General features: G+C 36.7%; 9 protein-coding genes and 4 pseudogenes across 13 annotated transcripts; 6 read left to right on the top strand and 7 right to left on the bottom strand.

Moving 5' to 3' along the window:
- The first annotated feature begins 18,985 nt into the window (after positions 1-18,985).
- On the top strand, positions 18,986-25,116 carry LOC137710441 (transcription factor GTE10-like). Its single transcript, XM_088695577.1, has 10 exons — positions 18,986-21,119; positions 21,228-21,276; positions 21,388-21,546; positions 23,055-23,128; positions 23,334-23,403; positions 23,510-23,593; positions 23,674-23,789; positions 23,880-23,946; positions 24,045-24,175; positions 24,265-25,116. Exons 1-10 carry the CDS (start codon positions 19,794-19,796, stop codon positions 24,652-24,654), a joined length of 2,466 nt encoding a protein of 821 aa, XP_088551703.1. The 5' UTR covers positions 18,986-19,793; the 3' UTR covers positions 24,655-25,116.
- An 817-nt stretch (positions 25,117-25,933) lies between these two features.
- Positions 25,934-28,226, top strand: LOC137711354 (3-oxoacyl-[acyl-carrier-protein] reductase, chloroplastic-like; annotated as a pseudogene). The gene is made up of 10 exons (XR_015963790.1): positions 25,934-26,081; positions 26,174-26,314; positions 26,572-26,647; positions 26,734-26,779; positions 26,870-26,964; positions 27,061-27,093; positions 27,184-27,318; positions 27,446-27,539; positions 27,682-27,763; positions 27,854-28,226. The product of XR_015963790.1 is annotated as a 3-oxoacyl-[acyl-carrier-protein] reductase, chloroplastic-like (transcript).
- Positions 28,227-32,872: 4,646 nt separating this feature from the next.
- On the bottom strand, positions 32,873-34,367 carry LOC148696160 (flavonol 4'-sulfotransferase pseudogene; annotated as a pseudogene). Its single transcript, XR_015963465.1, has one exon. The product of XR_015963465.1 is annotated as a flavonol 4'-sulfotransferase pseudogene (transcript).
- A 6,951-nt stretch (positions 34,368-41,318) lies between these two features.
- Positions 41,319-42,729, bottom strand: LOC148696159 (flavonol 4'-sulfotransferase pseudogene; annotated as a pseudogene).
- Positions 42,730-49,357: 6,628 nt separating this feature from the next.
- Positions 49,358-56,108, bottom strand: LOC137709781 (flavonol sulfotransferase-like pseudogene; annotated as a pseudogene). The gene is made up of 2 exons (XR_015963464.1): positions 54,711-56,108; positions 49,358-49,428 (listed from the first exon to the last, which is right to left on the bottom strand). The product of XR_015963464.1 is annotated as a flavonol sulfotransferase-like pseudogene (transcript).
- A 3,461-nt stretch (positions 56,109-59,569) lies between these two features.
- Positions 59,570-62,379, top strand: LOC148696158 (uncharacterized). The gene is made up of 2 exons (XM_088696172.1): positions 59,570-62,127; positions 62,214-62,379. The coding sequence occupies exons 1-2, from the start codon at positions 60,041-60,043 to the stop codon at positions 62,377-62,379; spliced, it is 2,253 nt and encodes a 750-aa protein (XP_088552298.1). The 5' UTR covers positions 59,570-60,040.
- A 149-nt stretch (positions 62,380-62,528) lies between these two features.
- Positions 62,529-63,574, top strand: LOC137743018 (uncharacterized). Its single transcript, XM_088695576.1, has 2 exons — positions 62,529-62,610; positions 62,715-63,574. Exons 1-2 carry the CDS (start codon positions 62,536-62,538, stop codon positions 63,483-63,485), a joined length of 846 nt encoding a protein of 281 aa, XP_088551702.1. The 5' UTR covers positions 62,529-62,535; the 3' UTR covers positions 63,486-63,574.
- An 80-nt stretch (positions 63,575-63,654) lies between these two features.
- Positions 63,655-66,238, top strand: LOC148696157 (3-oxoacyl-[acyl-carrier-protein] synthase II, chloroplastic-like). The gene is made up of 11 exons (XM_088696171.1): positions 63,655-63,666; positions 63,840-63,935; positions 64,112-64,157; positions 64,253-64,332; positions 64,720-64,788; positions 65,079-65,163; positions 65,429-65,505; positions 65,615-65,756; positions 65,851-65,891; positions 65,992-66,003; positions 66,158-66,238. The coding sequence occupies exons 1-11, from the start codon at positions 63,655-63,657 to the stop codon at positions 66,236-66,238; spliced, it is 741 nt and encodes a 246-aa protein (XP_088552297.1).
- Positions 66,239-66,256: 18 nt separating this feature from the next.
- LOC148696156 (uncharacterized) lies at positions 66,257-68,572 on the bottom strand (the record flags this gene model as incomplete). The annotated part of the gene is made up of 2 exons (XM_088696170.1): positions 66,257-68,010; positions 68,314-68,572. Coding segments are annotated over 2 exons (2,013 nt in total), but the record flags the coding sequence as incomplete, so codon positions are not given.
- Positions 68,573-70,634: 2,062 nt separating this feature from the next.
- Positions 70,635-77,074, top strand: LOC148696155 (uncharacterized). Its single transcript, XM_088695575.1, has 8 exons — positions 70,635-70,801; positions 71,802-71,902; positions 74,897-75,192; positions 75,407-75,645; positions 75,770-75,988; positions 76,103-76,201; positions 76,288-76,368; positions 76,470-77,074. Exons 3-8 carry the CDS (start codon positions 74,904-74,906, stop codon positions 76,575-76,577), a joined length of 1,035 nt encoding a protein of 344 aa, XP_088551701.1. The 5' UTR covers positions 70,635-70,801; positions 71,802-71,902; positions 74,897-74,903; the 3' UTR covers positions 76,578-77,074.
- A 12,986-nt stretch (positions 77,075-90,060) lies between these two features.
- LOC137709695 (lysine histidine transporter 1-like) lies at positions 90,061-93,165 on the bottom strand. The gene is made up of 7 exons (XM_068448678.2): positions 92,852-93,165; positions 91,884-92,267; positions 91,072-91,465; positions 90,873-90,978; positions 90,654-90,745; positions 90,497-90,565; positions 90,061-90,402 (listed from the first exon to the last, which is right to left on the bottom strand). Exons 1-7 carry the CDS (start codon positions 93,031-93,033, stop codon positions 90,304-90,306), a joined length of 1,326 nt encoding a protein of 441 aa, XP_068304779.2. The 5' UTR covers positions 93,034-93,165; the 3' UTR covers positions 90,061-90,303.
- Positions 93,166-93,987: 822 nt separating this feature from the next.
- On the bottom strand, positions 93,988-97,660 carry LOC137711637 (uncharacterized). 2 transcript variants are annotated; one of them, XM_068450891.2, is made up of 7 exons: positions 96,878-97,660; positions 96,398-96,562; positions 96,205-96,303; positions 95,733-95,849; positions 94,923-95,063; positions 94,525-94,812; positions 93,988-94,385 (listed from the first exon to the last, which is right to left on the bottom strand). In XM_068450891.2, the coding sequence occupies exons 1-7, from the start codon at positions 97,391-97,393 to the stop codon at positions 94,095-94,097; spliced, it is 1,617 nt and encodes a 538-aa protein (XP_068306992.2). In that variant the 5' UTR covers positions 97,394-97,660; the 3' UTR covers positions 93,988-94,094. The 2 variants fall into 2 exon arrangements, with proteins under 2 accessions (XP_068306992.2, XP_088551700.1); XM_088695574.1 differs by having other exon boundaries at positions 95,733-95,851; positions 96,210-96,303; positions 96,878-97,597.
- Positions 97,661-99,655: 1,995 nt separating this feature from the next.
- On the bottom strand, positions 99,656-103,023 carry LOC137710676 (glyceraldehyde-3-phosphate dehydrogenase, cytosolic). The gene is made up of 12 exons (XM_068449773.2): positions 102,908-103,023; positions 102,776-102,799; positions 102,576-102,676; positions 102,182-102,297; positions 101,972-102,071; positions 101,275-101,421; positions 101,117-101,177; positions 100,926-101,023; positions 100,662-100,804; positions 100,459-100,542; positions 100,135-100,224; positions 99,656-99,999 (listed from the first exon to the last, which is right to left on the bottom strand). The coding sequence occupies exons 1-12, from the start codon at positions 102,909-102,911 to the stop codon at positions 99,948-99,950; spliced, it is 1,020 nt and encodes a 339-aa protein (XP_068305874.2). The 5' UTR covers positions 102,912-103,023; the 3' UTR covers positions 99,656-99,947.
- Positions 103,024-117,741: the final 14,718 nt, after the last annotated feature.

Raw genomic sequence — 117,741 nt, 5'->3', positions numbered from 1 at the left:
CTCACACTTTGCATAACAAAAACTCCCTTAGCATTATTAGCTTCTAGTATATATAGACTATAGTGTGCACTGCATCTGCCCACAGAAAGTAAGGCATCCTTTTATATTGTAGCATGGACTTAGCCATCTCAACCGCAGTTCTATTTTTCCTCTCTACCATTCCATTTTGATGTGGAGTGTATGCAAGAGAAAGTTGTATTTGAATACCTTCTGTGTCATAGAATTGATTGAATTCAACAGATAGAAACTCCCCTCCTCTATCACTCCTTACACATTTCACCTTTGATTCACTCTGTAGCTCTGTCATTGCTTTGAATTTCTTGAAGCAAGTGAAGGCATCAGATTTATATCGAAGGAAATATACCTATACCATTCTAGTTGCATCATCTATTAGCAACATAAAATACTTATTTCCTCTTGTAGATTCATTTCTCATTGGCCCACACAAGTCAACATGAACCAATTCGAGTGGAGCACTAGTCATTTGTGCTTGACCATTTGGAAAACTTTCCCTGTGTTGTTTGCCATAGTGGCAACCCTCACAAACTCCATCATACTCTTCTAGATATGGTAGACCATGAACCATGTCTTTATTCTTCAACTATTTGATTCAACCAAAGTTTAAATGGCCTAATCTTCTGTGCCAAGTCCAAGGACAGTGAGCAAAACTAGTTTTCAACATAAGCTGTTTCTCAGGCATTAGAGATAAGGGATAACACCTATTTCCTTTCATTTTCACACTGATAATTTGACAATCAAGAGAGGGACCATAAAAAACATTGCACATTCTTCTACCAAACACAAGGTAATACCCATGCTCATCCATTTGTCCATGATGTAGTAAAAACTAACACACAAATTGAACCCTTTTTAGACAATTGTAGTAAAAATTCAAGTAATTCGTTTGTTTAGTTACATACTACATCTATATAATATGCATGGTTTATCTTTGAAGAAAATATATGTATCTAATATCTAACATACATTCATTCTACTTATACTTCATATCAAATATTATATGAGCAATAGTGTTCTTGTTCTGTCATTCAAACCGAAAAAACCCTCTCCCGCCTATCATGTACTTATATTTTTCTCATCACTTTGCCACTTTCCACTACTATATTGAAATTTTCATAACATTGGAATTGTGATACATCCTTATTTGAAACCATCCTTAATATCATATTGCGTATAACCATACTATAATAAGGTTTTCTTAGTTGTTTTCAGTTGCCCCCACTAGAGGAAAATTCTGGCTCCGTCCTTGGACACAATGGCAGGGGGTTTGGTTTGGACGAAATTTAAAAGTAAAACTAAGTAACTTGTAGAAAACAAACTAATTGATACTAAATTGGGGTGAATGAATGAGGTAAAAGGCTAGCTAGATGGTCATTCTCCACAAATGACACATATGCAACACAAATCGATTTCCAGTTATTATTCCTATAAACCATGAATGACAATGCCCCAAGTTACCCGTGAACTGCACAAATTAACCATCAGATTTTCCTAAATTGATTGAATTGGACTTAGTGATGCAATCAAATTATTTTTATCAAGTTTCCTATATGAACTGCATGATAGGGATACATATCAAAGATCATCAAGTTCTATGAAAATCATAAGCATTGACTTGACATTCGTAACTATGAAAAGCATGATACTCCTGCCAGGAATTTACTTAACACAATCATGACTAGTGATTTCAACTATTTATAAATATAAGTTCATAACTATTAGGTGAAATTCCCTTATATTTTAGCATCAAATTCATGCATGCAAACTAAGTAAGCATCTTTAATCAACATACAAGAGTAAGTTATCAATCAAACAGAAAAGTAAATTGCATTCACGATTTATGAAACAGTAACTGGATGTAATCAATTCATATCATACATATGTTTATGGCTTTGAATTGACCTCTATCTAAAACAAAATTAGTTTCACATGTCTATCATAACTGAAAACCAAATTAAAACAAACATTGAACTAAAAACTAAAGACAGAGTACACCTAGAAACGCTCCAGCAATCCAAAGGCCTTGGAGGGCAGACACGGCTCCAAGCTCTCCTTCCTTGCAAGTTGTGGCACATTTTCTGTTTATTCCTCTATATTTTTATCTCTAAAACACCCCCTGAGTTCTGGGGCAAGGGTGTGCATTTATATGCATTGTTAAAACATGATAAGGACTCCTAAATTCAGATGGGAAGGATTTAGAATAGGATAATGACTCATTTTGCAGCTAGAGATGAGTTTAGAAAATGTTGGATTAAATAGGATAATGTTTGGATAATATGGAATAAGATCAGATAAGACTGGATAAGATAAGATAAAGTTGGATAAGATCTCTTTGTTTTCAGCTGATTCCTTGTCTTCCAAGCCTTAATTTAATTATTCCAGATTTGTAGCACATTTTTAGCATCATTTGTCACCAAAAACGTCCGTCCATTATGCTACATACACATGTTATCCAATCCAAGTCCAAAACTGCTCCAAATTGCTCATGTTGACCATTTATTGTCATCTTCACCAATTGAACCTACAATAATATGAAAATAAACTAAATCATTATAATAAATGGAAATTAACTAAGTAAATGCAAAGAAATAAGATAACAAAGTCACATAAATATGCTCCTATTAGTCCAACACTGAACAAATTGTCCTTTAAACCAGGTAAGTACATGACTTCTCTGATGTATTTTCTCCCTTTGTTGGTTTCAATTGCTAGTGATCTCATTCCTGCCACATCCACTAAAACACCTGATGGCATTTGAACTTTCCCTGCAACATTAGTCTTCATATCAACAAGGAGATTAACATTCCTTGTCATATGATTGTTGCAACCACTGTGTATATACCATTCCCCATTAACTTTAGTTTCAACAATAGCACAATTTGCATAAAACAAGTTTCCAGTCACCTCCATTTGATTTGCACAGTTTGCTTTCTAAACAGCTTTTACCACAGTACATTCCCTGGTCCGATGACCAAACCTATCACAGTTGTGGCACTTAGATTTTCCTTTATACCTACATTCACCATAATGGAACTTGGAGCACACTTTGCACTGAGGTTTTACACCCTTTTGACCCATGATTTGAGAAGGAGTACAATTTTGTGCAGCATTAGTAGATGACTTTTTCTGAAACTTGGGTTTTGAGTCCTACTTCTTACCCTTATGATTCCAATTTCTCTATGGCTTAAATGTACTAGACTGAGCATAACCTCGACTCTGTCTTTTTGGATTAACAGTAAGAGAAGAGAATGCTCTTTTAGTTGCATCAGAAGAATGCAAATCAAACCTCTGCTCTTGACTCTTCAATATAGCTATGACCTCTTGCAATTTTACGGATTCCAGACTCTTTGTATTTTCTATCACTAATCATATAAGATCATACATCTTAGTGAGACTAATTAGCACTTTATGAACTAATCTCTCATTTGAAAGAGTCTCTCTAAACGTCTTCATTTAATTAATCAGATCATTTAAACGAGTAAGATACCCAGACAATGATTCATCATCATGCATTCTAGTGTATTCAAATTCTCATTTAAGGTTTTGAAGTTTCACAGACTTTACCTGATCCCCACCATGGTATTTTCCATATAACAGATCCCACGCAGCTTTTGCTGAGTCTGCATTTGTGATTCGAGGGAAGATCTAATCGGAGACTGTGATTTGAATGATGCCAATGACTTTTGCATCTTTCATGAAGATTGCAACCATTTTCTCATCATCTTCATCATCAATGTCAGTGTCGTCATCTGTCTTCGTCTTCTTCTTCTTCGAATCGGGAATCGTAATCCTTTTTTCCACCAGATTCCATAGCCCATGCGACTTGAAAATGGTGACCATTTTGATTCTCCAGAACTCGTAGTTCTCACTGAAGAAGATCGGAGTCCGAACTTCAGCACCCCCAGATCCAGCCATTGCGAGCTTTTGTGTGCCTAGAAACACGTAGTTCTTAGATCACAAACAAACTCCAGCGAACTTCACCTGACCCTGAGTGAACCCAGAAAACCCAACGTCGGTGATGTTCGAATTCACAGTGCACGCCCGATTCTAATCGGAACCTAGCTCTGAGGCCATGTAAGAATGAATAGAGATCTGGTTGATTTGCTTTAATGAATTTGAAGAAGGATGAATACACACACAGAGGAGGAATGGAAATGGTTGCTTCTCTCTGCAAGTCACAGAGGAGCGTTTTTTATTTCTTATTAGATTGCTTTCACACACCTCTCACACACAAGTCGTGCAATGAGGGAATATTACCGTTAGAGAGTGTTGGATCATTTTTCTGTCTAAACTTAGATCACAGCCACTCATCTAACAAATAACAAAAGTCAAAATTCACATGGCGCTCATGGCCTTTACATATTAGAATTTTACACTTGACATTCTTTGTCCAAGTGGATACACCATTTAAATCATAAAACTTATTCTGATCTTATCAACTCACAACTTATAGTTCAACAAATGAGTCAAATTAGTTAATTGATTTGGTTCACCAAAAAAAAAAAAAAAAAAGTTAATTGATTTGATGAATATGAGGGCCTTTTGTTGTTGGATGTTGAAACTGCAATTGCATCTATATAATTGAAATAATGTAACAAGGATTAAGATAAACTTAAAGCAAATGGATCATGCCCCATTGTCTTTACTTTTGATAATGAAGCTCGATCTAGAAGAAGAAATATAAACAAACGAAAAGGAGAAGTGCCCCAAAAGTTGCATGCCATGAATAGATTGGCTGCTGACATTGATGTCCCCAAAGCCCTAATTCTTTAAGGCTCTGTTTGTTATGGTGGAATATCTTGGATTAGGTTAGGTTCAGGAACTATGATATATAGATTGGCTTGACGAGAATTAAGCAGTACAAAAATAATGAATTGTATGATGTAATGTTGGATTAAGTCATAGATTACATTTTATTTTATTTTTTTCTAAATTTATTTTCGCATTAAAAACATAAAATTAAAACTCAACCCTCGCCCTGCCAACCACCACGATCACTTCTGTCTCACACAAATCATGACCACAATGTTATGAAAATGGCTGGGTTTTTTTTGTGGCTCAATTAGAGGAATTCATGGCTTTCTACCGAAAATCATACCTGAGTGACAGAGAAACGGAAAACTCCAAAAAGACAAAAAAAAATTAATTCCCAATGATGGTGAGATCAGTAACGACGCGCTTCAAATTGAATACGAGCTCCAACACGACTAACTCGTAAAGTCGCACGATTTTCTGTGTGCTTGGAGGCAATGACGACGATAGGAAGATGACGACAAGAAGACAACCACAAGACGATGACAGGAAGACGACAGAGACATAGAGAAATTCGTTGAGATTTGAATTAAAAACCTGACGAGGAAAATTGACTAGTTTGGAGACTGGAGAAGGGGAGCAGCCTCTGCTGGTGACGTGCGAAGGAGAAACCAGGTTGGAGGGCTCCTTAGCAATCCCACACGGACGAACGAGATTGCTAGTACCACGTTAACGATGACCGTAGTCTACGTGACTCCCGCCTAATATAATTAATTTTTAGTCCTTGCTACACTAAAATGGAACGCTATTCTTAGCTAAGTTAGTCCCACTTAAGGGGGTGTAACAAACAGAGTTTAAGAGCATTACTAAGAGAAACTCTAGATTTTCGGTAAACTAGCAAGTGAACCGTGTCAAAGCTATTTTAACTACTTAGTTTAAGTTTTCATCTCCAACAATACTCTCTATTTTAACAAACTTTGAACATTTTATTATTAACAATTCAAACTCAATGCACTCATTTTCTAAAACAATCTTCTTTCTCTTCCTTTTCTTCTTGCTCAATGATCCACCCTTGAGTTTTATTATTTTTAATATTTAGCAAGTGAATAGTTACATTATAAATTTAAAGAGTGACTGTTTATTTTGCTATAATAGAGACTATTTTCGAGCATATCTTGCAAATTAAATTTTTTTAATTTATTTTTTTTAAATAGAATTTATTATTTTAGAGAATTTTTTGGAGATGCCCAAAGGGACAAAATACAAAAGCACAGTTCGAGCTAGGTGAATCATATTCTGCATTTGATTTGCCCTAATTAAGAGTGTTGGCCACCAGCCATGATTTCAGCTGCAATATCCAATCAGTTTTCCACACATCAATGTCATCCTAGAAACTTCAAAAATTAAATATTTGATCAACTAAAGCCAAACTATTTTATAAAACACATTCTCAATGACCTAAATAATTTGGGTTTTAGCTTAAGTTGGAGGGTAGTGTAACACGTATGCTAGCTAGGGTTTGGTGTTTGGGTCAAGCTATATATAGGCTAAGCAGGATTAGTGACTTAGTTTTACCTAATCCAAGACAGAAATGCAGCATTGCATGCCTTTAGGTTAACAGAAGAAAAATATATTAGGCATTGATATTAGCATTGCACCACAAAATCTAGCTCAAAGTTTATATTTAAGTGTGGTTAAATTTTAGTCTTAAGGAAGATAAATAATTTTTCTCTCAATGTGACATCTCATCGTCAAAACGGCCTACTTCTTGGTAAGGAAATTCAATTGAAACAATCGGAAGAAATTACTTCTACACCTTTTCAGGCCAACAATTATGCGCTTGGACTCAATGCTTTGGAGATTCAATATTTATATATAAGTCCCTGACCAAAGTGAGATCCAAATTTGAGATTTGAGTATGAGGTGGAACCCATGCTAACAAGAAAAAATATTATTCAACCAACAAAAATAAGATTTCAGTTTTGAGTACAATCATCTTAATTAATGCATATACCTAAATTGTTAAAACTCGAAATTTGAATGCACCAGACTCATTTGTAAGTACTTTTAAAATGACTAAAAACGCTTTTGGTGAAATGTTTTTTAAACCAATTCTTGGTAAAAATCCAATTGGATCTTGAAAAAGCACTTGGAATGTTTCCTGCAATAAGCACATGTTTTTGGAACCCAAAATAAATTTCACCAAAAGTGTTTTTAGTCATTTAAAAATAGTTACAAACGAGACTCAAAATCGTACATTAGGTGATAAAACGCGCAAAACTCAGTTTATTATTATTAACACGCCCCTAAACACTTGAACTCATGGTGTTACTATTCACCCATTACTATTCAAACGCCCCTAAACCCTAAACCTCATGGGCTTCCACTACTTCTGCTGCGCTTGGGCCTTCCCAAGGTCATGAGTTTAGGTTTGGGCGTGAGTTTGAGCTGTGTCTCCTTGTGCCTAAACCATTAATTTCATTAATTTTATGTTTTATTTTTGTTAAATTATCATTTTTCCCATACCATATCACCAAACTATGATCTTCATGTTATATAATTTATGTAAAAAAATTTGAAAATAAGGATATAAATCTAAATCTAAAGGTATCTGAACGTAGGAAGAAAAAAAAACTCAATGGAAAAAAGAAAAAATGTGAAAAAAAAATAAAAAATAGAAAAGGATACGATCTGTGTACTTTGCTACCGATTTTTCGTAATCTCCGTCGCTAGTTAGATCGCGACTATTAACCCATTAAGTCGTTACTGATTTTTCCACATGTCGCTAGTTAGATTGCGACTATTAGAGCATTTAGTCGCTACCGATTTTTCTTTAATCTATCGCTAGTTATATTGCGACTATTAAACCATTATGTCGCTTCCAACCTACCGATCGCCCGTTTTCAATTTTTTTTCTTTTACACTTTTTTTTTGTTATTTTTTCTTTTATTTATTTTATCATAACAACAAACTATCATATTCATATTCTTCAAAATATACTTTTTCGTGATAAATTTATTATAATTCATATTTAAACACTTGAAATCAACGTCAACTAATATGGTGGGTTTCTAAATTGTTCCATTGACTCTTCCATACCAAATTATATATCTGCTTTTTATTTGTTATTGTTACAATTTTTTTCTTTTCATCCATGTGTGTTTCTATTATCTTTGAGTCAAAATGAGGTGTACAATTCAGCCAGCATGGAATTTAGGGATTTGGGTGTAAGAAAATTTTAGTTTGTATTGATGAACATTGGTTATGAACTTAGATGAACTTTGAAACAAATTCCGCTAATCTTTAAAGCTACCGAGATGAGTAACAATGGCTTCAATTTTGCTCATCTTACCGATGCTTTCTTCAAAATTATGTGTACGATACAAAAAGCTTTTGCCAACTGAATCTAAACAAAAGTTTAACAAATTACAAGTGACAAAAAGCTCTGTAATATGAAATTAGACTACTACATAGCATTATTTGATCAAACTATAATACATTTTTGTACAAGAACCTTTACGATTGAGCTTTATGATTGGTCTTTTCAATGAGATATAAGTCGATTTGATGTGGTTTGAGTTACGATTTTTCTTCGTTGTAATCGGCTTAAACAATCGGATATTAAAATGTGTTATATGATGGACATGTAATTCTTGGTTTGCTTTACCAGTGTTTTAATTGTTTTGTTGGTAAATGTTGTTTGAGTAGTATGAAGAGTAAGGGGGAATTCTTGTGTATGATGGAGTAAGCAATGAAGACTCTTCTAAATCTTTTTCACATGCATATCATCTTTTGTTTATAGATTGTATCAATCAAATCTTTCGTATATAAAAATTTATCCAGTATTGTCAATGCAAATAGCATTAATCTCTTTTATACATTTAAAATAAAAAAATTCACTTAATTTTTAATCCCGCAACAACAAAGGGGTAAAACTTTCTAGTTTAAGACTAAATATGAGTCCAAACCTCTCCATTACACTTGAGACTTAAAACTCATATATAAATATCAGCCTAAAGTGAGACCTTAATTTGGGTTTTTTTTTTTGTTGAACATAGTCAACAACTAATTAAAGGGGACAACAGGTGGCAAGCCACTGTTATTCACTTCTTTCGAGCATGAAAAGGTTATGAGGAATTTCATCGTGCCAGTGATCACAGTCAAGCAAACTCACTAACTTAGAGCATAGAACCCGGAACCTCCCACATTTTTTTTTGTTTGCTGGAGCCTATGTTAACAAGGCAAAATGCTATTCAACCAAGATAAATAAGATTTGAGTTTTAACTTCAACTATTTACAATGCACATACCCAAATTTTTGAGTTTTGACTTCAATTTTTTCACCTCAAATGCAAATATTCAAATCTTAAAAAGGAAAACTAATGAAAATGACTTGAAAACTTTGAGTTTTAACGATAAGGACAAAATAAAAAGTAAAGTGAATAGTACTAGGATTAATTTTTTTAGTGTAAAAATATGGTTTTTCGTTAAAATGAACAGTACCAGAAATTTTTCGTTAAAATTCCTAAAACTATAAATCTAAGGATATATGCCTTTGCATTTTAGGAAAAAAAACCCAAAAACTCATCTTGCATTGAAAATGGCCTAATTGTTCAAAACTTTTCTTATTCCGGGTGCATATATTACGTATTTCTGTCTTCTCACCTGTCAATTATCAAGGTAGTGCACCTGGAATAGATAAGTTATTCTCTAACTACTGAATTTTCTTTTCTTAAAATTATGACTATCATAAAATTCTGATTGTGTCATTGTTATGAGTCAATTATAATTAAGAATCAAACTCAATATAAATATTAACGTTCCCACCATCTCTATAAGTCAAACATGTGACATCTCATTTTCAAGTAAAAGAAAAACGCCACTGAATTAGAATACTAGTTGATAATTGGACAATTGGATGTTAGTTGGGTGGAAGGGAAGATTAGAGAATAAAAGATGGGAAGTTTAGTAGTGTCCTAATTATTAGCTTATACTTTGTAAAGCTCGTTAATTGCTACCACCAACAAATGTGACAACTGTGACTACTATTTCTATGTCAAGTCTATTCAAAGTAACTAGTAAATCCACACACTTGTTACATATGTACATGGATAAAATTTTATAACAACCCAATATTCAATTTTGTATTCTACGTGTCCTAATGCAAGTGGAGGGGCCGGGTACGAAAAATATATCTTTTTTTTACTTGTATTATAACACTTGAAGTATCAGGTTGATTATTAGGCACTGAAAAAAAGTTCTCATGCATGTGGGAGAAAAATGTGGAAGAGAGATAGAAGTGGAAGACAGATATGAAAGAATTATTTTACATTGTTTAATTCAGTATAATTACTACCTTACTTTTCATATCCTCCTTTTTTTATATATTTTTCTTGTTTTCGTTTCTAGAGAGAGAAGGGTTATGTCTCCCTTATTTTTCATGTTATTTTTTTTTTCTGTATTATAAGGGATGAGATTCATGTCCCCTTGATTAAGTGTAATTTTTTTTTCTTATCAAGAAGGTTTCCCTCGTACCATCAAGATTTCTTTAAATATATATAAATGTAGTTCATTGTAGTAGGTAAATGTAAAACAAAAAAATGGAAACATAATTAGTTTTTTAGAAAATAGGTTGAAAAGCCCTCTTCTCTCATTTAATTGTATATTTATAAATTAGAAATAAGTACCTAGTATTAGGAGTCAATTAGAAACTTTTGCCCGTGCATTGCTGCGGGATTAAAAATTGTAAGAAATATCATATTTCAAGGATGTGAAGACTACACCATAGAAGATTAAAACTACTTATATTAAAAATGCTGGGAAGTTTTCAGAATAACAAAAATATGACAAAAGTTGCTTATTGCAACACTAAAAGTTTTCCTCTGGTAGTGTTGATTGTCAAGGAAGCATCCTGGGCAAGGAAAAAAAAAATTGAAACACATGAAATAAATTTATATGACAACATAATTACATCATAAACAAAATAAGGATAAAGTATGGTTACGTAGTGTTTTTATGTGTGGAAAGGAATGCGGTTTTGCACGAATTGGAAAGGACCTTGTTCCGGCAATTTTATAGGAACTTATCAAACTTTTGTGTGTTTGCCTCTGTGATTTTATAGGACCTTACAAAACGTAATAACTTCCATCAATTAGGGTAGCGAAAGTTGTAAGCTCCATATGATCACTTGTGTGCCTAAAAACCGTTCGACTCTTGACAACAGTACATAAAAAATACTTGGAAAAATGAAGTTGTGTGCCTAAAGGCTTCGTTTTAAAAGACGGAGAAGGGCAGAGGAACTTTACCTTAGGAATTTTCCTGCCTCCGCTCAACCTTTTTACCCACCCTAAAAAATACTTGAAATCCGATCCACCTGCTAAAACACACCCCCCAACAAAAAAAGGAAACTAATAAACTTAATTATATATTATCATTTCACCACATAATTTCAAATTAATTGGTGAAAAAATAATTAATTAAAATGAGTTAAAAATTAAATATAAAAACCAATAATAATTGTGCATTTTCTACTCCCTGGGCTTTCCAATTGGAGTTCAAGAAAGCACGAAACCACCAAAAAAAAAAAAACTGCTCATTTTCTAAGACCAGAGCACAAAACCAACGGCTTTTGATCCAACGGTTATAAACAGGAGGTTCATCTAAAGTTATAATAATTATAGCCGTTTGATCAAAATCCAACGGCTTGTATTATTGGGTCGGGAGGATCCCGTGGATTTGTCTCTGAGAAGATCCAATTCCGAAAATTGAGGGGCAGATGGTAGTGCACTCTCTCACACGATGAACAGTAAGCTTCTGCTGGCTCTTAGTAGATAGTAATGTGTACCTTAGTTAGGACACTCTTCAAAAGCTTCTAATGAAATTAAGATAAAAAAGAGTAGTAGTTCATAGAAAGTAGTAGTTCATAGAAATTTGAACACTTATGTTTTGTGGGTCCAATAAACACTACATGACATAGATCAAAGCCCATAAAGATGTGCACCCTAGAAGGCCCAGCCCAAATTATTCACTCCGTTTCAAGGGAGCCCAAAGGAGTCGTGGGGTTGCAAGGTATGAATTGTAATGTGGGCAACCCAAACACACGCACATTCCAATGAGTTTTTACATTTTTATCCAATTATTTTTGTACGTGAAATTTGAATTCAAGACCTGTTGTAACATTATTTAGATTTTGTGCCATCAAACCTAATGATCGTCGACACATACTAACTGAGATTGATCATATTTTGTGGCGATTAATACGTACTTGTTACCTCAATTATTAGAATTAATTATAATTGCATGACAACTAACAAAAAAAAAAAAAAAAAAAAAAAGCTTGGTTCTAATCTTTAAATCGATTTATCCATTTGGTTTGTAAAATCACTTAAAACAAAACACAAAAAATCCTCTTTGGTTTGTAAAAGAGATTTGGCCCATTTAACACAAGTCCATTGAGATCTACGTCCAAATCCAACTTCGGTTGTGCTCCAAAATTGGGGTCGGTGAAAAGAGAAAAAAAAAAAAAAAAAAACCTCTCTAACACAAATAAAAATCTAAACTACATATTAATAAAATATTTATTGTCAACCAAAACACTATATAATTATCAATTTAACCCTTTAATAAAAATTGAACATGAATAAGTAATATGGGCAGAAATATAATTTTACACAATCAAATTTGATTGTTCTTTTTTTCTTCAAAACATCAACTACATGTAATCCTAATATATCTCTAATTAAAAACTAAAAGAAAAAAAACAAAAAAAACGAAAGCTTCCCGCTTCCCACTCCCACATCCTCTACCACTCTTTTCCTCTCTCCTTCTACTTCAAAAACAAAAATAAAAAATGCCCCTAAACCCTAAACCTCATGGGCTTCCACTACTTCTGCTGCGCTTGGGCCTTCCCAAGGTCATGAGTTTGGGTTTGGGTGTGAGTTTGAGTTGTGTCTCCTTGTGCCTAAACCATTAATTTCATTCATTTTATGTTTTATTTTTGTTAAATTATCATTTTTCCCGTACCACAACATCAAACTATGATCTTCATGTTATATAATTTATGTAAAAAAATTTGAAAACAAGGATATAAATATAAATCTAGAGGTATTTGAACGTAGGAAGAAAAAAAAATTCAATGGAAAAAGGAAAAAATGTGAAAAAAAAAAATAAATAGAAAAGGATACGATCGGTAATTTGATACCGATTTTTTTAAGTATAGTCGCTAGTTATAATGCGACTATTAAGACATCACATCGGTACCGATTTTTCCTAAAACTGTCGCTAGTTATTTGCGACTAATAACCCACTAAGTCGCTACCATCATATCGATCCACCGTTTTCAATTTTTTTTCTTTTACACTTTTTTTTTTGTTATTTTTTCTTTCATTTATCTTATCATAACAACAAACTATCATATTCATGTTCTTAAAAATATACTTTTTCGTGATAAATCTATTATAATGCATATTTAAACACTTGAATCAACATCAACTAATATGGTGGCTTTCTAAATTGTTCCATTGACTCTTCCATACCAAATTGTATATCTGCTTTTTATTTGTTATTGTTACAATTTTTTCTTTTCATCCATGTGTGTTTCTGTTATCTTTGAGTCAAAATGAGGTGTACAATTCAGCCAGCATGGAATTTAGGGATTTGGGTGTAAGAAAATTTTAGTTTGTATTGATGAACATTGGTTATGAACTTAGATGAACTTTGAAACAAATTCCGCTAATCTTTGAAGCTACCGAGATGAGTAACAATGGCTTCAATTTTGATCATCTTACTGATGCTTTCTTCAAAATTATGTGTACGATACAAAAAGCTTTTGCCAACTGAATCTAAACAAAAGTTTAACAAATTACAAGTGACAAAAAGCTCTGTAATATGAAATTAGACTACTACATATCATTATTTGATCAAACTATAATACATTGTACAAGAACCTTTACGATTGATCTTTATGATTGGTCTTTTCAATGAGATATAAGTCGATTTGATGTGGTTTGAGTTACGATTTTTCTTCGTTGTAATCGGCTTCAAAAATCGGATATTAAAATGTGTTATATGATGGACATGTAATTCTTGGTTTGCTTTACCAATGTTTTAATTGTTTTGTTGTTAATTTTGTTTGAGTAGTATGAAGAGTAAGGGGGAATTCTTGTGTATGATGGATTAAGCAATGAAGACTCTAAATCTTTTTCACTTGCATATCATCTTTTGTTTATAGATTGTATCAATCAAATCTTTCGTATATAAAAATTTATCCAGTATTGTCAATGCAAATAGCATTAATCTTCTTTTATACATTTAAAATAAAAAAATTCACTTAATTTTTAAGACTAAATATGAGTCCAAACCTCTCCATTACACTTGAGACTTAAAACTCATATATAAATATCAGCCTAAAGTGAGACCTTAATTTGGGTTATTTTTTTGTTGAACATAGTCAACAACTAATTAAAGGGGACAACAGGTGGCAAGCCACTGTTATTCACTTCTTTCGAGCATGAAAAGGTTATGAGGAATTTCATCGTGCCAGTGATCACAGTCAAGCAAACTCACTAACTTAGAGCATAGAACCTGGGACCTCCCACATTTTTTTTTTGTTTGCTGGAGCCTATGTTAACAAGGCAAAATGCTATTCAACCAAGATAAATAAGATTTGAGTTTTAACTTCAACTATTTACAATGCACATACCCAAATTTTTGAGTTTTGACTTCAATTTTTTCACCTCAAATGCAAATATTCAAATCTTAAAAAGGAAAACTAATGAAAATGACTTGAAAACTTTGAGTTTTAACGATAAAGACAAAATAAAAGGTAAAGTGAATAGTACTAGGATTGATTTTTTTTAGTGTAAAAATATGATTTTTCGTTAAAATGAACAGTATCAGAATTTTTTCGTTAAAATTCCTAAAACTATAAATTTAAGGATATATGCCTTTGCATTTTAGGAAAAAAACCAAAAAACTCATCTTGCATTGAAAATGGCCTAATTGTTCAAAACTTTTCTTATTCCGGGTGCATATATTACGTATTTCTGTTTTCTCACCTTTCAATTATCAAGGTAGTGCACCTGGAATAGATAAGTTATTCTCTAACTACTGAATTTTCTTTTCTTAAAATTATGACTATCCTAAAATTCTAATTGCGTCATTGTTATGAGTCAATTATAATTAAGAATCAAACTCAACATAAATATTAACGTTCCCACTATCTCTATAAGTCAAACATGTGACATCTCATTTTCAAGTAAAAGAAAAACCCCACTGAATTAGAATACTAGTTGATAATTGGACAATTGGATGTTAGTTGGGTGGAAGGGAAGATTAGAGAATAAAAGATGGGAAGTTTAGTAGTGTCCTAATTATTAGCTTATATTTTGTAAAGCTTGTTAATTGCTACGACCAACACATGTGACAACTGTGACTACTATTTCTATGTCAAGTCTATTCAAAGTAAGTAGTAATTCCACACACTTGTTACATATGTACATGGATAAATTTTTATAACAACCCAATATTCAATTTTGTATTCTACGTGTCCTAATGCAAGTGGAGGGGCCGGGTACGAAAAATATATCTTTTTTTTACTTGTATTATAACACTTGAAGTACCAGGTTGATTATTAGGCACTGAAAAAAAAGTTCTCATGCATGTGGGAGAAAAATGTGGAAGAGAGATAGAAGTGGGAGACAAATATGAAAGAATTATTTTACATTGTTTTTAGAGAGAGAAGGGTTATGTCTTCCTTATTTTTCATGTAATTTTTTTTTTCTGTATTATAAGGGATAAGATTCATGTCCCCTTGATTAAGTGTAATTTTTTTTTCTTATCAAGAAGGTTTCCCTCGTACCATCAGGATTTCTTTAAATATAAATAAATGTGGTTCATTGTAGTAGGTAAATGTAAAACAAAAAAATGGAAACATAATTAGTTTTTTAGAAAATAGGTTGAAAAGCCCTCTTCTCTCATTTAATTGTATATTTATAAATTAGATCATAATTACATCATAAACACATGAAATAAATTTTAAGGAAAAAAATTGAAACACATGAAATAAATTTGTATGACAGCATAATTACATCATAAACAAAATAAGGATAAAGTATGGTTACCTAGTGTTTTTATGCGTGGAAAGGAATGCGGTTTTGCACGAATTGGAAAGGACCTTGTTCCGTCAAATTTATAGGAACTTATCAAACTTTTGTGTGTTTGCCTCTGTGATTTTATAGGACCTTACAAAACGTAATAACTTCCATCAATTAGGGTAGCGAAAGTTGTAAGCTCCATATGATCACTTGTGTGCCTAAAAACAGTTCGACTCTTGACAGCAGCACATAAAAAATACTTGGAAAAATGAAGTTGTGTGCCTAAAGGCTTCGTTTTAAAAGACGGAGAAGGGCAGAGGAACTTTACCTTAGGAATTTTCCTGCCTCCGCTCAACCTTTTTACCCGCCCTAAAAAATACTTGAAATCCGATCCACTTGCTAAAACACACCCCCCAACAAAAGAAAAAAAAAGAAAAAAAAAGGAAACTAATAAACTTAATTATATATGATCATTTCACCACATAATTTCAAATTAATTGGTGAAAAAATAATTAATTAAAATGAGTTAAAACTTAAATATAAAAACCAATAATAATTGTGATTGTGCATTTTCTGCTCCCTGGGCTTTCCAATTGGAGTTCAAGAAATAGCACGAAACCGCCAAAAAAAAAAAAAAAAAAAAACTACTCAGCTTTTAAGACCAGAGGACAAAACCAATGAGGGAAAAGACGTCGCTTAGAAGCAAACAGGCGCGTGGGTACCAATGAGGGAAAAGAATGGGAAGGCTGAACAACACAAACAAAAAAGGGACAAACACATAATTCCACAGTCCAACAAAGGAAGAAAGCTGAAAATTGAGGAATTGGATCCTCTCCGAGGCAAACCCTCGGGATCCTCCTGACCCACTAATACGGACCGTTGGATTTTATCCAACGGTTATAAACAAGGGATCACTCTAAAGTTATAATAATTATAGCCGTTTGATCAAAATCCAACGGTCTGTGTTATTGGGTCAGGAGGATCCCGAGGGTTTGCCTCTGAAAGGATCCAATTCCGAAAATTGAGGGGCAGTGCACTCTCTCACACGATGAACAGTAAGCTTCTGCTGGCTCTTAGTAGATAGTAATGTGTACCTTAGTTAGGACACTCTTCAAAAGCTTCTAATGAAATTAAGATAAAAAAGAGTAGTAGTTCATAGAAATTTGAACACGTATGTTTTGTGGGTCCACTACATGACATAGATCAGAGCCCATAAAGATGTGCATCCTAGAAGGCCCAGCCCAAATTATTCACTCCATTTCAAGGGAGCCCAAAGGAGTCGTGGGGTTGCAAGGTATGAATTGTAATGTGGGCAACCCAAACACACGCACATTCCAATGGGTTTTTACATTTTTATCCAATTATTTTTGTACGTGAAATTTGAATTCAAGACCTGTTGTAACATTATGTAGATTTTGTGCCATCAAACCTAATGATCGTCGACACATACTAACTGAGATTGATCATATTTTGTGGCGATTAATACGTACTTGTTACCTCAATTATTAGAATTAATTATAATTGCATGACAACTAAAAAAAAAAAAAAAAAAAAAAAAAAAAAGGTTTCGTTCTAATCTTTAAATCGATTTATCCATTTGGTTTGTAAAATCACTTAAAACCAAACACAAAAAATCCTATTTGGTTTGTAAAATAGATTTGGCCCATTTAACACAAGTCCATTGAGATCTACGTCCAAATCCAACTTCGGTTGTGCTCCAAAATTGGGGTCGGTGAAAAGAAAAGAAAAGAAAAAAAAAAAAAAAAAAAACCTCTCTAACACAAATAAAAATCTAAACTACATATTAATAAAATATTTATTGTCAACCAAAACACTATAAAATTATCAATTTAACCCTTTAATAAAAATTGAACATGAATAAGTAATATGGGCAGAAATATAATTTTACACAACCAAATTTGATTGTTTTTTTTTTCTTCAAAACATCACCTACATGTAATTCTAATATATCTCTAATTAAAAACTAAAACAAAAAAAACAAAAAAAATGAAAGTTTCCCGCTTCCCACTCCCACATTCTCTACCACTCTTTTCCTTTCTCCTTCTACTTCAAAAACAAAAATAAAAAATTTTCACACACATTTTGTGTGTGCCCATATGCTAGTAAAAATGAAGATAACGAAAACAAGCTATGAAAAAATTCCCTCATAAAAATTTTTTACATGTGTACAAATAAATAAAACTCTATACTTCTTCATCAAACACAAATGTCCACATCTTGCCAAGTAACTAATCTGTAAAATACATAAGTTAGGAGTAAGTAACAATCATCTTCATCGGTAAGTTGAAGGACTAGCAATATGTCATATGTTATTATGCAAGTGGAGAATAATTTTCTTTCAAATGTTTTTCTACTTGTATAATAACATATGACATACGTGCTCGTGTTATGAGCACACGAAAAAATCTCGATTGTTGACAAGGTTGAAGAAATGAAGAAATGGATTTTTTTTTTTTTTAAAGAAATCTTTGTCAAGTTAACAGATTTAATTTGTATCTAAATGAGAAGCTAGGTGTCGATTGTCGAAGAGAGGTTGCTGGCACAGGGTGGGCAGAGGGTTTTTGAACACAGAAGACCTGCGCTCCCACCGCAGTGATCTAGATAGTCTGAGCTGGCAAGTCGGAATCTACCACGTGTGGACTTAATGGATCGCTTCCTACGTCATCTGGCGGTAAAAGGTCAAACACCTCACATGGTTGACACCGCCGGTAACTTTCCTGTTTTCTCCAAAATAGTCCTCTCAACGCCACATATTTGTCTCACTACTCGCCTCCACGAATGGCCACGTGTCAGACTACAATTTCCTGAACAAATCTGGCCAATGAATGGCGAGTGTGAGTTTTTGGTACTCGAGAGAGTAGTATGCAGTTGTGTTCTCAATAATTGGATTTTTTAATGCGCTCCTGGGCTGCACGTTTAATTAATGAACATGATCTACACGGTAAAACAAAGCCGTCAGATCTGAATCTTGCGTGTGAGAGATTATTCAATCATGAACCGTTGGATCGTCCAAGTCGGTGATCAACGGCTAAGATTCCTTTTTTGGCGGCGGGCAACGAGGCCTCGCGGGCCTTTAAATACAGGCATCGAGGGAGGGGAAGAGCCCATACTCATCCAAGGCTTGAGATCCTCCTCTCGATCTCTCTCTCTTCGTTTTTTTCCTTCCTGTTTCTCTCTACTGTTTTTTCTTCCTGTCTCTCTCCTCCCTCTCTTTTTCTCTCTCTACTCGACGAAAGGGCTTTCTAGGGTTTCTGAGGCGCGCGCTTCAACGGCTCCCTCGACGAGATCCAGGTTTTGAATTGGCGTTCCTCCGAAGCAGTATCTAGGGTTTGGTTTGACCAATCGCATTCAATTTCTCCTCCCACGCATTTGTTTTAGCTTCGATTTTGCCCTAATCATTTGCGATCTAGGGTTTTCAACTTTGGGGGTTTATAGGGAGAGACTCGAGTATAGGTTTTTGCTCGTGTAAGTGTTTGAATTCCTTTTATCCTTCCTTGCATTTTTATTGGGCTCTCTATTTCTTGAAGGAGCTATCGATCTGAGCAATTGGGAAAAAAGCTGCTTTCTTTTGGGGTTAGTGGGTGGAATTCGAGTGTTTGAACATTCCAATTTGCTTAGATTTTCAGATTATTGTCAGAAATTGTTTGTTGATTTTGCACATTGGCAACTTATACAACTGCGAATTTTGAATTTCGAGCATTTGCTTGGACATCAAATAAACTGAAATTTTTTGACGTTTGACAATAGAAAAGGATAGCATCAACAATTTGGTTAATGATGGAAAATTTTGGGTTTTAGGTTTCGATCCCGAAGCAAAAATTGGGACGTATTGTTTCGGTGTAATAGGAATAACGCTGAGGGACTAAACCTAAGCTACAGCTGATATGTGCAGTAATTGGGAGCGTATCTTATGGCACCAGCTGTTCCAATAGATTTCACTGGACAGAAAGAAAGGAAGTGTTTTCTTTCGCAGATGATGGGGAAGTCACGGAAGTACTCTAAAGGGCAGTTGTCTGGTTTTGTTCCGGATAACCGGCATGCTGTCGAGACAATGGCTGAATCGGAGGGGTTTGGAAGCTCAGGACGCGTCGACACAGAAATGACGGCTTCAGAGGATTCATGTGCGCCTAAAAGGAAATCCATTAGTTTGAATGTGGATGGTTATGATGGTTTTGGGGTGCCAATGCAAGTACTGCCATTGTCACGGATGTCGCGGTCAGAAAGGAAGGATTTGGAATTGAGGCTGCAATTGGAACTTGAACAGGTCCGGGTTCTTCAGAAGAGAATTGCTACTATGAATTCCATTGTTGCTGTACTATCCCCATCTAGTGATATTCGGAGTTGCAGTGATGGGAAAAAGAGACCTCCACCCGATAGATATCAAAGATCATCCGAATTTTCTGCGCCTCAAGGTAAGAGAAAGGCTCCTCCGGGGCGTAATGGTGGCCGCACGAAGAAAAGCACGTCTGGTCCTGTGGAGCCATCAAGGCCGGTGGCTCCAGCAACCACTTCAAATGCTATGTTGATGAAACAATGCGATCAATTGCTGACCCGCTTAATTAAACATCAGTTTGGTTGGGTTTTCGAGAATCCAGTTGATGTGGTGAAGTTGAACATACCAGATTATTTTACAGTCATTAAGCATCCAATGGATTTGGGCACTGTGCAGAGCAAGTTAAATTCAGGCGTGTACTCTTGTCCATTAGGGTTTGCTGCTGATGTACGGCTTACTTTCTCAAATGCTTTGACTTACAATCCCCCTGGAAATGATGTGCACATTATGGCCGAGACCCTCAGTAAATATTTTGAGCAGAGATGGAAACCCATAGCAAAGAAGCTTCCTGTAGCGACTGGTGTGCAGTCTCTGCCTTCAAGAGCAAGACCGGCTGTTCGTGAAGAAACCAATCCTGCTGCCCCAATGCCACCCTTAAAAAAGAAGAAAAGTACACCTGTTGATAGTGCTATCAAGCCTGAATCTCCTAAACGCATCTTGACTGTTGAGGAGAAGGTTAGACTGACTAAGGAGCTAGAGGATTTGCTGGGAGAATTGCCGGAAAATATTGTTAATTTCCTAAAAGAGCATAGTAGCAGTGAAGGGCAAACCGACGAGGATGAGATTGAGATCGACCTTGATGCCCTTAGTGATGATACCTTATTCGCCTTACGGAAGCTTATGGATGGCCATCTGCTGGAGAAACAGAAAAGGCAGGAGAAAGTTGAACCTTGTGAAATGGAGGTTTGTTCATCTTTTAAATTATGTTTTCATGTGTTAAATGTTTTCAATAGTTTCTCAACCCAATTTTTGCATGGATTTCTTATTGTTGTACTCCCTTTGTTTCTGCAGATTATTAATGAGTCGGGATTTAGCAACTCATCAATGCAACCCTGCAAAGGTTCATTTGCAATAACAGCTCTGTAAATATTTATTTGTTAAACTGTTAAAAAATTGTCTTGCGTAAACTTATTTCTAACAGCGGAAATGGTTATCACATGTATGTACCCAGGCAATGATCCAATTGATGAGGATGTGGATATTGTTGGTGGGAATGACGCTCCAATTTCAAGCTTTCCTCCAGTAGAGATAGAGAAAGATGCAGCTCGTAGAAACAGTAAATGCAGTAGCTCAAGTAGCTCCAGCAGTGATTCAGGCTCTTCATCTAGTGGTTTGTGTTTCTCCGTACTTCTTATATATGTGGTTTCAATTGTTTTCAACGTTATAATTTTGGAGTTTGTTTGCCTGAGGCTCTTCTTGCATTATTTTAAAGTTGCGTTGATGGGAGCATTACTACTGTACTAAATGCCCTGTCTGTCTTTGCCTCTCTCGCACACTCAGACACACACATGATGTTTGAGGTGCTGTGTAACACTAACATTGCAATCTATGATTGTTATTTTTATCTGCTTGACCATTGAATGTAATATCAAGTTACAATCTTTAAACTATGATTGTAATCACCATCTCCCCAGACCATTAAAGTAGTTTAGACTGTCTATTATTGTTTAGCTGTTCTGCTTCCTTGAACGGCTTGTTTTGCAATGCCATAGTGTTCAACTGGAACATGGTTAAGAAAAACGTGGAAGTAGAAAATAATGCTTTAGACCCCATTAAGTTGTACATTGTTGTTGCACCTCTCAGTATGACCCCTTTTTTTAATATTTATTTATTTTTATATCTGAACCCAGTAAGTTCTCAATCCCTTATTCACCCCCAAACAAAAGAAAATAAACCAGAATTTGTTAAGAGGTGGAATTTGGAACCTTGGGGAGCCGTTTCTTTTGTTGGATGGGGAGGTCGGTTTCTATTAAAAGCTGCCTTGGGCCAGTTTTGCTTATTCGTTTTAATGATTGTGGTTCTGGGTCAGGGTATTCTTATCTCACATTTTTATTGGAGGGTTGTTGGAGGTTGAATAAAGCATCTTATGTGCTTAGAATATTTAATGACAGCATTGGCCTAGGATTGTGTGAGAAATTTGTTAAAAGAGGGTGTGATCATTGACCGGTTATTTGGATGCTGAAGCTCAATTGTAGGTGATTTTATCACCTAGTAAAAACCATGTACCCCCCCCCGGTTTAGGATTTTTGAACGGGGTGAGCAGCATGCAAAAGCTGGTAATTTGGTTTCTGGCCATTATTTTATTGGATTAGTATGTCTTTCAATGAATCCATTCTGAAACTGGTGTTTTGAGTGCTGCTACACACATTCCTGTTTCCCCATCCACCGTAAATTCAGTTGTTATGAACATTTTTCTTAGTAGGGTGGGTGGAAATAAAAGGAAAGCTGGGTGGGTCTAGAAGCACTCCTGATATATAGTGAGAGTTAGTACTAACTACTAAGGTAAAAAAGTATAAATAGATTTAAAAGTAAGAGAGTTCTCATGTTTTTGACAATTAAACATATTACATTCATTGGATTTCAAATGCTGGTAGTGTGTTTCTTTTTCCCAGCTTTTTAGAATTGTCCACTTAACAAGAGTAACTCAATTTATATTCTTTTTGTTAATAATTAAGTAAAATTTAGTAGGTATCCTCATTAATTTCACCCCTTAGTACATTGGTCTAGCCTCTAATGAAACTATAAGATTTCATGGAGTTTCCAGCTTATTCCAAATAGAACCAACCACATTCTTACAATTTGGGGTGTGTGTTGCTCACATATAGAATTTCTTCACAGATTCTGACTCTGGCAGTTCTTCGGAAAGTGATTCAGATGATGATAAAGCTCCAACCTCTATTGGGGGAGGAAAGGTATATTGTAATATTTTGAATAGCTGGTTCTTCTGTCTTGGATATATATATAGTAATATGTGTGGCTTTACAAGCATTCAGTGGTACCTATATGTTTTTGTGTGCATGCAACTCTGCATGTATATCTTTCACACTGTCTCTCCCCAACTCTCTTCTTCTTTGTTTGTGAATTGTGAAAAAGATATCTAACATCTTCATTTGGCAGGAAAAATTGGGTACTGGAGCAAATACAGATCAGAAGAGAAGTGATATTGGGGATTCAGAAATTGGAAATCGTGAGTTATGGATTTATGTTGCATTTTTTATTTATTTATTTTTTTTTTGTGGAAAAGATAGGTCAGGAGTTCTTCTCTAAAATCTGTTGTCATGAATCTTGTGTAGAATCAATAAATAGAGCGGCCTCACTTGAGCAGGATCCCCCGTCTAAACCAGTTCCTGTTGAGGAGGGTGGACATAGAGAGGAGGGTAAGCATGAATAATCCAAGAAAAATTGTCTGCTCTTAATTTTGGGATACTGTCTTACAACTGATGCTGTAACATTGTAGGGGAGAGTGCTCCATCTGAGAGGCAAGTCTCCCCTGATAAGCTCTACCGTGCAGCCGTATTGAGGAATAGGTTTGCTGACACAATACTAAAAGCCCGAGAGAAGGCACTAGAAAAGGTTGGTTTCTACTTTTCCTTGATGTATGCATCCAAAACTTTGTTTGATTTTTGCATTGTGATCAGTTCTCATCTTGTACTTTTGGTTCAGGGTGAAAAGTTGGATCCTGAAAAATTGCGAATTGAAAGAGAGGAACTTGAAAAGCGGCAAAAAGAAGGTTTGGCTTTAAAACTTCAGTCATCTGAGATGAGGTTTGCATTTTATGCGTTAAAAGGCAGCTGTTTAAAATAGTAATTTTACTTTGTGCGTCATTAGAGAAAGCACGTTTACAAGCTGAAGCCAAAGCTGCAGAAGAGGCTCGAAAGAAGGCTGAAGCAGAAGCTGCAGCCGAAGCTAAGAGGCAGAGGGAACTAGAGAGAGAAGCTGCACGTCAGGCATTGCAAATGGTAATTGGATGTGTCATTACATGGGTGGAAGCATTATACAGCCTTGTATTTAATTTAACTGCAGCTGATGAATATCTGGGTTTGTGCAGATAGAAAAGACCGTTGAAATTAATGAGAATAGTCGGGTTCTGGAAGATCTAGAAATGTTTAGGGCTGTTGATGAACATGTGACAAGTTTCACGGAGGAGACCAGCCCGGAGCACATTGAAGACGAGCTTGCCCGGCTTGGTAGCTTCAAACTACAGGGAAGTAGTAATCCCTTAGAGCAACTTGGTTTGTTCATGAAACTGGATGATGATATAGAAGAAGAAGAAGAAATCGAACCTCCCCAGAGTGCCCCAAAACCAGAATCAGCACTTGAACCAGAACCTGCGCCAGAAAGGGAACCTGAACCTGAACCTGAAGCAGAACGAGAACAAGAACCAGAACCAGTAAATGATGCTGAACCAAATGACGTTGAAGAAGGAGAGATCGATTGATCTGTTTGTCTCTTCATGTTATTGTACTGACCGAGAAAAAAATGGTGGTTCTGAGGCGTGCCGAGGCGGAGACTTGGGATGCTTCTATTTGGATTTGTTGGCCGCATTATCTCTTTCCTGAAAGGGAGAAGATGGACTTAGCTGGAGAAGAATTGTCAGCAACACAAATTGAGTGATGGATTGGGCTTTTCGGCTTGTTCTTTGAAACGAATTTTTTTTTCTTGATAGTTTCTTTTGGGAAATGTAGCGGGCGAATCTCGAATATAACGCGATTCGATCCAATTTTGGTGTGTAAAAAGAAAAGTTTAATTTTAGGTACAAGGGTCGGCTTAGAATTGTAAAATATCAGCCTCCTCGGACTATTTTGGCATTCTACCCATTTTTATTTTTTCCTTGGGAAAATGATGTCTTCTCTTTTTGGAGTTTTTAGGAAGGAATAATGACAGATTTGGATTTTAGAAACACGTTGGAATATCTTGGTTTCGCTTTTCTCATGTTTTTTTTCCTTCATATATTTGACGTTCTATACCCTGTATTTGTGTTGGTTATCATTTTCGAAACATGCAAGTCACCACCACCTTTATGGTCATCTCCGTCACCACCTCTATCCCCGTCATTGCTACTACCATCGTTGCTGCCACCATCACTTCCGCTCTTATCTCTAGAGACACACTTCGACTATAATGTCTGGTGGACACTAAAAGAGGTGACGATGTTGTGATATGCATGAATCATAACTAAAATTATAATTGGGATCCTCAAAACCTTACGCTTTGATACCATATGGCATGATCCAATCTTGATGTTCACTCGGATATCGGGGTTGGAACGTGTTATCCAGTACCCGATTACTAGTTATAACAATTGTTTGTAATGTTGAATTGCGATAATAAAACTAAAAACCAAAAATTACTTTTGTGAGTTTCAAATCTTGGTTTGATTTTAATTTTTCAATTTTTTTAATAAAAACAAAAAAGAAAAAGTTATCTTGAACATTTAATTGATCATGTTTGAAACATAAAAAAATAAAAAATTCCTTAACGTCCCAATTCAAACGACACGTCGTTTTTGTCGTCTTGTACACAGTAGAATAGATACGCATTGCTCACCCAGAAGCTGCTCCCTGAGAGAAACTACGGCCGCCCATCTTTCACATTCTTCCCATCTTCTTTCTCTTTCTCTCTCTCCCCCTCTGAACTTCGACTGATTCTATCTTCTGGCGACCGTCCTCGCATCTCTTGCTTCTCTCTCTTTCTCGCCAGCCATTCTTCTACTCTCAATGGCGGCCTCGATCGCCTTAAATACCGTCGGAGCTCCGGCCCGACTCTCCCGCCAATTCTCCCATCCGCGAATCTCCTATCCGCTTCTCGGAGGGCTCAAACTCAGCCACGCCGCTCCGGCCCGATTTTCGACCTCCTCTGGCTCTGGTACTCGAAACGCATTTTTCATGTCTTTGTAAATTGAAGTTTGTATCGGAACAATTTGGTGGTGTATTAATTGAAATGTGATGAAATTTCAGGCATTAGGGCACAGGTGGCGGCCGTTGAGCAGTCTAGCTCTGCTGTGGCTCAGAATCCGAAGGTGGAGGCTCCGGTGGTTATCGTCACCGGAGCTTCTAGAGGAATCGGCAAGGCTGTTGCTCTTGCTGTTGGCAAGTCTGGTTGTAAGGTCTCTCACCATCACCATCACCATCATGATCATGATCATCATCTTCATCATCGTTAATTCTTGAGTTCGTAATTTTACGGTGATTCATAACGTTGCACACTTGAAATGTGAGGTCGAATGTCAGCAATTTTAGCAACTTTATGACTTGATTATGTACCGATTGCTGACTGCTTCGTGGTTGAAATGTTTCGTTAAAGGTCGCATTTTTAACATATTATAGGGTGGTTTAATTAAATGCTGTAGATTGAGGCATCTCTGGTGGTCAAGCTCTAACATTTGGCGGTGATGTCTCGAAGGAAGATATGTAGCAGCAATGATTAAGATGGTAACGTGCCCTTTTTTGGCTGGCTTTGTGTTTTTGGGTTGGATTACTTCTTGCTACATGACAACATTTGAATTGAATGAATATAGGTGGTTGATGCGTGGGGAACGGTTGATGTCTTGGTAAATAATGCAGGTCAGTCGCCATCACTTTGCTTGCTGTATTTTAGAGTCGTGTGTCACCTTTCCTTTTGATTTCAACTGACTGGTCTACAACCCTTTTCAGGAATTACACGGGATGGCTTATTGATGAGAGTGAAAAAATCCCAATGGCAGGAGGTTGTTGATTTGAATCTTACAGGTGTGTTTCTATGCACACAGGTGAGTATTCCGGGGGCATTTGTTTATCTAGTAATTCTAGTTGTTCAAGCTTACATTTGTCGGATTTCTGAGCGAGGTTGTTCGTGCTTTCTGCAGGCTGCGGCAAAAATTATGATGAAACTGAGAAAGGTAAGCACATATGTTCTTCCCTTCTTGTATCGTTTCAATTGAAAAATCCGATTTGCTTTTAGATCCGCTTAGTTATTCATCATATTGCAGGGAAGAATAATCAATGTAGCATCTGTTGTTGGTCTTGTTGGCAATGTTGGACAAGCCAACTACAGTGCTGCAAAGGCGGGAGTTATTGGCTTCACGAAGAGTGTTGCAAAGGAATATTCGAGCAGGAATATTAATGTATGTCAGTAATTATGCAGTTCAATCTTCAAGACATTAAACATGCAAGCTTTTGACTTTCTGTCGTATTGCAGTCTTATACTTAGGGCCCGAAAGAACATCTCTCTAAAGGTTTATTTTCTCCTAGGTCAATGCTGTTGCCCCTGGTTTTATCGCATCTGATATGACTTCCAAGCTCGGAGAAGACATAGAAAAGAAGATCTTGGGGAGCATCCCCTTAGGTGAGAACACAATCAATTGGCTACCAGTTATTTAAGCATCAATTGAAATTTGATTGATTCTTCTTCCTTTGTTTACCCAAACTTAAATTCTTAATTTTGAAGATTAGGACATAAATTAGATATCAATTTTCGATGCTTTCAGGGCGATATGGTCAACCTGAAGAAGTGCTGGACTGGTGGAATTCTTGGTGCTTAATCCCGCTGCCAGCTACATTACTGGACAAGTAATTTTTTCTTTAAGATCTGATATTTTTCCTTGGACAGATAGGAAAAGGGCACAGTATTGATCTAGTTTTTCTGCTCATCCGTTGTAGGTCTTGACCATTGATGGAGGGATGGTGATGTGAGAGGCTGAGTCCGGTACCCCTACGAGCTTCGTCCTACTGAAAGTTCAAGGGAAGAGAGGCTTTTCTTTACATTCCATTCTTGACGGCTGCTAGTTTCAACGAGAACAGAAAAGTCGAAAGGATTTTGTTACTTGGTATTTTTAACGGGGATTGTGTCCGCTGATCGCTGCATGTATGCAAGACAAAAGAAGATTACTTTCGAGTAGCGGTTTCGATCCAAATCGGGCAATGAGAGTTTGTAAAATTTGGAGTTCGTAACAAATTAAAGCTTCTGTTATTTCTTCCCCTTGTCGTTTACATTTTCTTTTAATCTTAAATTTCTTCCGCTTGGGCATTCCAATTATGATAGTTTTGAAATAAAAAATTAGGAGCATTTTTATTCTCACCATACATCTAAAATGAGTCTTGCAAACCAATTGTTATTCCGTTAGTTTTCAGTTCAATTTGAGGCAGCTTAACGAAAAGAGTTTGGGTTAAGTTTATTGTAACTAAAAATCATCTTATAATTGTATTTAATGAAAAAGGCTTACTTTAATGAAAAGAACTTAAATTTAATGAAAATGACAAAAGTTTAACATAGTAAAAAAATATATATAAAATAAAACAATAAAAATAAAATAAAAAGTCATAAATCCATCACACACTCTCCCTCACTATTTCTTAAACTGACTATATTTGAAACTGAATACGTGTACGTACTACACTATTTCTTAAACTGAACATTCACTGTTTCTAAAAAATTGAACACGATACTATTTTGGAAGCTGAACACGAGTTGGAGTGTGCCTTGCACAAGCTTTTGGTCGGATTTTATTGTTTTTTATTTTTTCCTTTTCTTTCTTTCATCCTTATTATCAAATAAAGTTATTTGATAGTTTTTTGTTAAAATTCAAAGTTTTGAAGTTTTTTTCATTAGTTTTTCGTATTTTATACCACATAACACACTAACGTCAAATTTAACATAAAACTAATGGAAGGATCGAATTAATTTGCAAGACTCATTTCAAGTTTCTTTGCCTCCAATTGTAACTTAAAACTATACTTTCATCTCATCTGTTTATTTCAACCTAGCAATTTTTACTTAGATGTGTAATTAGCATGTGCACCAAAAAAATCCAAACAAGGAGAGAAATTTACAAAACAATGATAGCCCAAAGCCCAACAAATAATAATAAATAATAAATCTCAAATAAAGAAGTTTAACTATAACTCGTTTTTGTTACTTAAAACTATGATTTAGTTGTATTCTTCTTTACTTGTACGTGAAAAATTTTCGGTTTAATTACATCATCGCTCTTAATATAAATAATATCGGTGGTTCAAAAAATAAAAAATAAAAAAACTCTAGTAAGTCCATGTAAATAGGATCAGTTACCCTTTCCTTATCTCCTAGGGTTTCTTTTTTCCGAAGAAGAGAGATGAATTCAGACGCATGCAAACACTGCGGGAGGCTCGATCACGCCCAGAAAGAGTGCAGGCTTCTGAAGAACAATGTGGGTGCTGCAGACGCAATCGAAGTCATCAACGACGCTCTGTTTCTCACCGTCGACAGCCCGCTGGAGTCCTGGATCTTCAGCACCGGCGCGCAGTTCCACTGCACCCCGCACAAGGGGATTTTGGAGAAGTATACCGCCGGCAACTATGGCAAGGCCTACTCCCTCACGACGGATCCTGGGCTGCACATTGTTGGAAAAGGCGACGTCCGGATCAAGTTGCCGGGCGGGGCGAGGTGGATCATCCACAATGTGAGGCACATTCCGGGTTTGGTGCGGAATTTGATTTCGGTTGGGCAGTTGGATAAGGAGGGTTATGCTTTGCAAATGTCTAGTGGGAGCTGGAAGGTACTGAAGGCAGGAGAATTGCTTTTTACTTATGAATTTGAGCTTCCTCCAGGCTTTATCTCGATGATTCGGTCTGATTAGGGTTTACATAATTATCTCAGTTGAAGAAATGCTTGATTAGTTGTTTAATTAATTAATTAGTAGTACATCGTTAATCCCGAATCAAACTCTGCGAGCCGTGTGTGAGTGTTTATATTAGCGTTTGAATGTCGGTTATCTATGGTCTGTACATTGCTAGCTAATCCCGAATCATCCTCTGCGAGCAGTGTGTCAGTGTTTATATTAGCTTTGGAACGTCGAATTATCTATGTTGTGTACGTTTTTAATAATAATGAAGATCACTATTTTAAATACATTGTTCAGTTTATTTAATTATGAATGTCAATCGGAAGAATGTGCTTGTCGGTTATGTGGTTAATAGCGTTTACCCTTCCCGCCTCGTCCCTCTCACCCTCGAGTTTGTAGCTTTCTAGGTGCAAATCCTGCAACCCCAATACCGCTTTTGTGAATGCCACCAACTATGGCTGCTAAGCAATTGGGATCCCCATTTGGTCAAATGCTTGTGGTACAAGAAAGAGCATTTGTTAAATCGCATCCTGCATCTGCTTGCATTTTGCTGTTGGAAATATCTAGAAACGGCACGTAATTGTGCAAACGAAACGTCTTGGTTGAAATTCATGGCATTGCTATTTTACATTGCCCCAACTTCAGCTGCAGTTGGTTCAAGGGTTCATCATGAACATCCGCACGGGTTTTGTATTCTGCGGCAATTTTCTATTTCACCTGTTCCCGTTTTTCAATCAACCGAAAAATGATTAATTTCTGGAATGCAGGGCAAGTTTTCTTCGCACCATTGAAAGGCTTTAGGCATTAACAGTCTGCATTCAGTGTAGAGTTCCGTGAATTCTCCATGCTGATACCTCATGACTCGTATTGGTTTGCCACCAATTGCTGCATCAATCATTTGAAAAATCTAAAAATGTTAAATAAAATTTGGGGTTTTCTTAGTTGTTATTATGTAAATAGTGTTAAAAGTTTTAAGAGACATGCAGCGGTTCACCATTAATAGCATCAATATTGTCTCTAGTTAATCACTAGTGCGATCAATATGTGTGAGATTTTTATGCAGAATGCCTCGATGCAATTAGAAGTGAAACCATTTAATTTAAAGTATGATTTGTTTTTTGAGATGGCCGATGTGAGACTTTTTACTTTATTCAACAATTAATAAATTTTTTTGCTCTAAATTGGTGATTTGTGACAGGTTTAGAAGAATTTCACTCTTGCATCCCAATTACATTTAAGTTTCTCTTTACTAAGGGTTTGTCTTCAGTAGTCCGGATTACTAAGTAAGTCAACTTTTTATTGATTAGATTGGTGAGTAGAAAAAATATATATTTTTCTCAATTTAATAATGAGTGCTATTTTACATACTACTTAATAGTTCAGACTGTTCAAGAAAAATTATTTACTAAAGGAGAACCCAATACAAAACAAATAGACCATAAGAAATCCATTAGTCAAGCCCCAAAAGAAGCACTCCACCCCTCCCAATTGCAAGGGGATTGGGCGATTCAATCCACCAAGACAAACAACATGAGCTCCACTCCAGCCCAAACAAGTCGGGCTACAGTGAAAAACAGGAGGCCTAACTGCTCACTCGGGCCGAAATCGTTCAACCCACTGCATGACGCAATCTGACATCAAACAATGCAATTTTTTTTTGTGCTAGGCGATTGCGCTTCACGCGAGTGTGGACGAGAGTCGTCCGACCAAAATCTAAGGCAGCAGGCCCGCGCTGGAGCATTCTGGGATTCCGGACCGTTGTTATTTTGGGAGGTAGATTGTTTGCGCCCTGTATGTTCTTTCTATCCTCTTCTATTTTGTACGGTGGTTAAACCATGTTAATATTTTATATTAATTTTTTTTATAGATATAATAAGATAAAAAATAATAAAAATATAAAATATTGACGTGATTTAACCGTGATCGCACAAATAAAAGGAAATGCCGACAATCTGCCACTGTTATTTTGTAGTGCCTCAACCGCAGCTACAGTTGGTTTAAGCTTATTTATTGAACAGCTCGTAATCTGCAAAAAATTGCATTCTAACGTGCGCCCTTTGATATTGATGAGTCAACATCAACGATTTACACACAAAAAAAAACAAAAAAAAAAAAAAAATATGACTTTTGAATTGAACTGTTTCAATGAGAATTCAACATTGCACTACGAGATATTGAAACATATCACGAAAAAAAAAATTCCAAAGGGAAGTGTCACTTCAAATGGATCTAGCAAATATTGCATGGGCTAGTAGTGTGATTTGTTCATAATTAAATATCATGATCTTTATTAAAAAAAAATTCCAAAGGGAAGTGTCACTTCAAATGGATCTAGCAAATATTGCATGGGCTAGTAGTGTGATTTGTTCATAATTAAATATCATGATCTTTATTAAAAAAAAATTCCAAAGGGAAGTGTCACTTCACATGGATCTAGCAAATATTGCATGGGCTAGTAGTGTGATTTTTTCATAATTAAATATCATGATCTTCTTCCAAAAAAAAAAATAATATCATGATCTTTATTAAAAAAATTCATTTCTAACGTAGTTGAGTAGAGTTAAATCAATAACGTGAATTGCATGCAACATTAATAATGGTGAATGGTGGGGCTTATGGGAAGATCCTCTCCGGACCCAAACCCACCGGATCCTTCTTCTTTGAAGACCAAGTCGGCGTCGTCGGCCTTCCCGGAGTCGGCGTCGTGCTTCCCCGGAGATCTATTTTATGATCACGCGATCAGTTGCTGGGAATAAGCTGGAACAGAGGTCAGCGTTGGACATCCAGTCGTAGAACGTGATGAAAGCAACAGTAGCACCATCGTTGATGTATGATTAATTTATAGACTGCGCTCAAGGTACCATTACCGATATGACTTGTCGCTGAAGCATTTGGTGGCTACTATGATCTTAGCCAGTGAAAATCGGCGGCATAATTCCTGCTACTCGCCTTCAAAGAAGAAGGATCCGGTGGGTTTGGGTCCGGAGAGGATCCTCTCCCATGATTTATCTAAAACGGCAACACGAAAGGTGAATCCTTGTTATTACCGCTCGATCATAATTAATATGCCAAGTTTTTTTTTTTTTTTTTTTTTATTAAAAAAACTCTTATTAATATAAAAAAAGTTACACTTAATTAGGGGAAGACAAAAATCTTACCCTTCATAAAGCTAGAAAAACAAAATACAAGAAAAGATGAGGGACATACACCTCATCCCTCTTGAAAAAGAAAATACAAGAAAAAAAAAATACATGAGTAATTAAGCAAATTGACCAAAGAGAAGCACAATGCATAAGTAATTAAGCAAATAATATTTAAGGCTAGTTATGGATTAGCGAATGTCAATCCAGAACCACTGAACCTCTCATCTATGATCTTATCCATACGTTTTGCCATGTCATCAGTGAAGAAGTTTTTCCAATCCCCAACTTGGCCTTTCCTGAAGAAATCACTGTTCTCGACTACAATATTGGCTTTAACAAAGTACTGTTGCGTCCTGGAGGTTTTATTTATCTCCAAGCTGCTCAGATTCTCAAAACTACAAAGCTTTATGATCTGCTGCACCACCCCTTTGCTCTCTTCCTCCTCTGAAAAAGGTTGACCCAAGAACTCAGCCAGTCTCTTCACATTAGCAGATGGCTCCTTCCTGAGATCCTCATATTTTAAGAACAAAACTTGCTCTGGCATTTCCAAGCTTGCTTTCCAAAACCCTAGCACATGGTCCCAATAGGGCCCGTATGGGCAGACTCCGCGGCAGAAAAGCTCAAATGCTTCTTCTAGTGAGAAGGGTGCAAGTCCTGTGTTTACTGCTTTAACTTTGCTCCCGAACTTCCATAAAGAAATGAATACATCTTTAGGGTTGCGGCAAACGTAAACGAATTTTGATACACCGTAAGTACTACTAGAAGTAGTCACAGATTTTGGGAACAAAGAGTAAGGCATGTGGGTCGCAAAGAGTTGAGTAGTGCTTGTAGGCGGGACATAATTATCAATCATAGCATCACCACTGTCACGATCGTCGTGATGATCATGATCAAGTGAGGTTACGGGATGGCTGTGATCATGGTTTCCAAGCATGTTATCCATCTCCAAGAAAGGAAAACAGTCGTGGGGCCCAGTTGTGAGCAAGGGATGGTGAGGAGAGGCAGCATCATAGAGGCTTCTGTTGAGGGTAGCAAACATGAGTGCTCTAAGCCACGTCGTACCTGATTTCGGAAGTGTGGCTAAGAAGTATATGGGCAACGACCCACGGGCGGCGCTGGTAGAACTTCCAGTTGTTTGGAATAAGTTGAAATGGTGTTGAAGGTGCACCGCTGCTTTTAAGGCAAAGGTAGGATATATCCAGAAGCCTTGGTACTGAACCAAGTCTTCGGAGGTCCAACCCTTCTCTTTCGGAAGATTTGGCAGCATTCCACATATTTCGGCATCAATTTTCCGGTAGGCTTCTTCGTCTTCCTTCTCCTCAATATAATCGGTTTTAGGAACAATAGGTTGGGACGTCGAAGCTGAAGACATTTGGGGGATAATGCAGGATATCTAGGTTTAGAAGCCTTACATATTCTCTAATATATAGCTACAAGTAGTGATTAAAATATAAAAATATGTATGTATATGTATGTGTGTGTGTGTATATATATATATTCTCTAGTCTATAGCTACAAGTAGTGATTAAAATATAAAAATAATGCTACTGATCTATAACTACAAGTAGTGATTAAAATATAAAAATAATGATACGGTGACTAAATTTGTATATCAAATTTATAAATTAAATTATATGTCATTAATAGGAATAAATATTTAAATAATAATTTAATCATCAATTCTCATGTCATTTAATTTACAAAATTTGTATACAAATTTAGGTTCTCTAACATTATTCAAAATATAAAAGTCTAGCCGAACTACGTTTATATGGAAAGAAAAAGGCTATCGGATCAAATGATTCGGGCCTTCCAAATTTCATTCAATGGTAAAAAATTATCATAGCTTTTAATAGGTAAAAACAAATAAGCCGTTGAATGAAATTTAAAAGGTTCGTACCATTTGATTATGTGATCTTAATCGAAGAAATCCGGAAATGATATTTTTCCGGTTTACATGGCTTTAATTGCCATCATTTTTGGGTCCCACTATTAAAGAAGTACAATAAATAAATTAAAGTAATAGGCGGTAATTCCAACCATAATGAAAAGACATCCAAACAGGAGGGCCGACAATTTACCTTTGTTATTTTGTAGTGCCTCAACCGCAGCTACAGTTGGTTTAAGCTTATTTATCGAACAGGTCGTAATCTGCAAAAAGTTGCATTCTAACGTGCTCCCTTTGATATTGATAAGTCAACATCGACGATTTACCAAAAAAAAAAAAAAGTACAGGATGACTTTTGAATTGAACGGTTTCAATGATAATTCAACATTGCACTACGAGAAAATGAAACATATCACGAAAAAAAAAATTCCAAAGGGAAGAGTCACTTCAAAGTTCAAATGGATCTAGCAAGATTGCAAGGGCTAGTAGTGTGATTTGTTCATAATTAAATATCATGATCTTTATTAAAAAGATTCATTTCTAACGTAGTTGAGTAGACAGAGCATGTTAAATCAATAACGTGAATTGCATGCAACATTAATAATGGTGAATGGTGGGGTTTATGAACTAAATGCTAAAATTGCAATATACCCAAAAGCGATAAGAGCATCTGTCAATAAAATTGCTCAATAATTCAGTCTTCAATTGATGTTTTTACAAATTGATTATCCGTTTTATTTTAGTTTATTTTACTTTTGCTTATTTCTTTAATATTTTTAAATTCCAAAGGGAAGAGTCACTTCAAATGGATCTAGCAAGATTGCATGGGCTAGTAGTGTGATTTGTTCATAATTAAATATCATGATCTTTATTAAAAAGATTCATTTCTAACGTAGTTGAGTAGACAGAGCATGTTAAATCAATAACGTGAATTGCATGCAACATTAATAATGGTGAATGGTGGGGTTTATGAACTAAATGCTAAAATTGCAATATACCCAAAAGCGATAAGAGCATCTGTCAATAAAATTGCTCAATAATTCAGTCTTCAATTGGTGTTTTTACAAATTGATTATCCGTTTTATTTTAGTTTATTTTACTTTTGCTTATTTCTTTAATATTTTTAAATTCCAAAGGGAAGAGTCACTTCAAATGGATCTAGCAAGATTGCATGGGCTAGTAGTGTGATTTGTTCATAATTAAATATCATGATCTTTATTAAAAAGATTCATTTCTAACGTAGTTGAGTAGACAGAGCATGTTAAATCAATAACGTGAATTGCATGCAACATTAATAATGGTGAATGGTGGGGTTTATGAACTAAATGCTAAAATTGCAATATACCCAAAAGCGATAAGAGCATCTGTCAATAAAATTGCTCAATAATTCAGTCTTCAATTGATGTTTTTACAAATTGATTATCCGTTTTATTTTAGTTTATTTTACTTTTGCTTATTTCTTTAATATTTTTAAATTCCAAAGGGAAGAGTCACTTCAAATGGATCTAGCAAGATTGCATGGGCTAGTAGTGTGATTTGTTCATAATTAAATATCGTGATCTTTATTAAAAAGATTCATTTCTAACGTAGTTGAGTAGACAGAGCATGTTAAATCAATAACGTGAATTGCATGCAACATTAATAATGGTGAATGGTGGGGTTTATGAACTAAATGCTAAAATTGCAATATACCCAAAAGCGATAAGAGCATCTGTCAATAAAATTGCTCAATAATTCAGTCTTCAATTGGTGTTTTTACAAATTGATTATCCGTTTTATTTTAGTTTATTTTACTTTTGCTTATTTCTTTAATATTTTTAAATTCCAAAGGGAAGAGTCACTTCAAATGGATCTAGCAAGATTGCATGGGCTAGTAGTGTGATTTGTTCATAATTAAATATCATGATCTTTATTAAAAAGATTCATTTCTAACGTAGTTGAGTAGACAGAGCATGTTAAATCAATAACGTGAATTGCATGCAACATTAATAATGGTGAATGGTGGGGTTTATGAACTAAATGCTAAAATTGCAATATACCCAAAAGCGATAAGAGCATCTGTCAATAAAATTGCTCAATAATTCAGTCTTCAATTGATGTTTTTACAAATTGATTATCCGTTTTATTTTAGTTTATTTTACTTTTGCTTATTTCTTTAATATTTTTAAATTCCAAAGGGAAGAGTCACTTCAAATGGATCTAGCAAGATTGCATGGGCTAGTAGTGTGATTTGTTCATAATTAAATATCATGATCTTTATTAAAAAGATTCATTTCTAACGTAGTTGAGTAGACAGAGCATGTTAAATCAATAACGTGAATTGCATGCAACATTAATAATGGTGAATGGTGGGGTTTATGAACTAAATGCTAAAATTGCAATATACCCAAAAGCGATAAGAGCATCTGTCAATAAAATCGCTCAATAATTCAGTCTTCAATTGGTGTTTTTACAAATTGATTATCCGTTTTATTTTAGTTTATTTTACTTTTTCCTATTTCTTTAATATTTTTAAATTCGTTTTTCTTATTTTAGATCTTAAAATCAACATTTTTCAAAACTTTGTTTCAAGTAATTAATTAAGATTTGATTTTATATAAATTATTCATTCAATCCTTGTGGAGGACGACCTTACTTGAGATATACTACGAATACATTGTTCTCTTGCAAGTATTTTTAAGTGTTTTTATCCCTACTTTTACAAATGGTAAAATTTTTATCAGTTCTATTGATGGTAGCAAAAATGTGTGCTCAAGCCATAGTCTGCCTGATTTTAGATATGTGACCAAGAAGAAAATGTAGGATCCACAGGCGGCGGCACAAGTACTTACAGTTGTTGCAGAAGCTTTGAGGAAATTGGAATGGTGTTTAAGCAGCCAGACTACTTTTAAGGCAAGGCAAGATTTAGCCAGAAGGCTTGGTATTGAACCAAGTGTTCAGCAGCCTAAACCATCTCTTTCGAAAGGTTTGGCAATAACTCTGCGTAGGTTTTTGTAGGCTTCCAAGCCTTTCTTCCGCTTAACATAACTCTTGTAACCTTTTTTTCTTTATTAATTTATGTTTATTACCGTATTTACTAAAGGTGACAATAAACATATAATTACTAACATTTTTTCCTTCATCTTTTTATTTATGATCCCACTACCAATTTATTCTTTAACTACAATCTTTCTTCTACCATATTTTATATCTTGTACTTATTGGCCAGAGAAGGGTGTTTTTGTCGTCAAACTTTGGACTCATTCCTTTTTGTGCATATAGGTTTGAGTCAAACAATAATTCACTTGGGCTGTTGTATCCGGAATGGAATAAGTCAAAAGATATAATGTTGCATCGGTTTGTTAACTTCTTTGTGCTTCTCTTAGTAGTATGAAAATGATTTTTATGTGTTCTAAATGCAATGGAAATGGATGTATAATGTACATATACCTGTCTGCAACATGAAAAGTATGTGCAGAGATTCGCATATCGGTACACAGAGATATGCACATATATGTTGCGTGTAAGTATGTCGGTGTGCCCATATATGCCTATGTACCAAGACATATATATATATATATATATAGCCCGGTGTGGAAGTATGGCAAGGATATCATGTCTGCAAAAAAAAAAAAAAAAAAAAAAAATATATATATATATATATATATGAGTGTGTGTGTGTGTATAAAAGCAGATGGGTGTGCAGACTAGGCGTTCGGCAAGAGAGACATGCTTTTAAGCTTCTGTGCTGCGACTGATGCTTTCGTCAGTTAGATAAGATGGGATAGAGGTTTATATAATAAGTGTCGGACAACCTTCTCATTTAAATTTTCGTTAGTTAACTTTTGTAAATCATACGAAGGTGTCAGTCTATTTCTGTAAACCACAGCAAGGTGTCAGCCCTCGTTCTTAAATCATACGAAGGTGTCAGGCCACTTTTGTGAACCACGACAAGGTGTCAGCCCTCGTTCATAAATCATACGAAGGTGTCAGTCTACTTCCGTAACCCACAGTAAGGTGTCAGCCTTCGTTTGTAAATCATACGAACGTGTCAGTCCACTTTTGTAAACCAAGGCAAGGTGTCAGCCCTCGTTCGTAAATCGTACAAAGGTGTCAGTCAATTTCCGTAACCCACGACAAGGTGTCAGCCCTCGTTTGTAAATCATACGAAGGTGTTAGTCCACTTCTGTAAACTAAGGCAAGGCCTCAACCCACTTTCATAAACCAAGGCAAGGTCTCAGCCCTCGTTCGTAAATCATACGAAGGTGTCAGTCCACTTCCGTAACCCACGGCAAGGTGTCAACCCTCGTTCGTAAACCATGTCAAGGTGTCATGGGAATTTGTCAGGCCTAAGCCCTTGTTCGTAAACCATGCAAAGGTGTCATGGGAAGTCATCAGCCCTCGTTCGCAAAACCATCCGAAGATGTCAGTTGACGTTCGTAAAGTATGCGAATGAGTCTATTGTCTTTCTCAAGTTATGCGACAGTTATATTATGGGTTAGGTGTCAGTAAGTTATGTGTCAGTCCACGTTTGTAAATTTTGGGATGTCAGTTGGCGCTCGTAAATTATGTGAGGATAAGTACGAAGAAAGCTAGTAGAGTATTTGTAAGTTAGGCGAACGAAACGAATGCTTTGGTAAATTTACCTTTAGTAAATTTGCCTTAGAAAAAGTAACTTCCACAAATTTTATCCCTAGCAAGAAATGCTCAAAGTTTTAGCTTGGCTTAAAGAATATAGTTTCAAGGCCTCATGATCGAAAAACTCAGTTTTCCCTTATTTTGCATACATAAAAAAAGGAAAAATGAGGCATTGTGGGAGGATAAAATCCGGTTTCGACTCATGAGCCAATACCAATCATCGAAAGATGGTGCTGTGCAAGATAAACTATGAGGAAAGCCCACAAGAAGTATACAGACGCAAGAAAAACGTGTCTAGATAACTACTTCTAATACCTCCACTACGGAGGACCACTAAAGAAGAGGGAGAGGAAGACAGGTCGTGGTACTTATTTCCCAAGCATGTAGTCCTATAAATATGCAGAGAAGCCACATAGCAAGGTACGTAATCAGAACCCGAGAGAAACCAGAGAATATAAAATCAATCGACTAAGTTGAGCGTCGAAGTATCTCTTGCAGGTACCCTGCCCAGGCAAGCTACGGAGAAATACTACTCGGGGACATCTCTAACAAAGAATTTGGCGAACATGAGGATTGCGGTCAACAAATCTGTGGAGGTATTTCTTCTCGTAGGAAATTTCGCTCCAACAGTGCTCATTCCTATTTGTGACACATCATTTAATTTGTAAATTTAGTTTCAAAATTTTATCTCTCTAATATTAACCGAACTATTTTTGAATATATAATTCTCCATCATCCCCGTGGACCGCCTGTATCGGTTATCCCCCCTCGTGAGTATCGATGACTGAAGTGGACATTATACAGAAAAGGAAAGGACTTTTTTTTTGTAGGAAGAAAACATTTTATTATATTTGCTATGTATGAAATTACAACGTTTGTTCACGTTTCTTAACAAAAGTCTGCTTAATTATCCTATTTAATAAGAAATTAATATCGAGACTAGCATATAATAGTAATTATTAAACATAAGTAAAAGTTCGTTTGAAAATGTTTGTAGAATGATCGAAAGCGGTTTTACAAAAATGTTTCTGATTACTAAAAATACTTGAAGTGCTTCCTGTAAAAAACACCAATTATGTGTTTTTTGTAGGAAGTACTTCAAGTATTTTTTCAAAACTCACTTGCATTTTTATTGAAAATTGATTCTAAAAATATTTTCACAAAACACGAGCCATAAGTTATGAAGCACATCACTGAAGTGGGAGGATTCCGCGATTTGTGAAAACTTATATAAAAATTTCACTTATGGGCAAAGCAAATCCTTGCACCACAATCCCTTTTACACACACATATGCATAATACTACTGGATCATAAAATGCGAACTAGCACATATTGATATATATATATATATATATATATATATATATATATATATATATATATATATGATTTATGGGAAGATCCTCTCCGGTCCCAAACCCACCGGATCCTTCTTCTTTGAAGGCCAAGTCGGCGTCGTCGGCCTTCCCGGAGTCGGCGTCGTGCTTCCCCGGAGATCTATTTTATGATCACGCGATCAGTTGCTGGGAATAAGCTGGAACAGAGGTCAGCGTTGGACATCTAGTCGTAGAACGTGATGAAAGTAACAGTAGCACCATCGTTGATGTATGCTTAATTTATAGACTGCGCTCAAGGTACCATTACCGATATGACTTGTCGCTGAAGCATTTGGTGGCTACTATGATCTCAGCCAGTGAAAATCGGCGGCATAATTCCTGCTACTCCCCTTCAAAGAAGAAGGATCCGGTGGGTTTGGGTCCGGAGAGGTTCCTCTCCCATGATTTATCTAAAACGGCAACATGAAAGGTGAATCCTTGTTATTACCGCTCGATCATAATTAATATGCCAAGTTTTTTTTTTTTTTTTGATTAAAAAAACTCTTATTAATATAAAAAAAGTTACACTTAGTTAGGGGAAGACAAAAATCTTACCCTTCATAAAGCTAGAAAAACAAAATACAAGAAAAGATGAGGGAGATACACCTCACCCCTCTTGAAAAAGAAAATACAAGAAAAAAAAATACATGAGTAATTAAGCAAATTGACCAAAGAGAAGCACAATGCATAAGTAATTAAGCAAATAATATTTAAGGCTAGTTATGGATTAGCAAATGTCAATCCAGAACCACTGAACCTCTCATCTATGATCTGATCCATACGTTTTGCCATGTCATCAGTGAAGAAGTTTTTCCAATCCCCAACTTGGCCTTTCCTGAAGAAATCATTGTTCTCGACTACAATATTGGCTTTAACAAAGTACTGTTGCGTCCTGGAGGTTTTATTTATCTCCAAGCTGCTCAGATTCTCAAAACTACAAAGCTTTATGATCTGCTGCACCACCCCTTTGCTCTCCTCCTCCTCTGAAAATGGTTGACCCAAGAACTCAGCCAGTCTCTTCACATTAGCAGATGGCTCCTTCCTGAGATCCTCATATTTTAAGAACAAAACTTGCTCTGGCATTTCCAAGCTTGCTTTCCAAAACCCTAGCACATGGTCCCAATAGGGCCCGTATGGGCAGACTCCGCGGCAGAAAAGCTCAAATGCTTCTTCTAGTGAGAAGGGTGCAAGTCCTGTGTTTACTGCTTTAACTTTGCTCCCGAACTTCCATAAAGAAATGAATACATCTTTAGGGTTGCGGCAAACGTAAACGAATTTTGACACACCGTAAGTACTACTAGAAGTAGTCACAGATTTTGGGAACAAAGAGTAAGGCAGGTGGGTCGCAAAGAGTTGAGTAGTGCTTGTAGGCGGGACATAATTATCAATCATAGCATCACCACCATCACGATCGTCGTGATGATCTTGATCAAGTGAGGTTACGGGACGGCTGTGATCATGGTTTCCAAGCATGTTATCCATCTCCAAGAAAGGAAAACAGTCGTGGGGCCCGGTTGTGAGCAAGGGATGGTGAGGAGAGGCAGCATCATAGAGGCTTCTGTTGAGGGTAGCAAACATGAGTGCTCTAAGCCACGTCGTACCTGATTTCGGAAGTGTGGCTAAGAAGTATATGGGCAACGACCCACGGGCGGCGCTGGTAGAACTTCCGGTTGTTTGGAATAAGTTGAAATGGTGTTGAAGGTGCACCGCTGCTTTTAAGGCAAAGGTAGGATGTATCCAGAAGCCTTGGTACTGAACCAAGTCTTCGGAGGTCCAACCCTTCTCTTTCGGAAGATTTGGCAGCATTCCACATATTTCGGCATCAATTTTCCGATAGGCTTCTTCGTCTTCCTTCTCCTCAATATAATCGGTTTTGGGAACAATAGGTTGGGACGTCGAAGCTGAAGACATTTGGGGGATAATGCAGGATATCTAGATTTAGAAGCCTTACATATTCTCTAATATATAGCTACAAGTAGTGATTAAAATATAAAAATATGTATGTGTATATATATATTCTCTAGTCTATAGCTACCAGTAGTGATTAAAATATAAAAATATAAAAATAATGCTACTGATCTATAGCTACAAGTAGTGATTAAAATATAAAAATAATGATACGGTGACTAAATTTGTATATCAAATTTATAAATTAAATTATATGTCACTAATAGGAATAAACATTTAAATAATAACTCAATCATCAATTCTCATGTCATTTAATTTAAAATTTTTTATACAAATTTAGGTTCTCTAACATTATTCAAAATATAAAAGTCTAGCCGAACTACGTTTATATGGAAAGAAAAAGGCTATCGGATCAAATGATTCGGGCCTTCCAAATTTCATTCAATGGTAAAAAATTATCATAGCTTTTAATAGGTAAAAACAAATAAGCCGTTGAATGAAAGTTGAAAGGTTCGTACCATTTGATTCTGTGATCTTAATCGAAGAAATCCGGAAATGATCTTTTTCCGGTTTACATGGCTTTAATTGCCATCATTTTTGGGTCCCACTATTAAAGAAGTACAATAAATAAATTAAAGTAATATCCGGTAATTCTAACCATAGTGAAAAGGCATCCAAACAGGATGGCCGACAATTTGCCTTTGTTATTTTGTAGTGCCTCACCCGCAGCTACAGTTGGTTTAAGCTTATTTATTGAACAGGTCGTAATCTGCAAAAAGTTGCATTCTAACGTGCTCCCTTTGATATTGATGAGTCAACATAGTACAGGATGACTTTTGAATTGAACGGTTTCAATGATAATTCAACATTGCACTACGAGAAAATGAAACATATCACGAAAAAAAAAAATTCCAAAGGGAAGAGTCACTTCAAATGGATCTAGCAAGATTGCATGGGCTAGTAGTGTGATTTGTTCATAATTAAATATCATGATCTTTATTAAAAAGATTCATTTCTAACGTAGTTGAGTAGACAGAGCATGTTAAATCAATAACGTGAATTGCATGCAACATTAATAATGGTGAATGGTGGGGTTTATGAACTAAATGCTAAAATTGCAATATACCCAAAAGCGATAAGAGCATCTGTCAATAAAATTGCTCAATAATTCAGTCTTCAATTGATGTTTTTACAAATTGATTATCCGTTTTATTTTAGTTTATTTTACTTTTGCTTATTTCTTTAATATTTTTAAATTCCAAAGGGAAGAGTCACTTCAAATGGATCTAGCAAGATTGCATGGGCTAGTAGTGTGATTTGTTCATAATTAAATATCGTGATCTTTATTAAAAAGATTCATTTCTAACGTAGTTGAGTAGACAGAGCATGTTAAATCAATAACGTGAATTGCATGCAACATTAATAATGGTGAATGGTGGGGTTTATGAACTAAATGCTAAAATTGCAATATACCCAAAAGCGATAAGAGCATCTGTCAATAAAATTGCTCAATAATTCAGTCTTCAATTGATGTTTTTACAAATTGATTATCCGTTTTATTTTAGTTTATTTTACTTTTGCTTATTTCTTTAATATTTTTAAATTCCAAAGGGAAGAGTCACTTCAAATGGATCTAGCAAGATTGCATGGGCTAGTAGTGTGATTTGTTCATAATTAAATATCATGATCTTTATTAAAAAAATTCATTTCTAACGTAGTTGAGTAGACAGCGCATGTTAAATCAATAACGTGAATTGCATGCAACATTAATAATGGTGAATGGTGGGGTTTATGAACTAAATGCTAAAATTGCAATATACCCAAAAGCGATAAGAGCATCTGTCAATAAAATCGCTCAATAATTCAGTCTTCAATTGGTGTTTTTACAAATTGATTATCCGTTTTATTTTAGTTTATTTTACTTTTGCCTATTTCTTTAATATTTTTAAATTCGTTTTTCTTATTTTAAATCTTAAAATCAACATTTTTCAAAACTTTGTTTCAAGTAATTAATTAAGATTTGATTTTATATAAATTATTCATTCAATCCTTGTGGAGGACGAACTTACTTGAGATATACTACGAATACATTGTTCTTTTGCAAGTATTTTTAAGTGTTTTTATCCCTACTTTTACAAATGATAAAAATTTTATCAGTTCTATTGATGGTAGCAAAAATGTGTGCTCAAGCCGTATTCTGCCTGATTTTAGATATGTGACCAAGAAGAAAATGTAGGATCCACAGGCGGCGGCACAAGTACTTACAGTTGTTGCAGAAGCTTTGAGGAAATTGGAATGGTGTTTAAGCAGCCAGACTACTTTTAAGGCAAGGCAAGATTTAGCCAGAAGCCTTGGTATTGAACCAAGTGTTCAGTAGCCTAAACCATCTCTTTCGAAAGGTTTGGCAATAACTCTGCGTAGGTTTTTGTAGGCTTCCAAGCCTTTCTTCCGCTTAACATAACTCTTGTAACCTTATTTTCTTTATTAATTTATGTTTATTACCGTATTTACTAAAGGTGACAATAAACATATAATTACTAACATTTTTTCCTTCATCTTTTTATTTATGATCCCACTACCAATTTATTCTTTAACTACAATCTTTCTTCTACCATATTTTATATCTTGTACTTATTGGCCAGAGAAGGGTGTTTTTGTCGTCAAACTTTGGACTCATTCCTTTTTGTGCATATAGGTTTGAGTCAAACAATAATTCACTTGGGTTGTTGTATCTGGAATGGAATAAGTCAAAAGATATAATGTTGCATCGGTTTGTGAACTTCTTTGTGCTTCTCTTAGTAGTATGAAAATGATTTTTCTGTGTTCTAAATGCAATGGAAATGGATGTATAATGTACATATACCTGTCCGCAACATGAAAAGTATGTGCAGAGATTCGCATATCGGTACATAGAGATATGCACATATATGTTGCGTATAAGTATGTCGGTGTGCCCATATATGCCTATGTACCAAGACATATATATATATGTATATATATGTCTCTATGTGTGTGTGTAGAGAGAGAGAGAGAGAGAGAGAGAGAGAGAGAGAGAGAGAGAGAGAGAGAGAGTAAAGCAAGTGTCAATGTCGGTGTGTGTGTGTATACATATGTGTGTGTGTATAAAAGCAGATGGGTGTGCATACTAGGCGTTCGGCAAGAGAGACATGCTTTTAAGCTTCTGTGCTGCAACTGATGCTTTCGTCAGTTAGACAAGATGGGATAGAGGTTTATATAATAAGTGTCGGACAACCTTCTCAGTTAAATTTTTGTTAGTCAACTTTTGTAAATCATACGAAGGTGTCAGTCTATTTCCGTAAACCACAGCAAGGTGTCAGCCCTTGTTCTTAAATCATACGAAGGTGCCAGGCCACTTTTGTGAACCACGACAAGGTGTCAGCCCTCGTTCGTAAATCATACGAAGCTGTCAGTCTACTTCCGTAACCCACAACAAAGTGTCAGCCTTCGTTTGTAAATCATACGAAGGTGTCAGTCCACTTTCGTAACCCACGACAAGGTGTCAGCCCTCGTTTGTAAATCATACGAAGGTGTCAGTCCACTTCCGTAAACTAAGGCAAGGCCTCAGCCCACTTTCATAAACCAAGGCAAGGTCTCAGCCCTTGTTCGTAAATCATATGAAGGTGTCAATCCACTTCTGTAACCCACGACAAGGTATCAACCCTGGTTCGTAAACCATGTCAAGGTGTCATGGGAAGTTGTCAGGCCTCAGCCCTTGTTCGTAAACCATGCAAAGGTGTCATGGGAAGTCATCAGCCCTCGTTCGCAAAACCATCCGAAGATGTCAGTTGACGTTCGTAAAGTATGCGAATGAGTCTATTGTTTTGCGCAAGTTATGCGACAGTTATATTATGGGTTAGGTGTCAGTAAGTTATGTGTTAGTCCACGTTTGTAAATTTTGGGATGTCAGTTGGCGCTCGTAAATTATGTGAGGATAAGTACGAAGAAAGCTAGTAGAGTATTCGTAAGTTAGGCAAACGAAACGAATGCTTTGGTAAATTTACGTTTAGTAAATTTGGCCTTAGAAAAAGTAACTTCCACAAATTTTATCCCTAGCAAGAAATGCTCAAAGTTTTAGCCTGGCTTAAAGAATATAGTTTCAAGGCCTCATGATCGACAAACTCAGTTTTCCCTTATTTTGCATACATAAAAAAGGGAAAAATGAGGCATTGTGGGAGGATAAAATCCGGTTTCGACTCATGGGCCAATACCAATCATCCAAAGATTGTGCTGTGCAAGATAAACTATGAGGAAAGCCCACAAGAAGTATACAAACGCAAGAAAAACGTGTCTAGATAACTACTTCTAATACCTCCACTACGGAGGACCACTAAAGAAGAGGGAGAGGAAGACAGGTCGTGGTACTTATTTCCTAAGCATGTAGTCCTATAAATATGGAGAGAAGCCACATAGCAAGGTACGTAATCAGAACCCGAGAGAAACCAGAGAATATAAAATCAATCGACTAACTTGAGCGTCAAAGTATCTCTTGCAGGTACCCTGCCCAGGCAAGCTACGGAGAAATACTACTCGGGGACACCTCTAACAAAGCATTTGGCGAACATGAGGATTGCGGTCAACAAATCTGTGGAGGTATTTCTTCTTGTAGGAAATTTCGCTCCAACAGTGCTCATTCCTATTTGTGACATATCATTTAATTTGTAAATTTAGTTTCAAAATTTTATCTCTCTAATATTAACCGAACTATTTTTGAATAAATAATTCTCCATCATCCCCGTGGACCGCCTGTATCGGTTATCCCCCCTCGTGAGTATCGATGACTGAAGTGGACATTATACAGAAAAGGAAAGGACAGCTTTTTTGTAGGAAGAAAACATTTTATTATATTTGCTATGTATGAAATTACAACGTTTGTTCACGTTTCTTAACAAAAGTCTGCTTAATTATCCTATTTAATAAGAAATTAATATCGAGACTAGCATATAATAGTAATTATTAAACATAAGTAAAAGTTCGTTTGAAAATGTTTGTAGAATGATCGAAAGCGGTTTTACAAAAATGTTTCTGAGTACTAAAAGTACTTGAAGTGCTTTCTGTAAAAAACACCAATTATGTGCTTTTTGTAGGAAGTACTTCAAGTATTTTTTCAAAACTCACTTGCATTTTTACTGAAAATTGATTTTAAAAATATTTTCAAAAAACACGAGCCATAAGTTATGAAGCACATCTGTGAAGTGGGAGGATTCCGCGATTTGTGAAAACTTATATAAAAATTTCACTTATGGGCAAAGCAAATCCTTGCACCACAATCCCTTTTACACACACATATGCATAATACTACTCGATCATAAAATGCGAACTAGCACATATTGATATATATATATATATATATATGATTTATGGGAAGATCCTCTCCGGACCCAAACCCAGTTGCTTGGTAACTTCCTGGCATTATTCCGCCTTTTCGGGTGTTGGATAGTTGCTCGGGTGGTGTATTGTGGTTGGTTGCATCAGTTGATTCACTCCTCCCTCAGCATTCGTTCTATCAATCAGATATCATGCAAACCCTTTCTATACTAATAGAATAGAACCTTACTCCATTTAATCTAATAAATATTTAATCTCATAAAAGTGAAAATTTTTTTTTATAAGTTCGTTGAAATTGAAGAAGTTCTATATTGCTCAATAAATTGACCTATATTTATTTGTCCACTACCACTATGTTACGTAAGAAATTAGGGCCGAGTGGCGGCCTCGACCCGAGCGGAAGTGCGATGCGTCTGGAAACTCGGAATCGTAAATGAATTCGAGTACCATTCTGATCGCCTCTTTCATGATCTTTTCTGTAGGTAGTTGACCCAGCTCCTTGTTGTTTGAAGAAACCCTCCGCTTCAATTGGTATTTTTTCACGAAAAGCAAACATGAGATAACAAATCCAGTCTTTCACTAAGATTTCGAATAGCTGTCCTGAATTCAAGTTGATTATGTTTCGCCTCTTAACTGAACAGGCAGGTACAAAAGGGATTCAAGTACAAATTGCAGGGTGTATCGACGGAAAAGAAATTGCACGTGTTGAATGGATCCGAGAAGGTAGAGTTCCTCTACAAACCATTCGAGCTAAAATTGATTATTGTTCCTATGCAGTTCGAACTATCTATGGGGTATTAGGCATCAAAATTTGAAGGCCAAGTCGGCGTCGTCGGCCTTCCCGGAGTCGGCGTCGTGTTTCCCCGGAGATCTATTTTATGATCACGCGATCAGTTGCTGGGAATAAGCTGGAACAGAGGTCAGCGTTGGACATCCAGTCGTAGAACGTGATGAAAGCAACAGTAGCACCATCGATCGTTGATGTATGCTTAATTTATAGACTGCGCTCAAGGTACCATTACCGATATGACTTGTTGCTGAAGCATTTGGTGGCTACTATGATCTCAGCCAGTGAAAATCGGCGGCATAATTCCTGCTACTCGCCTTCAAAGAAGAAGGATCCGGTGGGTTTGGGTCCGGAGAGGATCCTCTCCCATGATTTATCTAAAACGGCAACACGAAAGGTGAATCCTTGTTATTACCGCTCGATCATAATTAATATGCCAAGTTTTTTTTTTTTTTTTATTAAAAAAACTCTTATTAATATAAAAAAAGTTACACTTAGTTAGGGGAAGACAAAAATCTTACCCTTCATAAAGCTAGAAAAACAAAATACAAGAAAAGATGAGGGACATACTGTTGGAAATTCAAATAAAAACAGGCTGTAAAAGGTTGCTGCTAGTTTCTTTACAGGTTGTATCCACACATGCTGCAACTACAAAGACTCAAGTTTCCTCCATGTGCTAGCTGAAAGTGTGATGAAAGACAGCAAGTGTGCTGCCATGTGATGTGCTAGCAGGAAGACAGCAGTGTGCTGCTGTGTGTTAGCCGAAAGGAAGGTATTACAACCTGCCATGATGCAATGCATGTGTATGCCAACTATCAAAGTTGCTGCATGTGTTTGAAAGGGTGTAAAGATGTGGAACACCATCATTCATTATATGTATTGTTGGATTGTTTAATTTTTCAGTTTTTGTATAAATAGGCCATCTTGCTAAGCCTTAGAGCATATCATCCAAATCCCATTTCCCATTCTCATTTTCAGCTTGTAAGCTATTGAGTTTGTAAACTCTCTTTTCATATATCTAAGTGCAAGTGTTTTACCAAAGCTTGTTGCTTCCCTCCTTTCTCTATTTCTTTGTCCAATTTTATTGAGAGTGAAAGTGAGAGGTGTGATAGAGTTTGTAAACTTATCACCCACATATTTTGGTATTGAGTTAGTAAACTCTATTGAATACCAACAATTGGTATCAGAGCCAGAATACCATTTTGGCAGGTGCAGCAGTTATGGCGTCCAACTTAGTGCAACTCCAAGTTCCCACATTGAAGAAAGAAAATTATGAAAGATGGTGCATCCAATTCAAAGCATTGTTTGGATCACAGGAGCTATGGGAAGTTGTCAGTAGTGGGTATGTTGTACCCACTGCCGAGCAAGAAGCCGTATATACTGCGGATCAAAGGAACACTCTCAAGGACTTACGAAAAAAGGACCAAAAGGCGCTGTATCTTCTATACCAGGGTTTGGAAGATTCAACGTTCGAGAAGGTTGCAGAAGCAACAACGAGCAAGCAAGTATGGGATACACTCAGTACAATCTACAAAGGAGTAGATCGAGTCAAGAAAGTGAGGTTACAGTCACTTCGAGCAGATTTTGAAACTGCTCACATGAATGAAAGAGAGAGCATCTCCGACTATCACACAAGGCTCATTGCGATAGTAAATCAGATGAGGAGAAATGGCGAGAAACTCGATGAAGTACGAGTTGTGGAGAAGATCCTTCGGTCACTCACATCCAACTTTGAGCATGTGGTGACTGCCATTGAGGAATCGAAGGATTTTGAGACAATGAGCACAGAGGAATTGCTAGGATCCCTCCTAGTTCACGAGCAACGCATTCAGAAGAATGCAAGCCCCACAACGCTAGAGCAAGCTTTGGAGTCAAACTTGAATATTGACAAACCAAATGGAGGTCGTGGGCAGTGGAACTCACGTCGTGGGAGTTCATCCAATCGTAGCCGAGGACGAGCCCGAGGAAGAGGTCGAGGCTATGCACAAAATCAAGGTCAGTCTCAGGAGTGGAGATCTACTCGAGGAAAGGCGCATATCCAGTGTCACAACTGTAAGCAATATGGACATTATGCCAATGAATGTTCACATAAAAATGGTGAGCATGTCAACATGACAGAATCAAGTGGAAATACTGATGAAGAACTTACAGTCTTGCTAGCACACCATGATTCCAGTAGCCAACAAGATGTTTGGTATTTGGACTCTGGTGCAAGCAATCACATGTGTGGAAAGAATGAGTTTTTTGCCGAACTCAAAGATGGGGCCTATGGATCTGTAAGTCTTGGTGACTTCTCAAAGTTGCCAGTTGAAGGCAAAGGGAAGATCAAGATCATCCAGAAGGATGGTAGAGAAGAATACATCTCCGATACCTACTACATACCAGGTATGAAGAGCAACATTCTGAGCATTGGTCAACTGCTCCAGAAAGGGTACATTATACATATGGAGAACATGCTTCTCACTCTCAGGAATGCAAGGAGAAAGCTTATTGCACATGTTCGAATGTCAAAGAACCGGATGTTTCCATTGAATTTGAACACAAAGATTGGAAGCTGCAACATCGGTGTAATGGAAGATGAGTCATGGAAATGGCATCTTCGATTTGGCCATCTTCATTTCAATGGCCTAAAGTTGCTGTCAAGTGGAGGAATGGTTCGTGGTCTACCCCAAATTGAAGCCACACGCCAAGTATGTGAAGGTTGTGTGCTTGGCAAGCAAGCACGACTATCGTTCCCTGTTGGTGATACATGGAGAGCAAAGGCACCACTGCAGTTGGTGCACACAGATATATGTGGTCCATTGGATCCCATGTCTTATGGAGGTAATAGGTATTTTATTACCTTCATTGATGATTTCAGTAGAAAGACTTGGGTCTATTTTCTCAAGGAGAAGTCAGCTGCCCTAAAAAATTTCAAGGAGTTCAAGGCACTCACAAAGGCTGAAAGTAACCACAAGCTTGTGGCTGTGAGATCAGATAGAGGTGGATAGTACACCTCCAATGCTTTCCAAGCATACTGCAAGGAGCAAGGAATTAGGCATCAACTTACTGCTGCCTATACCCCACAGCAAAATGGGATAGCCGAAAGAAAGAATCGAACCATCCTTGACATGACAAGGTCCATGCTTAAGGAGAAGAATTTGCCAAAAGAGTTATGGGCAGAAGCTGTAGCTTGTTCGATTTATTTGTTGAATCGATGTCCAACAAAGAGTGTTAAGAGGATGACACCACAAGAGGCTTGGAGTGGATACAAGTCGAATGTTACACACCTAAGAATTTTTGGGTGTGTTGCATATGCTCAAGTTCCAGAAGCCAAGAGGAGGAAACTTGATGATAGATGTGAGAAGTGTGTGTTTGTGGGCTATAATGAAGAGTCCAAGGCATACAAGCTCTACAACCCACTAATTGCCAAACTAGTGGTTATTAGAGATGTCATCTTCAGTGAAGAAGAGACATGGAAGTGGAATAACAAAGAAGTCAGTAAAGAGAAGATCGTCTCCACTGATTTTGAAGAACCAGAAGTTGTACCACCTATTGAGCAACAGCCTGCTCAAACAATCACAACAACTCCAGTGCACAGAACTGCAAGGAGTGGTCCTACATCTAGTGAGGAAAGCAGCTCCTCAACTCCAGTGAAGTTAAGGAGTCTCACAGAGATTTATGGACAAGAAGAAGAAGAAACCAATTTTTTCTGCTTCTATGCAGACCATGAGCCTCTCTCATTCAATGAAGCTGTGGAAGAAGATTGTTGGAAGAAAGCCATGGAAGAAGAGATCCATGCCATCGAGAAGAATGACACTTGGGAGTTAACAAAGCTCCCACCAAATCAGAAGGCTATTGGTGTCAAGTGGGTTTACAAGATCAAACGCATTGCAGATGGAAGTGTGGATCGATACAAATCAAGGCTTGTAGCAAAGGGCTACAAACAGAAGTATGGAGTGGACTATGATGAAGTCTATGCTCCAGTTGCAAGACTTGACACGGTAAGATTACTAATCTCTCTTGCCGCTCATCATAAATGGAAAATTTATCAACTAGATGTCAAGTCAGCCTTCCTTAATGGAGTTCTTGAGGAAGAAGTGTACGTGGAACAACCAGAAGGCTTCCAAGTACAAGGAGAAGAAGAAAAGGTGTATCGTTTGAAGAAGGCTTTGTATGGCCTCAAGCAAGCACCACGAGCTTGGAACTCAAGGATTGATAACTACCTTCACCAAAATGGATTTCAGAAATGTCCATACGAGCATTCAGTTTACATAAAAGGGGAGTTCTTAATTATTTGTCTCTATGTAGATGACTTGTTGTTTACAGGAAATAATGAATCAATGTTCTGTGAGTTCAAGCAATCCATGTTCAGTGAATTCGAGATGACTGACAATGGATTAATGTCATACTTTCTTGGCATAGAGGTGAAGCAAGAAAGTGACGGTATCTACATCTCTCAACAAAAGTACATAAGAGATATATTGGAGAAATTCAATATGGACAAGTGCAATATTGTCAACACTCCAGTTGCAACTGGATTGAAGCTGTCCAAGGAAGGAGAAGGTGAGTTTGTAAACTCAACCGTGTACAAAAGCTTGGTTGGAAGCCTAAGGTACCTTACAATCACAAGACCTGATATAGTTTATGGTGTTGGACTCGTGAGTCGATACATGGAAACACCAAGGGAGTCTCATTGGCTGGCCGCCAAGAGAATTTTGAGGTACATAAGAGGTACTCTAAACTATGGTCTATTTTATAATTTTGGTGAAGATGCAAAATTATTTGGTTATTCAGATAGTGATTGGGGAGGTGACCAAGATGAAAGGAAAAGCACAACTGGCTATGTGTTTTTTCTAGGATCAACAACTTTCTCATGGACTTCAAAGAAGCAATCAATTGTTGCTTTGTCATCGTGTGAAGCCGAGTACGTTGCTGTAGCCTCAACCGTGTGTGAGGCAATTTGGTTAAGAAATCTGTTGAAGTCAGTGTGTCATCCACAAGTGGAATCGACTGTGATTCATGTGGATAACATGTCTGCAATCAAACTTGCAAAGAATCCTGTTCAACATGGAAGGAGCAAGCACATTGATACCAGGTTCCATTTTCTAAGGGACCATGTGAAGCAAAAGACAATTGAGCTTGTCTATTGTCACACAAAGGAACAAGTGGCTGACATCTTCACTAAGCCACTACCAGTTGAATCATTCCGGTTATTACGTGAAATGCTAGGCATGAAGGCGTTTTGATTTGAGAGGGCGTGTTGGAAATTCAAATAAAAACAGGCTGTAAAAGGTTGCTGCTAGTTTCTTTACAGGTTGTATCCACACATGCTGCAACTACAAAGACTAAAGTTTCCTCCATGTGCTAGCTGAAAGTGTGATGAAAGACAGCAAGTGTGCTGCCATATGATGTGCTAGCAGGAAGACAGCAGTGTGCTGCTGTGTGTTAGCCGAAAGGAAGGTATTACAACCTGCCATGATGCAATGCATGTGTATGCCAACTATCAAAGTTGCTGCATGTGTTTGAAAGGGTGTAAAGATGTGGAACACCATCATTCATTATATGTATTGTTGGATTGTTTAATTTTTCAGTTTTTGTATAAATAGGCCATCTTGCTAAGCCTTAGAGCATATCATCCAAATCCCATTTCCCATTCTCATTTTCAGCTTGTAAGCTATTGAGTTTGTAAACTCTCTTTTCATATATCTAAGTGCAAGTGTTTTACCAAAGCTTGTTGCTTCCCTCCTTTCTCTATTTCTTTGTCCAATTTTATTGAGAGTGAAAGTGAGAGGTGTGATAGAGTTTGTAAACTTATCACCCACATATTTTGGTATTGAGTTAGTAAACTCTATTGAATACCAACACATACACCTCACCCCTCTTGAAAAAGAAAATACAAGAAAAAAAAAATACATGAGTAATTAAGCAAATTGACCAAAGAGAAGCACAATGCATAAGTAATTAAGCAAATAATATTTAAGGCTAGTTATGGATTAGCAAATGTCAATCCAGAACCACTGAACCTCTCATCTATGATATGATCCATACGTTTTGCCATGTCATCAGTGAAGAAGTTTTTCCAATCCCCAACTTGGCCTTTCCTGAAGAAATCACTGTTCTCGACTACAATATTGGCTTTAACAAAGTACTGTTGCGTCCTGGAGGTTTTATTTATCTCCAAGCTGCTCAGATTCTCAAAACTACAAAGCTTTGTGATCTGCTGCACCACCCCTTTGCTCTCCTCCTCCTCTGAAAAAGGTTGACCCAAGAACTCAGCCAGTCTCTTCACATTAGCAGATGGCTCCTTCCTGAGATCCTCATATTTTAAGAACAAAACTTGCTCTGGCATTTCCAAGCTTGCTTTCCAAAACCCTAGCACATGGTCCCAATTGGGCCCGTATGGGCAGACTCCGCGGCAGAAAAGCTCAAATGCTTCTTCTAGTGAGAAGGGTGCAAGTCCTGTGTTTACTGCTTTAACTTTGCTCCCGAACTTCCATAAAGAAATGAATACATCTTTAGGGTTGCGGCAAACGTAAACAAATTTTGACACACCGTAAGTACTACTAGAAGTAGTCACAGATTTTGGGAACAAAGAGTAAGGCAGGTGGGTCGCAAAGAGTTGAGTAGTGCTTGTAGGCGGGACATAATTATCAATCATAGCATCACCACCGTCACGATCGTCGTGATGATCATGATCAAGTGAGGTTACGGGACGGCTGTGATCATGGTTTCCAAGCATGTTATCCATCTCCAAGAAAGGAAAACAGTCGTGGGGCCCAGTTGTGAGCAAGGGATGGTGAGGAGAGGCAGCATCATAGAGGCTTCTGTTGAGGGTAGCAAACATGAGTGCTCTAAGCCACGTCGTACCTGATTTCGGAAGTGTGGCTAAGAAGTATATGGGCAACGACCCACGGGCGGCGCTGGTAGAACTTCCGGTTGTTTGGAATAAGTTGAAATGGTGTTGAAGGTGCACCGCTGCTTTTAAGGCAAAGGTAGGATGTATCCAGAAGCCTTGGTACTGAACCAAGTCTTCGGAGGTCCAACCCTTCTCTTTCGGAAGATTTGGCAGCATTCCACATATTTCGGCATCAATTTTCCGGTAGGCTTCTTCGTCTTCCTTCTCCTCAATATAATCGGTTTTAGGAACAATAGGTTGGGACGTCGACGGTGAAGACATTTGGGGGATAATGCAGGATATCTAGGTTTAGAAGCCTTACATATTCTCTAATATATAGCTACAAGTAGTGATTAAAATATAAAAATATGTATGTATATGTATGTGTGTGTGTATATATATATATATTCTCTAGTCTATAGCTACAAGTAGTGATTAAAATATAAAAATAATGATACGGTGACTAAATTTGTATATCAAATTTATAAATTAAATTATATGTCACTAATATGAATAAACATTTAAATAATAACTCAATCATCAATTCTCATGTCATTTAATTTACAAAATTTGTATACAAATTTAGGTTCTCTAACATTATTCAAAATATAAAAGTCTAGCCGAACTGCGTTTATATGGAAAGAAAGAGGCTATCGGATCAAATGATTTGGGCTTTCCAAATTTCATTCAATGGTAAAAAATTATCATAGCTTTTAATAGGTAAAAACAAATAAGCCGTTGAATGAAATTTGAAAGGTTCGTATCATTTGATTCTGTGATCTTAATCGAAGAAATCCGAAAATGATCTCTTTCCGGTTTAATTGCCATCATTTTTGGGTCCCACTATTAAAGAAGTAAAATAAATAAATTAAAGCAATAGGCGGTAATTCCAGCCATAGTGAATAAATTGCATATAAGTAAATAAAGCTTGTGACAAGGGCTTTAATTCAACATCATTCACATAAATCAAAACTTAAAGCAGTAGGCGGTAAAACCGTTCATGATAAATAAATTGCTTTAAAGTATATAAAACTTGTGAAAGGATTTTAAACCAACACCATTCATATAAATAAATACATATATATTTTCTTCTTTCTTTTCAGATGGTGCAACACCATCTAAAAGCCTTTACCTTTTTTATTGTTATTTTTCTTATTTATTCACATGTTGCATCATTCATATGGTAGGACACGTATCCCATGGATGTAACCAAATAATAGTTGTGTATTGAAGACCGGCACTGTATTATCCGTTTTTCAACTTATAATACACTTCCATGACATCAATGTGTCCTCGTGTTTTGTGAGGAAACGAGTTGAAAGTTTGAAACTCGCATCAGAGAATTGAAAAAACCTTACATGATAAGAATTAGACTATTCTTCTATTGCCGATTAGTTCACTTCAGATTAACAGAAGTATACATAATATTAACCAAAGAGTTCAAAAAAGATCGGTAGAGGACGACTTTTGAATTGAACAGTTTCAATGAGAATTCAACATTGCGCTGCAAGATAATGAAACATATCGGGAAAAAAATCCAAAAGGAGGAGTCACTTCAAATGGATCTAGCAATATTGCATGGGCCATTAGTGTGATTTCTTCGTAATTAAATATCATGATCTTTTTAAAAAGAAAAATCATTTCTAAAGTAGTTGAGTAGAGAGGGTATGTTAAATCAATAACCTGAATTGCATGCAACATTAATAATGGTGAATGGTGGGGTTTATGACCTAAATGCTAAAGTTGCTATATAGCCAAAAGCGATAAGATTATCTGTTAATAAAATCGATCAATAATTCAGTTCAATTAATGCTTTTGCAAATGGATTTTCCAAACTATTTAATTTTAGTTTATTTTACTTTTGCTTATTTCTTTAATATTTTTAATTAAATTCGTTTTTCTTATTTTAGATCTTAGAATCAACTTTTTTTTTTTTTTTTTTAACTTTGTTTCAGTAATTAATTAAGATTTGATTTTTGATAAACTATTCATTCAATCTCTGTGCAGAACGACCTTGCTTGAGCTGTTATACTACGATTATCTTGTTCTCTTGCAAGTATTTTTAAGTGTTTTTATCTCTACTTTTGTAGATGGTGAAAATCCTATCAGTTCTGTTGATGGTAGCAAACATGAGTGCTCTAAGCCATGTTCTACCTGATTTTAGATATGTGGCCAACACTAGTACAAAAACATGTTTGCGCGACGAAAACTTGCGCGACGCAGCTAAATGCGTCGCGCAAAGTATGTTTGCGTGACGTTAAACACAAAACGTCGCGCAAATGGCCTTTGCGCGACTGCAGTTTGCGTGACGAAGGTTGGCGTCGCGCGATACTGTTTTGCGCGACGTAAGTTCCTTTACGTCGCGCAAAACGGTATTGCGCGACGCCAATCTTCGTCACGCAAACTGCAGTCGCGCAAAGGCCATTTGCGCGACGTTTTGTGCGTCTCGCAAGATTTTGGCGCTAAGCAAGTAAGCTTTACCGCTTTTTCTGTTGACTTTGCGTGACGCAGGGCTACGTGACGTATGTGGCGTCACGCAAAAGCGCAAAGCTGTTTTGCGCGACGCCACATACGTCACGCAAAGTCAACGACTTTTTTTTCCTTTACTTAGTCAGTTTGGGTGGTAGAAACTGCAAACTAGTTGCAGCAGCTACCTCTCCCTCCCCCATCTCTGTTCTAAACGTTCTCCAATTCTCTCCGTTCCTTAATCTATTTGTATCCGGTAAGCAATTTGATTTTGTATATGCAACTTTGAATTGAGAATTCAAACTAAAACTACTAAACTTGTTTTGTACAGGATTTTTGTATACAATTATCATTGAAGAACGAATTTGAAGGTATTTTTTTCATATTGCATATGGGATTTTTGTATATGTACCTTTGCTTACTTGCTATGCCCTTTTTTGGTAATGGTGGAGTTTTGTGAGATTGAATTTTGAAGTAATCTTTATTAATTTTACCTATTAAAAGGAGTGAGATTGTAGATATATTGTTGAAGACTTGTTTGGGCTTCATTTGAATACTTTATCGAGGTTAACTTATATATTTACATAGAAGAAATTGTAAGAAATGTTGGTTTCCCCTTGAAATTTCCTTAATTTGTGCTATACGGTTGAATTGAGGGTAAATGCAATGTGTTGCAACTAAGAATTATATAGAAAACCTACAAAAGCCATGATCTTCAAAGCTAATCTTATCATTACTATTAAATTCTCAATGCTAAGACAATAGGTTTTAGTTCAATAATGAGCGGGTTGATTTTTGTGAGCATATGCCATACTTATGTAGATAAACAATGGCTATGATTCTCTTATTAAATCCTTGTAGAAACTCAATATCATCTTCCAATTTTAATACAAGTAAGTAATTTAGGATTCATTTTTAGTCTCAATCCTTTGTAAACTTGAAGACAACCAAAACATCTTTCAATAAGATTTTTTAAAACCAATATGTAGCCAAAATACGCTTACACTTGTGTTCATATTCTAACAGTACATTTATCTCACCACCAAAATTACTCGAGTGTAACTAACTAGAATATGTATATTCGATGATATAATTAGTATAAACAAATAAAAACTAAGGCCATCAACATTATAGTTTACAAGGATTAATATTTTGTATCTATTTTATTTAGTTTCACTAATTATTGTGATTTAATGTATTTGTATGCACATATTTTTGTACATCAATTACAAAATTGTTTTGTGTTGTACGAAGTTAATACAACTTAACTTCGTACACTTTTTTTTTCAAGAAAAGCTCAGTTTCCCGTTTGAGAGTTAGTTGGATTTTGTGCATGGATGCAAAAGCATGCTTGCGGTCCAATTAATTATTGAATTGTCCCATTTTTTGGACAGTTTGGGAATGCATAGTTATGTGTTGTAGTTTGCGGTTCATAGATTAGGTTTCGATAGTGGAAATTTTGGTAACATTTCCTAATGTTCTTCGAGTACATAGTGGATATTATGTATCTACTGCGTGCACTTGAAGAATTGTAAGGAGATGCTGTCGAAATTTGCCCATGTCGAAATTTAATCCATTGGAATCATAAATTACGGCACATAACTGTGTATTTTTGAATGGGATAGGCCCTTACCGGAGGAATAAGGTGAGAAGACAATAGTTGAAGTTGTTGTACTTTTATTGGGATTGCAGGCAAAATGGACAAACAGTGGATACAGAATCATAATAGATGTGCTATCGAGTACTTGGATGGAATAAATGATTTCATTGAATTCGCAACTAGACACAACCGAGGTTCAACTCATATTTGATGTCCCTGTAGGAAGTGTAACAACTCAATGAGGGAAACATTCCAAAATGTTCGATTTCATTTAGTAAGAAATGGGATGATGGAGACCTATACTACTTGGTATCATCATGGAGAACGATTAGACCAAGCTTCGTCTTCATACATGACACGAGTGGAGACTGTTGAATGTAATGTGGATCCTAATGAACAAGTTATGGATATTCTAAATGATGTTTATCCATATGCTACAACCAACACCAATCAGGAAGGGGGAGATGACGGTCGTCCAACCATGGATAGTGAGGCATGCAAAAACTATGAAAAACTATTGAAAAATGCCAAGCAAGAATTATATCCGGGGTGTGAAAACTTTTCGATGCTCACAGCAATTGTGGAGTTGATGCATGGCAAGATCAAGTTTCGTTTGTCAAACAAGTGTTTCGATTACTTTTTAGGAGTTATCAAGAAGATGCTTCCAAAGGACAATTGTTTACCTGAAGATCATAAAAGTGCCCAAAAAGTGTTGAAGGGTCTTGGATTGGGGTATGAAAAAATTCATGCATGTGTAAATAATTGTATATTGTTCTATAAGGAGAACACGCAGTTGGATAAATGCCCTGTATGCAATGAGCCAAGGTTTAAAATGACATCACAAAATAGAAAGACCAAGATTCCACAAAAAGTAATGCGTTATCTTCCATTGAAGCCTAGGTTGCAACGATTGTACATGTCGATGCACACCGCTACCGATATGAGATGGCATAAAGAAGGAAGAGTAGATGACGATGTTATGAGGCATCCTGCAGATGGAGAAGCATGGAAAGAATTCGATCGAATGTACCCTGATTTTGCAGCTGACCCGCGAAACGTCAGATTGGGACTTGCCATCGACGGATTTAATCCGTTTGGGGTTCTAAACCAAATCCACAGCACTTGGCCGGTCGTCGTGTTTCCTTATAATCTGCCGCCTTGGAAGTGCATGAAGAAAGAATACATGATGTTGACTCTATTAATTACTGAAGATCCAGGAAAGTCCATTGATGTTTATTTGCGGCCGTTGGTAGATGAGCTAAAAGATTTATGGGAAAACGGTGTTCGTACATATGATAAGTATACTGGGCAAATGTTCACCATGAGAGCAGCAGTGATGTGGACAGTAAACGATTTTCCCGCGTATGCAATGGTTTCTGGGTGGATGACTAAGGGTTATTTGGCATGTCCAATATGCAAGGAGAACGTAACATCGTCTTGGCATGCGAGAAAAGTTTGTTATCTTGGTCATCTTAGATGGCTCCCTTGGGACAACGAGTGGCGTCAGAACGATAAAGCCTTCCACGGCACAAAAGAGACTCGACCAAGACCAAGAGAATGGTCTGGAGATGAGATTTTGGATCAATTAAACCGTTTGGAATTTGGTCATTTTGGCAAAGGGGTCAGTAAGCCCAGACCAACTACACATCTGAACTGGACACACAAGAGTATGTTATTTGAGCTCCCATACTGGTCAAAGTTAAAATTGAGACACAACCTCGATGTTATGCATATTGAGAAAAATGTGTTTGATACTTTGGTCGGAACAATTCTAGACATTGAAGGAAAAACGAAAGACACGGTCGAAGCTCGCCTTGATTTGGAACGAATGGGCATTAGGCCATCCTTGTGGATGAAGAAAGTTGGTGGTACATTGAAGAAAGGTCATCCTTTTTTTACAGTTAATCCGAATGGGAAGAAAGAGTTTTTCAACTTTATTTCTTCTGTAAAGTTTCCAGATGGGTATGCTTCCAATATCTCGCGTTGTGTGAACGTGAGAGGGTGTAAATTTTCAAACATGAAGAGTCATGATTGTCATGTGATACTCCAACGCCTTCTACCGGTTGGTATTCGACACTTATTGCCTCTTGATGTGGTGAAACCAATCGTGTTGTTGTCTACATTTTTTTCACAATTGACTGCAAGGTGTTTGCGGAAGTCGGATGTTAAACAATTGCAGGACGACATTGTGAACGTCTTATGCAAGTTCGAACAGATATTTCCTCCAGCTTTCTTTACAAGTATGATTCACGTGATGATTCACTTGCCAGATGAGGCATTGCTTGCTGGACCAGTCAATTGCCGATGGATGTATCCAATAGAAAGGTACTTAATTAAGCGTATATATATATAACAGATTAATGATCAACGAACGCTTTGAATAATTTGTAGCATACCTTTTATTTGTGTAGATATCTTGGTGAGTTGAAAAAGTGTGTCCGAAATAGGGCAAAGCCCGAAGGATCACTTGTGGAGGCATGGGTCGCATATGAGTTACTTACTTTTTGTGCAATGTATCTTCAAGATGTTGAAACAGCTTTCAATCGTCCTCAACGCAATAATGACGGTGGTGTCTGAAAAGAGAAACTATATGTTTTTGCCCAAATTGCGCGACCATTCGGCGAGCCTGTAAAAGGCGAATCGTTTACCAAAAAAGACATAGAGGTAGCACATTGGTTCATACTCAACAATTGTGATGAGGTTTTGTCATACCTTGAAGAGCATGAACGGTTGATGAAGCGGGAACATCCTTCACATTTATATGCCAAGAAGCACCGTGAATTGTTTCCTTCGTGGTTTCACGAACATGTAAGTTGTATGTGTTTTGAATTCAGCATATTTTCCAACTTGTTCATGCCCGTCTTCAAATTTGGTTACACTAACAAGTTAACTTTTTGTATATGTTATATTAGATGAACAAATTGAAGGAATTGAATTCACCATCTTACGATGAAGAATTATATAACTTGGCAAGAGGACCGCTTCACGTTGAATTGTTCTCAGGTTGTCATGTCAACGGGATCAAGTTCTTGGGGGCAACACGTGATGACAAGTCGTCTACTCAAAATAGTGGTGTCCACGTCCCGGGTGCGGGCGACAGTGAAGACATTGATTTTTATGGTAAACTAACTAGTGTGGTACAATTGCTTTACAAAGACAGGTGTCAAGTGATACTGTTTAAGTGTCTTTGGTTTGATACAAACCCACATAACCGAACGAGTGTTAAGCGAGACCATGGTTTACTATCAATAAACACTACCAGACGTTGGTACGATGAAGACCCATACATTTTGGCAACTATGGCGAAACAAATATTCTTTCTAGACGACCCTAAAGCCGGCAATGGTTGGAAAGTTGTTCAGAAGATTGATCGAAGAGGGCTATATGATATTCCGGAACTAAATCAAGATGACAACGACGACAACATCGCTGACCAACAGTTATCATCTTTGATAAAAATTGGTGAAGAAACACTCCGAGATACTAATGTTGTCCAAGAACCGTTTGAAGTAGCTGGAGTTCCCGAATTCGAAATACCAATAGAGTCAATTTCAATTGACCTTGGTGATCTGCCACGATACAATGCACCGGAAGAGGCAAATGAAGATGAGGATGAATGGAAATCCGAAAATGATAGTAGTAAGGATAGCGAGAGTTATTATTGTAGTTCAGATGAGGATTAATATAAACTTGTAAAGGAAAAACCAGGAGATTGAGGAGAGGCAAAGTCAAACTAAAAAAAGGCACGGGAAGAATCTGATCGTGATCGTTTGAAGGTATTCTCCATTTTTACTTCGATTTGTTTCATGCAGTTTTGATAGGCAACGTATCTATGTATATCTATATGTATCTATGTATCTATGTGTATCTATATGTATATATATGTATCTATGTATATATATATATGTATATATATATATATATATATGTATATGTGTGTGTGTGTATACATATTTGATGCATACTCTTACAGTTTGTGATGACCGCTGAGATTTTGTACTTGTCCATTTAACTGATACTTACTCTTACACTTGCAGGGTTGGATGGGCCCAAATTATTCAATTTCTACTGCTTGTGCTACAAGCAATTTCTGTATTTTGAATTCGGCTAATCATATCATTAGAGGTGAAGCAGTAAGTATTCTGCGAATCATATTAAGTGGTAGAGTTTAGATGCAAAATATTTTCCTACAACGTGAGGTAATTTAGTGGTAGTTTAGATGCAAAATTGAAAGTAATGGTATGCTAATGAACGATCTTTGAGTGTATTATAATAACTGAGTTACAATTTTCTTTGAACTATTATGCAGGACCTTATGCTTTGTGGTGGTTCAGATTCAGTGATGATACCTATTGGTATTGCTCCCATTCTTTGCATATTTGATTTCTTAGTTTACTCAGAGTTGCACGTATAATAATATAATAATCTTATTCTTATGCTATCACTGCAGGATTGGGAGGCTTTGTGGCATGCAGAGCACTGTCACAAAGAAACAATGATCCGACCAAAGCATCACGCCCTTGGGATAGTGTAATGTGGCCAATAACAATGCTTGATTCATTTATTCTTTTATTTCCACTGTTATTGGTTAGGTTATATGATGAAAATTTTGTGAATATTGTTATGAACAAGAATGGTAAAAATCATCGAAAGGCATGTCATATATTGGATGTCACAACGTAAATTTGTGTTGGAATCTAGTCAGCTCTTTTGAAATGATGTGTCGTAATTTATAACTAAACCTAGTCATATCTATTGAGCTTGAGGTTTGAGTTTCTTAATTGTAGAAACGTTAAACAAGTGCAAAGTTACTGCATTGCGAAAGAAAGTTTGAAACTGTAATAATTGTTTCTTACTTACATGTAGACTTACCTAGTTGTTGTTTTTAACGAAATCTTGTTTTTGGTTATTGGACAGAATCGTGATGGCTTTGTTATGGGGGAAGGAGCTGGCGCTTTGCTTCTAGAAGAGTTAGAACATGCTAAGGTATTTTCTAAATCTTTGACCTTGGCAATGGCACTTGGGTGTCTGTCTGGATATCCTTTTTTCTTCTTTCTGTGTAGGATCACATCATCTGTAACTGTAAGGTTGTAGGTGCAAAGTCTGTAGCGACATTCTGTATCCTGTGGTTCCCTCAAGTTAATCCGTATCATGCTTTCTGTTACGTTTCTTGAACTTGCTGCTACCCCTATAGTCTCACAAACACATTTTCTAATCATTCATTTCTATCTTACAGAAAAGAGGATTTAATTCATCGATTTTTTTTTTTATTACAGAAAAGAGGTGCAACTATTTATGCAGAATTCCTTGGTGGAAGCTTCACATGTGATGCTTACCACATGACCGAGCCACACCCTGATGGTAATATGCGTTATCTTTGGAAATCTCACTCCTACGCTTCTCACATTCTTTTGTTGAGCTGTGGAACCAAGAAGTTTTTGGCAACTTGTTTCTGTTGATCTAGTAGAGGTTCATTATGAAAGAACATTATGTGGAAATATTTGTATAACTAATGTCGTTATAGCATGCTTTTTGTGTGAATAATTTTATTCGCTTTGCACTTTGTTTCAATGAATTACATCAAGTTCTGGAATTTGAATTATTTTATTAATGTCTTTGGAAACAGGGGCTGGGGTTATTCCCTGCATTGAAAAGGCTTTAGAACAGTCTGGAGTGCCTAGGGAAGATGTTAATTACATTAATGCACAAAGACCAATGTATTATCTTATGTAATTTGAAACGGAGTACAAGTCTCTTATATATTATTGTACCCTTGTAGTTTAGGTTTTCTTGACTGGTATTGCTGTAACAGAAAATGATTGTTCCGTTTTCATCTATGCCTTTGAAACTAGTTAAGAAGTCCGTCAAAAAAGAGAGGGAAAAGACCCAGGTTGGATCGGTGCAAATGGCCAGTTGGTTTGTTGGACATGTGGAATGTCGGAGTCAAGGAGGAGGTAATCATTTCACCGAGTAAATTATGTTTACTTGCTATGAATTCAGTGGATATACTCTGTTCGAGTTTGAGTCTTAATTCATGTTATTGTGAAGGAGGTTTCAAGGAGTCAAATCCCTTCCATGACCAAGATGAAGTTAGTAGCCATTTATCTTGTGCTTTGATTTTCTTGGCTTGTATTGCTACTATGGAATACAATTGTTTCTCTTTCGCTTATGCTTTTGATACATGTTCAGGTGGCTTTGGAGGTGAGAACAATGTCGACATCGTCTTCGTTTGGATGCTTGTCATTTGAGGAACACAAAGCCAGATTGGATACCAGTGAGAATTTCACTGCACCAAATAGGTTTACTTCCTAGGCACTCGGTGTATATACTCTCTTCTAATTTCAGCCCCATGCAGGTGACTGTGGAGAAGGCTGCAGGGAGTGACATGCCTGACATTGACATGAAGAAGTTAGTTGCGAAATCCTTTTTGCTTTAATTATCTCAGTTTTTATTGCTACCATGGAATAGTGTTGTTCTCTTTTCGGTTTTCAGCTTTTTGTTTTGCTTTAATTATCTCAGCTTTTAGCCTGTCAGCATCCTCTAGGTCACCATATACACAGAGATTATATGTAACAGGAGTAGGTTCAAGATCATGTATCAGCATCTCGTTGTGTAACTGAAAAGCTTTCTCAAAGTCTTGAGCTTTGCAGAAACATTTGATGATAGCATTATATGTGATTTGATCCGGGGTTAGGCCCTTAGCATACATTTTCTCAACTAAGTGAACAGCATCCCACAGCTTCCCCTGTTTGCAACGTCCTTTAATAACTACCGTGTAAGATACATGAGTTGGTTCTACAGCTTTTGCTTCCATGTCTCGAAGTAATTCAAGCATGCCCTTGATGTTTCCCTGTTCACAGTTAGCATTCATAAGAGTATTATAAGTAACTGGACTTGGTAGCAATCCATGCAGCTCAATGGTATCCAACATCCTTCGAGCCTCAACTAGCTTCCCAATTTTGCAGAAACCATGAATAAGAGTATTGAAAGTGACAGTACTAGGATTTATTCCCTTCTCAATTATTTGTTTATATAATTTTATGGCTTCTGCAACACTACCTAGTTTTACATACCCATCCATCATAATATTATACAGCACAACATCCTCTGTCACAGCCCTTGTCGTCAGATGATCAAAATACTTCCTTGCCTCATAAATATCCCCTTTCTCACGCAGACCTAACAGAATACCACGGTTTGCAGAGTAATTGGGAATGATTCTCTTCCTGTACATTCCTCTATATATTTCGCTAGCCTTTTGTACATCTCGTTGCTTGCATAGACCCTGAATGAGGATTGAATATGATATAAGATCTGGCTCCAAGCCAACAGCTTCCATCTCATATAACAATCCCAATGTTTCTTCTACCCGTCCACTTTTACACATACCGCTGAGTAGTACACTGTAAACAACGACACTCAACTGAAAATCTCTTGAAATCATCTCTTTCCGCAACTTAAGGGCTTCGTCAATGTTGCCAACATGGCAGTGGCCACATATCATAATTGTATATGTAACATGATCCGGATTCAACCCTTTAACCAACATTTGCTGAATGACCTTGCGAGTTCCACTCATCAAACCAAGTAGATGAAACCCCTTACAGAGAATGTTGTAAGTTACCGTGTCAGGCTGTACCCCATGCCTCTCCATGTCTTTGGTGAACTCCAATGCTTGTTCCAATGAACCTGCTACACATAGCCCATGAATCAGAATATTATAACTGTACGAATCAGGAACAAGTCTATACTTGAACATCATACAAAAAAAGGACTTTGCAACATCCACAAAACCCAATTTACAGGACCAAGACATGATGATATTGAAAGAAACAACAGAAGGCCCAGTCTCCGTTCTTTCAGCATCCACGAGGAAAGAAACTGCATCTTGCAGACCGGATTGATGGCACGGTCCATCTATAAGTATGGAAGTAGTGTAGTCACTCTCCGGAGTTCCAGTATCTTTTATTTCATTATAAAAATTCCACATGATATCTGTATGCCTCAAATTATGCAACAGGCAGTCATAGGTAGATGTCGAAACCTTCAAATTCAAATCTCTCATCTTAGCAAGAACAGACAGGGCATCATGAACCATCTCAGATCTTGAATAAGCAAACGCCAACGTATCCCACACCATACTAATTGAGTCCCAGTCCCTGAATCTACGCAAGAGCAGCTCACAAAGTGAAGGTGCAGAACCAGGGCCTATCACAAATCACAGCAAATATATAAATCCCAAAATGCGAAAAATATTGCTCACCGAAGAAACCGACTAAATGCATAGGGTAGTGTGGCCTAAAACACCAATCCAAGCATAAACAACTTCCATCATTTTTTTTTCTAGCTCGCAGAAAGTAAGTAACAAAATAAAAAAATTAGAAAAAATTGAGCTATTCAATAACTTCAATAAAACCTCATTACTCATTTCGGCCCAAAAATTTATCTGCCTTACATAATCTCAGACCAAGCTGCAATCTATATGATAGAAGAAGCACTTAGAAACCATACCTTCTTCATCCACCATTTGCTTTACAACCGAACGCAACTCCTGAAACTGCATATTCGCCGCCAATACATGAGCAACGATAAACTCCGCAATCCCCGAATGCCGAAAGTCACACTCATTCCTCAAAAAATTGAAGAACCCGAAAGCCAAATCCGGGCCCTCAAGACTCAAACTTTCAATAATCAAATCCACCTCTGACCGATTCAGCTTCGAGATGAAGGTTCTAAAATAACGATTACCCAAAAATTTTCTCAAACCAAAAATTGTAAAGTCACATTTTTGGTAATTTTTTTAATACTTTAAAAAAAAAATAAAAAAACCTTGCGCCACGCTTTAATCGTCGCGCAAAACCACTTTGTGTGACGTCGAATTGTATACCTACGTCACGCGAATTGATAATTTTGATAGCGAAAAATAGGCGCTTTCATTAAGTATAACATAAGATTTTGTGGTATCCACTTGTGTAAATACATTAAATTGACGATCGAATTAGTTCATTGGATTCATATAGGGTCAAGGAGTGTAGCTGTAAAAAATCATCAAAATCGGAGTTAAAACTACCGTTAAATCGTTATTTTTCATTTATAACCGTCGAAAAGTTTTGTCGCGTTACTTGATCTCTAAATGTTTTTTTTTCCTATTTTTGGCGTATGCGATCTCGAAGCATATACAAACAAGTTTGACGGTTTGATCGCTGAAACTACTTTCGTACAATGTGTTTCCCATCAAAATGGTAGATTTACTAACACTTAGAGTTTATTAATACTTTCATTAAGTATAACATAAGATTTTGTGGTATCCACTTGTGTAAATACTTTAAATTGACGATCGAATTAGTTCATTGGATTCATATAGGGTCAAGGAGTGTAGCTGTAAAAAATCATCAAAATCGGAGTTAAAACTACCATTAAATCGTTATTTTTCATTTATAACCGTCGAAAAGTTTTGTCGCGTTACTTGATCTCTAAATGTTTTTTTTTTCCTATTTTTGGCGTATGCGATCTCGAAGCATATACAAACAAGTTTGACGGTTGGATCGTTGAAACTAGTTTCGTACAATGTGTTTCCCATCAAAATGGTAGATTTACTAACACTTAGAGTTTATTAATACTTTCATTAAGTATAACATACGATTTTGTGGTATCCACTTGTGTAAATACATTAAATTGACGATCGAATTAGTTCATTGGATTCATATAGGGTCAAGGAGTGTAGCTGTAAAAAATCATCAAAATCGGAGTTAAAACTACCGTTAAATCGTTATTTTTCATTTATAACCGTCGAAAAGTTTTGTCGCGTTACTTGATCTCTAAATGTTTTTTTTTTCCTATTTTTGGCGTATGCGATCTCGAAGCATATACAAACAAGTTTGACGGTTGGATCGTTGAAACTAGTTTCGTACAATGTGTTTCCCATCAAAATGGTAGATTTACTAACACTTAGAGTTTATTAATACTTTCATTAAGTATAACATAAGATTTTGTGGTATCCACTTGTGTAAATACATTAAATTGACGATCGAATTAGTTCATTGGATTCATATAGGGTCAAGGAGTGTAGCTGTAAAAAATCATCAAAATCAGAGTTAAAACTACCGTTAAATCGTTATTTTTCATTTATAACCGTCGAAAAGTTTTGTCGCGTTACTTGATCTCTAAATGTTTTTTTTTCCTATTTTTGGCGTATGCAATCTTGAAACATATAAAAACAAGTTTGACGGTTGGATCGTTGAAACTAGTTTCGTACAATGTGTTTCCCATCAAGTGCAATGGTATATGTATTTACTAAGTAGATTTTAATTTATTTAATTTGTACTTATAACACTTAAGAAATTGAATGATATATATGTAAAAAAAATTATTATGGGTTTTTTTTAGAATAATATATTATTGTGGTGTTTATGTGAAATAAAAATTGAACTTGAAAGGAGTAAAGTCACATTTTTGGTAATTTTTTTAATACTTAAAAAAAAAAAAAAAAAAACCTTGCGCGACGCTTTAATCGTCGCGCAAAACCACTTTGCGTGACGTCAAATTGTATACCTACGTCACGCCAATTGATAATTTTGGCGCCCCTTAGCGAAAAATAGGCGTTTGTTTTCAATTTTTCCAAGTTTTGCAACCATATATCCTATCCTCTTTTCCTCTCGGTTTTTCTTTCCGTAGACCTCTTTTCAGACCTCTTATCCTCTTCCTCTTCCTCTCGGTTTTGCTTAAATTGCAGACTTTCGGTTTTGCTAAAATTGCAGATTTTCTTCTCGGTTTTGCTTAAATTGCAGACTTTCCTCTCGCTCAAATTGCAAATCAAATTGCAGGAGTCTATCTCTTCCCTCTTGCTCATCTCTCCTCTTCGCAACCTTGATCCCCAAATCTTTAACCCAGACTTGTCTTCCCTCTCTCTTTCCCATAGACTTCTCTCTTCCGTCTCGTTCTAAACGACGGGTAGCCACATGAATCTCGAAGCCGACGAGAATCAAGTCCCAAAATCAAGGTAAGGGTTTGTGATTTGCGATGGGTTTTTGTTATTTAGGGATTAGGGTGAAATTGCAGTTCATTGTAGGGTTTCACTACGATTAGGGTTTGTGATTTTGCTGCACGCGCACTCGATTGTTGATGGGTTAGGATTGAATTTGTATGTTGGGTCGATTGTTGTTGTGATTTGCGATGGGTTTTTATTATTTCATGATATAGATCTTTGTATTTGTTTTACTTTTGAGCTTCCATTTTTCACTGCAACTATGATGTTGTTAGTCTGTCGTGTGTGATGTTATTTCGTTTTGAGCATCGAATTTTAATTGCTTTTTTTTTTGTGCTTTTGTGTTCAGCATTTCACAGGTTCTCTATTGAGGATTTGCACTTGGAGTTCTTACTGTCTTTGTTAGGTAACGGGTTTTTAGACTTTTTACTTTTTATGGAGTTATTTGAGTGCTATGTTTAGTTGTTTTAATTATTTCAGATCATATGTTTCGGTGTTCAGTTGGATGTATTTATTTATTTATTTTTGCTGGTTGGTTTTGCCTCTGTTTAGAAACTATGCTATGGTGATAGTGTGTTTTGTTCTTTCAATTAGTTTTTACGTTATTTTTGTGTAGATTGGTCTGGTTTTCATGTTAAACTTGCAATTTTTATTTCATTGAAATGCAAATGTTCCCGTTTGTTATTGCTCTTGATCTTTCACTTTTTTTTTCCTGGGTTGGTGAGGAATTGTTATTACGCTGATTCGATGCGGGTTTTTGGAGATATGGTTGTGGGTGGGATGGGTTTTGATTCGACGACGTTAGCAGCCGTGCTTCCTGCAGTGGCAGAGTTGCAGGAGTTGAAAGCAGGGATGGGTGAAATTGCAGTTCGTTGTAGGGATTAGGGATTAGGGTGAAATTGCAGTTCATTGTTATTTAGGGATTACATATCTTTTTTAAATATTTTTTTTCATTGAAATATGGCGTTCTTGGTTGACAAGAATTACTTTGACATCTCACTTTTTATTTCCTCAGGTTCTAGGTCGAGAGAAGGACATTTCAATCCCTCTGGACTTAACAACAATTCAACTTTTCCAACCAGAAGAAAAAGAACACTTCAACACTAGCCGAGAAAGGTATTTGTGCACCTTTTTTTTATTTTTAAATTTTTTATTATTTCATGATATAGATCTTTGTATTTGTTTTACTTTTGAGCTTCTATTTTTCACTGCAACTATGATGTTGTTAGTCTGTCGTGTGTGATGTTACTGTAAACACGAAAAATTCCTGAAACAAGAAACAAGAATACGTGTACAAAATATATTTTATGTTTAATGATTTTGGGGTTACAATCTCTTTGTAATTTGATCCTCTGATTCTATCTTCGTAGGGTGAAGGTTTGTGGATGAGCTGTTGATCCAAAGGGCCGTCGGGGCTTGATCTAGGGATGAACAGTTGATGAACGGATCTTCGAGGGCTTTTGGGCTTGATCTTGAAGACTGGATGTATGGATTTCTTCAAGGGCTTTTGGGCTTGATCTTGAAGGTTGATGGATGAGCGGATCTTCAAGGGCTTTTGGGCTTAATCTTGAAGAACGATTGGATGTGTGGATTTGTTGAGGTTGTTGATCCAAAGGGCCGTTGGGGCTTGATCTTAGGATAATGGTTGTGTGGATTTCTTCAAGGGCTTTTGGGCTTGATCTTGAAGGTTGATGGATGAACGGATCTTCAAGGCTTTTGGGCTTAATCTTGAAGAACGATTGGATGTGTGAATTTGTTGAGGTTGTTGATCCAAAGGGCCGTTGGGGCTTGATCTTAGGACGAACGGATGATGAACGCTTTCTTCAAGGGGCCGTCGGGGCTTGATCTTGAGTCGGCGGAAGTTCTTCAAGGGCCGTTGGGGCTTGACCTTGAAGGAAGGTTTGACGAAGAACGAAGAGTGTTTTCTTGATCCTTCGGGATTTGCTTGAGAGCTTTTAGAGTTTCAAGGCTTCAAGGTTTTGGTGTGATGTGAATTCCCTTCTTTCTTTCTTTCTTCCTTTCTTTCTCTTCCTTCTTCCTTCTTCCCCCGAAATGAATGCCTTGGCCTCCTATTTATAGAATTCCAAAACTTGATTTTTGGATTTAAATAATCAGATGAAATAAATCATTTCTGCCAGATATTGACACGTGTCCTATTTGATGACCTTTCCAATTTATTTCGATTTTTCGTTGAGTCACACGCTACATGTAAAATTTATGTGACACGTAAGCGTTGAAATTTTAATTATTGGTTAACATTCATTTCACCGAAATTTCGATGTCTACAGTTACTTTTTACTTTTTATGGAGTTATTTGAGTGCTATGTTTAGTTGTTTTAATTATTTCAGATCATATGTTTCGGTGTTCAGTTGGATGTATTTATTTATTTATTTTTGCTTGTTGGTTTTGCCTCTGTTTAGAAACTATGCTATGGTGATAGTGTGTTTTGTTCTTTCAATTAGTTTTTACGTTATTTTTGTGTAGATTGGTCTGGTTTTCATGTTAAACTTGCAATTTTTATTTCATTGAAAAGCAAATGTTCCCGTTTGTTATTGCTCTTGATCTTTTACTTTTTTTTCAAATTAGTTAATTTGGTGTTCTTATATGGTATACATATTTGGGTTTAGATATGTAATTGTATACAATGGGTGTACCTTCATGAAAATATGGCTATTTTTATTGTCGTGGTGGAAGATTTTGGCAACTACAAAAATAGCAATTGGAAGATTGGTATGGATATTAGTCTTTAAGTCTCTAATGACACCACTCATTCCATTTTTTGTTTGTCACTAAATAATCACACATTCATGCGTAACCTAACTAAATGGGAAAATGTTGTAGAGTGTTGCTTTTGCTAAATTGGGCCTAAAGAGACATTTTCGTAGCTTTTGGAGTAGCCTTCGAGTGTTTATGTTCGATTATTCATGACCACGGGATAGGCCTGCACTCGATCCCAGTTGTTACTTAGTTGTTTTAGGCTTTTTCCACTTGTCCCAAAATAAAAATAAAAAAAAAATCCCTGATTGTATATAAACATCAACACATGTTTGTCATGAAGAATTTGATTTTTGTACTTAAACATATACCAGCTGAACCAAAATTTTGTTGTCCTACTCAAAATGGCATTTCATTTGTGTGGTTAATAATGTTTGATATTTTTTCTTTTTGTTTTTGGGGAGGGATGAGGGTGGGGTTTTAATTGATAATCAAGTTTAACGATGATCACAACTTTGACAGAGTGATAAATCATTATTGTTCTGTCATGTTAGATGGAATTCAAGTCGTTTATTCAATAATCGCTGGCCAGGAAAAATCTGGCCAAAGTAATGAAATATTTAGAATTGACTAACTTTAGAATTGACTAACTTTAGATAATTGGCATTTTAATTTCTAAGTTGTGATATGTGAAGTAGAATTGACTAACTTTAGATAATTGGCATTTTAATTTGTAAGTTGACTAAGTTGTGATATGTGATATGTGATGTGTGATATGTGAAGTTTTTAGAATTGACTAACTTTACATAATTGGCATTTTAATTTCTAAGTTGTGATATGTGAAGTAGAATTGACTAACTTTAGATAATTGGCATTTTAATTTGTAAGTTGACTAAGTTGTGATATGTGATATGTGATGTGTGATATGTGAAGTTTTTAGAATTGACTAACTTTACATAATTGACTAACTTTAGAATTGACTAAGTTGTGATGTGTGATATGTGAAGTAGAATTGACTAACTTTAGATAATTGGCATTTTAATTTCAAAGTTGTAGCAGTGTAGTGTGTGTTTCAGTTTCGGCATGTGAAACTTTTCGTTTCATTGTTATGACATTGGTTTAATTAGACCTTTGCACAATTTCTTTTTGTTATGTATTTCTCATCAAGAACTTGGTGGTTGAACCTTGAAATCCTATATTCCATTAAGCAAATATTATAAAAGCTGAAAAGGTATTCTTTCAGCATTTTGTGTGGCATGCTTTTAAGCCTTTTACCTTCTTTTTAGCGAGAAAAGATTTATGCTTTCGCCTTTTGTTTTCTATTCTTTTGTTAAATTTCTTACTGATAAGTTTGTCTGTCAAATGATGTTGAGTTGAATGTTTTCTTCAAAAAGTGTATAGATGTCGAAGTTGATCACTCGTCGTAGGAGTGTGACCAATGCGCCTCCCGCATTACCAGCATTTACTGCTCCATCTGTGAGTGCTCCATCCGTGAGTGCTCCATTGATTGGGGAGCCTACACCCCTTAATGAGGCTACTGCTACGGCATCCCAGGTGCCTGTATCATCGACGTCATCAGTGTCGGTTCAGTCGCTCAGTGCACGGCGGCCTCACCGGCACCGCCGCGATTTGGAGCCTTCTGTTCACACTTCCTCATCATCCAGAGTTGAGGATGGGGGCTCCCAGCCAGGTAGTTTTATTTTCCTAATTCTCACTACGTTGTATTTTATTTTCATTTTAAAACTATTATTTTTATGATTGTGAAAATTTGTTGCGGGTTGTGAATTACTGTTATTTTACTTTTTTAAGGTTTTGGGAAATGATATACTATTAGGGGAGGTTTTGCAAAATTTTCTATAGAAATTTAAGCTTAGGATTTTCACCATTTAAGTTTTTTTGGATAGCTAAAAAAAAAACCAGGGGGCCTAATCGAATGCTGAAGACGGCACAGAATGTACGTCTGTCTGCCTCCTTGATCAAGATTGCATATGACTCGCGACATCGTGGAGCGGCTACCTCACAGCAACATAGCATCGTCGCTACTAGCTGTGGTTGTGTTATTCGGAATTGTTGTCCTATGCAGTGGGAGACTTGGGCAGAAATTCCTCAGGAGACGAAGATACTGGTGCGAGACAAGTTGTCGGTTAGTATATTAATTTTTGGCCTTTTATCATTTTTTTTAATTATGTTTACAAATATTATAAACCAAAGTATATTATCTTAATATTATTAAATTTCTTACTATTATTTTGTTGTTTTATTTGTAGGTCAATTTTGATTTTAAGGACATATCCCCTGAGGTCATCACCTACTTAGACGAGACCTTCGCAAATCGGTACAAAAATTGGAAGAGCGATCTTCATGCGCATTTTAAGAAATTTAATGATCCAGAGGTTGCTCGCCTAGAGGGTTGCCCATCCGAGTTGGAGGACCGGCCAGAGGATTGGGAATGGCTTTGCAACCATTTTACGGACCCAAAATTTGTGGTATGTACTTAATATTTTAATAATAATTCATTAAAGTTTTAGTTATTTTTTTAAGCTTTTTAAAATAATTTCTTTCAAATAGTTGCACTAACATTTATATTGTGTGTTTAACAGAAGAAATCTGTTGCTGGCAAGATAGCTCGGGAGTCTAAGACACTTCTCCACCATTCTGGTTCGAAGCCCTTTTCGTATAGGCTTGAGACACGACGTCAGGTAAAAGTATATTAATTTTGAAATTTTATACAATTTATTTTTTATTCTTGATTAATAAAATTTTCCTAATGTTTTTTTTTTTTTAGGAGGGTTCTAAGTTCCCAGAGATCGACGTGTTCAAGGACGTTTACGTTCGACCTGGCAATGAGATCGCTGAGCAGCTTCATGTAAGTAGATGTAATTGTTATTATTCTTATATTTATGAATCGTTCAAATATTATTTATATTTTGTTATTAACAATTATATGTTTTTTCTTTATTATTACAGGCTACTATGGTGGAAAAGGGCGATGCTGTTCTCCAAGAAGCAACATCACAACTTCCCTCGGAAACCCCAATGGAGGACGTCACTTTACCCGAGGATGTAGGTTTTTAGATCATGACTGAGGTCCTGGATCAAAAGTACGGTCGTCGTCATGGCAAGGTTGTTCGGGGTATGGGGAAGGCGCGGGTTCGTGAGACGGGTGCCTCTTCTTCCAATTCGACCACAGGAGAGGTCAACACCCTGAAGGAGGAAGTGACAACCCTAAAAGGTCAGCTTGCAGCCCAGGACGAGCAGATAAAGGCCCAAAGTGAGCAGATGAGGGCCCAGAGCGAGCATATAAAGGCTGAGAACGAGCAGATGAGAGTTGAGAACGAGCAGATGAGGGCCCAGATGAGTATGATTGTACAGGCCTTAGCGGTGTCCGGTCTCCAAATCCAGCTGCCAACACCTGATCTTACTCCACCTTCGACCTCCCAGCCACCTCACCTACCCGATACCCAGTAGTTTTCAAACCTAGAACACTACTTGTTGTAGTTTTTTCTTTTTTTGTTTAGACATCTTGTATGCACATTTTCATATGGTTTATAATTAAATTTTTTCTTGGTTTATTGTTTAGAATTGAATTACAATATTTATTAAAAATTAAATAAAAAATATTAATAAATCAAAAATATTTTTGTCAAAAAAATTGAAAAAAAATAAAAACATAAAAAGTTTGCACGACGAAAAAGTTCCATACGTCACGCAAAGTTTGCGTGACGCACACCTTGGTCACGCCAACCCACACCCACTTTGCGTGACTCATACCTAGGTCACACAAACCTACTTTGCGTGACGCACACCTTGGTCACGCCAACCCACACCCACTTTGCGTGACTCATACCTAGGTCACGCAAACCTACTTTGCGTGACGCACACCTAGGTCACGCCAAACCACACCCACTTTGCGTGACGCATACCTAGGTCACGCAAACCTACTTTGCGTGACGCACACCTAGGTCACGCCAAACCACACCCACTTTGCGTGACGCATACCTAGGTCATGCAAACCTACTTTGCGTGACGCACACCTAGGTCACGCCAACCCACACCCACTTTGCGTGACACATGCTTAGGTCACGCAAACCCACTTTGCGTGACGCAGACCTAGGTCACGCCAACCCACTTTGCGTGACGCGTGTTACTACGTCACGCAAAGACCCTTTGCGCGACGCATGTAACTTCTTCGTCACGCAAAACCTTCTTTCACAGGCGTGGCGCGACGCTTGTCGCGCGACGAAAGTTCGTCACGCAAATTGTTGCGCGACGTTTTTTTGACTTTGCGCGACGAAGGACCTACGTCACCCAAAGTATTTTTTGTACTAGTGCAAGAAGAAAATGTAGGATCCACAGGCGGCGGCACAAGTACTTGCAGTTGGTGCAGAAGCTTTGAGGAAGTTGGAATGGTGTTGAAGCAGCAAGACTACTTTCAAGGCAAAGGCAAGGTTTCGCCAGAAGCCATGGTATTGAACAAAGTGTTCAGTGGCCTAACCGATCTCTTTCGAAAGTTTTGGCAGTAACTCTACGTAGGTGTTTGGTAGACTTCCAGGCCTTCCTTCTCTTAATATAATTGGTTCAGGAACAATATTACGGGTAGGGATGACAACAGTTCGATTTAAGGATGGAAACGCTATTTCCATCATCATAAACACGAAAATTAACCATATTCATAACCACAAATTAACCATGGGAAATTGTCCATTACCAACACCAGGTAACATCTTCGTCAAAAATAAAAAAAATTATATTCATCCAATTAACGCACTATAATTTAGTAGATACTAATTTCGTCATTAAATAGCTATGTCCAATAGTAAGAAGAAAAAAAAAATAACAAACTTGAAACATCTGATATATAAAATGATTCAATGAATACATTTTGTAGAGTATAGAAATAAGTATTGATAAAACATTGATGCTGTTAGCGGTTGATATCTCCCATAAACATGATGTTTGGTGCATAATGAATATAGTGTAGGCTTCGGTGAATACTATTATATATATATATATATATATATATATTATATAATACCATTTTGTTGTATATAAATTATATTATATATTATATATTAATATATAATATTCGGGTCGGATTTGGAGACAGATACGGATTGGAGATCCCTTTAAACATTCCAAAACCATAACCGAATAGAGTTCGTGGTTTTTCCCCATATCCATAATATACTTGAATTTTCATACCCAAATTCGTTCTATTTGGGCGGTTATTCATGGTTATCGAATTTAACGGTTTAAATTGTCATCCTTGATTACAAGAGCGTGACTTAGAAGAAGAAGGTTGGGACGAAGCTGAAGACATTTTGTGACGTAACGAGAATGAGAATGATCTAGCTAGGTGTTGGTTCATTTTTAATATTAAATTAATTATAATTGTCATTATTTGGTGGTTAGTGGGAAAGTAAGTTTACTTGTCATTATTTGTGGTTAGTAAGAAATTAAATGGAGTCTTTAGCCCTTCATCTTTTGTAACTCTTGTAGACTTATCTTTTAACCTTATTTTAAATGCTGACTTCACTAAATTTTTTTATTTTGTGTTCTTAGACCAATTTCTTTGCAGTGCAGTCAGCATATAAAATAACGATTGCAGCTAAAAAAGAGCGTGAGAACATTACAGTGATCAATCCAACTACCTTCAGAAGATAGCAAGGTGTATTTGATATCGATGAGTCAACATCGACAGTTCGCGATCAAGATGCTGCTGCTTGCAAGGAAAACTCTAGTGGAATGTGGTTGCAGGACCACCAGTACAAGCAAAGCAAAGGGTCGATCTAAACTAGTAGGCTCTGCACAGATAATTCATTGTCAAGAATAACAGTTTTGGAAATAGAGAAAAAAAAAACATAATCAAAATAACAATTGATATAGTATTTCGTTTCACCCATATATAATATGATAATAAGTTATAGAGGATCGATGACTTTGGAATTGAACGGTTTCAATGAACATTTAACATTGCACTACGAGATAATAAAACATATCGGAAAAAAATCCAAAAAGAGGAGTCATTTCGAATGGAGCTAGCAATATTGCATGGGCCAAGTGTGATTTCTTCATAATTAAATATCATGGTCTTTTAAAAAAAAATTCATTTCTAAAGTAATGGTGTCACATCCCGGTCCGGGCTCAACTTCACCGTAGCACGATATTGGCCGCTTTGGACCCCTACCACACCCTCACGGTTTTGTTTCTAGAAACTCACACAACACTTCCCGGCGGAACACTCATCTTAGAAATGCTCTCGGCCCGTACTCGCTTAACTTCGGAGTTCCTACGAAACCCGAAGCCAATGAGCTCCCAAAAAACCTCGTGCTAGGTAGGGATGAGAATATACATATAAGGATCATTCCCCTGGGTGATGTGGGATGTTACAATCCATTCCCCTTAGGGGGCCCGACGTCCTCGTCGGCACACCACGGCTAGGGTTAGGCTCTGATACCAAATTGTCACATCTCGACCCAGGCTCCCACCACATTCCGGGCTCTACTCCACCGTAGCATGATATTGTCCGTTTTGGGCTCCTACCACACCCTCACAGTTTTGTTTTTAGGAACTCACATGAGAACTTCCCAGTGGGTCACCCATCCTGGGAATGCTCCCGCCCCGTACTCGCTTAACTTCGGAGTTTCTACAGAAACCGAAGCCAGTGAGCTCCCAAAAGGCCTCGTGCTAGGTAAGGATGTGAATATACATATAAGAATCACTCCCCTGGGCGATGTGGGATGAAACCCAAAACCAGTGAGCTTCCAAAAAACCTTGTGCTAGGTAGGGATGAGAATATACATATAAAGATCACTCCCCTGGACTATGTGAGATGTTACAAGTGGAGTAGAGAGAGCATGTTAAATCAATAACGTGAATTGCATGAACAATACCAATGGTGAATGGTGGGGCTTATGAACTGAATGCTAAAATTACTATATAATAAAACTCTAATTAACTCTGTATAAATAGGGTCACAATCACTATTCCTGTCTCCTAGGGTTTTCTTTTTTCCGAAGAGAGAGAGAGAGAGAGAGAGAGAGAGAGAGATGCCTTCAGCCAGGGGCATAAAAATCGAGTCCGAAGCCGGAAACTGTGGCTGCGGAAAGTGAGGAGATGCATGCAAACACTACGGGAAGCTCGATCACGCCCAGAAAGACCGCAGGCTGTTGAAGAACATTGTTGAATTATCTATGTTTTGTACATCACTACTCTCGAAATAAGTTATGCGAGCAGTGTGTTAGTGTTTATATTAGCTTTTGAATGTTGAATTATCTACATTGTGTACATTTTTAATCGTAATGAGAGGATCACTATTTTAAATACTTTTTTTAAATAATTTAATTTGAACATCACATCGGAAGAATGTGCTTGTAGGTCATGTGGTTAATAGCCTCTACCCGTGCTGCATCGGCCATCTCACCCCAAGCTTCCTGCAACCCCAATATTGCTTTTGTGAATGCCACCAACGTTTGCTGCCACGCAATTGGTATCCCCGTTTGGAGAAATGCTTGTGGTACAAGAATGTAGGGGTGCGTTCAAAAAGCCAAAAACAAAAAAAAATCGAACCAAAACCGAAAAGAAGGAACCAAAGTTACTGTTTGTAGATGGTCTATAATGATTGGGTAATTTATACCGTTGGTCCTTAAAATTGGACATTTTAATAAAAGAGTTCTTGAAATAAAAAATTCATCAATTTAGTCCTAATATGAGTTTTGCAAATTAATTTGATCATTCCGTTAATTTTTCTTTAAATTTTATGTTAGTACATTGATGTGACACACGAATATATCTCACTTAATTTAATCATATAGCGCCAAATGTTTTAGTCATAAAACTATTATGTTTAACATTTTATAACTAAAATGGGCAAATCAAAAATAAAAATAAATAAAAAGTTAAAAAAAGAATAAACCTCGTCAAGATCACCACCATAGCAACTGTCTATTTTGCAATTCGGATTCCTATGAATCGATTATCACTTAAACTATAATTTCATATCATCAGTTCATTTTAATTTAGCAGTATTTATTTAGATATGTAAATAGTATGTGTATTTGCCACTTAATACTACAATCTGGTGTTATTCATTTTTACTTATAAATGAAATGTCTTAGGATCGATTCTCGCGCAAAACGAATTTAAACTACATTATTACTAGCTCATTGTGAGGCTAAGCCCAACATCTCTCCCCTTAGTGTAGATAATATCAATTGTTCAAAAAAAAAAAGTATGTGTATTTAAGTAGTTGTATTAAAGAAAAATTCAAAGAGCCACTTAAAATTATAATTTAGTGGTATTTTTCTTCACTTATAAATGAGAGGTTTTACATTTGATTTTCGCCAACAGTGAATTTGAACCACATTATTACTAGTCTATTGTGAGGCTAAGCCCTCATGTTAATATACATAATATCATTTATGTTATTTCTTTTGTACATAAGATATTATCTATATTGAGGGGAAGAGGTTTAGTCTCACAATGGACTAACAATACTGTGGTTCAAACTCGCTTTTGATGAGAATTGAACCTAAAATCTCGCACTTACAAATGAAGAAAATTATCATTAGATCATAGTACTAAGTTGCAATATCGTTTATTAAGAAGAAAAAAATTTCCAACAAGAGGGAGACTTACATAGAAAGATAGCCCAACTCCCAACGTATAATAAATAAATAAATAAATAAAATCTGATCAAGTCCTTAAGACCAACTCCAACCTTTGGAGTAAGTTCTAAAATTTACCATCTATTCTCCCTCATTTCCTTCTAACCATTGGGCTAATTTGGGGTTATGGGTTAGAAGCTAAAATTGGACCAAATTCCGCCCACAAATGTGGGCTGGGTTAGTGGTGTGCCCACATGTGAGAGTGGAAAACTAGATGTGAAGCCCAGTCACCCAGGCCTCACTCTTAGACGCGCTAGTTGGAGCACTAGCCAGACCCCATCCACGTGGGCATGTCCCCCACCTGTCGGTAGACATAATGAGCCTAATGGCTCTTTTTTTTTTTATCCAACAACACAGTTTAAATGGGTTGTTGGTTGATCCAACATTCCGCGTTCAAATTTTTTATTTTTTATATTTTTTATATTTATATATTCATATATTCATTGAATCCAACGGTTGAGATTGAATATAATCAAATCTAATGGTAAAAAAAAGATTTAATTGTCCAACAGATAAAATAAATATAAAAATTATTTAACTCAAAATTAACCCAAAAACTCTATAATACCTATGTATTTGTTCAAACATCCACACAAAACTCACTATTCTCCTACAATTCTTCCAATTTTTCTTTCTACCATCTTCCAAAACCATTTCTTCCAATTTCCAAATTTTTCAAGATTGCAAAAATCATATTAGAGGTTGTAATTGGTCATTTGAGGAAGATGTTGTTTTATGTTTGACATGAGTTTCTATTAGTGAAGATGGTGTCGTCGGCAAGAATCAAAATAAAAAGGTTTTGTGGGCTAAAATAGTTGATAAGTTCAATGAAAACTCCAACGTCGGCCGAATGAAAGTTGGTGGTGTTTACGATCAGTTGAAGGTTATCAACAAGGTTATCAACAAAGCGTGCATTTTATGGTAGGGAAGCTTGGGGGCTGTGGTTAACATGGTTTAGTGGAAGGAGCGCTGCATAAGTGGTGAGTTTCTTTATTTATATTTTATTTGTCATGTACATAGTCTTATTTTGCAACTAATTGTATTTATGTATTTCTTGCATAGGGTGACAAAGTAATGGCAATTTACAAGACAAGAACTACGCCAAAAAATCAAGCTTTTAAGTTGCATCATGCTTGGGACATCCTCAAGGATTGTCCGATGTGTGGAACCGATGCGGACCAACAATAGGGAAAATTATTGGTAATGAAGCCGCAAACACAAATAATATCAATAAATGTGTCGATTCGTTGACCCCAACTTCTTCCTTTACAAGGTCTCTGTAAAGAGATAAGCAAAATGAAGCAAAGAGAAAAGAAAAATTCAAAGATTCAGTTAGTGCAACGATTTTTGCCAGGTGAGGCTTGGTGGACCATCAACAATGTTTGGCACATCCCGGGTTTGTGCGGAATTTGATTTCGGTGGGGCAGTTGGATAAGGAGGGTTATGATCTGTGAGTAGATTGTCGGACGAGGACTTGGAAGCTATCGAAGAGAGGTGAAGAGCTTTTCACGTATGATTTCGAGCTTCCTCCAGGCTTTATCTCGCTTATTCGGTCTGAGTAGTCTGCTGCTGAAGATATGCTTAATTAGTTGTTTAGTAAGTAAATTAGTAGTAGTACATTGCTAATCCCGAACCAAGCTCTGCAAGCATTATGTTAGTGCTTATTAGCCTTTGAGGCTCTGTTTGGCACATCGGATAAAGGATCGGATAGGATTAGTTATACGGACCCGGGTGTTTGGCGTTCACTCGTACTAAATAAGCACCGGATTAATTTAACCGGTCGGATAGGATAATACGGTATACACCCGCTTAATAAAACCAACCAAAACGTCCGGATTATTTAGTCGGGGAAGAAGAATATGGGAGAGAAAGGGAGGGAGTTTGGGGGGTGTGGCGGAGAGAGCTGGGGAACAATTATTTGGGATTCTTCTATCGTCGGGGAAGAAGAAGGGAGAGAGAGGGAGGGTGTTTGGGGGGTGCGGAGAGACCTGGGAACAAAAAAATGATTTCATTTAAAATTTTTTTTTTTTTTTAAGTTTGATGCCTCCTATCTAGTATAATATCAAACACAGTATAAATAATACGATCGCTAGTCCGATACTGCACCAAACACCCGACTAATTTAGTCAGTACTATCCGGTGGCTATTTATCCTATCCGACAGAAATAGTCAGTACAGTCCGAGCTGCCAAACGAGGCCTGAATGTTGAATTATCTATGTTTTGTTGCTACTCCTGAATCAAGCTCTGCAAGTAGTATCTTAAACCTCGTTTGGCACATCGTATAGAGTACCGGATATGACTAATTATACGAAACCGGTTGTTTTGTGCGTTTATGTACTAAATAGTCTTCGGATAATTAATCCGGACCCACTAATTTTATACGGCACACGCCCGCTTATCTATATCCTCTCCACAACCTCGGTATTATGAGTCGGGTTCTTCGTTTTTGTCCAACAATCTCTCCCTCGTTGCGCATCGTCCGTGAAGTCCTCCCCATGGACTGGATCTAATCGAAGGACTAACAAGTGCAGCAATGGAAAATATAAAGACTGGATTGGCCATCCCAGAGATTCCATTGCCACCCTTCTCCTTCGTCTCCTCCTCCACTTCTTTGAATTTGGAACCGAAAGTTTTGGCAATGATCTTGAGATTTCCACCAGCCTTCTCTCTTCTTCATCTCTTGTCTCAATTTTATTTATTGGATTGGCAAAGTTTTTCTTCACTCCGTTCGCGGTGAGGTGTGCGATGTTGACCCAGCCCCTTTCAGGCTCTTAAACATAATTAATTCTTATCAATGAATTAATTGTAAGGAATTGAGATTTCCAACACTGTTATCAATAGTATGGTGGTAGTGGTGATTGTTGGGCGGCGACCTGGGTTTGTTTCTTCTTTCCTCTGGTTCTTTTTGTCGGTGTAATGGATTTTGATTGTTTATTTATTATCTTTTTTTTTTCTTCATTTTATCTTTTATCATTTTTTTAAATTTGATTTTTATTTTATCATCAACTTTTCATTTTAACATCAATTATTCTGTTAATTTTTTTTTTAAATATTATAGTTCGGGATATTATCCGATATACAGATTAATCCGATGCAGCATCAAATGCCGGATTAATTTAGTCAGTACTATTTGACGACTATTTATCATTTCCAATTGAAATAGTCAGTATAATCCAAACTGCCAAACGAGGTTTTAATGTTTATATTAACGTTTTAATGTCGAATTATCCATATTGTGTACATTAAGAGCCATAATTTTTTTTTTTTGAGAGGACTAGCTGAAATTAGTAATATAAATTTATATTTACTTATTTAATAATTAATATAAAACAACAACACATAATATAAATTATTCTTAAAATCATAACTCTAACCCATAAATTTAGAGATCATATAAGTAGTTAATCTATTAATTAAATCAAGAATAAATAAATTAAGTAATTAATTAAGAGCATACAAATGTGACATTCATTGAAAATGACAAGGGAAAGTGAGGAAATATAGAAATAAGGATCTAACTGTGAATTTAAATTTTTTATTCTTCTTCTTTTAGTAAGGAGCACGGTTAAATTGCATAAGGTAAATGATTTTTAATATAAAATTTATTATTTATTTTTCATCCTCTACTATATATACATTTATTTACAATGTTCTAAACAGAGACAGATTGTCTTTCCTCCTGTTTGGGTGCCTTTTTCATCCCCTTCTATTTGTACAGTCATGGTTAAAGTACGTAAATATTTTATATTTCTATTGTTTTTTATCTTATTATCTTTATAAAAAAAATATAAAATATTAACGTGATTTAACCGTGATCGCATAAAATAAGAGGAGATGAGAATGACAGCCAAAGCAGATAATCTGCCAGTGTTCTGAAAATCGTCTTGGACGGCGTCTAGGCGCTGAGTGTGGGAGGCCCGATGCACTTTAGGGCAAATCGTTTACAGAAATCAATGGGGAGTTAGGCGGCCGTCTAGGTGCTCCTTAGGCGGTCTAAGCGATGCTAGGCAGCATCTCTAGGCGGATGAATATCGTCTCCTTCCACAGCTGGCTCTGCAACTTCGGTTTCGAACTCTCCTCTTCTACACAGTGTTCTGTTTTCGTCATCGTCTTCTGCTCTCCTCTAATTCATACTACCTCGTTTAAGCAGACTCACATCTGCAACTCCAACTAAAAAAGGAATTTGAAGAGGAAAATAGAAGAAAATGTGCAAAAGGAGAGAGACGAAACAAAAAATAAAACCAAATAGAAAAGTGTGAGAGGGAAAATAGGAAACGGAAAAAGAAACCCAAAATAAAGGGTTTTCTCTTTTCTTTTTTCTTGATTTGTGGGTTTCCGCTTGCCGAAGCGTACAAAAGTGGTGTTGTGATGTGCACCTACGTACTGTTTTTACTGTCATTGTTCATCACTAGCCGTATTATTATCTATACTATTATTAAAAAAAACCTTTCTTGTCAACCTTTTTTTTTTTTTTCCTTAATTTGTCCACACATTATTGATAAAAGAAAGGTAAAATAATAATTTTGTACCTTTTAACAAAATTACATTCATATTCTTATTTTTCTTATTTTATCTTTTTTTTAATGCTTATTTTTCTAATTTTATTCTCACTTTTGATGCATAATATTTACATAAAAATGACAAAACAGTAATTATGTAATATTAAAAAAAAAATGCACCTAAGGTTTAGCACTTATTAAAAGAAATTATTCACACACACAAAGTGTATGCTCTCTGCTAATTAAATATAATAACTTGCTTTCTTTACATTTTTTACACTTAAATCTTTGATAAGGATTCAGGCCTTCAGTAATGTGATAGAGGTAGAGTACATCTTTTGCTCTGGGCTCCAACAATTGGAAGCGGCTTGGGACTGGGAGAGGTGTATGGAGGGGTCGTGGGCATTTTTCTTAATGTTGTATTAATTTTGCTAACACCAAACCATATTAGAGCATCTCCAAATGAAATGTCAAAATTTAATCCAACGGCTAGTGGTGAACAATTGAGCCTAAGAATCAAATGATTCAGGCCGTTGAAATTTGATGCAACGGCTACAAACAGAGGCCCCTCTAAAAGTTATAATAATTGTAACCGTTGCATCAAATTTCAACGGCTCGGATCATTTGATCCTTAAACTTAGTTTTTTAGATCTGGAGAGGATCTGGGTTATATCGGAATCTAACTTTTTTTAGGTTAAAATGTTCATAAAAATAAATTATGATAACTTATTGTAAGGCTAAGCTTACCCCATCCTCTTAGTGTAGATAATATCACTTGTTAAAAAAAAAAAAAAAAAAAAAAAAAGGGTACACTGATACTTTTTTTTTTTTTTTTTCCTTTTCCCAAAAACCCTATGCTGAGCATTCAAGTCTTAGGCTCCAAGTCCCTCTTTTCTTGTATTTCTCCATGTTTCACATTTCATGGAAGTGTTCGATCATGCTCCTTTATTCTAGCTCCACTCCCCTAAATTTAGGGTTCATGGGAAGTGGCCCATTGCTTGAGCCTTAATTTTTGCACCCACAATCTTGTGAGATGATCGATGTGAGACCTTTTTCTTTATTCAACAATTAATGAATCTCTTTGCACTAAATTGGTGATTTGTGGCAGGGTTAGAAGAAGTTCACTATTGTGACCTTATTACATTTAAATTTATCTCTTTACTAAGGGTTTGTCTTGAATAATCCGGGCTAGTGAGTACGTCAACTTTTTATCGACGAGATTTGTAAGTAAGAAAAAAAAAAGTATTTTCTCAATTTAATCTCATTTTTAATACCATTTACTCATTTAGTAGTCCTGTTAAAAAAAAAATTTATTAAAGGACAACCCAATCCAAAACAAATAGACCAAAGAAATTCACTAGTCGATCCCCAAAAGCCCAACAAATATTAATAAAACAAAATAAAAAGAATCCCTAGTAGTCTCCTATAAATGGGACCATGACCCCGCCCTAGGGTTTTTTCAAGAGACCAAAACAAAGGGCAAAAGGGGAGAGAGAACGAGGGAGGCAAAGCAAATATGGAATCAAGCACCAGCGGCATAAAAATCGAGGCCGATCTCGGAAAATCGGGCTTCGGAAAGTGGGGAGATGCATGCTCGCACTGTGGGAAGCTTGATCACGCCCACAAAGATTGCAGGCTGCTGAAGAACAACGTCGGTGCCGCAGACACCATCGAAGTCATCAACGACGCTCTGTTTCTCAGCGTCGACAGCCCCCTTGAATCCTGGATCTTCAGCACCGCCGCCGCGTTCCACTGCTCGCCGCACAAGGGGATTTTCGAGAAGTACACCGCCGGAAACTACGGCAAGGCCTACTTCGGCCTGAACAACAGTTCGCTGGACATTGTCGGGAAAGGCGACGTTCGGGTCAAGTTGCCGGGCGGGGCGAGGTGGATCATCCACAATGTGAAGCACATTCCGGGTTTGGTGCGGAATTTGATTTCGGTGGGGCAGTTGGCTAACGAGGGTTATGCTCCGCAAATGTCTAGCGGGAGCTGGAAGGTACTCAAAGCTGGAGAATTGCTTTTCACTTATGAATTTGTGCTTATTCCGAACATGATCACGTTTGTTACGTCCTCCAGAGATTAGGGTTTATGATCATGTTTCGGGCTTTGGGTTTACGGTTTATAACTACATGGTTTGATGAAGAAGAGCTTGGTTGGTTGGTTAGGTAATTGGTACATTGTCGTTGATCGAAATCGAGCTCTGTTAGAATTATGTGTTAGTGTTGATATTAGCTTTTGAACTTCAAATTAACGATGTTAAGTACGCTTTTAATCGAAATGAAATCCCTACTCTTGTCAAGGCTTCCGTTTTTATATTGTTCATGTTGTTCGATTGTGAATTGCTCCCACCAATCACAACTATTATTATGTTTTGTTGCTTCCAAATGGTATACAATTTTTGTAATGGTAGAATTTACCAGTTCTTCAGGCGCGCTTTGCTGCGAGGCGTATAGAATTTTCCTCGAGGCCCTATACCACACGCTTGACCAGGACTGGCGTTTACAAATCAGGGGATTGAACCCTCTGAATTTCTTGCTGCTATTGTCCAAGCAAGTTCTGTGCCCATTGCTGCATTTTCAGCAACGGGTCGAGCGTGGAATACTGGTTGTATGTGCTGGGGGAAATGACCGATCCATGGTTTGCTGGAACTGACTGATCGAGAGTGGAATACACATCTACTCCATAGCCCCCGCCAACCTGAGTTACGCCAGTAGGGAGCTGTCTCCTCCATGGGCATTGTGCAGCCCGGTGGCAAACTTAGTGCAAATTGCACAAGACGGTAATTTGGTGACCATGCGTAAGTGGCTTGACTATGCGCCGATCGGCAATGCAGCTGGGAATTTTGTCCTCCTTGAAACAAGTTGGACTCGTATTCGTCTCCTCAAGTTGGAGCCGAGCAAGAGAGTCTGCAACAGCCTTTTCGTTTTTGAGACAAGTCGTCGGAGTGTCTTTCTTTTTATATTTACAAAAGGATGAAGGTGTCTACAAACGGAAAGCTAGCGAGCATTCAGAGGTTTGCTCGAACATATTTTTAACACGAGGAGGGAATTTGTACGGACACAACAATTAGGCATCAAGTTAATTAAATTCAAGCACTGTAAAGTTTTGGTTAGATATGTTTGCTGCTCAAACATATGCAGGCAAACTCGAAACTTCTCACAAAAACCATAAAAACATAAATGAAAAGCATACGAAGAGGACTAGTACCGGTCTCACCCCGAAGCGAAGATCCTGGTCCCGCGAGGGACTTGGCCTTGAATCTATCGTATAAGAGTTAAATGTAGCAAGTTGATCACATCTCTCGCATAAATGCGTCCAACTTGAGGTTTGTTGTACAATTAGGTTTAATTTTCTTTTCAAATAACGAATTAGATTGAATCGAAAAAATAATATGAATGATAGAGCTCAAGGCAATGCTGTTGAAACGTTTCCCATTAACAAGGGAGGGTCTGAAATTGAACTGTATATCCATCAAACAGGCTATGAACAGATGCTAAATTATACAAAGCAATAAGCAGGTCCTAATATTATTAAAGAAAGTTATAATTAAACAATTGGCTGATTACCAAAATAAATAAATAAATAATACTATTTGTTGTGTAAACTCGAACTCAATCTCACGCTGCAGATATTCAAGAGTAGAATTTGAAGTTCTTCGCTTGAAGTATGAGGTTCCTTAATGCCCCGATCGGAGCTAAAAGCATCAGTGACACTCCAACTATGATGCAGAACTGTCATTGCAACAAGCAGCACAAAATGGTTAGTTTTAAAAACGAAAGAATGTGAAGGAAAAAAAAAGTTCGCTTTCTTGAGTGCCAAGCTTACCCAATTTGCAAACCAAGAAAGGCCAAACTTCTTTGGTTTGTAGATGATAAGCCACATGATGCAAGGGAGCTGCAAAATGATCGAAAAAAGAAAGTTCAGACGTTTTAATTTACGTGGGAATAGAGAGTTATTGGAGGCTTGGGCAATGATTCCTTACATAGTATGTTGTAGGAGCAAATGCAAATCCTCCGAAGAAACCAAGAAGCCCGCCAAAGAACGGGAATGTAATTCCAACGAACAAGGTGAATGCTGCATCCGCAAATATGAGTATCGATATTATTTACATTGTTGATCACATCTCTTACAATGTAAGGACTTATGTATGAAGTCATTACAAGTTTAAGATTAAATAAACGAGCAGGAAAATGCTACTTACCAACAATCACATTTCGTGTTACGAAGCGAAGGACCAAAGATGGCTTGAATTTCATCTTCTTCAACAGAAATAATTCCGCCATGTCAAACACCGGCATTGCGTAGACCTACATATATGCATTGACGAAACTTGTTATGCAAGAAAGAACACCAACTCATCAGATTTTTTATGCAGATCATAATTTAAAGTAGTAGTGTACCTGATAACTTCCAATGACATGAACAACAACAAAGCAATTCGCAAGAACGATCAGCCAAGCAGGCTTCTCCAATGATATGAGGATATTATCCTCGACGTGGTTTCCAAACACCCAGTATCCGACGAGAGCCACAGGGAAATAGCACATTGCGACCACAATGTAAGCAAGAACGACCCCCTTCCACATTGGTTTTTTGGACGGCTTTTCAGGCGTGGAAGGAATCGTTGCTTGAATCTCCAAAACCACATTGTGGCCAGCAAAAGCAAAAGCTACGTCTCCCAAAGCACTAAAGAAGTTGAACGTATTCCCTGCAGGGGTTGAAGCCCTGGGACCATACTGCACTTGTGGCTCCACCCCTTTGTGCAGAGAAGCTCCCCAAGCAATGGTAGAGTAGCTGTTGAATTGGACAAGGAGTCACAGTTAAAAACGACATCGACTAACCAAATTCTGCAGATTAATTTGTAGGCAGACAGAATATGAACCTTTCTAGTTTTACGCTAAATGGATTAAGAGAAGTTTCTTGATTTTTAACCGAATACAAATTACTTCGAACATGAGCATTCCAAATTGGATTACTTCGAACACGTTCATGTAAGTTTTTCTTGCCAATATGATTCGTCAAGCAGATGGAGTTGCATATATCTTTTGAAAAACGGAATTGTTATTAGCACTTCAAAAACGTCATTCTGCACTACTCTTACTCTTCAATTTTTTACAAAGAGGAAGAGAGCGGGTAAACCTTTCCTGAGTGCAAACAGCAGATCCCTAAAAAAGTAAAAAAAAAAGAAAAAGAAAGAAATATATATACATACCTCAATGACATGACAGCAGCGGCAAGAGAAACACTAGCAATGGAATTGAGGCTAGGAAGGTGGGAGAGAACAAAGTGAACAGATGCAAAGATCATGATGAAATAGCTGGTTTTGATAGGCTTACAGTCAGGGCACACAGTGCTGTGAATCTTCTTCAAGGAATTGCCACCTGTAATCATATAAACTATGCAAGTTCCAAGTTCCACCATCAGTTGCTGGGGCACCACAATGTAAAGCCCTAGCTTTTCCCCAAAGGCATGTTGCCCTAACTCATGGTACCTATCAAACCTCTTGCCAGGTACAATTTCATGCATTTCTACCATCTGCCATAAGGTGTAGAGTGTAATTATCCACGAGAGAACCAGCACTGAAACTCCAGGGCCCCTAGTACAAGAAACACATAAAAACTTATTAGATGGGGTGTCCTCTTTCTGTGTTAATATTACGTTTTTTTTTTTTTTTTAACACGAGATTAAGCAGTTAAGAGCATTCATCAGTGCAACTCAGGGATTGTATAGTTTGTCTACAAGAGGCTATAGCCCAGGTACGTAGCTATTCCGGGAAAATAAAAATTCTATCTTGTGAACGACACCCAAATGAGCTAGTGGGTTAATCCAATTGGTAAGGCAATGTGCTTGCCTCTTTGCACTTGAGTTCGAATTTCCTTTTTTGTCAATGGATGTAGTTTAGAATAAAAGAAAATTATCCCTTTAGAAAAATGCTAAGGAGAATTCCTTGATTAAAACACACAGATTTGATTCTTAATTCTAACTCTATATTTCATAATATCTTTAAGATTTTCCCTTGATATGTCTCCCAGAATTCATATTAGCAACCAACGAGCCATCCTTGGAAAACATATAAACATTGATCATATATGTTATTTTCTCATAGAGATGGTGAGAAAGTAATGAAACTATATATATATCATATATGTGTATGTATGTATGTATGTATAGGTTACTTACCATCCAAGGTGAGACATGGCATAGGGGAGGCCAAGAACACCAGCACCAACCATGGCAGTGACATTGTGGAATGCCGAATACCACCACGTCGCGTTCCGCGATTTCGTGATCGGCAGCCACTCGTTGATATCTAGCACCTCCTTCTGCTGCTCCTCCTCTCTAATTTCTCCACTTCCTCCCATCTTTTTTTTTGTCACAGATAAATCTCAGTGACAGCAAAAAATCACAAATATTAATCCCACAAATCTCCTTTTCCGGATGGAATTAACAAACAATTAGGTCACTAACCCAGTACAATTACGTGACTGATTACTTGGAGCTTGTTTCCTAATTAAATTGAAATTGTGTTCAGCGGTGCTAATTAACTAATATTCTGATTGAAGGAATTTCAGTCGTCCGATTGAAAAAAACCTGATTTACCCTCTTGATTTTTCACTGCAAGAAACACAGCGGAAAATTTTCAGAATTTTTTTTTCGAAAAAAAGGGCCGTGCAATCTGGAGCGTATCTTTATTCAACGAGTCATTGTATTTGAAATTTCCTGTCCCAAAATCTACAATCCTGATTGTCTTGGGACAGGTGTCAAGCGCTCGTGCAATCTGCTCTAAATTTGATGCTTGATCGAAGGCAAAGATCTTTCTAAAAGGATCAAGTCAAAGTAGGAAAGGTCAAGGGAGAGAGAGAACGAGAGGAGAGAGGGAGAGAGAGAGAGAGAGAGAGAGAGAGAGGAGGGAATGAATGACGAAACAGTTTTAAAAGATGAAATGCAAGACTCCCCTCACATTAGCTATTTATTCAGGAATTTACGGTCGTCAACCGTCGGAGGTTCGGTTTGGACAGCCACGCGATGTAACTGTATGCAGAAGCTGCATACACCAACCACGGAGATTCTGTTTCAACAACCATCCACGCGCTTACTGTATGTAGAAACTGCATGCATCAAACGCGTGGACGATTGTTATTAACGTTTGTAACAAAACTGTGAGTCAGTTGCAAGTGTACATCTCGCATTAGTCACCGATTCAGGAATCAGAGTTGTCAACCGCCGGAGTTCCGTTTAATTTGGACAGCCGTTCACGTGCTTTAAGCGTACTTGGAAGATGCATACACTGATCACGTGGACGACGGTTCAAAATATTTGTAACAAATCCAAAGCTAAAAACACTTTACTGCAGAAAATGAAAAATATATACAAAGTCACTGTGGTTTTCATGGAGTGAAAGCAACCTGAGAGACATATTGCGCTAAAAAAGCATCCGATTACATAGCAGGAGACTGCCGGAACTAATTCTCTGTTGTTGTTTCAACCTTTCGAAGAGAAAATCGTCATTGTTCTTAAGATGGAGATACTCATCCATGTCAAAGCATGAACCATTTGACCCACTGAGGCGTGAGTGGCACTCATAGCTTCTATATCCTCCCACTTTACTTCCTGTATCTTCCATGTTAATTGACAGGGCGTTGATTATTCCAGGGCTCCAGCTTCCATGACTGCTAGCAGATTGATTACTTTGATCTTGCGCATTTGTCACTCCCTGAAAATCGAAATGATAAGAAGAGAACATCACGAACCATCCCAATATTAGTCGAAACGGATTTGACAGATAAGACTGCATTTCAATACTGTCCAGATGCTAGAACTTATAATCCCAAGATGAGCTAATCAGTTATTACCTGTGGTTCGTTCTTCTTCTTGCATCCTATTGGAGTAGCATCGTTACTAGTCTCCCACTGCAACCAAGGTAGTGCAACTCCATCCATCGCAACAGGAAGAGGAGTAGACAAAGCTGGACTCTGATAAGATTCGTGCTTTGTTATTCCTCCTACGCTTGAACTTGTATCGCTCCTTTCCCCATCAATTGATGATATATCCGTGTCTTCCACATTTGAAATGAAATCCTCAATGTATCTCTCTGCCTCCTCAGTCAATCGCTTAGACACTCTACCTCTGTCGTTACTCCTCTGCAAAAGTGAAAAGCAGGAGGTAAAAAACAAAGTAAAACAAAGACAATAAATCCGAAGAAAGGCACAGTAACATGTAAATGTGCAGTGTGTTTCAGACAGAATGGTACCCTTCTGGTTCTTGATGGTCTGCCTGCGGCAACAATGTTCTTTGGCTCGGGAAGCAATTCTTTGACAATCTTAGAGAGCTCCCTACTATGTTGTTCCTCCAGTACTATTTCAGCTAATAAATCTTGTTTTCGTTTTTCTGACTGTCAATACATGGAAAAAAGAAAAATATGATTGTTAGTACGAGTAGCCAAACTTCTTTCAAATGAAATATGATGCACGGTAGTTGCATTCAACATTCTGGCCCAGCATAATAAACATTAACATGGCAGTTTTGTTAGAAACTTAATTGGACTAAACTATCATTTAGTGAAGGATGAAATGTATTTGGTAACAATACAGTTTGACGTAAGTTGCAAACGTGGAAAAAACTGCTTCCTATTATTAAGGAAATATGGATATCAATTGTGGAGACAACTAACATCCCACTTATTTGATGAAACTGTTGTTAACTGACAAAAACCAACTCTCCATGATAGAGGGAAGTTGGTGAATGTTAATCTATACAAGGACTCCCTGCTTGTAAAGAAAAGTTCTGCGTTATTGGGTTCTATCACCTTAAGAACATTAAGTCTTTCAACGAGTAGAAGATATCCTTTTCTTGTTCTGCAATCGCTGCCTCAGGTATCATGTTGACATCTGTTAGTAATCTAGGAAACCTGTTAATATTATATACTCCTAGTTTTCCAACAAGTTTGGCACCCACAGTTAACAACTTCAATAAGAACCAATAATAATTTTCCCTTTATATCCATACAATCAAGGCCATACTCTTACTTAACTAAACTAAGCCTTTATAGTAACGTTAATACCTGTTCCAATTTGGAGGAGTAATTCTTCTTGGTCGAAGAAACGGCCTGAAGTACATCTTTCCTGTTAGAACGTAAATCACCAGGTGCTGAAACAGTGGATTTAGTTTTCTCGCTTGCCTGAATAAGATAATATAGAACCAAGTTTAGGAAGCATAACACAGGAAGAGAAAACTCTAAAATCAAATAGGGATGAAACAAATGTCAACAACGATATAAAGAACGCTAAATACGGACTAGTTCAAGTTCTGTCCGGATCTCTTCCGCAGCATATCTAAGTTCTTTCTGCGTTACTTAATAAGATCCATTTTTAACATCATTGCCAGCAGGGTGCTCTACCTAAAGGGTGACAAATAATTAAAAAATAAACGACTAATATGAATGAACTACAATGCGGTCATCATCATAACATAAAGAACTAATACAAAAGAACTACACTGGGGTGTTATCATTAGATAAGTGTTCAACATTAAACCTTCTTCTCTGAATATACAGCTCGGATAGTTTTTTCCACTCCATTTTTGTTGGAATAAGCATCCCTCCCCTCATCATCTGTTAGGACCGAAGACTGTCTCTGAAAGGTCCAAACAAAACGTCTCAAAACATAGTTCAAAAAACATTAAACAGCATAAAATGAAAATACCAAAACTTAAAGAAGTCAGACTTACAGAGTAACCCTCATGGCACTTAAAATCTTTCTGGCTAAGAGATCTCCTCAATCCCGGTCTAAAATTTGAATCAGTTGACTTGCGGGACAAGGGTGTCTGATTGTTTCCACTAATGAAGTTCCTCGACTTAGAGGTGCTGCGAATGTGGGTATGATCTAGATCACTCTGACATTAAAAATACAACAAATAAACTCACAGATAAATGAGCGGCAGAATTACACTAATCCGACAAAGCTAACAAGGATCGTTTAATTTTAACAGTTTAAGATATGCATTATATCAATTCCTTCAATCACGATACTTGTTCAATGGCCTTATACTGTCTAAACCATCTTTAATTACACATTTCTAATTGTAGTTTTAATTCGAATTAGCAGTAGTTTAAAAATAAATAGTATCCAAAACGTTTTACAATGTGCATTAAATCAAATAAATCAAAATTCAACGGGAAACTAAAAGCATAAGAACACAAATTCTCACCTCAGAATCGCTCATCTGATACCGAGCAACCGAAACCGATCGCCTTCGGCTCGAAATACCCTTACTTTCCGAAACTACCCTTCCTTCAGCTGAGTTAGTACCAGCGCTGCCCCTCACATCACCACTACCACCACCAACTCTCGGACCGTGCCTCGACACCGACCTCCCTCGTCTATGCAAGGCACTGGCAGCAGGAGTAGCTTCGGAGCTCCGCTCAACCGAGCGGCCTCGGTCGGCGGAGGAGTCGAATAGCTCGACGGCGAGGTCATCGAGGCTGATCTCCGGGAATCCCGAGCCTCTGACCGTGTTGACAAACCTCCCTCTGCTGGGAACCGGTGTTTCATCGTAATCGTCTCCCGCCGGCTTCCGCTCCGGCAACCCGCGCGAGAAGCAGCTCAGGCTCCTGGAGCGCCGGTGAGACGACTTCCGATTCGACGAAGCGGAGTCTTCCGCCGGAGCCATGGATGCTCCGATCGGCGTCCGCTTCGTCGTTGATTTGAACGCCGAGGTCGCCATTCCCGATACGAATCGAACAAAACAAAGAAAGCAAATGTTTAATCACATTTTACAAATTTGATAAATTCACATTTGGAAGGTGAAGACTTAGGGTTTGAAGGTAAGCAATCTGAAGGTTGTCAAAGAAAACGACGGATGCAGATTGTAGAGAGAGAAAGAGAGAGGAGAGAGAGCTCACGAGGTAGCTGAGAAAGTGATGTCTGACAGTCTGAGCGAGAGAGAGGTTTAGGGGGGGAAAGATGGGCGGATAGATCGACAATTGGGGAGAATTTGAATGACGGAGTACGTTGGGTTTAAGGACTCACGTGGATTGGGCCGGACGGACATTAATTTCCAATCTTTTATTATTTTCTCGACGGGCTTTATGTTTTATGTTTATTATTTATTTTTGGATATCCTGTCCTGGCAGATTGTTCCACTTGTCAATTTGTGCGTGAATTTGTCGAGAAGTAGGATTCTCACCCATCTCTCTCTTCTTCCATCCATTCATATTTAAACGATTGTAATTACGCTACGTTTACATCTTGTTTTAAATTTTTTATATAAAAAACAAGACAAAAAGAATAGTGTGAGAGGAGAGGATGGAAGGAAAGGGATCCTCATGGACCCTTGAAAACATGGGCCCACTCTGAAAGTTATAATAATTTTAACCGTTGAATCAAATTTCAAGGGTCCATATTGTTTGACAATGAGGATTAGGTGGAAATAATCCAGAGATGATCTCTTTTTGGGATAATGGAAATGGTAATAAGAGGAGAGAGAATCCTACTTCATTCATCAAATGTATATATATTTGACTTCGGTTACAAAATCTTTATTTATTTATTTATGTTTGTTGGAATCTTTTAATTTTCCAACCCGATGATCTATTTACTTAGCTTGATATGGGAAAGAGAATCGTAATGGATTGAGAGCATCTCTGAATTTCATACTCGAAGCTCATATACTGAGTTAATGGGAACCGCGTGATCTAAACTGAACAGTTTAAATTATTCGATTGATTTCGAAATGTGAGATCCGGAGAAAATCTCAATCCAACTATTATAATACGAAAATAAGTGAGTTCTATCTTGAAATTTGTAATCAAATGGGAAGAATGGTGGATTCGACTCTCCTTCCTTGTTCTCCTATTTTTGAATTTTCTACTTCCTTTGCTTATCTCTGGCAATGTAAGTAAAAATTGCTTTTAGTACTAATGGCGTAAACAGGAATTATTCGGTGGGTAAGTTAAGCTAAAATTATTATACGAGTCAAATTTTTAATCTTTTGTTGCCTACATAAAGTTTATTAATAGTAAACCTGAAAGTAATAATTTGAAGTAAGAAATTTATACTATGTTTCTAGATTTCTAGCTTTCAAAACTTTCAAGTAAGGATATGGAAGTTTTAATTTACAACTACTATATTAAAGTGATTAGTTTATTTAACATTTTATTTTCCTTAAAAGCAGCTTTAAGATCCAAATTTTCAATTGCTAAGTAGAATATGACAATTAAAATTCCTAAAATAGCCCAAAGATTAATATTTTCAAGCTTAAAGATCCAAAACTCCCCATATGTTATAGCCTAAGGAAGTCTTGTACTTGGCTTCGCCAGTGTTTAGTACGAAATGTTTACTAAATTAAAATGTGAGGAATTATTCTAATTTCTGACTTCTCATGCGTTTACACACAAATACATAATTAAAAAAGGCTCACTGCTTAATCTATAATCCAAATCTTAAAATAAATAAAATAATAATAATAATAATAACCAAAAATTATTATGACATAATTTCCCACTCGCAATAGGGAAAATCAAAGAACTGAAAAAGGAATGGAAAAGTGGTTAGAGGATCAAATGCTCCCCTTGATGAATCTGATTCTTCATTGCAAATTACAAATTTTCGGATTCTTTTATGTTGATAAACGCAAGAACTTAGCTCAAGAATCGGATTCTTAATCCACATTCCCATTCCAAGTAAACCTCGTTTTAATAAATTTTATGACGAATTCAAACACTTCTCCTTGCGTAGAATTTTTTTCAAGAACTTGCCGGCCCGGAAAGCGACAGTTCTACTGAATAAAGTTTTTTAATCTTTTGTTGCCTACATAAAGTTTTATGAAGTGATAAACTGACGACATGTTTACATCAGAGTAATCGAAATAAAAAAGCGTAATTGAGTTTCGATTATGGGATACTCCATTGTTATTCAAATAATGGTAAATCAAAAGTTTAGTGGGGCCCTTGAATTCCCTACAATTTGACGGTAATTGAATTCCAGATTATAAAATATGAAACGTATTAATAAATGAGCCATGAGAGTTATAAAACATGAAATGTCTGAACCAAAACAAATATAAAGCGAAGAACATAACAAGGCATGGAACAATCTCACGTCCACCACAAAACTTAAAAACTTGGGGCAAAATTCATCACCCCAATGACACTCAACCTAAATAAGCTACCACTCCTTTCGGGATACACGATTTATTTTTGCACACTGCATTTTACTTACTAACATGAAGGGAAACGTTCACCGATGCGCCTAAATCGGCAAGTCTTCGTCTCGCTGCCTTAAGCAAGATCAACAGATGCGATGTAGGAAATCAGATCGACCACACGGCAGCTACAAAATCATCAAATTAAGCAAACAAAATGAGAAAGAATACCAACACATATAAACACTACAAAACTGAGTAAGAAGATGTTCTAGAGTAAGGCCGTGGCGTATAAGTTAGAACACGAAGGCGATGTTCATTACCTATATCCCCACTCGTTGTCATACCACGAGATCAGCTTCATGAAGTTATCGTTCAAAGCAATTCCGGCTTTTGCGTCAAAAATACTTGACCTGCACCATCAAGATGAAAACATCAGATTGAGTACATAGCCGCTACCAGCAGCAGACAGGCACGAAAAGATGGAGGTTCAATCTTCAAAACAAAGCCTTCTTTTCTCAATCACCATTAGAAATCGATCCTTTTTTTTCCGTATCTTAAAGAACAGACCGTGCCCCAAACGTCCGTCCATTCCATATCCACAATTTCAGACAGAAATTCAAAGTACGAAGTTTATCATTGTGTACCTGCTGTCGCCCACAAGGTCGGTGGAAACCACATCATCTTCGGTGTAACCCAGGATTCCGTTCAGTTTCCCCTCAGACTCCTCCCTGTGGAGCATCAAATAAAAACGAAAGAGAAAAGAACATCAATCGGATAACGTTGCATAGACGCGGTTTGGTAGTATTTTCTAAAATATTATAGCAAGAAAACTCTTCTGTTCCCTTACTTGATAGCAGCTTTTACTTCATCATAAGTAGCTGCTTTTGCCAGCCTCACTGTAAGGTCAACCACCGAGACATCGACAGTAGGAACACGGAATGCCATTCCCGTCAATTTTCCGTTCAGGTCAGGCAGCACTTTACCAACAGCCTTCACAAACCAAAATACGTAATTAGTTTTCTTGCTCGCAAGTAAATTACAAACACTCGAAAGAGAAAAAAGTGCTCACAACCGAACCATAACATCATAGAGGTTAAATATCTGTTTTTACCTTTGCAGCTCCAGTACTGCTGGGAATGATGTTGAATGAAGCTGCCCTTCCACCTCTCCAATCCTTCGAAGAAGGTCCATCAACAGTTTTCTGGGTGGCTGAATCATGGTAACAGAAAAAGCGAAATGAACATACGAAACAAAACCGAAAAAGCAGAATAATTGCAAAGCAAACTCCGACCAAGAACCCACCAGTAATGGAGTGAACTGTGGTCATCAGACCCTCCACAATACCGAATCTATCATGAATAACCTACAAAATTAAACACAATCACCGTAAGACATCAAATTCTTCCGTCAATTTAATGCCTTTGAGAAACAAAAACATATAAAATCAGAGAGATATAAACCTTCGCAAGGGGGGCAAGGCAGTTGGTGGTGCAACTAGCATTGGAAACAATATCAAGATCTTTAATGTAGTCCTTCTCATTGACACCGACAACGAACATAGGAGCGTCTTTGCTGGGGGCTGAGATGATAACTTTCTTAGCTCCACCCTGATAGTAGAACAAAGAAACTCCGTTAAGCAATCAACAAATGACCACAACACATTCACCCGAAACCAAAAACTTCAGAAACTAGCAGATAAAATGCAAGATAACCCTTCAAATCAGATACGGAAAAGCAATATTAATAAACAAACAAACGAATTCTAGCATAAACCAACTCCATACTAATCCAATAGTAGAAAGGGCCATAAAACAGAGAATTACATGTTATCCCACCATAACCACCAGGTAAAAAACCAATTTCTCAGAAACTCCAAACTTGAAAACTCAATTGGAAAAAGCAAAATCTCGTCATTAGCGAGAGGAATTTACATGTTACCTCACCATAAACACCCAGTAACAAACCAAAATTTTGATATTAATATGCAGCAAACATAACATAATATATCCTATCAATGAAATTCTGTACATAAGATATATATACTACCAAATTACACAAAATTTCGAAACTAACAAATGATATTACAGGTTATGGATATAAATCACAAAACATAAGCGTTCAAGCAAAGTTCAAAAACTGAATACGTAATTTGCCAACCTTCAGATGCGCAGCAGCCTTTTCCTTGTCGGTGAAAACACCGGTCGACTCAACGATGTACTCAGCTCCGCTCCCGGACCACGGGATCTCCACCGGGTCTCTAAACATTTTGCATTGCATACGTAACAATATAATCACACGTTCAAAAAATTCTCTTACTGAATTTCATACAAAACTATACTATTTTTAGGCGGGAATTGTATAATATACCTGACAGCAAAAATAGAGACGGGCTTGTCACCAAAGAGAAGGGTGTCTGCGTTCTTCAGCTTCACATCGTTATGCTTCCAGCGTCCGTGGACGGTGTCGTAGTTGAACATGTACACCTGCCACACACACACACAAATAAATAAATAAACCAGTAACCATACTTGGTCAACTAATCGGACGGCTCAGAACTCCGATCAAATATACTTGGACAATCACGATCACTTCAAAATAAAAAGCACAAAATACAAACTATCAACGCAAAAGCAAAGGAGCCACTTGATACCACGAACTAGTAAATGAAAAGTCTTAGATTACGAGTTTGTAACCAGCTTTTAACTTATTGTAAATATATCGTTGTATTTAGAAAGTACAAACGAAAGGAAAGAAACAAAACCATGTAATCGCCGGTGATGAAGGGATCGTTAATGGCGACGAGTTCGATATCCTCTCTCTGCAGAGCAATTCTAGCGACCAACCTTCCGATCCTTCCAAATCCTAATTTCCGAAAAATAATTGAAAAACCATAAATAAATAAAAATTGATAGAATCTGCATCAATTCATACGAGAAAAAAAGGCGGGAAAGTTGAAAATACCATTGATTCCGACCTTGATCTTCCCTGCAACAAAATAAAATTTCAGATTAAATAAAAGGTCGCGTATAAATTAAATCGAATAAAAATACACCAAAAAAATAGAGAGTATGAAAATATTATCAAACTGTTTACCCATGGGAGCAGATTGGATAAAAACTTTGAGTAAAAAAAAATGAGAGAGAGTGAGCGACACCAAAGAGATATGGTAGGTTTTATATATAAGGGCGGGGCAATGGGAGACCGGAATAGCCGGTTACTAGCATGCTGGTGGCGGTCTCTGATGCTCAATGCAGCGCCCGCGTGATGGATCGTTAGATTCGGTCGTCCTGGTAATCACAGACTCAAGTGATTTATATTGACCGTTGGATTGTGCGTCATTATGAAAGGCCATGGTGTAGCGCTATTAGGCGCTTTCGGGAAGGTCAGGGAATCCCGGAATTTGTAATAATTTGCTTTCGTGAAGAAAAAAGATAAAAGATAAAAGTAGGGGATGGCTTGGATGCTACGTTAGGTTTTAGTGCACAAGTGTCTTCCCCATATTTCCTAGTGCGTTCAGAATATTAAATCAGATCAACTTTTTATCTTTTATTCAAAGTTACAATAACAAAAACGTAATATTAGGAATATCAAAATTTTAAATTAAAAATTTGTAAATTAAATAATGTGTCACCAATGGAAGATAAGTACGCTAATCAACGTTTAAGTAATAATCTAATCATCAACAACCACATCATTTTGTTTAAAAAATTTGATCTCTCTAACATTATTCATAACTTCATTCTACTACTAGAGGTTGGTTATATAAATTCTAGAAAGTTATTGTGTACGGTGTTACATCAAGTCTTCCATCAACTCTAGGTATTCTATATTTTTGTTTGTAGCCTATTTTAAAGTCTTTTTATTAGGTCATCCTCTACCCATCTTAACCGATTTTTTCTCATCATGTTCAATTGGACCTACATTTACTTAGCTTGGATATCATTGTTCTTAATCCTTTTTTTTTTCCCTTTTTTTGTGTCCACGCATTCAACAAAGCATCCTCATCTCCATTATAGTCATTTTTTGCAAGTGTTGCATTTTAACCGTCTAACATTTTGTGCTAAAAAACATTGCGGATCTTATTGCCGTCCTAAATCAATCGAAATGGAACAACTCTTTTTTTAATTTTTTTTTTTTCTGTTTTAGTTATGCAACAATTTTTTTGTCAAATTATACAAAGATATTTGGTGAGATAGACATGACGAAGTCACGCAATGAATTAAAGTATTGTACACATCATCCACATGTGTCAAATTTTAAACCTTTTTTCTATATATAAAAATACTACTAAACCGTAGTTTTAGATATAATCTTAAATCTCTTGGCATTTGACCGAGACGTTTGGTTGAGGAGAGATTCTTGGGCATGCATTGTTGCCCACATAGAGTGTTGTTACACAAATATTATTAGCATGGGGTCTGAGATCGCAATATCCACATAGCCACCAAATTAACCATCGATTTAATAAAAGTTTCGGTTTATCCGTCCACATACTCAAATAACTATATCCAAATCTTCTTCAAACGGTTCTCTAGCTCCGATGAGACTAAAAATACAAGGAGTTTCATTGTTTTGTGAAGTCAACTAAATATACCAAGCAATCAGTCGACATGATCGAAGATTTTACGTGTTCATATTTGTGTTTGTTTCATGTATATTAGCACATCATTTAGATGGTAAATTGAGTTAAATGGATGTTTCAAAGTGATTGATCACCTAATACATATATATATATATATATATATATATAGGCACAATTTAGCAGTATGTTTATCATTATCTTGTGTTATATATGGCAACGAACCCTTTTACCAATTATTTATGGATAGCAATTTAGAACTTGTGAACATAACATTGTAACCAACAAAACTGCCTTTTTCATGCAGTATGGATTGTGCTATTGTTAAAAAACTCAGACGTTTTATCACGTACAATCCAAAAATAATTTTTGGCCGAAAGAAACCAAAATTATCTAAAGTCTAAACAGAATAAAATATATTAATCAATTCAAAACAAGAAAAAGGATTTTTTTATTTTTTTATCATTGAACAAGAAAAAGACATTGAGGACAAGGAAAGTGACTTATTGGTTGCAGCAAAATGGTCCGACACCCGAGATGATAACCTAATCCCTACTACGTTTGGATTTTTTTTTTTGTTTTTAACAAGGGATAACGTTAATAGATTAAATTGTTAGTTAAAAGGAAAAGAGGAATTGATGGGAATTGATCTCGTACCAAGGTGCATAGTCATAATTGCTTTTTGATACTACGGTAAAACGCCATATACAACTTTGGACAATTTTTATACCTTGGCCATTTCATTTTCTAATACAATATGGCCAAAAAATTATCTATCCAATCCAACCCTTTATGGATATAACACAAACTTTCATCCTTAAGCTCAATATTTTGTCAAGTAAAATTTTATTCAGACCCAACTATTCTCTTTTCATAACCACGAGTAAGTGGTTCAGTGGTAAATGACGGATTGCGAGGCTTCCTTCAAATAAAAAACAGGAGGTCTTGGGTTCGAAACCCGCTGCTAGTGTAGAAGCCAAACTTGTGGCCAGGGGAGGCTGAAATGCCTCTGTCAGTCTTCTCGGCCTCGGAAGAAGAGGACAAATGTGGCTTGCTGGTCCCCTTTTTTGAAGAAAAAAAAAACTATGCTCTTTCCATACTTAATTTTAATATTTTTTTCACTTATGAACTCTCTAATAAGGGGTCTTCAAATTTCAATTCCTTTACTATAAAGTTATAAACGCTCACTCGCTATTTCTTCAAATAGAGTATGCTAAATATCTACGGTAGCATTCCTTTTAACTTAATTACTTCATTAAACCCAATTATCTTCCTTTTTAACTAATTTTTTTTTCTAGTCTAGATAGAGCGTTTCTCTTTCTAATATTGGTAGAGGTTTGAATCGCCCTTTATCACTGGAGACTAGATCACTCACTTTGCTTAATTTGGGTATTGAGACAGCTATATTCTTGAGTCTATAACATTTAGAGAGCGTAACATGATGACAGACTGCCTTGCTCATCTAAGAAGCAGCCTTGAGTTGGAGCTTAATTACCATTTGTCGTAACCCTACTAACCTAGTATCTTAAGGCGTGTTTTAGTGACCTCACACATCAAACAATGTGACCAGATTATAACTCTTTGACTCACCTAAGATTAAGGTTCATCACACAATCAATTACTTCCCTGCTTAGTCTACCAGGCTCGGCAAGAGAAGTAACTTTCGTGGCCTTTTCCATTCACTTTTTTTTCCTTTTTTTTTTTTCTTCCTTATATGCACATTTGTTTACACTTAAATTTTGAATTAATCATTTAAATGACGATCCATGAGCATAAATAAGCACAATTGTACGAAAAAAAAAAGTGCAGAAAAAGTAAATAAATGGCCCAATAATATGTCCAACTCCAACACAAGCCATTTGGGCCTGGTGGTTCGAACCCTCCGGAGAGGAAAGGGTGTCCATCATCTCTTGGATGGTCTTTCTACACTTCTTTGTTTTCTTCTTCATTGCCTATCGGGATGGCTTGTTTAATGGTAGAAACTTGTTTTCAACTTTTTTTTTTAATTGAAATCCAAAAACTATTTTTGGGAGTTCTTAAAATTTGGCTTGACTTTGAAGTTTAGTTTTTGAAAAAATATATATCATAAACTAAAAGGGTGGTGCTATTCAGATATCTCTTGTTACTTTTCATACACTCTTCTTAATTTTCAGCCGTCATATCAAATGAATTGAAGAAGATAAAAAACCTAAACTAATGAGATGCAAAGGAGGTAAAAATAAGTGTGTGAATAGTACCATCCAAACTAAAATGGTTTTCAAATAGGGCCTTTGGTTAATTATAATTGTTTGAATGTTCACCGCATTCCGTGTAGACTTGCAATATAAACTATAACACATTCTCCAGAAGTACTTGCATCGTAAACTAATTTGAGCTTTCTTTCTTAAAACAACCACATATTTCTTATCTGGTTTGAATTTGGAGGCTAAATATCTACTAATCTTCCCTCCATGAATCCGAGCTGTGACTGAGAGATTGTGTTGTACAGTTACAAGGCATGCATGCATGAATGACAATATTAGGTGTTTTCTTTTCCTTTTGCTTTCTGCATTACATTCTGATACCAAATCATTTTTCTCTGTATTCACTTAATTTGCATTGATCGTCTGAACTGAACCTGGGAGCATGCGAAGCAACATACGAGTTTGAATAAAGCAAACAACTTAGTTTTTTTTGGTAGAGTTATATTTGATGTATATCCCGAAGCTTGGCGTCTTCTTGTCATTGCAATCGTTCAGACAAGCGTGACAAGAAGCCTGATGCAAGTTTCGGGAAGAAAAAAGGCGCAGCATTAAATAGGTTTGTTCTCTCTGTCTATGCAATTAGTAATGGTGAGGAGAGGATCACAAGCAGCCGCGGTGAGTATAATTAATCCCTAAAGCTTGCATCCTGAGTTTACAATTCACACCCATCTAAGCTTGTTGGTAGCAGAGGTGCCACCATAAATTTAATTAGCTATATAGAAAGTAGTCACACTCCTTATAATCCCTCGCAAAGTTTAGTCCAACACCGATGTGAGACTTTTGTACTTCACATTCTCACAGCTACGTACTGCTCCTTCCCCATAATCAAACTACCCAACTCTTTTTTGAAAACGCACCAGAACAAAACAACAATCAAATAAGGAATTAAGAGCACATATAGCGGCTAGATATTATTTTGTATCTATAATACAGGTTGATACTATCATTGTATGTGGAATACCCACTTGTATTCGAAAGTGTGTCAACTGTATAATTTTTATGTGTTTAAATAACATTATTTATATTCAGCAGAATAAAAAATTAAATGAACTAAGACAGATACCTAAAAAAGAGGCTCAACAAATAACAAAGAGCTAGGGGACATTCATAGAAATGTAGGAAAACAAACATCCACAATGCGGTGACTGATTTGTATTTTTGTGCCTTGAAAGAAACAAAGGACTAAACACCAACCCAAGCAAATGCTTATATTCAAGGGTCAAATGAACCAACCCAAATGGCTTGTTCTCAGAATGGCCAACATCCCATATTCTGAAAGTATGGCCCCTCTGCCCTGCATGCTAAGTTCATCTCTAACCGAAGGAGGACCAGAAGTCTCTATTTAGCTCTATAGTCCTCTAAAAAATTATATTTTAATGAACAGTATCATGTCATACTTCATACAATCTTCAACCGAGGGGGCCAAAGGATCATAGGCCAAATATAGCGCTGTGACAAAAAACCATCTCCAACCGAGGGGGCCAAAGGACCATAGGCCAAACATAATTTATTATTTCAGTTTAAAGACTACAACAACTTAAATTTAAAAACCTACACTTGTTTGAGAGCTTCCCCTCACACTATATTCCGAGACCCATCTATAAGCCCTACAAAGAGCTTCATCTTCTTTTCGGGTCCAAGCCCTACCTTTCGTTGCATATGTGGCCATTTGAAAACTATTGAAAAAAATGAAGGAAGGATTATTGGAAGAGGTAAGACAATAGAATGTGAAGAATTGAAATAAAATGAAGTAAGATAATATGAAATGGTGAAAATTATGTGAGAAATGATGTATGAATGGCTTAGGTATTTATAGGGAAAAAAATTAGATTTTTTTTTTTAAATTTTTTCTGAAAAAAAAATTCAAATCCAACGGTAACCTGGCGTCAACTAGCCATTGCTAGCTGGCGTCAAGCTGATGCCATGTAGTCGTTAGGTTTGAAAGTTTGGTCCTAACCGGGGCTGGCTAGCTGGCTCCTTTGGGCCAGCCGGTTGGCCTAATTTGGTAGTTTTGGCCCGGTGGGGCCCACAAGCCCTTTGGCCTAACCCTCGGTTGGATACGGTTTTCGTGTCATTTCAAGCTATTTTTAGCCCTATAAACCTTTGGCCGGATCGGTTAGAGATGGCCTAAGAATTCTGGGTTCATGAACCATGCCCCTCTCCTTCTCTTACTTATCCATATCATTCACATTTCAAATCAAAGATATCTGCATCTACTGATTGTGAAGTTTGGTCACTTGGACCCTTGTGTTGAATGAATTATAACCATGTATTTTGCTCCATTTTATTTTGTATATTATTTTATCAACAAAACAATATATCTTATGATTTATGTAAGCATATCCCCAATAATTTGTTTAAAAAAAAAAAATTTGTATTACAATAATTTAGAGGAAATGGAGTTTCGAACTCAAAAAACAAGGGTAGAAACTCAATACTCTATCCACTAAGATATTGGACCACATGCAGGGCTGATTCCCAATCATGTAACCCTAGATGCAACTATAAGTATAAAAGCTAAGCACCAATATATTTTAAATATGCACCATTAGAATGTTTTTTACAGATTGTGAATGAAAAACATACATGGAAGTGGTGGCTAATCTAGTGTAAACGGCATTCCTTTTCAATCCATCGCATTTTGGATTCAAACATTCTTATATCCTCTAATGTAACTTAGAATAGTAATATCGCTTATAATTTTAAAAAAATTCATACATTCGGACACAATTTCCTGAAAACAATAACGATTCTTACGTGTAGTCTAAGAACAATACATTATATTGAAAGAGAAGAGAAAATCATTTTGTGATTCATGAAACTAATGAGATCAAAGTCTGGTCAATTAATTGAAATTTAGGGCATGATATATGGTAGGAAAATATATGACATGTGGGTCGTAAAATTGAAGGGTATATAGAAAATGAAGGGAAACCTTCGGCCCGTATGGATCGTAGGCCAATCAGCATCGAAGAACAAGAACATAAACACATGGTCACATGGCCTTGCACATGAAGATCTCGTCACTCTATAGAGCACGACAAAAATACTAACTTGGGAAAACCATAACTAGTATAATAACGGCCTAGACTTTCTTATTATTGAGAGATAATTGGAGCAATGGTCCTTTAATCAAAGTTTTGGTCCTTGAATTAAAAATTCATGAGTATTAGTCCCTAAATTTATATTAATGTGGAGCAATAATTCTTTTGGCCAACTCTAGTTTACATTTTTTGCCCTTTTAAATCCTTTTATTTTGATGGAAGTTGTAATGGAATTAGCGAAAATGACTTTTGCTCCACATTATAACAAGTTAAAGGACCAATACTTATGAACTTTTAATTCAAGGACCAAAACTCTAATTGACCCAAACTTTAGGACCATTTCTCCAATTTTCTCTATCAACTATTACATTGTCTTCTAATTAATTTTTAAATTTCGATAGAGCTTTCCAAATACCAGGCATGCACATTGTATACTTTAGGATCTACATATACATTATACATATGAGATATGCCAAAGGCAGTCGTTTAGTTCACAAGTGTACCCTACATTTTATCAACAGTCGGGAATCACTCACTTCCGTGCAGGCCAAGCACAACTATCTGTAAATGTTCTTATACTTGTCAAGGGACTAGCTCTAGGCTCTTAAGTTTTTTTTTTTAATCAATTCAGTCAGTTTATTTTCAACAGCTAAGCGATTATATTGGTTGATAAATGATTGAGCATTGTTCCAACTAAATTAAGAGAGAATCCTATGTGCCGACCGGAATATATACCAAATGGAAATCATGGCTACAACCTTAATAATAATGATAATGAAGAGATAGAATATATGCTAATAAGGGTATTCTTTTCTTAAAAAAAAAAAAAAAAAAAAAAATATCAGTTGGTGGCTAACTCACGGTAGTTTACTTTTTTCGAAGGCAGAAAAAACTCATAAAGGCATTTCAATCTCCTTCTTATCATCATTGTGTGATTAATCAGGGCCAATAATCGAACCATAACAAGTCGTATGATACGAACCTGAAATTTGCTCCAACCAAAACAATTTAAAATGACATTCTGCCAGCCTGCAACATGACCTAACCTTGGACTTTGGTCAACTAGGGTAGGAAGATTAATCCCCATTCCTTTAGGCAACTTACAATTGAAGTCAATTTACATTCCATACATACATCTTACTTTTTCTCCCCAATTTAAAAAAATTAGGGTTTGGTAGTCAATTCCTTTGCATAGTGTTATTTTTACTCTTCCTGTTTTTGAAATTCACGATCAACCAACTTTCGAGTACACTTTACATAGTAATTCAATTAACCATCTATCGCTAAAGTATCCATTCAAACATCATCGTTGCGAAAAAATTCCAAATCGATGATTATCTAAATACTGAGAAAACATCATGTTATCATCAATTTAGATTAATTGTAGTGCATGCATGCGAGGTTGTTGTACTGGTGATTTTAAACGCATAAAAGACCAGACACTGAAACATGTGGGCAATAATGATCTCATCCATTTAACACAGAAATGTCCTCCTCTCACATGCAGTATTATCTTAAAATCTTCCCCCAGGAACAACCCAATCATAATGTAAATTCACCAAGGGCATTTTTGGCATTATCACAAATGTTAGAATGCTTCCTATAAATTGAGAAGTGCATGTATGTCTGTTTCCCCAAGCAAAGGTACCCTATCGCCTTATTCTTCTTTGTCTCTCGATCGCTCTTTTGAATTCGTTATTCTTTAATTTGAAGTTTGAATTAATTCCGCTGCAGGGTAAACTACCGACTCTCAAACCCCCGATTGATTCTACTGTAACCAGTTAATAAGATGGTGTCTAAAGTGGAAGAAGCAATGAAGAGAAGGCAGCAGCAGCAACAGCCACAGAAGCAGAAGCAATTAGCAAAAGTTTGCAAGTTCAAGAGGAGCACGTCAAATATTGACGAGGATGGAGCTTCCACTGCCATTCTCTTGCTTGCTTGCATTGTCTGTGCACCTTCATCCATATATAGCTAGCTAAAATAATTGAATAGATTACAATTTTTATAAATAAAATTAATTTTCAGCTTATAAAGCTAGTTAATCTTTAAATGCCTCGTATCCTTCCCCTTACTGTTTGTTCTTCTCCTGCTCTAGTATATGAAGTATGAATATTTTCGTTCAGCATATAAATTCTATGTGCTTGTGTATTTGTAGTTCTTCCTTTTGTCCATAATTAATCAAATTTGGACGAAGATTGTATACTATGCTCTGATGCATAGCATGCACATGCACTGGAGCAATGCCGTGTTGATTGCGCGCGAAAGGATTCAATGATCACTAATCCAACAATCAAGGATTTCGATGTATACTGTGCTCCGGTGCAGAAATAGTATAATCATGAATTATATTATCAAAACATTTAAACCACCAATATCTGAAAAAGCATAAGATCATGGCTAGTACTGGTCAACCTACTTATGCTGGGAAAATGAAAGAGATACACAAGCTTCGTTGCATGGCCTGGCTAGAGAGTAGAGACCTGCTTCTTGGAAATTCTGGAGAACATTTTATGTCTTTATTTTCCTTTTATTAACGAAACACTTTCGGTACTATTCACTTTTTACTAAAATGACATTTTTACCTTGAAAAGTCAATAATGGTACCATTCACTTGCACTTTTATTTTGTCATTTTCATTAAAACTAAAATTTTTAAGAACTTTTCGTTAGTTTTCCTTTAATTTTTTTGGTGTACTGTTTCTCTTGATCCAAAAGTATAATGTCAACTTATGGCGGGGTTGCATGGAAAGTGGGATTAGTCTGTCAAACATGACAAGTACACAAGAATATTTAAGATAATTTTCCCCTAATTACTACATAGACTCAAGATTGCCAATTCATGGTGATCAAAGGAAAAAAACATGCTTCTAACTTATTATCACTTTACCGCTTAGTACTACGGTGGGTGGTATTTCTCTTCATTTGAAAGTGAGAGGTCTTAAGTTCGAATCTCGTGGATGGTGAATTTGATACCAAATTAGGCTGCCCATGATATGGTTTGGTCAAACTCCCCATTTTCTTAGTGTAAAAATATCGATGGACTGAAAAAAAAAAAACAAAAAAACAGATTATCAGTTTAGCTTATAAGTATGTGCTTCAAACCTGAATTCACAATGGGTTTCCATTGAGTGGGGCTGCTGGGGCATAGTCATTAGTCATCACGTACCATGAATGTAAAATCATAAATTTGCAATATACAAAGGGAGCAAACTTATCATCCGGTGCAAGAGGCTCGTAACTCAAGTTGTTAAGAGCATTCGCTCTTAGGATGTTCCATATTCGATTTCGTTTTCATGACCAATTAGGGACCCAACGGGTTACAACCAGCAACAAGCAGCTTTCGTCTTTTAGATGATGGATCAGCACATGTTCTGTAGCACAGAGCACATGGGGCAGCTCTATCCCAAACTCCTAATTGATATACACATATCACATAACAAATAATGCATCTAGTGTTTACACATTCAAAAAGTTATAATGTTTTTGTTACCTTTTATTATTTTTATTTGGCAAGTGGTGGATTCAACGATTAGGGACTTCTTTAACCCATTGTGTTTTATGTTCAAACTTTCACCTTTCTATAGTTTGTAATTTAGTGAAGTAATATTGCTTGTTGTAATTTTTTTTTTCCGCCACTTAGTATTACGGTCTAATGATATTCCTCTTCACTTGTAAGTGAGAGGACTTAGGTTCAATTCTCACCAAATGGAAAATTTGAACCACATTATTGCTAGCACATTGTAAGGTATTAGCTTCCTCCCTCATCATTTTGGTATAAATAATATTGTTTGTTAAAAAAAAAAAAAAAATCCTGAGTTATAAGCATTTAAGGACAATAAGTTTGAGATAAGATTTAAGTTACGTTTGTTAGAGAGAATTGACTTGAAGAGAATAACGCACTATATTCAAGGCATATTAAAAGAAGAAATAGATGAACTCCCAATTTTGTCAAAGTAAAAGGTTGAAGATAAATCACAGTAAGAAAATGTTACTCATTTTAATCCTCACAAAAATAGTAGGATTAATAGGGCTAACTTCCCTCCAGAATTACTACAACTTTTACCTTTATTAACGCAAGGTTCTTTCAGACTCATTAAAATAATATATAGTTCTTGTCGGTTTTAATGAGATGGACTTGAAGAGAGCCCACTAAAGGTGAGAATATGAAGGCATTGATCCTGCAAGCCAGCCCAAGGAATCCAGATGACAAAACACCACCACAATGACGAAATACCATTGCCATCACTGACCGCCATAGCCCTGAGTTGTCTATTGACAATAAGAGACGAGCTCAAAACTTAAAGTAGATAGCTTAAGCCAATTGGCATACTTGACAACTTTCTAGCATGGAGCTCAAAGGACAGGTTTGTCCGGACATTGATGTCCCAGCCATGCAATTACCATATGTGGACAAAGAAGTCATGAAGCGACGCAAAGTCATCCAACTGGCTCAAGCAGTCTACTTTAAGTTTTGCGAGTGGTGTGCTCGGTATGTGTCGGCCCAGGAAACCATGCAAGTAGCACTGTGTGAGTGTCACTTCCTCACCACACCATTATGAGTCCAAGACTTTTGGGGCTAACTTAGGGCCTATATAAAAGGGCTGAATGCTCCTCAAAAGGGGTCGGATCCATGGGAGGAAAATTACATTACATTATTGTATATCATTCTTGTAATCCATATCAAATATATATCAGATCACTACAGTGGGCGTGGCCTCTTTTTTTTTTCTTTTTTTCTTTTTAGGAGATGAACCAGTTAAATCCTTTTGTCTATATTTTTTTGGTTGACCATATTGATTTTTGTTTTCCTCCTAGTTTTGAGCGTTACCAACCTTCAATTTCGACAAAGGGTCGTTCTCTCGACTTTTCTCATTTCGCTTCTCTTTTCCCGATCTCTCTCCCATTATTTTGCGTGCATCTTATATTGCGCTTTCTACCCAGATCCAGGTTATTCCCGTCTCAAGGCCTCTTCCTTGTTTTATGGCTAGATTCGGGGTTGGGGTTTGAATTTGGGGTTGTTGGTGGGTCAGATCCACCTGCATCTGTTAGATTCCGTGGTGGGGATACTCTCCCTTTACTCGTCTGTGGCTGCGCCACCTTGTCAGGTCTAACAACGGCGCTACCTTGGCAGAGCAGATTTGGCGGCAACACAACCGTGGTTGATCAATCTGGTGGTGACACCATCTTGGTTAACCAGATCTAGTGTTTGCACCTCATGGGGCGATCAAATTTGGCGTTTGATCCACCACATAGTACCTTTCAAATATGGCAACCCCACCACCTCCCTTGATCGTGGATATTGCGGATCCAACTGGAGTGGCGACATTGCAGATTGATTTGGCTTGAGTGTTACTGGAATGAGTCGGCCAGTGACTATCTTCTGGGATAGTGTAGTTTTGTCATCTTGCCTAGCGAGTGTTGTAGCCACGCTTCGACGATGGCTAGATGTGATCTTCGCCTTCGAGCATTGAGATTTGTAGTCTCATTTTTCAACAATGACTTTACGTGATCCCCTTAAAATTACTTTGCATCTATTCAGTTACTCTATCCAAGCCAATCATCTCTAACAAACGCCTGATATAATTAAGGTTTAAACTCTTTCAATGTGACATTAAGGTAGGATGGAGAACAATGAAAAATCAAATAAATTCCCAAGTCAATTTTCAGCTAGATGGTTCAAAATCATATATTCATGCCTGATGATTAATTGTCCTGTTAGTGTAGAGCCTAATTAATAACTTTTAGTGAAGCTCAAAACACTGCCTCCTTGGAACCTCTGCATTCCCAGCTGGCCAGGAAATGGACAGACAATTCTTAAAACTTAATACATTGCTCTTAGTAAGAATCTGAACACCCAGAATCAAAAAATTCAGATATTCAAATGAAGAGGAAATTGATGTTTCTAATCTATTACTTCTTTTGGGTCAATTTATGTTTTTAGTGGATTGGTTTATATATGCTTACAATGAAAATAAATTAGTATTTCCCAAGTCGATATCATTTCTATTTCTGTACAATTTATATTTTTATACAGGTACTTAGTGGGTCTTGTTCATTGTTAATATATATAAGTATAGGAAATCTTTAAGGGAAATGATCTTTTTTTTTTTTTTTATTATTATAAAAATGGAGATTAGTTGTGGGATCCATATTACATCGAGCTTAACGATCCGAAGCGTTTATGTTTCAAGTTGCACCTCATAGATCATCCTTGCAAAATATTAGCAAAATCGAAAATATTTAAGACATCTAATTGGGTTCAAAGAAATTAACGAATACTTTGTTATATAAGAAACAATGAAATTTTATCTTGATAATTAAATAGGCAAATGATTTCGTATTTAATTGAATTTTTGCAAGGATGATCTATGAATCGAGACTTACAAAATAGATGGTTTGTATCGTTGAAGTTCGATGTGGAGTGAGTCCCATACCTAATCCCCATTTTTTTGAAAAAAATGGTGATCCCTTTGCATAAAGGGCCTGTATAAGTATATATGTATATGAGAGGACGGATCCGTGACATCACTTATTTTTATATAATTTTTTACCTATGTTTTTGGGAGGTCTACTTCGTAATGTATTTCAACGATCCGAACCGTTTATCTTTTAGATTTTCCAATCATGTCTACCAAAATCCCCCAAATTTGAACTCATACGACTATTGGATGTCCATTTTCATCACTACAAACGAATATCTTAATTGTTTTGGATTTGTCTAATTATTTTGCAAGAATAATCTATGAATGATGTTCTAAAAGATAGACAATTCAGATCATTAAACTACATTACGGAGTGGACCCCACAAAAACGTGGGGCTCACATCACATCGAACTTTAATGATCTGAACCATCTATTTTTCAAGTTGTACCTCATAGATCATCCTTACAAAATATTAGCCAAATCAAAAATATTTGAGACATCTAATTGAGTTAAAAGAAATTAACGAACACTTTGTTCTATAAGAAATAATTAAATTTCATCGTGATAATTATATAGGCAAATGATTTCAGATTAAAATGAATTTTTGCAAGGATCATATCTAAATCGAAACTTGTAAAATAGACGGTTCGGATCATTGAAATTATATGTGGAGTGAACCTTACAACTAGTCCTCATTTTTACCAAAAAATGGAGATCCCTTTACAGAAATGGCCTCTGTGTGTGTGTGTGTGTGTGTGTGTGTGTAGATGCTAACTGAAATAAGCCCTTAGAATATGCTACACTGATCGTATCGATCGATGACGCAATGGATGACGCGAGTTGTTAATTATAAAAATGAAGAAAAATCCACAAATTATTGTTCAAGAATCGCAATATGAATTAAATAATACAAAGATGCAACTTGTAGAAACGTAGGGGGATCTATTGCGTCGCAATGTACCTCCAGTTTTGCATGCATCTGCTTGTTTTTGCTCATTGTTTTCATGGAAGCCGGCAAAAGAATAAATTCAATGAAAGATGCATTGGGGAGGCTGTTCTGGTCTGCATGCTACAATGTTCAACAATCCCCATTGAATTGTTCATAAATCGGCCTGCAATCTTCCTACACGTGCTTAAATTGTTCGTAAGTACGTAAATATGTGCAACGAAGTCGGAAATACGAATCGCTGAATGGAAGAAGATGAGGAGATGGAGTTTACGATCCATGAAAATGAAACTTGGAAAAAAAAAAAAAAAAAAAAAAAGCACTCTAGGAATCGTCACAACCTAGTGTGGCTGAAAAGGGTAGTAAAGAAACAACGTTGTTTTCCGCTGTAAAGAACCTTAGTTTACCCGAAAACATTGGAGGTGTAAAGCTGACTGGAGCACTACCTCACCAATAAGTAATCTAGATTGATGTATATGAAATGACTCACAAAAACAACTTGTTAAAAGCATGTCTCACACGTTGGAAATCTGATCAAGATCTCTCTTGCATCGAGGCTTTTTGTATAAAACCTCGTAACTATTGAATTACGCAGGTGATCAAGTTAGGGTCTTATTGATGTGCTTAGTAGTGAGCCGTTGGATCGTCCTTTTAACTTTAACACAACTTATCTGTGGAGAGAGAAAAAGATTG

Source organism: Pyrus communis, chromosome 6, assembly GCF_041283825.1.
Source record: "Pyrus communis isolate YQ-2024b chromosome 6, ASM4128382v1, whole genome shotgun sequence".
NCBI lineage: Eukaryota > Viridiplantae > Streptophyta > Magnoliopsida > Rosales > Rosaceae > Pyrus > Pyrus communis.
This window is presented reverse-complemented; position numbering and strand designations above follow the sequence as displayed.

Excerpts from the sequence above, each read along its gene's own strand:
- LOC137710441 (XM_088695577.1), top strand. The coding sequence starts at position 19,794 with ATGGCACCAGCTGTTCCAATAGATTTCACTGGACAGAAAGAAAGGAAG. Across the intron at positions 21,120-21,227 it reads TTGAACCTTGTGAAATGGAG|ATTATTAATGAGTCGGGATT; the intron begins GTTTGTTCATCT and ends TTGTTTCTGCAG. Across the intron at positions 21,277-21,387 it reads ATCAATGCAACCCTGCAAAG|GCAATGATCCAATTGATGAG; the intron begins GTTCATTTGCAA and ends GTATGTACCCAG.
- LOC148696158 (XM_088696172.1), top strand. The coding sequence starts at position 60,041 with ATGAGGGAAACATTCCAAAATGTTCGATTTCATTTAGTAAGAAATGGG. Across the intron at positions 62,128-62,213 it reads TGGATGTATCCAATAGAAAG|ATATCTTGGTGAGTTGAAAA; the intron begins GTACTTAATTAA and ends TTATTTGTGTAG.
- LOC137743018 (XM_088695576.1), top strand. The coding sequence starts at position 62,536 with ATGAAGCGGGAACATCCTTCACATTTATATGCCAAGAAGCACCGTGAA. Across the intron at positions 62,611-62,714 it reads CTTCGTGGTTTCACGAACAT|ATGAACAAATTGAAGGAATT; the intron begins GTAAGTTGTATG and ends ATGTTATATTAG.
- LOC148696157 (XM_088696171.1), top strand. Across the intron at positions 63,936-64,111 it reads ATATCATTAGAGGTGAAGCA|GACCTTATGCTTTGTGGTGG; the intron begins GTAAGTATTCTG and ends ACTATTATGCAG. Across the intron at positions 64,333-64,719 it reads CATCACGCCCTTGGGATAGT|AATCGTGATGGCTTTGTTAT; the intron begins GTAATGTGGCCA and ends GTTATTGGACAG.
- LOC148696155 (XM_088695575.1), top strand. The coding sequence starts at position 74,904 with ATGTCGAAGTTGATCACTCGTCGTAGGAGTGTGACCAATGCGCCTCCC. Across the intron at positions 75,989-76,102 it reads TTACGGACCCAAAATTTGTG|AAGAAATCTGTTGCTGGCAA; the intron begins GTATGTACTTAA and ends TGTGTTTAACAG. Across the intron at positions 76,369-76,469 it reads AGATCGCTGAGCAGCTTCAT|GCTACTATGGTGGAAAAGGG; the intron begins GTAAGTAGATGT and ends TTATTATTACAG.
- LOC137709695 (XM_068448678.2), bottom strand. The coding sequence starts at position 93,033 with ATGGGAGGAAGTGGAGAAATTAGAGAGGAGGAGCAGCAGAAGGAGGTG. Across the intron at positions 90,979-91,071 it reads ATGTCATTGGAAGTTATCAG|GTCTACGCAATGCCGGTGTT; the intron begins GTACACTACTAC and ends GCATATATGTAG. Across the intron at positions 90,566-90,653 it reads TTGCTCCTACAACATACTAT|CTCCCTTGCATCATGTGGCT; the intron begins GTAAGGAATCAT and ends ATCATTTTGCAG.
- LOC137711637 (XM_068450891.2), bottom strand. The coding sequence starts at position 97,393 with ATGGCGACCTCGGCGTTCAAATCAACGACGAAGCGGACGCCGATCGGA. Across the intron at positions 95,064-95,732 it reads ACTCCTCCAAATTGGAACAG|TCAGAAAAACGAAAACAAGA; the intron begins GTATTAACGTTA and ends ATGTATTGACAG. Across the intron at positions 94,386-94,524 it reads AGAAGAAGAACGAACCACAG|GGAGTGACAAATGCGCAAGA; the intron begins GTAATAACTGAT and ends TTCGATTTTCAG.
- LOC137710676 (XM_068449773.2), bottom strand. Across the intron at positions 102,298-102,575 it reads TCATCACCGGCGATTACATG|GTGTACATGTTCAACTACGA; the intron begins GTTTTGTTTCTT and ends TGTGTGTGGCAG. Across the intron at positions 102,072-102,181 it reads GTCTCTATTTTTGCTGTCAG|AGACCCGGTGGAGATCCCGT; the intron begins GTATATTATACA and ends CAAAATGTTTAG.